The 144,179-nt window shown below is 36.9% G+C and overlaps 1 protein-coding gene and 1 pseudogene across 3 annotated transcripts; one reads left to right on the top strand and one right to left on the bottom strand.

Annotated features, from left to right (window-relative positions):
• Positions 1-14,286: 14,286 nt before the first annotated feature.
• On the bottom strand, positions 14,287-14,755 carry LOC138096129 (EP300-interacting inhibitor of differentiation 1-like; annotated as a pseudogene).
• A 16,914-nt stretch (positions 14,756-31,669) lies between these two features.
• ATG4C (autophagy related 4C cysteine peptidase) lies at positions 31,670-138,329 on the top strand. Of its 3 annotated transcripts, none has more exons than XM_068964868.1 (11): positions 31,670-31,760; positions 60,623-60,761; positions 72,932-73,015; positions 88,941-89,174; positions 91,294-91,624; positions 93,659-93,729; positions 100,653-100,789; positions 105,725-105,803; positions 106,464-106,540; positions 111,889-112,008; positions 137,319-138,329. In XM_068964868.1, the coding sequence occupies exons 2-11, from the start codon at positions 60,686-60,688 to the stop codon at positions 137,484-137,486; spliced, it is 1,377 nt and encodes a 458-aa protein (XP_068820969.1). In that variant the 5' UTR covers positions 31,670-31,760; positions 60,623-60,685; the 3' UTR covers positions 137,487-138,329. The 3 variants fall into 3 exon arrangements, with proteins under 3 accessions (XP_068820969.1, XP_068820968.1, XP_068820970.1); XM_068964867.1 differs by having other exon boundaries at positions 31,711-31,807; XM_068964869.1 differs by lacking the exons at positions 31,670-31,760; positions 60,623-60,761; positions 72,932-73,015 and adding an exon at positions 76,234-76,312.
• Positions 138,330-144,179: the final 5,850 nt, after the last annotated feature.

Raw genomic sequence — 144,179 nt, 5'->3', positions numbered from 1 at the left:
AAATTCTTAAAGAGATGGGAATACCATCTGACCTTCCTCCTGAGAAGTCTGTATGCAGCTCAAGAAGCAACAGTTAGAACTGGACATGGGACAGCCGACTGGTTCCAAATTGGGAAAGGAGTACATCAAGGCTGTATATTGTTGCCCCACTTATTTAACTTATATGCAGAGTACATTGTGAGAAATGCTGGGCTGGATAAAGCACAAATTGGAATCAAGATTGCCGGGAGAAATATCAATAACCTCAGATATGCAGATGACAGCATCCTTATGACAGAAAGTGAAGAGGAACAAAAGAACCTCTTGATGAAAATGAAAGACGAGAGTGCAAAAGTTGATTTAAAACTCAACATTCAAAAAACGAAGATCATAGCATCCAGTCCCATTACTTCATCGCAAATAAAAGAGGAAACAATGGAAACAGTGACAGACTTTATTTTCTTGTGTTCTAAAATCATTGCAGATGGTGAACGCAGCCATGAAATTAAAAGACTCTCGCTCCTTGGAAGAAAAGTCATGACAAACCTAGATAGCATACTAAAAAGCAGAGACATTAGTTTGCCAACAAAGGTCTGACTAGTCAAAGCTATTTTTTTTCCAGTAGTCATGTATGGACGTGAGAGTTGGACCATAAAGAAAGCTGACTGCTGAAGAATTGATGCTTTTGAACTGTGGTGTTGGAGAAGACTTTTGAGAGTCTCTTGGACTGCAGGGAGATCTAACCAGTCAATCTTAGGAGAAATCAATCCTGAATATTCGTTGGAAGGACTGATGCTGAAGCTGAAACTCCAATACTGTGGCCACCTGATGCGAAGAACTGACTCATTTGAAAAGACCCTGATGCTGGGAAAGATTAAAGGCAGGAGGAGAAGGGGACGAGAGAGGATGAGATGGTTGGATGGCATCACCAACTTGATGGACATGAGTTTGAGCAAGCTCTGGGAACTGGTGCTGAACAGGGAAGCCTGGCATGCTGCAGTCCACAGGGTCACAAAGAGTCGGATACTACTGATGGTCTGAACTGAACTGAACTTCGCTACAGAGAAATGCTTACACCTTACTATTCAGTCCCCAGGTACACATAAACCCGTGCCATCAAAATTCCTGCAACTTCCAGACCACTGTGAGGAAGCAGAGTGCAAAACCACCCAGCCAAAGGGCCAAGCACTCTGCATCTGCCAACTCTGGATAATTCACCTCTTCTCTGAATGCTGGAAGCTCTTTCTCTTTATGCCAATCTAACAAGCCTCCAAGAATCTAGATTTCAAAAACAAACATCATTCTCTTCACTGGGTGAAGGAAGCCTAGATCTTACCAGATAGAACACAGAGTCCTAGCTACTCTCCCCTCTCCCACCCCCACAGTCCTTCCAGAAAAGGAGAGAAAATAATGTCTCATTCCTTTGTGATGATTCTACAGAAACTAGAAGTCGTCTAATTTGTCATTTAAGTTGTTAACCACCCAGTCTATTGGGCAAGATAAAAACACACACTCAATTGTTAAGTTCTCAATATTGTAGATAAGTGTATTTCTTCAATCAAAACAGTACCCCTCCAAGCTTCAAGTTCTACAGGGGACTTTTCCCTTTAAGAAATAAGAGGATAGCAGTACTAAAATTTGCAGATTCTCATCAACTTCATGTCTGGATGTTGGTGAAACCCTTATGCAGTGACCCTGGGCTGGGCTCAGTTAGGGTATAGGATATAGAACTCCGTTACATCTGAGGTAATGAGAGGATTGAATGTGCGGAAGAAACCGTATGGCAGAGGGACATGTAGGCACCATAAAGGAGATAGATTAAAACTGGATCAAATATACACAAGCTTTAAAAAAAAGCTATATTGTTTATCACCATAGTCTTGAGTGCTATGGCTTCTGATGCTTTTTTAATTTTTTTACTTTGAAATTCACTGGACAACATTCTAAACTATTTATATAACCAGATCTGGGTTCTTCCAAAGAGATATGAATTTAGTTTTTCAGCAGTTCAAAATATTTTTTTTTCTCTCTTTTTCCACTATCTCTGATATTGCTGTACTATTCCTCCCACTCAAAAGCCAAGAAAGACAATCCAACTACTTCCTCCTCCAGCATACTTACAGGAAAGAATAGAAACAATTCTATCAACTCCAGCTGGGGCAACACAAATGCCAGAAAGCTTTTCTTAGATTTTTTTTTTTAGTCCTTCGTGACTGTCACTGTAGGTGCTTTCCAACAATTCAGTTTTCTTTTTCTTGAATTCTGTTCTTGCTACAGAAACCCTCAATTGTCTAACACTAATGGCATTTAGTAATCTTTGCCAAGCTTAATTCCAATTCTGTCACTTGGAATCTTTCAGTGACCCTGGAAGAAGGTTTTGTAAAGCTCCTTATTTTGTGCAATAGAAATTTGCTCAGGAAGTGTGAGTCAGGCCCCGCTCCCTCCCTCGCAGCAGAATAGAATTGATTCCCTTTTATTTTTCAGGCTAAGAACTGAAGACAAACCAAAAAGTATGACCATCACCCTTGCTCCTACGCCAGTACAAGTTAAATCTGCAGCATTGCAAGAAGCAGTGTTTACCTAAGGGAAGTATATGTATCTCTGGTAACACTCAAGGTCATTTTAGGAGGTAAGCAGGCAAATTTTTTAGTTTAATAATTATGTGTTCTTTTTAGGGTGTATTAGAAAAGTATAACAACATTAATCCATCATTTCATGGATATTATTATTTCCCATTAGGCTAACTAATAATGAAAGAAGGTTCAATGAAAATATGAAGTAAATGATCATATGATCGGCATGCATATCTTGAAGGTGGAATGTGAAAAATGGGATATGAACAGCTGATGTTTAAGAACATCGTCCAATTAAAATATACTCAAAATAGTCTTAAGACAAAACTGTTTTGAATCTTAGCACTGTTACTCTGTAGCTGTGAGCTTGGTAAGTTTGCCAATTTTGCTGAACCTCAGTGTCTTCATTTTGTAATGTAAGGATGATTTCTACCTTACAGAGTTGTTGAGAGGAACCAAGCTACTGGATTTAGGTGTATTTTTATAATAAGCAGAGTGTGTGCTTATTAAATGGTAGACATTGTATCTGATTCCTCTCCACTCTGTTTATTGTTGTTTATCTTAAGTAAAAATCTTGTAGCCACAAAGCAAGTAATCAGCATTCCTGTTCAACATTAGCGTCAGAAAATACTGGCGCCCTTGAGAAACAGGGAATCTAATGAATAGGGCACTGTTTAGAGAATCAGGAGATCTGGCTTTCACCCTGGACTTACTGCAGCAAGTGACTTAACTTACAAAGAGACCATGAAAACAAACCTTATGCCTGAATAAATAAACCATCTCAACTCTTTTCCTTGATGTGTTTGATTGTCATGAGGATGTTTTCAGAATTAGGAGACTGTGACTCAAGTTCAGTTCAGGTCAGCAAGCATTTTTTTTTCTTAGGACGCAGTCTGTGTCAGGCACTGTGAGTTCTCAGATATAATAATAAACAGGGCTAACTCCCTGGGCTTTCATTCACTCATTCAGTAAATGTTTATGGAGTACCTAGGAGGTAATAAAAACCTTGCAAGGGTTGGGAAGTCAAAGAAAACCAGTTACTGCCCTCATGGAAACTATAGGGACAATTATAGAGTGATGTCTTATTAACTGTTTAAGAATTAGCTCTATAATAAAGAAATTTAAAAGGTAGGTAAAGGGCCTTCCCTGGTGGTCTGGTGGTTAAGATTTTGCGCTCCCTGTGTAGGGGGTGCAGGTTTGATCCCTGGTCAGGGAACTAGATCCCTTATGCCACAACTAAGAGTATGCATGCCTCAACAAGAGATCACACGTCTAGTGCAGCCAAATCAATAAATATTTTAAAAAGGTATGTGCATGTGTGTATTAAATTTTGTTAAGACAAAGAATGTGTGGCACACAATTTTTAAATAATATATATACTTTTTGTAGAGTCATTATAGCAAATTGATTCTCACAGAATGATTTTGTAGATTTTTGCAAAATTCTTTTATGCAGGGCCAACCTATGATTGCAATCAGCAAATGAGTGTGGTTCCACCTGAATGTTGGTTAATATTTTCATTTAAGTTAACAAGATAAAAGTGAAACAAGAAAGAGAAAGGTCAAAACTTCATTTGTTTGTCAAAACTGATTGCCTTGATCAATGAGATAATAGTTTTTGAATATTTTTGGAAGACTATATCCTCAATTATTTTGTACTGGTCACAATCTAACCATTACAGACACATTAGAGACACAATCTAACCATTGCAGACACTATAGACAATCTAACCACTACAACACACTTTTAAGTTTAATTTTATTACAGCACATTTTTAATTTATTTATGCGATTGCAGCCACGAAATTAAAAGATGCTTACTCTTTGGAAGGAAAATTATGACCAACCTAGATAGCATATTGAAAAGCAGAGATATTACTTTGCCAACAAAGGTCCATCTAGTCAAGGCTATGGTTTTTCCAGTGGTCATGTATGGATGTGAGATTTGGACTGTGAAGAAAGCTGAGCTCTGAAGAACTGATGCTTTTGAACTGTGGTGTTGAAGACTCTTGAGAGTCCCTTGGACTGCAAGGAGATCCAACCAGTCCATTCTGAAGGAGATCAGCCCTGGGTGTTCACTGGAGGGACTGATGCTGAAGCTGAAACTCCAATATTTTGGCCACCTCATGTAAAAAGTTGACTCATTGGAAAAGTCCCTGATGGTGGGTGGGATTGGGGGCAGGAGGAGAAGGGGACGACCGAGGATGAGATGGCTGGATGGCATCACCGACCTGATGGACGTGTGTTTGAGTGAACTCTGGGAGTTGGTGATGGACAGGGAGGCCTGGCATGCTGTGATTCATGGGGTCACAAAGAGTCGGACATGATTGAGCGACTGAACTGAACTGAACTGAATTAATTATTAATATTTTCTCTATCACTTAAGTCTAGACAATGAAAATAACAACATAAATTCCTTATTTGTATCATTTTCTGATTTCTATGCTCTAAATACTCCCCCTATGACCACTTTTAAGCTACTAATATAACTTCACTGAGTTGGGAAGCATCACTGCATGCGTGTGTACACAGTTGTGTCTGGCTCTTTGTGACCCCATGGACTGTAGTCTGCCAGGCTCTTCTGTCCATGGAATTTTTCAGGTAAGGATACTGGAATGGGTTGCCACTTCCTCCTCTAGGGGATCTTCCTGACCCAGGGATTGAACCCACATCTCCTGAATCTCCTGCATTGGCCGGCAGATTCTTAACCACTGAGCCATGTGGGAAGCACATCATTAAAATAGATGTAAATAATGTCAAGAACACAGATAGTAAAAATTCACTAAAATCATGAGGAACGGATAAATTTTGAGCATTATATGTTTTTAGTATAAATTATTTCATTGTAAGTTGTAAACTACAAGAAACATTGTAAGTTTATTTAATTTTTAGTAATGACTAGCAACGGGCTGACAAATTCCTGAACATAAAACACCTATTCTTGTGATTCAGTATGGACTAGCTCCAGTACTGTTGGAGATGTTATAATATCTTGAAATATTAACACTTGTGCTTTTTTTCCTATACTTTCTTGTAGTTGATTATTTCCCTGTAACTCAGAGGTAGCCGTGCTGCCTTGAGAAGAAGCATGACAATCACAGTGCGAAGGAGACAAAGGCTTTGGCTGTATATGTTAGATTGAACACATGTATTCACCACAGATTTCTCCTGAAATCCCCATAAAGGCATAAACCAAGAAGGACCAAAAGAATGGGGGAGGAGACAATATAACAAAATTTGCAGCATAGAAGCAGATGAATAACTCATAGCTAATATCCTAGTCAAGGGAAAGCTCAAATCTAAACTTGCAGAAGGGAAGATACTAACAAGCTGATTCAAGCTGTGAACTCTCAAAAAGCTCAAGAATCGGAGAATAAACTTGGAAGGAAACCCTGAGAAAGTAGGATCAAAAAATAAAGGTTTAAAAAGATAGAAGATTGAAAATAGATGAAAATCAAGAATTTCAGAAAGAAAAACACAGAGAAAACAGAAGGGAGGAGATTATCAAAGTCATAATTCAAGCAGGTTTTCCACAACTAAAAAGACATGACTTTCAAGAGTTAGAGAACTCACTAAGTGCTGAGCACAATAGCTTTAGGAAGACCATATTGAGGCATCTCATGAGAAGTTTTATTTACTAGGGACAAAAAGAAGTTCCTAAACATTTCCAGAGGGAAAGAGAGGCCATGAAGAGCTAGAATTAGGAAGGAATTGACTCTTTCACAAAGCTTCATCCAAGAAGACAATGGGACAATGTCTCCAAAATTACAAGAAAAATGGAGTCAACCTAAAATTCTATATTCAGCCAGATTGTCAAGTGTGAGGATAAAGACATTTGCAGATGTTCGTGTTCTTTTTTTTTGGCCGCACCTCGGGCAACTTACCTGATCAGGGATCAAATCCACACCCTCTGCAGAGAAAGTGCAGAATCTTGACTACTGGACCACCAGGGAAGTTACAGATATTTGTGCTCATAAAGATTGTACTTAGTATGTGCCTTTTGTCAGAAATTATTGGAGAATGTAGTTCACAAAGCAAGGGAGCAAAACCAGGAAGAAAAATGTGGGATCCAGAAAACAGAGGATCCAGCACAGGAAGAAGAAGGGAATCCTCAGAATAAGCATGAGGGAGATCCAAGAGCAATAGCTGCATAGCATTTCTAGAGAACAACTGCTCATTTGGAGGGAGCAGGAAAGCAGAGGGATCCACCAGGGATGTTGCTGTCTAATGAATAAAAATAAAAATAACCTGATGTACTTGAACATCATGAAAGGAAATGTATAATTCTGGAGGAATTGTAGAGGATGAGTCAGTTATAGGAATATAGAAAACTAAGCCGATAATAAAGGTAGTTTTTAATTGCAGGAAAAATTTAAAAATTGTACAAGAAAGGAAGTGTAATTGTTTTGCACTGCTTGGTCATGTTGAGTTAATCCAAAGTTACGTATAGTATCATCATATAGGTAGAAATGAAGGAGGAAAAGAATGCATGTGAAGGTGTGAAGTAGGGCATGTGTAGACAGTGTTATAAGAGAGCCTAATCTTCACCCTCCATAGTAGGAAGCTGAAAGATATGAAACTGAGCAATCTCAAAATAGCAGCAATACAGGGATGTCACTGAGAAAGACAGAAGCAAATACTAGAGAATATTTACCTAATATAATGGAAAAAAATGTTGTATTTGAGAAGTGGTACTCAGGGTAGAAGAAGAGGAACAGTATACCACTTTTTCCCATTATGAGTCTTACAGTATTATTTAACTTTTAGAACTCTGTTCAAAGATAAACTATTGTTTTAAATAAAAGAACAACAAATACCTACTTTATTTTTTCCAAATAGTCCTTTGAAAAACAAAGTGAATGAAGTGAGGAAAGTGATAGTGGTATATGAGGGAAAACTTCAGCCCTAATGGTTGTATAGTTCTGGACAGTGGTAATTAGCATCAAAAATAATCACGTGCGTGCTCAGTTGCTCAATTGTGTCTGACCCACGGACTGTAGCCCAGCAGGCTCCTGTGTCCACGGAATTATCTCTGCAAGAATACTAGAGTGGGTTGCTATTTCCTTCTCCAGGGTATCTTCCCAACCCAGGGATTGTACCCGTGTATCCTGCGGCTCCTGCATTGGATTCTCCTCAGTGGTAAAGTGGATTCTTTACCACTGAGCCACCCGGGAAGCCTCAAATAATCACACCCATGACTTTTAGAAAGAAAAATATAGGGAATTGAGGACACATAATAGGGGAACTCAATCCCATCTGGAGTTTGTGGCGGGTTTCCATGTAGAAGCTTACAGTTCAGCTTCTACATGGAAAGAAGAAGCTACATGGCAGCTTCTACATAATCTGCCAAGGAGACATATTATGAACAGATAATTTCAACACAAGACAGAAGTAGAAAGGATATAAGCACACATAGATGGGTTTAGAGCACAGAGGAGGGGATATAGCCCAGTCTAGATAGGTCAGTAAAAACTTGCTACAGTGAAGAATGACTAAAGATATGCAGGAGGGTAATTAAGGCTATAAAACAATAGTCAACCTGAGCAACTCAGCTCTTTTGGTGTTTTATTTTTTTAACTTCTGTGGTAATGTTTTAACAAAGAACTCAACAAAGACAAACAGTGCTTTTTTCAAATCACTGTACATTTAACATTTCATTTAATCCTCAAAACAACTCAGTATGGCTGACAGATCATTTTTCAAAATGCTACTTGAGAAATAAAGATATAAAAGAAACCAGATACTGACTGAGCCTCTTTTATATAGCTAGTTAGCTTTATATCTGAGATGAGAATTCAAGGTCAGATGAAAATTGTCTGGGGATTCAAGGTGGTAGTTTCTTATAGTTACTGAAGGGTGAGCCCCCAAATTAGATTTTTAATATCTACAGCATTCGTATCTCACCTGAACCTGTTGGGGTCACCAACGCCGCATAACCCTACTGGAGGATTAATTGTTCCAACCCTAATACTTTGGTAAGTTTTATTTCTGAATTAAAAATCGAGGTTTGTAATCTAGCAAAAGATGTTTTACTAGAATGCATGAATTTATTTATAGGAAAAATCTTCAAGAAACATAAAAGTTAAAATCAGACAAAGGAATGACCTTTGCTATAGAAAAACAGAAGAAAAATCAGGTCTTTTCTGAAAAATCTGGGACACTGAATCATTAGCAATATGCTTCCCCCCTAGGGATATAGGTCACTTTCAATATTTGCCAAAGTGTTAGATCAGCCAGGCACTAGAAAACATTTCTAAGCTTAGTAACCGAGCTGCTTCGACATCTTTTGGTAAAAGTTTAAAACGTCTCTGGCCCCATTTTATAGAACATATATCTTTGGTATGTGGTATTTCTCCCTAACTATATTTGTGAGAGAATAACCATCTATTTAACAATTTTTATTATGTATCTAGGGGCTTCCCTGGTGGCTCAGTGGTAAATAAACTGCTTGCTAATGCAGCAGACACAGGGTCAATTCCTCTAGAGAAGGAAACGGCAACCCACTCCAGCATTCTTGCCTGAGAAATCCCATGGACAGAGGAGCCTGGCAGGCTACAGTCTAGGGGTCTCAAGAGTCAGACACGACTCAGAGACTAAACAACAATAATTCTGCTTCTAGTAAGTGTACCATGTATAAGGTTGTTTTGTTGCAAAATTGCAATGATTAGAGCTCTGTAAGAGGGTTTGGGGACAGAGGAGGAATTTGTAATTTGAATAGGAAAATCTTAATTATTCAACTGACTAAAAGTATGTCAGTCTTCTCTGCTTTGCAAATAAACTAGAAATCAGGTGTAAACTTAGATCAAGAACAAAACCTCAGAGATCTCTAAGCAAGAATACTAGGGTGGGTAGCCATTCCCTTCTCCAGGGGATCTTCCCAACCCAGGGATCAAACTTGGATCTCCTACATGCAGGCAGATTCTTTACCATCTGAGCCACTGGGAAAGCCCAGTAACCTAAGAAGACAGACATTAAAAAAGAAATTGAAGCAAATTTGTTGTAGGGTGGAAAATGAGAAAACACAAATACTTTTTTTTTTAAGAATTAAAAGCTACCTGAAATCCCACCAACCAGAGAGAAGGATTATCAAAATTTTAAGAAACATCCTTCCATACTTTATATGTATATATCCATCTGTACAATAAAAACTATATATTCTGTTTTATAACTTGGAATGGAAATTTTAAATTTTTTAAAAAATTAATCAATATATCATAAGCATATTTCTATGTCAAGTGAGAAACTAAAATGTCCTGTTAGTTATCAGGGCTCCTCCATCCATGGGATTTGCCAGGCAAGAGTACTGGAGTGGGTTGCCATTGCCTTCTCCAGAGTTATTACATAGTGTGTTATTAGATTATCAAATTTCCATAGAAAGATCTTTATTTGGGAATATCAGAAAAATCTGAGTTTTGATGTATATAAACATTAAAATGGTGGACATTCTTATAACCAAAGTCTTTGGAATTCCTTGTTAGTTTCTGAAGATAACCTCAGAAATGGAATTGTAAGTTATATTGGTGAAGATTCTTTGGTTGCAAGCAACAGAAACCCAGGTAGAACTAACTTAAGGAAAAAGGAATAATGCATTGGCTCACATTCATTCCAGAATCTTTTTGAAGTAGCAGAGTTTTTGTTCATTGGAAACTATGAGGATATGTCATTTATTTTCCAAGTTGGAAAACAGATCTACTCAAAGAAAGCTGTAGGAAATGTTTTTGTGTTTTTACAGTTCCCACTTCAGACTGTTCCTCATTTCTATTCTCTGATGAGTAGTCAGCTAAGCAATAAAGAGGAACTCTGCCGATCTGCAGTGCACTCTCTCAGGGCAGCAATCTCCTCTTCAGTGTGTTGGTGCTGAGAACTCTAGCTGCCTTGTCCTCCCAGGACCCTACCCCATCTTCTCGACTCAGAGAGATGGTGAGGCTCCACTCGGGTTCCCCCTCTTTGCGATGTGGTATGAAAACTCTCCCAATGTTAAAATGGGGTAATCATAGAGCTAATTTTGTTTGTTACCTTTCTCAGAAATCACATCGTTCTGTACTGTCTGATGTCCAATATCTAAAAACTGGTTTTTTCCCTCATGTATTTTCTCTGTCTTTTAAATTGTTTCAGTGAAAGTGAAGTCACTCAGTCATGTCCGACTCTTTGCGACCTCATAGACTGTAGCCTAGCAGGCTTCTCCCTGTCCATGGGATTTTCCAGGCAATAGTACTGGAGTGGATTGCCATTTCCTTCTCCAGTTTCGGAAGGAAGGTAAATGTGGTCCCTGTCACTTCATCTTGGTCCGAAGTGAAGTATCTGTCTCAGCAATGATTTTTGGCCTGCCTGTCATGTGCCAGTCACTCGCAATCCTTCCTTTTATAGAGCAGTGATCAAACTATAGGAAAATCAGAAGTTGGGATAGCTCCAGGGACCTCAAGACCTAAGCATATAAATGCTACCAGATTTTAAGATCTCTGATTCTCTGTCTCTTTTTCCATTCTTGTGTCTCTGTATTTTTTTGCACAGTAATGTCAATCTTTGCTTCTATAGATGAAGTGAATTCATGAAGAGTACACAGACAAAGCAAACTGTTATTTCATTCTTTCAAGCTTGTCTATTTTAGAAGAAAATGAATCTTTTTCTCAACTTCAGTTTCAAAAAATCTCTAGGAAGGAATGATGAACCCATTCCTTCAATGAATCAGCAGGGCTGGGGAATCAGGAATTTAAACTGACTCAGTCTGGATCATGTGCCTACCTTTGTGCCCAGAGATCTGGAATTTTCGAATCATTTACAATCACAGAGGAATCAAGTGAGCAGCCACTCCACTTTGCATCTAAAGTTCTGGGCATACTATTTTTGATACTTAAAGAACTACTTTGAAATAGTTTTAAACTTCATGACATTTGCCACTGGTTAGTATTAAGGCTCAGATGCTTGCCTAATATGTTGTGTAAAGAAGCTAAAGTAGAAGTGCATTCTCGGTCGCTTCAGCCCTGTCTGACTCTTTGTGACCCCATATACTGTAGCCCACCAGTCTCCTCTGTCTGTAGGATTTTCCCAGCAAGAATACAGGAATGGGCTGCTATGCCTCCTCCAGGGGATCTTCCCAACCACAGGCAATACAGCTCCCATCTCTTGCATATCATGCATTGCTCTGAATTCCCTGGAGCTGAGAGCCACTGGGAAAGCCCTAAGGTAGAAGTAGCCTTAACATTTAATTAATGAATATGGTTCAGACTAGCAGTATGTTATTTAAAAAAGCATATGAGGATCCAGAAGAACAAGAGAGAACATTAAAAGGCAAAGGAGATATTTAGAAACTACCAAAAAGAAACTTAATAATAAGTTTGGGAAATACTTTCTCATTCATTGAGCCATGGTCAAGAAATTCTAAAATATCAAGGGTAGGTATGTCGCAGTCTGGGCAAGAAAAAACTTTAATCTTGGAGTCATTTTGATTTGTCTCCCCACTCTTTACATTTTCAGTCAATTATTTATCCAGTCCTGTCAACCTTCATGGGCCTCTCCTTATCCAAGTCACTCTCATCTCTCACTTGGATGCTGGAAAGTTCTGCTGCTGCTGCTGCCGCTGCTGCTAAGTCACTTCAGTCGTGTCCGACTCTGTGCGACCCCATAGACGGCAGCCTACGAGGCTCCCCCATCCCTGGGATTCTCTAGGCAAGAACACTGGAGTGGGTTGCCATTTCCTTCTCCAATGCATGAAAGTGAAAAACGAAAGTGAAGTCGCTCAGTCGTGTCCGACTCTTAGCGACCCCATGGACTGCAGGCAATGGCACCCCACTCCAGTACTCTTGCCTGGAAAATCCCATGGATGGAGGAGGCTGGTAGGCTGCAGTCCATGGAAAGGTCTTCTAGCCTCCTTATAAAGGAGGCTTGTGCTTGCTGCCCAGCATCAATTTCTGGTTTTTCTTGGTAACTGGACTCAAAAATTTCCTTTGGGGAAAAAAAAAATCCCTATCTCATTCTCAATCGTGTAATTTGGGTGGGATTAACCTCACCTTCAGTTCCAGAAGTGGATTTTGGTTAGTTTAGCTACTCAGTGAATTCCTAATGATGTAGTGAATTCACTAATTCACCTATTTCTCTGACTATACTGATTATTTTAGGCCAAATGAGACAGAATGACATGCTTGTTGGGGGCTTCTGGGAGCTAACTTCTATTTTTCCTTTGTTTCTGTATAAAAATGTCACTTTCTCAGGAAAATTTCCCTAATCTCACAATTTAGGTTGTCCTCCCATGCTGTACACTCCTATAATTATTTTTTATGATAAATATTGCATTTGTAATTGCTTATTTAAAGTCTATCTCTTTTTAAAGAATATGCTCTCCCTGGGTGCGGATCTTCCTATCACTGAAATATTCTCAGAGTCCAACACAAGACTTGAGACCATATACACAGTGAACAAATCAACAGACCAAGAATGAACACGGAGCTCAGAACCTATACAGAAGGTAAAAAATGTATTTTAAGAAGGAATGAACAATCCACCAAATCTAGCTTAAATGTCAAACTAATATTCATGAATCTGAGTATCTTGGTTTAAATTCCAACTTAGATTGGGCTAAGAGAGGAAATGTGAAATCTTATCATGCCTTTCAAGTAAATTTTTTTTTTTTTTACAGAGAACAAGAAATCTTTATTATCTTGAATGCTGGTGCATAACCAAAAGCAAGCTTAATTAGAGGAGGAGACAGAGGGAAACTTTAGATACTGAGGTGGATTTTTGGGTAGAAAACCCTTTAAAACTTTCAAGGGTTGTTCATAGTGTCTTTTTTTAGATGTAGGGCTTTCCTTTTACTGGACAATGTTCATTTAACAGTTCTTACATTATGAAGTTCAACCAGAGTCTTTTGCCTGTAAAGTTAAATGAAAAAAGAGAGCAAGTGAAACAGAAAATTCTCTAGTATATACAGATGTTTCAAGAGTTTGTGTTCTTTGTACCTTCATGTACATTTTACAGTCTAAATTTGAAACTTTATTAAGGATGTCTTAAGTTTTGACTTTTAAATATGTTCAAGGCAATGAATTTTCTTGAATTAAAGATTACAGTACCTTTTAAAATGATCAAGATATATGTACAAACAAAATCTCAGTTGTTCTTGGAAACACATTTTAATAGCACACAAGACACATACTTCTTTTGGGTCTAGATTATCCTTTGAGATACTGAAGAATACTCGGTAGATTTATTTTACACTAAAAATTTAGCCTTAACCACAGCTCGGATAGATCACAAAATTGAATCTTTAAAGTTTTCTCAATATGCTTTCAGTCCAAATAACTCAAAGACATCTTATGTCCTAAAATGGATACATCAGTTACTTTTTCTCATATAATTATCATCAGTGGGCTCTGGTACTGGCAGTCTGTCTTGGTCATAATTTATTCTTGCAAAGCCATTCCTTACAGTGAAACATGAAAGATTATCTTCCTCAATGCAAGGAAATTACTCTGAATAAACAACAAAGTCAAAGCCATAAGTGTCTCTGGACATTCTTGAAAACAGGTTTCAACAGTACTAAGATACTCTTCTTTAACAATTTTCTTTCTTTTTCATAACTGTGCAGTCACTACCTTATTCTACTCAGCAAAAAAAAAATTTTTTTTGGTGGGGGGGGGAGATTAAGTTTTTCATTGGCACAGAACTATTTGGAATGAACCCAAAAGACAGTGGAATGTTGGGTCTCTCCTCAAGCAGCTTCCTCCTCTCTTAACAGCATTTAACTACTCTCTGTCAATGATCTCATCACAGCCGAGTTCTTCGGTCAGACGATTGACAACCATAAGTGAAAAAAGCTCTTCCATAAAAGCTAATTGATCAAACGGGGTCTTCTCATAATGCATCTGAAACCCGCCATCCAGAGCTGCTTCTCTGGCTCTGGAGGTTCTCAGAAACATCTTGTTGGCTTCTTCAAGGGCCGCTGATACTCTGGCCTGGCTGCTCCCCGGGGCTGGGCCGGCTAGCGAGGCCTCGGGGCCCCTGTGGCTCCGCCATTGGCTGGGCCGCCTCCTCCTCCATTGGGCCTTCCTCCTCCAGTTGTGGCGGGGCCCCGGCGCGGGAGGGGTTCGGGGATAGCTCCCGGCTCCCGCCGCCTACCTCCATATGCGGAAGGTCACTCTCCCCAGGAATCACATCCATCTGCAGATCGTTGCTCTCCTCATAGAGCTCGGACAGCTCGTTCATTTCAGACATAGTGCAAGCAGCTCAACCTCCCCACCTCAAGTCAACTTTTGACTATACATTCCTTATCTAATGTGCTCTGTGAACTCATCTGTGTCTATGCCTGTGCGTTGTCATCATTTTGGAATTTTCTTATTCACTAATTCAACAAGCTTGTGTTCATTATCTCCCCTACTTACACCTGCTATAGATGCTAGAGAGAGGATAAATAAAATAAGGTCCCATAAGAAATTTACAGTTTAATTAGAAAGGTAGATGTGTAAACAAACTATAATATCACATTGTAATTGCTGAAAGAAGAGAATAGTGATTATGACTTGCTTTAAACATGGGGTGTTATTCATCAGAGGTCTTTCAGTTAGAAGTGACAGAACCCCAACCTCAAATAGCCTAAGCAGAAAAATGCAATCTACTGGCTCGTGTAACTAAGAACTCCAGGTTTGGAACTGAACTGAGGAACTCGAATAATATTAGGGTTGGCTCTTGCCATTTCTGTCTGGATTTATTTCTTGCTGTTTGGCCCTCATCTTCTTCTTCTGAAGATGGATTCTGAGGTGGATTCTGTGGTGTACCATTCAGAAGCCACTTTTAGGATGGAAGTACTGGTTTTCCCCAACTATGGGGAGTGTTGGTGTTGATGGCTTAAGGCTGATTGTCTCTCTCTGGGAATTGCTCTTGCACAAAGGAGGAACCTCAATCAGAGGCAGGGCTATGCTTCCTCCCTGGGAGTGGCTTGCATCCAAAAACTGACCAATGAGAAATACCAAAGCCTGGCCTCTTTCCTTTACTGAAGATGTATCTGAAGACACATTAAAGCTTTAGAACTGTCCATGTGGGAGGCTGAGAAGTTTGAGGAACTGAGATCTGACTTCTGGCAGATCTGTTCTATAAAGAAGAGATACTGAGTTTATTTTGTAAAATTCTGGATAATAGGGTAGTAATGGAGAGAGGAGAAGAGGAGCAAATACAAAGTGAAATCAAAGATTATTTCAACTAAGACAAGACCATGCACTTTGCCTCTGACTCCTCTTTAGGACTTTACAGATCTCCATCAAGTATTTGAGTGCAAATGTTTGTGTGTGTGTGTGTGTGTGTGTGTGAAAGCAGTGAAGAGATTGGGCATCCTCCTGGGACTGGCCTAGGATAGGATGGAATACAGGTATATTTGTAAGTTTACAGACATAATCTGAGGAAATAAGTTCTACAACTTTGCAGAAACAGTGGGTAGGGCTATGAACACTATAGGTTATAAGGTTTAACTAGTGAATATCTGGATATATTTGCTACAGCAATAAATATTTTGGAGAATAGAGTATAACTTTATTCTCCAAACATTTGTATAGGAACTAATAGTAAAACTAATAAATGTCAATAAATGACAATATAATAAAATAAAGATAAAATGCTATGGAAATAGAAAGGTCCTGAGTAGCTAACTGATATAGTAAAGACAAATTTTGAACATCATTATTTGGTTTTACAATACAGAGAAAAACTAAGGGAAGAGTTAACTTTAGAAATAACCGGATCTAAATTTATTATAAAGAAATGAGATATCAAGAAAAATGGAAAATTCATTTAAGACATAAATTATGTTCATCCATCCATCATGACATTTAAAAAATAATCAAAATTCTAGGCCAAAAAATATTTCCAAAATGATTTTCTTAAAAAATAAAGGAAAAAGAACCCTCAGAAGTACCCACTGAGGAAGGACCTCTGCAAATTAATTTACAACTGTGGACTGTGGATTATAAACCCTACCAGAAGATAGACAAATACATTAGACAATTCCTGGAGAGCCATTTCTACCCTGTTACCGGGGTTGTTTGATTGTGTAACTTTATGCATAAAAGCACAAAGCTGAACTGAAATAAAATAGCAAATTAAGAGAGCCATCTACTGGTAGCTCATTGAAATCTGTTTAATTTATCAGGTTTCTCACAAATATATTTCCATAGGTGATACTGTGATAAACTTTCTGGCTAATTTCAATCTGACCAGTACTTTTGCCATACTTTTAATGGAGGATATCTTTAAATAATATCGTAGCTATAACTTGAAGCACATATATTCACGTGGAGGAGTTATTCTTTTACTGTTAGCCAACTAAACTATTACAGTAAGAATGGTAACAACAGGATATATGATGTTTAGTGATTTGTACAACATAAGAGCAGAAAATGTATGTCTAGTATGGCAGACACCGTCACAATACTGTAAATTAATTATCCTCCAATTGAATAAATTTTTTAAAAAAAGAAAGAAAATGTATCTCTAGCACTGTTCCATGTATCTTACCTACATTAATTCTTAAAACTTCCATAAAATCTTATAAATTAGGACCTATTATTATTCTCATTTTGCAGGTGAAGAAATTGAACATAGCGAAGCTAGACATCTCTACCAAAAGTCAAGCAGCTAAGAAATTTCAGAGAGTAGATTAGAACTCAAAAATTTGGAACAGACTGGTTCCAAATAGGGAAAGGAGCATATCAAGGCTATATATTGTCATCCTGCTTATTTAACTTATATGCAGAGTACTTCATGAGAAACGCTGGGCTAGAGGAATCACAAGCTGGAATCAAGATTGCTGGGAGAAATATCAATAACCTCAGATATGCAGATGACATCACCCTTATGGCAGAAAGTGAAGAGGAACTAAAGAGCCTCTTGATGAAAGTGAAGGAAGAGAGTGAAAAAGCTGGCTTAAAACTCAACATTCAGAAAAAGAAGATCATGGCATCTGGTCCCATCACTTCATGGTAAATAGATGGGAAAACAATGAAAACAGTGACAGACTTTATTTTGGGGGGGGGAGCTCCAAAATCACTGCAGATGGTGACTGCAGCCATGAAATTAAAAGACTCTTGCTCCTTGGAAGAAAAATTATGACAAACCTAGACATGTATGGATGTGAGAGTTGGACTATAAAGAAAGCTGAGTGGGGAAGAATTGATGCTTTTGAACTGTGATGTTGGAGAAGACTCTTGAAAGTCCCTTGGACTGCAAGGAGATCCAACTAGTACATCCTGAAGGAAATCAGTCCTGAATATTCATTAGAAGGACTGATGCTGAAGCTGAAACTCCAATACTTTGGCCACCTGATGCGAAGAGCTGACTCATTTGAAAAGACCCTAATGCTGGGAAAGATTGAAGGTAGAAGGAGAAGGGGATGATAGAGGATGAGATGGTTGGATGGCATCACTATGGACATGAGTTTGAGTGAACTCCGGGAGTTGGTGATGGACAGGGGGCCTGGCGTGCTGTAGTCCATGAGGTCGCAAAGTAGTTGGACATGACTGAGCCACTGAACTGAACTGAATTTGGCTGCAGAGTGTATACTCTTAGCCATAACCAGATGCAAACAGCTATTGAGTTCATATTATCTCATTGGTGTTATGGTTTATAGAGATACTAAGTCAAATTTGAGAAAGTTACATTTACTTAGGATGACAGATGCAAATGTAGATAATTGTAGCAAAAATAATGTGGTAAGTTAATTAAAGTATGTAAAGGATGCTCTGAGCGCTGAAGAATTGATGCTTTTGAAATGTGGTGTTGGAGAAGACTCCTGAGAGTCTCTTGGACTGCAAGGAGATCCAACCAGTCCATCCTAAAGGAGATCAGCCCTGGGTGTTCTTAGGAAGGAATGATGCTAAAGCTGAAACTCCAGTACTTTGGCCACCTCATGTGAAGAGTTGACTCATTGGAAAAGACTCTGATGCTGGGAGGGATTGGGGGCAGGAGGAGAAAGGGACGACAGAGGATGAGATGGCTGGATGGCATCACCAACTCGATGGACATGAGTCTGAGTGAACTCCAGGAATTGGTGATGAACAGGGAGGCCTGGCGTGCTGCAATTCATGGGGTGGCAAAGAGTCGGACACGACTGAGCGACTGAACTGAACTGAACTGACCTGAAAGGGTGCTCTAAAGACTACAATGAAGAGGCACTTAGCTCAGCTGGGTCAAGGAAGAATGGGATAATGTCTTAGCTAGTTTTCTTAGTCATGAGACCAAGCACATTAAAATATAACTACTTGCTTACCTTTCTAGAGTGCAAGGTCCCTGAAGTCAGAGGCTATGTCTTTATTCCTCATATTTGTTTAATGAATGAATGCAACTCATTACTGTTGAGAAAAAATTTTGAGACACAGAGTGATGAAAGATGAGGCTGGAAGAAGTGCAAAGGCCATTCCTAGAGGCCTTGATACATTACCCTGTGCTGCTGTGCTTAGTTGCTCAGTTGTGTCTGACTTTTTGAGACCCCATGGTCTGTAGACAGCCAGGCTCCTCTGTCCATGGGGATTCTCCAGGCAAGAATACTGGAGTGGGTTGCTACATCCTCCTCCTGATACACTATCAGTTCAGTTCAGTTCAATCGGTCAGTCATGTCTGACTCTTTGTGACCCCATGGACTGCAGCTCGCCAGGCTTCCTTGTCCATCACCAACTCCCAGAGCTTGCTCAAACTCATGTCCATTGAGTTGGTGATGCCATCCAACCATCTCACCCTCTGTCATCCCCTTCTCTTCCTGCTTTCATCTTTCCAGCATTGAGGACTTTCCCAATGAGTCACTTCTTTTCATCAGATGGCCAAACTATTGGAGCTTCAGCTTCAGCATCAGTCCTTCCAATGATGTTTGACTTCACAGTCATGTTCGATTCTTTGTAACCCCAAGGACTATACCCCACAGTAGTCTGCCTGTCTCCTCTGTCCATGAAATTGTCCAGGCAAGTATACTGGAGTGGGTAAACATTCCTTTCTCCAGGGGATCTTCTTGACTCATGGATTGAACCTGGGTTTACTGCATTGCAGGAAGATTCTTTACCTTCTGAGCCACCAAGACTTAACTTGTTAATTTCTTCAAACAGAACACATTTCTCCTCTATCACCAAATCTGTTCCATTATCTATATTCTTTTGTTGTTGTTGAGATATGGTTCCTATATTATTAAATTCATGCTTTTGAAGTATACGATTCAGCATTTTTAATGTATATTCATAAAATTGTGTAACTGTCATTACTAATTTTAGAATATTTCATCACTGCTTCTCCCAAAGGAAATCCCATATCAGTTAGGCATTTACCATCTTATCCTTCCCTCCAGAATCTGGATTTGCCTATTTTGGACACTTCATAGAAATGAAACTATACAATACATAGCCTTTTGTGTCTGGCTTCTTTAATATAGTATAATGTTTTCAAAGTTATTCTTTATTATAGTATAATGTGTTCAAAGTTCATCTGTATTGAAGTTTATATCAGTACTTCCTTCTCTTTTTTATGACTAAATACCATTCTATTGTAAGGATAGGTCACATTTCTTTATGTATTCAGCAATTGATAGACATTTGAACTGTTTCCACCCTTTGGCTGGTATGAATAATGCTGGTACAAATATTTGCATATACGTTTTTGTGTTATATGATATATGTTCTCTTTCTTGAGGGTGTATGTACCTGGGAATGTTATTGCTGGGCTATGTGGTAATTCTACGTTCAACTTTTAGAGGAACTTATTTTTCGAAGCAGCTGCCCCATTTTATATCCCCACCAGTGATACATAAGAGTTCTGGTTTTCCAAACGCTTGTCAACAGTTGCTATTATTTCATTCTTTTTTCATAGCCGAGTGATATTCCGTTGTGTATATACACCACATCTTCTTTACTCAGTCTTCTCTCAGTGGACATTTAGGTTGCTTTCATGTCTTGGCTACTGTATACACTGCTGCAGTGAATGTTGTCATGCGTGTACCTCTTTAAATTTTAGTTTTGATCCAGAAAGGGATTGCTGGATCATAAAATAACTCTATTTTTAGTTTTTTTTAAAGAACCTGCAAATTGTCCTTCAGAGTGGCTGTACCAATTTACAATTCCACTAACAGTGTAGGAGGGTTCCCTTTTCTACCCATCCTCATGAGCATTTATTATTTGTAGATTTTTTCAATGATAGCCATTCTGACTGGTGTGAGGTGACACCTCATTGTAGTTTTGATTTTTATTTCTCTAATAATTAGCAATGTTGAGTGTCTTTTCCTATGCCTATTGGCCATTTGTGTGCCTTGTTTGGAAAAAATGTCTATTTGGACATTTTGCCCATTTTTTATTGTTTTTTTTTTTTTGTTTCTTTTAAAATATTGAGCTGTATGAGCTATTTGTAAACACTTTTTGTGGTTAGGGTTTGCATTTCTTTGATGCTAGTAATGTTGAACATTTCTTTGGAGAAATGTCAGTTCAAATTCTTTGCCCATTTTAGAGTTGGTTTGTCTTTTTATTTTTTAGTTCTTTGTATACTCTGGAGATAAGTCTTTTATCAGCAACATAATATGCTTATTTTGTCACTTTTTTAATGAAAATAAAAAACTTTTGAAGCAAAATATGTTTAATTTTGATAAAGTTAAATTTAAAATATTTTTCTTTAATCATTTATGCTTCTGTTATTGTATCTGAGAAACTTTTGCCTAACTTACAATCATGAAGATTTACTCTTGGGTTTTCTTCTGACAAATGTATTGTTTTAGCTCTTACATTTAAGTCTATGATCTATTTTGATTTGATATTTGTGTAAGGCATGAGGTACAGGTCTAAACTGATTGCTTTGCATTTGGTCCCAGAACCACTGAAAGGGAATCCATGGTGGCTCAGAGGTAAAGAATCCACCAACAAAGTTGGAGGACTCACATTTCCCAATTTCAAAAGTTACTGAAAAGCTACAGTAGTCAAAGACAGTGGTACTGGGATAAGGATATATATAGAATTGCAAGTCCAGAAATACACCCATATATTTATGGGCAATTGATACTTGACAAGGATGCCACCACAGTTTACTGGGGAAATAATAATCTTTTTAAAAAATGGTGATAGAAAAACTAAATGCACATGCAGAAAAATGAAGTCATATCATAGACCAAAAAGAATGGATCAATGGAAGCCCTAAGTGTAAGGGCTAACGTTACAATATTCTATCTTCTCTATCTTGCCAAAAAATGCTTTTATAGCAACAAAGTTAAAAATTGTTTAAATTTATGGTTTTATATGACTGACTGTCATCAAAATAGAAAAGATGATTGAATTTAATTATTACTGTACATGTTTGTATATTTTGTCAATGGATTGGCAATGTCTGGATTAGTAACAAAAAAAGATATATATAACCCATAAATTATTGTTCAGTCACTAAGTCGTGTCTGACTCTTTGCGACCCCATGGACTGCAGGACACCAGGCTTCCCTGTCCTTCACTATCTCCCAGAGTTTGCTCAAACTCATGTCCACTGTGTCAGTGATGCCATTCAATCATCTCATCCTCTGTCACCCCGTCTCCTCCTGCAGAAATTATTGCATGATTTGTTAGCTTGCTAGGACTGCCATAACAAAGTACAACAAAAATTGTCAGTTAAACATTAGAAATTTATTGTCCCACAGTTCTGGAGGTCCATGATCAATGTGTTGGCAGGACTACGCTCTTGATGATGGTTCTAGGAAAGGATCTGTTCCAGGTTTTTCTCCCAGCTTCCAGTAGTTCCTTGGCTTGTGACAATATAACTCCAGTCTTCAAGTGGTGTTTTCCCTGTGTGAATGTCTCTTTGTCCAAATTTCTCCCTTTTAAAAGATCATCAGTCCTATTGGATTAGTGATCCACCCTACTGCTGTGTGACTTCAGCTTAATTACATCTGCAAGGACTCTAATTTCAAGTAAGATCATATGATGATGCAATGGGGGTCAGGACTTCAACAAATGACTTTCAGGAGGGACACAGTTCCATCAGTAACACATACTTTTTTCATAAAGTTAATATTCTTGCCTTCATTTCCCCAAAATAATTAGTGATACTCACCATCACCAATCATAAAAGAAAAAAAAAAAAGACAAGGCACAGCAGGGTAAATAGTTTAAGATTGACTAATTTGAATAATTCCAGTGGGCTCTGGACTATAGACTTGGTCTCTAGTTGCCTGATACCCAGCCCTGGGATGATTTAGAGCAGGGGAGATACTGGTTTACTGTGAGAGTTAGTTGAAATGGTTGAGGGTATAGACTCAGGATTGATTGGTTTGCACATTAAAGGCATGCTCAGTAGACGAATGTAGGAATTAGGTAGACTTTGGAGGAGTATTCTCTCCCTGGGTCTGTGAGGTCCCCAAGTTCCAGAGCATCAAAAATATAGAAAATAGGGCCTGGTCTCTGCACTCAAGCAAGGAGATTGTGGCATCAGCTAGTTCCAGGTGATTTGAGCTCCAGTCAGGGTGATCAAGGTTGTTGGTAGTGACTGGGGAAGAAAGTCTGCATTAAATGCAATCCTGATGACACCATCGGGGACCTTAAGAAGCTGATCACAGCTCAAACTGGCACTAGATGGGAAAAGATGGTATTGAAAAAATGGTACATGATTTTTAAAGACCACCTGTCTCTGAGGGACTATAAAACCCATTATAGGATGAAACTGAAACTTTATTACCAATAGAGAAGAATTCCTCTTCCCTGCCCTTTCCTCTTCTCCCACATTCCTCCCCCCACCCCAACTAATATGGATGCTTGTTTTTGGAAACTCATGTTGATAAAAACTTAGAGACTGAAAAAAAAAAAAAAAGAATACAGCAAAAAAAAAAAAAAAACCAAACACAGCTAATACAAGATTTGACCTGTGATGAATGGATGCCAAAGAGGCAAACACAGAATCTAATAAAATATAGTTAGAACAACTTGATCCCTACTGGGATGCTATATCAAAAAATGAAAAATATTAAGTGTTGTAATATGTGCTGGAAAAGATGTAGAGAAGCGGGAACCTTCACACATTGCTGATGGAATATAAAATGGTACAGTTGCTGTGAAAGATTTCTACAGTTTATCAAAAAGTAAAACAGAGTTATCATATGATCTAGTAATTCCACTACCACATATACACCCAACATAATCAAAAACAGGGATGTAAACAGATACTTGTGTGCTAGTGTTCATTGCAGCATTATTCATATATCCAAGGAGTGTAAATAACCCAAGTGTCCATCAACAGATGAATGGGTAAACAAGTGGCATATTCTTACAACAGAATATTATTCAGCCATAAAAAGGATATAGTACTTATATATGCGACATCATAAATGAACCTTTAAAACCCTAGGCTAAGAGAAAAAAGCCAGACAAAAAGACCATATGTTTATGATTCCATTTATATGAATTAACCAGAATGAGCAAATCCATAGAAAGAGAAAGTATACTACTAGTTTCCAGAAACTAGTGGAAGGAGTAAACAGAGAATGACTGCTTAATCAATATGAGGTTTCTTTTAAGGGTGATAAAAACATTTTAGAACCAGATAGTAGTGACAGTTGCCCAACATTGTGAATTTACTAAACAGCACTGAATTGTGTATTTGAAATGGTTGAAATGATGAATTTCATGTTATCTGTATTTTGCAACAACAACAACAAACATCACACACACACACACACACACACACACACACAGCCCATCTTCTGTTGGGTATTTCAGGTTTTAATGTGACAGTGAGAACTTTCAGTTCAGTTCAGTTCAGTTCAGTTCAGTCGCTCAGTCGTGTCCAACTCTTTGCAACCCCATGAATCGCAGCACGCCAGGCCTCCCTGTCCATCACCATCTCCCGGAGTTCACTCAGACTCACGTCCATTGAGTCCGTGATGCCATCCAGCCATCTCATCCTCTGTCGTCCCCTTCTCCTCCTGCCCCCAATCCCTCCCAGCATCAGAGTCTTTTCCAATGAGTCAACTCTTCACATGAGGTGGCCAAAGTACTGGAGTTTCAGCTTTAGCATCATTCCTTCCAAAGAACACCCAGGGCTGATCTCCTTCAGAATGGACTGGTTGGATCTCCTTGCAGTCCAAGGGACTCTCAAGAGTCTTCTCCAACACTGCACTTCAAAAGCATCAATTCTTCGGCACTCAGCTTTCTTCACAGTCCAACTCTCACATCCATACATGACCACTGGAAAAACCATAGCCTTGACTAGACGGAACTTTGTTGGCAAAGTAATATCTCTGCTTTTGAATATACTATCTAGGTTGGTCATAACTTTTCTTCCAAGGAGTAAGCCTCTTTTAATTTCATGGCTGCAGTCACCATCTGCAGTGATTTTGGAGCCCCCAAAAATAAAGTCTGACCCTGTTTCCACTGTTTCCCCATCTATTTCCCATGAAGTGATCGGACCGGATGCCATGATCTTCATTTTCTGAATGTTGAGTTTGAAGCCAACTTTTTCACTCTCCTCTTTCACTTTCATCAAGAGGCTTTTTAGTTCCTCTTCACTTTCTGCCAGAAGGGTGGTGTCATCTGCATATCTGAGGTGATTGACATTTTTCCCGGCAACCTTGAATCCAGCTCGTGCTTCTTCCAGACCAGCGTTTCTCATGATGTACTCTGCATAAGTTAAATAAGCAGGGTGACGATATACAGCCTTGATGTACTCCTTTTCCTATTTGGAACCAGTCTGTTTTTCCATGTCCAGTTCTCACTATTGCTTCCTGACCTGCATATAGGTTTCTCAAGAGGCAAGTCAAGTGGTCTGGTATTCCCATCTCTTTCAGAATTTTACACATTTTATTGTGATCCACACAGTCAAAGGCTTTGGCATAGTCAATAAAGCAGAAATAGATGTTTTTCTGGAACTCTCTTGCTTTTTCCATGATCCAGCAGATGTTGGCCATTTGATCTCTGGTTCCTCTGCCTTTTCTAAAACCAGCTTGAACATCTGGAAGTTCACAGTTCATGTACTGTTGAAGCCTGGCTTGGAGAATGTTGAGCATTACTTTACTAGTTTGTGAGATGAGTGCAATTTGTGTGGTAGTTTGAGCATTCTTTGGCAGTGCCTTTCTTTGGGATTGGAATGAAAACGGACCTTTTCCAGTCCTGTGGCCACTACTGACTTTTCCAAATTTGCTGGCATATTGAGTGCAGCACTTTTACAGTATCATCTTTCAGGATTTGAAATAGCTCAACTGGAATTCCATCACTAGCCTTGTTCGTAGTGATGCTTCCTAAGGCCCACTTGACTTCACATTTCAGGATGTCTGGCTCTAGGTGAATGATCACACCATTGTGATTATAAAACTAGAGTAGGCTCATTAAAAAACAGACTTTTGACATTCATTAATAAAATTTGTGTACTTATTGAGTTAATAATAACCTTTAACTGTCTGCTGAGACTTAATAAACAAAATCCTTGCCAGCTTTTGTGTTCCTATAGACAAGTCAAAAAGAATTAATACAAAGAAGAATTCTCTTTTGGCTGTCTTTTTACCTTAAAATGTGTAAATAGTTTTTCTAATTTTATTGAAAAACTACAGTTTTGTGATATTCACATTTAATATTAATATTAACTTAATCTTAAATTACTAGTCTTTTCTGAACATTCCTCCAATTCAAAGTTTGAGTCCTGGGTTTGGTTCAAGTGACAAACTGTCAGTATTAGACTCCTTCCTCTTCCTCTAAGCTAACTGAATTCCTTGGTCTCCAAACACCCCAAATAGTTAATTTTCTATCAAAAGAAAGAGAGAGATATTATTTTTATTATTTTATTTACCTATTTACTTATTTGGCCGTGCTTGGTCCTAGTTGCTTCAAGCAGAATCTTTGATCTTTAGTTGCAGCATGTGGGATCTAGTTCCTAGACAAGAGATCAAACCCAGACCCCCTGCATTGGGAGCATGGCGTCTTAGCCACTGAACCATCAGGAAGGTCCCTCTTATTTATTTTTATTGTAGTAAAATACACATCAAATATACAATTTTAACCATTTTAAGTTACAGTTCAGTAACACCAAGTACATTCATATTGTTGTGCAACCCTTACCATGTCTCTAACACCATTCATTCAGAGTCTAAGTTCTGGTCCACAAACACTTCCCTGTAGGAGGTTCAGTACTTGAGAAAGAATTTGTAATAAACCAGACCTCTTAGGATGGGTAGCTCCAGAAAAAGAAAAAAAAAAAAAGAATCTTACAGAATCCATTCTATCTTGCAAAACTGAAACTATATCCATTAAATAATGACTGTTCCTTTCTCTCCCCTAGTCCCTGGTAATCAGCATTCTACTTTCTATCACTGTGAATGTGACTACTCTAGATAAGTCAGGTAAGTGAAATTCTACAGTACAGTTGACCCCTAAACAACATGGGTTTAAACTGAATGGGTCCACTTATTCTCAGATTTTTTTTTTTCAATAGTAAATACTACAGTGACACATACTCCAAGGTTGGTTGAATCTGTGGATGCAGAACTGTGGTTATATAGGGCTGGCTACAAGTTACATGTGCAGATTTTCAACTGCATGGGGATGGGTGCCCTAACTCCATTGTTCCAGGGTCAATTGTATTTGTTTTGTTGTGAATGGCTGATTGGCTTATTTGACTCAGTATAAGGTCCTCTAATTTCATCCATATTGTAGCATGTATCAGAATTTCTCACTTTTTTTTAAAGTAATAATGGAACATTATGTCTGCACATCACATTTTACTTATCCATTCACTTGTTGATGGACCCTTGGCCTGCATCCACCTTTTCCCTGTTGTGAATAATGCTACCGTGACGAGAGTACACAATATGCATTGCTTTTTGTTAGAGAGAAAATCTTTTTCCAGAAGTTTTTCTTCCCTTCTGCCTTGGCAGATTTTCCCTCACATATTATTGCCTGAAATTATCTCACGTGTTCATGCTTAAACCAAGAGAAATAGGCCACAGTGTTTGCTTTAGAGTCTATATGTGAAGCATTTCACAATTTATGACTCGTAGGGCTTGGGTGGGGGTTATTTGTCTTCTGAAGCTCTTGGCTGTGAGGACTCTGAGTTCCACTATAAAAGAGAATCTAAGTCAATGAATTACACTCTTGGCTGCCAAGACTAGTGAAGGCTACATATACAAGCTGAGGTGAACTGCAGATTCATATACGATTTCTATTTTTAAACCTTGAAGCTGGTGAATACTACCTAATGTTTCTGGCTGGTCATCATTTTTTCTTTTTAAAATGTATTTTTAAAATTTTGGGCTGTGCTCACTCTTCATTGCTGTACACGGGCTTTCTCTAGTCAGGAGGTACTCTTTGTTGCAGTACGTGGACTATGCCTGGCGGTGGCTTTTCTTCTTGCAGAGCAGGGCCTCTAGGTGTGCTGGCTCAGTAGTTGTGGTGCACAGGTTTAGCTGCCTAGCAGCACATGAAATACTCCCAGATCACGGACTGAACCCATGTTAGCAGGGGATTCTCAATCACTGGGCCACTAGGGAAGCCTGATCATCATCTCTTTTGTGTTTATTCTCATCGTGTTTCCTTTCTTATGACCCAATCTCCCACTACTTTTCTCCATTTGAAATCTTTCCATTCTCTCTCTGATGCTCTCATTTCCTACTTCCAGATTCCTCTCACTGAATTCTTTTTTCAAAAAAATTTATTTATTTGCCTGACCTGGATCTTTGTTTCTGCGCACGAGCTTTCTCTCTAGTTGTGGCAAGTGGGGGCTACTCTCTAGATGCGGTACGCGGGCTTCTCACGATGGTGACTTCTCTTGCTGTGGAGCACAGGCTCCAGGTGCTGGGCTTCAGCAGATGCAGCTCACAGGCTCAGTTGCCCCGCGGCATGTGGAATCTTCCCAGATCCAGGGATTGAATTCACACCCCCTGCATTGGCAGGTAGACTCCCAATCACTGGACCACTGGGAAAGTCCAAGCCATGGAATTCTTCCTTCACTTTCTGGTCTTAATAAATGCTGACTCTTCTCTGAAGATTCTGTCTCCCTGCAATTTTTTTGAATTTATGCTTTTTTTGTCTTTCTGATCTCATTTACTTATAAACATGCAGTCCAGGTATTTGACTCTCTCCTTATTTTTCAATGCTACAACTAAACCAGGAACCCTCTATTTTTATGTAAAACTCCTGTTCCTTTCAAAATTTCATGATATTTACTTATACTGTTCTCCACCTCCCTCATTTCTGTCACCTTTTGGCTTCTTGGTTACTAGTTCAGATCCCTACCCACCTGGTTCATAATCTTATCTATGCCCATAATTTAAACTCTCACTTAAAGCTAATGAGTCCCAAAGCTATATAGTCAGCTCAAATCTTCCCCTTAAGCTCCATAGCTAATTGCCTCCTGGGCATCGCCCTCTGATGGTGCTTAAACATTCTGACTCAACAGGTAGAAAATTGAAAAAAACAGAAACCAGGGAGTCTCCTTTGCTTTCTCCCTTACTTATCCCATCCTTCCTCTGAGTTCTACTATCCTAATATATCTGAGCAGTTTTTAAATATCTTTTCTTATTACTATGTATTTCAGATCTCCCATTTTCTTAAAATCTGATTTATGAAAACAATCTCCTAAGTTTTCTTTCCATTCCAAGCCATTCTCTATAATCCTGCAACCAGCAGTCAAAAATGCAATCTGTCATTCCCTAAATGGTTTCCTTTATAACCAGTTTAAAGTTCAAGATTGTTACCATGGTATACAAATGCCTGTGTGTGTGCTAAGTTGCTTCAGTTGTGCCTGACTCTTTCTGACCCTATGGACTATAGCCCACCAGGTTCCTCTGTCCATGGGATTTTCCAGGCAAGAATACTGGAGTGGGTTGCCATGCCTTGTTCCAGGGGAATTTTCCCAATCCAGGGATCAAACCCACATCTCCTGCATGGCAGGAGGATTCTTTACTGCTGAGCCACCGAGGAAGCACAGAATATACAAGTCACACTTCCTAAAATTATGTGATTCAAAAAAAGACTTCAGTGCCTAGGCAGAGTGCTTTGCCTCAGCAGTACTTATGTATTTGTTGAAAAATAAATGAACATCTGGTCTAATTTTGACTCCTATGCAGTTTTCAATTGGCTGAATAGGAGTCAGTCTAGAGGAGAGAATATTGCTGAGTGCTGCAGCTGTAAGAATCTCTTTTAAAAACCTGAAGTCTGTTACATAAATTATGTACTCTTTAGACTCCCATGTTCATTTATACAATTGATCATCGAAACTGCTTTAGAAATATGTGTATCAAATATTTAGCATATTTCAAAGCTTCCTTAATAACATCCCTAATAAGTGGATCTAATTATGTGTTTATTTACTACAAACACCTATGAATAGCAGATAACCTAATTATAGTTTATTATTACCTCTGAATCATTCCAATGAAAATGTTTTCTCTCATAGAGTTCACATTGCTATGGTGCATGAGTATAGAAAGCAGCAGATTGTTTTCCATGATAGTAGGTTTTAAATATTTACCTGCTTGTGCTGCATAATTTAGCACTCGGGAGTTGGACAGATGCCATGCCAAGGTTACAGAATATATTTCCCCTCTGTGACTTCTATGTGAAGTTGTAAAAGTGGAAAGTATTCTACTGTTTTACTAACCAATTAAAATTTGTTTTGTACAAGTAAATCCACAGAATACCAGTTTGTGGTATACAAAATTTTATTTTGTAAAATTACCATATAGTTTAATGAAAGAATCAAAGCATTGTTTCTCACATCCTGTTATTGTATAATATTAAAAATAAAATTTATTTGCTCTTGTAATCTAAGACTTTATGAAAGTAACAAAAAAATCATCCAGACAGCTTGTTAAATGTATATTATCTGTCCTAAGAAATCAAAACAGAGTTCTGTATTTTAAAATGTGGATCCACCAGCTGTCTAATCAGGCAAGAAAAGAGTTCTTTTGTTCGCTCACTCTAATAAATGTTACATCTTACTATATTCATTGTGTGATTGGTTATTTGGTTGCTCTACTGCATAACAGAAAATAAATAGTTGTGCAGTTACCTGTTTTTGTGAGAATAATAAAAATAATTCAAACCATTAAACACATAAAAAAATGAAAACGTTTTCAAATCTAATTTTGAACTTTTCAACTCTGCATTCTGAAGGATTTTCTTTCCCATGTGGTTTCATAGTCCGCTAGTACAGACTGTTAATTTTTCACTTCTAGCTCTTACTGTAATTCCCTATGCAATTCAGAAGCATGTCTCGTAGCCCTTGTTCCAGCAAAATTTTACAGCATTACACTCTGCAGTAATTTAGTATTTCTCTCAACACACCTTATGAAAGAGGACAAAAATTTCCATTTCATAAAAAGCCTTCGCAGACTGTTCTGTTTCAATTCTGGAAAATAATCTAAACATGGAAAATGAAAGCACATATTCCTTGATATTTTATAAGCATTTACCTATAGTCCCTTCCGAATACTTTTACAAAAAGAAAAGAAATACTTGTATTTTTTACCAAAGTGGAGCTTGGTAGAAAGGTCTACATTAATGTAAAGGATTTAGTGAGTCTTCTGAAACCGCTTTTGGGGTCTGCGGGTGTTTCGGGGAGTGAGAAATAAACGGCACAGTGCATGCTGGATCTTGTAGTTCCCGCGTTCGAGGAGAGGGCGTGGTGTTCACGGCACGCTGGGAGTTGAAGTCTGTTCAACAGGAACTCATGGCAGGAATGATGTTTTGTCTATCAGAGACACCGCTTATAGGTGGTTCCCTTGGTTCTGTGCTTGCTATATTGGTGGCTTACAGTCTGAGAGGCGAAAGGAGCGAAAAAAGGATGGATGAAGTAAATAGATCAGGGGCCTGTCACTATGGCTATTGCACAGTACAGTTCAGTTCAGTCGCTCAGCCGTGTCCGACTCTTTCGACCCCTTGGACTGCAGCACGCCAGGCCTCCCTGTCCATCACCACCTCCCTGAGTTTACTCAAACTCATGTCCATTGAGTCGGTGATGCCATCCCACCATCTCATCCTCTATCTTCCCCTTCTTCTCCCGCCTTCAATCTTGGCCAGCCTCAGGGTCTTGCCATTGGTCTGGCTATTGCTGCCGCCAATCAATAGGCTTTAATGCCCCGGAAGTGGCTGACCTACTAGGTTTGAAGCGGGTGAGGTGGGGCGTTTCTCTGACTACGGTGGCCGGGGAGCTCGAGGAGCCTGTGGCTGCGGCGCTGAGGTCGGAGAGTCGGCTTGTAAGCGGGCTGCTTGTGGGGCGGCTGCTGCTGGAGCTGGAACATTTCCCGGTTGGTGGCTCCTGCACATTGTTTACACTTCTCCAGTTCTCTTTTTGGTGAGGGAGCGACTTGTTCTTCTCCTGACTCTGCTAGCGCAGGAGAAGGTTGGGACTTAGTGTCTCTGGTCCCCTCGAAAGATCGGATTTCCTTGAGGAAGAAGTGGGGCGCGGGGGAGGGAGTCGGGTCTTGCCCTCAATGAAAACCCTGTGGCCAACCTTTTCGGCTCTCTGAGGGTTTTGGCGTCACCCTCATCTCCTTTCTGGTATCATTTTTCTGACTCCTTGCCCTTCCTGGGCTCCAGAGCTAACTAAGCCTAAGCCTTCCTGTGGGAAGCTGTTTCCCCGCCTCTAGAGGGTTTTCTTGGGTGTTTCAGGCACGATCTCTTTTCTCCTCAGTTCTTGCATCTATTTAGCTCCTTCCCTATTTCTTTCCGATTAAAAAAAGAAAATAAACAAACCCAAATCAGATCCTCAAGATCTTAATCTTCTCATTCCTCACTCCTTTATCCCTTTTTAGGCCTTTGTTACTGCTTCAGACACTCAATACATTTGCCCAAATATCTTGATGCTTTTCCATCCAGACCTTAACAGTTTACTCACTCAATCTGGTTTCTACTCATCCTCAACCCTTCCACCTCCATCCACATCTCAGGGCTTTTAGGTTGGAGGTTCAAATACATTGTTATGATGACTGGTGAATACGAGAGACGTCAACGATCAGCTAAACGTGACTCTAAGGCGTTTATGCTTAAGATCTCTTTGGCTTACTTTTTCGGTTTGTTTGGATTATTTTCTGATTATTTTCCCACAAGGGGTTACTGCTATCCCATGGTTAGAGGAGAATACCTCCTCCTAGATCTGCTTGTATCTGAAATACTTAGATGGGATCTTTTTCTCTTTTCCTACTCAAGACATATATCCCCCGTGGAATTTTTGTGATGACTTTATGTCAATTAATAGCAGATAGACACAATTAATAGTAGATAGACACAATAGCTCTTTCCTCCTTTGTTGTTTATGATTGGTGATTAGATTGTGAGTCATTGAAAGTACCCAGAGGGACTGGAAAAGCTTTGAAAGGAAAAGTTTGTGTATATACCAATTTACAAGGTAAAAGTGTCTTCCCTGAACAAGGGAGAGTTTCTAATTAATTCAATAATCTGATGCTATGTTGAATTAATAATCTCACTGTAAAATTCTGGGAACTGTTTAAAGTTAAAAAGTAGCCAATATAAGAAGTAGGTTTGTAAAAAGAGTTTAAAACCCATTTTAACTGATCCTCTTTTTTTCCCTGTAAAATGGAATACAAATATATTGAAGAATTTATTTGTTGTGATTGTTTATCACATATTTCTACATATTTTGATAGAGCTGGTAAAACTGCTTTTTATAATTTATCACTCACTAGTGTTTTGTAGACAGAAATTTTGTACTTCCTAGCTTTCTGGGGACCATGTAACTTTGCAGCTTTCTTTTATTCTCAGTATTTTACTACTCTAACAGTAAAATTATTGTTCTTTAGGAATTAAATATAATCTCTATGTGTCAGTAAAGTATAAATATTAATACTTGTACACTGACTATTGGTGGGGTTATTCCTAATTAATCAGAAATGGTTTCAACCATGCTTAAGATTGAGGGTGAATGTACGTATAATATTTCAAAATTAATTCACTCATGAATTCTTTATTGGATAAATGATGAGGTTAGCCATTGCTCAAACTTTTTATATTTTTCCTGAGATTTTATTCATTTAATAGGCATTTATTGAATGCTTCTCACTGTTTAACTGTTGTCACACTGTCATCAAAAGATTTACTGAGAGCATCCTCTGGTCCTCAGCTCTGTACTAGATGCTTTAAAACATTGCATTGAATCATTATAACAACTCATTGTGCTATTGAGTATTATTTACATTTAGCAGATGAAGAAGCTGAAGCTCAAGGAGTTCAAGTCATTTAGTCCAGTTCCTTTTGACTCTTCCCTCTTACTTACAGCTTCAAAGATTTGTTCTATACCCTGGAGTATATTATTGTTGTTCAGTTGCCAAGATGTATCCAACTCTGTGACCACATGGCCTGCAACATGCCAGGCTTCCCTGTCCTTCACTGTCTCCTGGAGTTCACTCAAACTCATGCCCAGTGAGTCAGTGATGCCATCCAACCATCTCATCCTCTATCGCCCTCTTCTCCTTCTGCCTTCAATCTTTCCCAGCCTCAGGGTCTTTTCCAATGAGTCGGTTCTTCCGTCAGGTGGCCAAAGTATTGGAACTTCAGCTTTAGCATCAGTCCCTCCAATGAATATTCAGGGTTGATTTCCTTTAGGATGGACTGGTTGGATCTCCTTGCAGTCCAGGAGACTCTCAAGAATATTCTTCAGCACCACAGTTCGAAGGAATCAGTTCTTCGGTGCTCAGCCTTCTTTATTGTCCAACTCTCACATTCATACAGAGAAGGCAATGGCACCCCACTCCAGTACTCTTGCCTGGAAAATCGCATGGACAGAGGAGCCCAGTAGGCTGCAGTCCATGGGGTTGCTAAGAGTCGGGCACGACTGAGCAACTTCACTTTCACTTTTCACTTTCATGCATTGGAGAAGGAAATGGCAACCCACTCCAGTATTCTTGCCTGGAGAATCCCAGGGACAGAGGAGCCTAGTGGGCTGCCATCTATGGGGTTGCACAGAGTTGGACATGACTGAAGTGACTTCGAAGCAGCAGCAGCAGCAGCACATTCATACACGACTACTGGAAAAACCATAGCTTTGACTATACGGACCTTTGGTGGCAAAGTGTTATCTCTGCTTTTTAATATGCTGTCTAGGTTTGTCATGGCTTTTCTTCCAAGGAGCAAGTGTCTTAATTTCATGGCTTCACTGTCTGCAGTGATTTTTGGGCCCAAGAAAATAAAGTCTGTCACTGCTTCCACTTTTTTTCCTATCTGTTTGCCATGAGGTGATGGGACCAGCTGCCATGATCTTCATTTTTTGAATGTTGAGTTTTAAGCCAGTTTGTCCGTTCTCTTTCACCCTTGTCGAGAAGCTCTTTATTTCCTCTTCACTTTTTGCCATTAAAGTGGTATCATCTGTGTTTCTGAGGTTGTTGATATTTCTCCCAGCAGTCTTGATTCTAGCTTGTGAGTCATTCAGCCCAGCATTTTCATGATGTACTCTGCAGTTCTGTTCAGTTCAGTTCAGTTGCTCAGTCGTGTCTGTCTCTTTGTGACCCCGTGAGCTGCAGCACGCCAGGCTTCCCAGTCCATCACCAACTCCTGGAGCTTGCTCAAACTCATGTCCACCAAGTTGGTGATGCCATCCAACCATGTCATCCTCTGTCATCCCCTTCTCCCGCCTTCAATCTTTCCCAGCATCAGGGTCTTTTCCAATGAGTCAGGTCTTTGCTTCAGGTGGCCAAAGTAATGGAGCTTTGGCTGTACTTTGCATTTAAGTTAAATAAGCAGGCTGACAGTATACAGCCTTGACATACTCCTTTCCCAATTTTGAACCAGTCCATTGTTTCATGTCTGGTTCTAACTGTTGCTTCTTGACCACATACTAGAGAGCACTAATTCAGTAGATACTTACTAAGCAGCTATTATGTACCAGATACTCTTCTAGGTGCTTGGAATATAACAGTGAACAAAAGGGACAAAAATCCCTTCTCTTAGGGAGTTTACACTCTATCAGAATGTATGACATGTAAACCTTGCCTTCAGGAAACGGAAAATACAACCAATATGGGGGACTTCCCTTGTGGCTCAGATGGTAAAGAAAATGCAACCAATATGCATTAGATTTCATCTGTTTTAGAATGTTAAGGTTGAAAGATTAACTAGGGGATATTTCATGAAGGTGAAATATGGTCTAAAGCTAAAGTATTGAGCAGGAATTTGGTAGATAGAAATTGGGAGGAAAGTAGTTCCAGTTTGAGGCATAAAATGAGCAAAATTCTAAATTATAGGAGAGAGATTAGCAGAAAGCACAGGTTGCTGGACTGTTTGGTATATTCAGTTCTTTGCATATAGGTGCACAGTGTTGGTTGAATTTGAAGCAAATATTTAAATGAATGAAGCTAGGGCAAGAACTCAGCAGGCAACATGGAATTAGATAGGTGTAGTGTCATTATTCTGGAATTTAAGGAAAAGATTTGATAGCTGTTGGTGAAAGAACCAGTAGGCCCTGTTAATTATTGAATACTGGCAGTAGCAGAGTAGCCAATGGAAAAGAGAGGTTAGCCTACCAAGTTTGAACTGAGTGAGCCAGATTTACCTGTTTCATCAAATCATGAGGTTTTTTCCCCTTGTTTATTTCAAGATGTGCTATTATTTTATGAACTGCTATGAAAGAAAAAAATTGCCAATTAAGCATACAGAGATTGTTGACTATAAGATGTATTCAGTTTTGGAGTTAAAGATGTAAAAATAAAAAAAATGAAATGTAACAATGTGTGATCTAGAAATGATGAAATAAGGTACTCCTTATAATGATTCATGAACCTTATAACTACTTACTTTTTTTGGACTATTTATAAATAAGTTTGTAATCTTTGACATGCATTCAATCATTTAGCATTTATATATTTATTTACTAGGCACTTTCCTAGGCCACGGTGATATGGTGATGAGTAAATAGCGTCTCTACCACACAAAATGTACGAGGGAAGGCAGACATAAATATTCCATCAAAAAAGGTAAACGTGCAACTGTTTGTTAAGTTTTGTGAATAAAGACTAGATGTTATACGGAAGAGAAAACTGTTTACACAGAAGATAGTATAGATGAGAAGAGGCCATATAAGAGACGATAATACCTTAGACAAAGTGATGGTGAAGATAAATAAAAGTGGAGATGTTTAGGTATGGAATTTGGTGATTAATTAGGTATGAGAAATGAAGGAGAGAAAGGTGCTATTGGTCACCACTAGATTTTTTGGCTTGTGTAACTAGATGGATTGTAGTACAATTCATGAAACAGAAAACAGTGTAAGATGACTGGGTTTTGGGGGGACATGCTTTGTTTTCACTATGGCATCAGTGTTAAAGGTTAATGTCTTAATTCTTCTTTTTTTTCCTTTTATGTCATTGTTTATTTGAGGAATAGTGTACCTGAAAGAAGTTTTTTCAGTATTATTTTTCTTGAGTGGGCAGGGAGGAAGTTCTAGATGAAGGCCTTTGGGAAAATATTGGAATTTGTTTTGAATTTATATGTAACATATTCAGCCATATATATGAATAGATAATTGAGTAATCAAGCTATATATCATCTTTATTTTCACTTGGGATTTGGCAATAAATTGGGCATCTGGTTAAATTCTAACTTCATTTAGTTGGTGTATATATACATATAAATGTTTTAGGGAATGCTTTTGATTTTTTCTGAAATGACTCCTTTATGTAATTTTTGATAGATACTGGATCAATACAGTTGGTTATTTAAAATTTATATTTCATAGTAAAAAGCTGTAGAGAGTACAGAGCAAAAAACTTGGGCTTGGAGTCAGGTTGCCTGGATTCAAGGTGTGTTTTGCATTTTGTAGCAGTATAATCTTGCAGCATTTAGCCTTTGTTAGTTTTTAAATCTATAGAATGAGTATAACAATAGTACCTGGCTTATAGAGTTGTTGTGAAGATTAAAGAGATGGGATGTGTGCATGAGTTATACAAAATTCTCAGTATAGAGTTTGTTTTATTATTTTTATGATTATTATTATAGTGATGTTGTGTCTGAGATCATCTGGATATCTGTACAATGTTTTAATTTTAAAGTTCCTTTTAACTTATAGATCTCAATTGGGTAAAAAATTTTGTTTGGTAGTCATATTTGAATTTGGGGAAAATATAAGAAAGCTTTTGTTTATTCACAATTACTCATCCTAAATGAGTTAGCACATGTCATCTTTCACAGAATTCTTACCACAATCTGCCTGCCAATGCAGGAGACTCAGATTTGATCCCTGAGTTGGGAAGATCCCCTGGAGAGGGAAATGGCAACCCACTCCAGTATTCTTGCCTGAAGAATCCCATGGACAGAGGAGCCTGGGGGGCTGTGGTCCATGGGGTTGCAAAAGAGTTGGACATGACTTAGTGACTAAATAACAACAGCAATAGCTATAATTGGAAATTAATGATGGATTGGCTTATTATTACTAATTACTAATTAGTAATTACTAATTATTTGTTAAAATTTGTTACTAATTACTTATTATTTGTTAAAATTATTACTAGTCCAACCTTTCTGGACTTTTATTGGCTTTTAGGTCTTATGGATAGGGTGAAGAAGTAGTTAAATGTTATAAAATCTGATCAGCTGCTCTAACGTCAATTTGATTTCCATCCTACTTTTTTCCCCCAAGTTACTTTCTTTTGAAAGTTATAAACCTATAAAAAAAGTTGAAAGAGTAATAAAGTACCTATATATCCTTCACCTAGATTCACTTGTTAGCATTATGGCTTGTTTGCCTTTTCTCTAGCATGTGTGCATGCACACACACACACACACACACACACACACACACACACACACATACTTGCACTTAGTCACTTTAGTCATATTCAACTCTGTCACCCCATGCGCTATAGTCCACCAGACTCTCTGCCCATGGGTTTCTCCAGGCAAGAATACTGGAGTGGGTTGCCATTTCTTCCTCCAGGGGATCTTCTCAACCCAGGGATGGAACTCACATCTTTTACGTCTGCCTGCATTGGCAGGTGAATTCTTTACCGCTAGTGCCACCTGGACACACACACATAAATGCACACTTTTTGTTGTTGTTGTTAAACCATTTGGAAGGAAAGTGGAAACATCATGACACTGTCTTATTAAATATTTTGTCCTAAGATCTAGGACAGCCTCTTAACATAACTATAATGCTATTAGCATACCCAAATAATTTAATTTTGATTTGATAATATTACCTAATGTACAAGCCATATGAAAAAATTGAAATTTACCCCAATGTTCCAATAATTTCCCTTATAACTTTTCAGGAAAACAATATTAAATTTAAGAAGTGATTATAAACTATATTTAGTTGTCACATCTCTCTTGTTTTCTTTTATCTAGAACAATCCTCATCTTTTTCCTCCTGTCTTCCTTCCTTTTTCTTTTTTTGGTCTTTCAAGACTTTGTCAGTTTTGAAAAGTCCAGGTCAGTTGTATGTAGAATGTCTCACAAAATGAATTTGATTGTTTCCTCACAGTTTCAGGCTGTGTGCTTTTTTTCCCTGAGATTGTTATTATATGGTAGTTATTGTAAACTTTTCATTTGATTACATCAAGAGTAATATAATGATTATTTGTAGGTTATTGGTGATGTTAAGGTTGACCGCTTAGGTTAGACAGATTCCTACATTCTAAAGATATCTTTTCTGTTTTGTATTTAATAATTAATCTCTGGAGGTGTTACTTTATCATTGGATATTCTGTTTTCTATTAATTTTTTTTTCTATAACAGTGGTTTTAGTAACCGTAGACGATCCTTTTCTGAGTCAAGCATGGCACTGGTGGTTTGCAAATAATGGTTTTCCAGTTCTCTCATTCCATCTACATGTGTTGGTTGACTATCTCTCGAAAGAAGATATATTCCTTCTCCTTTTCTTTTTAGTTTCACTGTGTATCCAACAATTCCTTTTTTAAAAATTTATCCAGTGTGATGATCTGTTACCATTATTCTTTAGAAAATAGTTACATTAATTGGTTAGTTTATTTATGGCTGTGTTGGGTCTTCACTGGTGCGCGGGCTTTTCAGTAGTTTGCCAAGTGGGCTTCTCATTGCAGTGGCTTCTCCTGTGGAACATGGGCTCTAGGGCATACAGGTTTCAGTAGCTGTAGCACGTGGGCTCAGTAATTGCAGCTCCTGGGCTCTCGAGTACAGGCTCAATAGTTGTGGTACACAGGCTTACTTACTCGCAGCATGTGGAATCTTCCTGGATCAGGGATTGAACCCATGTCTCCTGCATTGACAGGTGGTTTCTTACCACTGGGCCACCAGCAAAGCCGGTGTTAGCATTATTCTCTTTTGATGATTGAGTTATCTCAAATTTGATTAGTCCCTTCAAAGTAGTTCCTATGACCTTTGTATATGTCCATATTGGTATTTGGGCACCTTGTTGCAGGCTTACCTTATCTATTCTCTGCTTGAGGCTGGGAATCAACACTTTTACCACCTTCTTTTACCACCAGCACCCTTATTCATTTTAGTGGAAAATGGTACTTAGAAACCAAAATTTAGGCATTGAAAAAATTCGTTACTACTGGAGTATCATTGCTTTTGGGCCCTTTAAATGGACACACACACACATGTTTTAAAAGAAATCATGATTTTATAGGATACCTTCAGGTTCAAAACCACAGAGTTCAACTTTACCTTCACTCAGTTTATATTTGTGTCTCCCTTTTCCTACAGGGAGAATTCTGATTCTCAGCCATATTAATATGTTTACTCATTTATATTTACTGTCTTACACACATATATGCCTGGAGGAGGGCATGGCAACCCACTCCAGTATTCTTGCCCTGGAGAATTCCATTGACAGAGGACTCTGGCAGGCTGCAGTCCATGGGGTTGCAAAGTCAGACATGACTGAGAGACTAAGCACGCACGCACACCACACATATGTTAGTTTTGGAATTACAATACTAATACTCCCTCCTACAACAGATTTACCAAATAAAGATTTCTTTGCCAGTTTATGTCCTTGGAATATATCCCTCTAAAGATGTATAGTCAAAGTAGATATTCAGAGTTATTTGAATTATTTTTTCTGTGATTATGTTATCAATTTAAAATATAGTTAAGTTCCTACTAAACTACTTTTTAATAGACTTCCTGTAAAATTGGTTATCTGTAAAACTACTAAAGTAGACATAATAATTTAAAATGATATCATAATATATAGTAATAGGAAACTCTAGAACAGTTAGAGAATATGCAGTTTTTATCTTTATAAGGCGTTAAACTCATAGCTCTATTTTCAAACTGGTGTAATTTTTTTTATTATTTAAAATTAAAAATGTTGAGAAAAATGACATCAAACAATTCCAATTGTAAGCCAGAACAATTGTGTTTGTGAACATTTTAAACAATGCTCTTCTTTTGACTGATAATACAATTCAAGCATTAATCTTTAACAGTAGATATAATTGTTCAGGGTACTTTAACTCACTCCTAGAAACGATGGCTAGTGTTTTCCTGTATTTACACCCAGAATAGAAAGATGTTATTTGTATGTCCTTGTTCTTCGTATTTAAAGAATGCCTTTTCATGTGTGAATGTTCTCACTGGAAAGGGAAAAAATATTTCTCTTAATAATTGAGCATTTTATATTTCTAATGTGAGACATAGCCATATTCAGTCTTGAGTTCTGATTAGTTATAAACATCTTGCTTATTAAAATGCAGGGTTAATGGGGACAGGAACTGGGTTTTGTGGCTTATTGTATTTCTTATAGTGCCTTACAGAAGTAAGCACTGCAATACTGGATGAATGAATAAATGATGCTTTGTGTTTATATGATATGTAATTTCTAGTTTCAATAATATGGTTGCACCTTTTCCTTGACAAAAGTATCTAATGGAATGGGACTTAGAGGAGATCTTATCCAAATTTGTTAGAAATCTCAAAATCACTATGTCTCACACTGAATCCCCCATCTTTCTTTAGCTTTTTATCCCTGAGTTCCCCTTTTCTGTTAATAGTATCATTATCCTCTTAGACATCAGACCTGAAATCTCAGTCACCTTAGTCTCTCTCCTGTATGTGGGCATATAAATATTCATATATGATGTTGCTCATTCTGCCATCTCAGTTTCTTGCTTGTATCTCCTTATTCCTTATCCCCTTACCAGCACCCTGATTGAGGCACTCGTTACCACTCATATAACAATCCTCTGACTAACTGAAGGAATTAAGAATGTTGAAAGTGAAAAGAGATGATGGGGTGGGGCGAGGAGCAAGAAGTATGTCTTTTTTTTTTTTAAGATTTATTTTTGGCTGCACTGGGTGTTCGTTGCTGCTCAAGGGCTTTCTCTAGTTGTGGAGGGCTGGGGCTACTCTCTAGTTATGTTTCACCAGCTTCTCATTTGGTGGCTTGTCTCGTTGTGCAGCAGAGTTTCTAGGTGCACAGGTTTCAGTAGTTGTGGCACACAGGCTCTAGAATGCACGCTCAGCGGTTGTGGTGCAGGGCTTAGTTGCCCCCCAGCATGTGGGATCTCCCCAGAGCAGGGTTCAAACCCATGTCCTCTGCACTGGCAGGCTGATTCTTAACCACTCAACCATGAGGGGAGACCAAGAAGTTTGACTGAAACTTTCTGATGGGCTATCAAATGGAAGAGGGATTGATTTCAGAAAACACAGCCAGGAACTGTTAGTGGAAATTATCAGGACAGAGACTTTTGGTTTATATGTCTTTCAAGCAAGTGTAGATGTTTAGAACTGTTGTTATTGTTCAGTCACTAAGTTGTCTCTGACTTCTTGTGACTCCATGAACTCCAGCGCTCCAGGCTTCCCTGTCCCCATTATCTTCTGGAGTTTGCTCAAACTCATGTCCATTGAGTCAGTAATGCCATCCAACCATCTCATCCTCTGTTGTCCCCTTCTCCTCCTGTTCTCAATCATTCCCAGCATCAGGATTTTTTCCAGTGAATTGGCTCTTGGCATCAGGCGGCCAAAGTATTGGAGTATCAGCTTTAGTATCAGTCATTCCAGTGAATGTTCAGGATTGATTTCCTTTAGGATTGATTGGTTTAATCTCCTTGCTGTCCAAGGGATTCGTTATGTTAGTAGAGAAATAGATAGTTTAAAATATTATCAAACTTGTAAACTTATAGCTGTATATCTGGCTCAGTACAAAGCTCATTATATACTCAGTTCCCTGTCTTAGGAGTGTTCACTCAGAGACTGGTTGAATGCACTTGGCAAGGTAGTTGTAAAGGAAATTGTGCTGCTGTATGAGTGGATGAACCTGATTAGTGATTAATAAGTCCAAACCAGAGAGCAGATCAGATTCCTGGGAGAAGAGTGATTTTCTTTCACTGCTGCTCCCACCCAAAAAGTGGAAGATAGGATTAGGAGAAGCTACTGGTAGATTGGAGTGTATTGGGTCGGAAAATGGCCAAGACTATTAATATTACTACTTAATAGCTCCTAGATGCTTTACTGCTCCTACTGCTAAGTCACGTCAGTCGTGTCCAACTCTGTGCGACCCCATAGACAGCAGCCCACCAGGCTTCTCCGTCCCTGGGATTCTCCAGGCAAGAACACTGGAGTGGGTTGCCATCTCCTTCTCCAATGCATCAAAGTGAAAAGTGAAAGTGAAGTCACTCAGTCGTGTCTGACTCTTAGTGACCCCATGGACTGCAGCCTACTAGGCTCCTCCACCCATGGGATTTTCCAGGCAAGAGTACTGGAGTGGGGTGCCATTGCCTTCTCTGCTAGATGCTTTAAGTTCCCCTTTAATCCTAAGATTCTGACATCCTTGAGTTTTTATAGAGGTTACGTTTATTTTGTTGATTAAATGACTTGACCTAGTATATTATTTCTTATATGTAGACTGTGTACTTAATAGCTTGCAAAATTGCATTTTTAAGTATGGAGGCTGCAAGCATTCATAGTTATCTTGGAGTCATCAGAGGTTACTGAGGTACTGACATAAGGCAAAAGGAGAAGAGAATAGCAGAGGATGAGATGGTTAGATAGCATCACTGACCCATGGACATGAATCTGAGCAAACTCCTGGAGATAGTGAAGGACAGGGAAGCCTGGTGCACTGCAGTCCATCGGGTCAAAAGAGTCAGACACTTAGCACCTAAACAACAACAAAGCAAACCATAGTCAATATTATGTTCTTCTTAGAGATAAGATCAAGGAATGCTTAAGATAGCCCAGATAACATTAAAAGCTCTTACTGTAGTGTTTAATCATCTAGGTTGGTTATCATGATGACTTTATAGTCTGTGAACAAGTGATACTCAGTGCTGCACAGGTGAAGGCTTTTGCCTACTGGCACTTGATACAGCTCATTGTTGTCGTTCAGTCATTCAGTTGTGTCCGACTCTTTTTGACCCATGGATTGCAGCATGCCAGGCCTGTCTGTCCTTCACCATCTCCTGGAGTTTTCTCAACTCATGTCCATTGAGTCGGTGATGCCGTCCAAACATCTCATCCTCTGTCATCCCCTTCTCCTCCTGGCTTCAATCTTTCCCAGCATCAGATTCTTTTCTAAGGAGTTGGCTCTTTGCATCAGGTGGCCAAAGTATTGGAGTTTTTGCTTCAGCATCAGTCCTTCTGATGAATATTCAGGATTGATTTCCTTTAGGATTGGTTTAATCTCCTTGCAGTCCAAGGGACTCTCAAGAGTCTTCTCCAACACCACAGTTAGAAAGCATCAATTCTTTAGCGCTCAGCCTTCTTTATTGTCCAGCTCTCACATCCGTACGTGAATACCAGAGAAACCATAGCTTTGACTGGATGGACTTTTGTTGGCAAAGTAATGTCTCTGCTTTTTAATATGCTGTCTAGGTTTGTCATGGCGTTTCTTCCAACGAGCAAGCAGCATCTTTTAATTTCATGGTTGCAGTCACCATCTGCAGTGATTTTGGAGCCCAAGAAAAAGTCTGTCACTGTTTCCACTTTATCCCTATCTATTGGGAGTTGGTAATGCACAGGGAGGCCTGGCGTGCTGCAATTCATGGGGTCACAAAGAGTCCGACATGACTGAGCGACTGAACTGAACTGAACTGACCTGATGGGACTGGATGCCATGATCTTAGTTTTTTGAATGTTGAGTTTTAAGTCAGCATTTGGACTCTCTTTCACTTTCATCAAGAGGCTCTTTAGTTCCTCTTCACTTTCTGCCGTAAAGGTGGTGTCATCTGCATACCTGAGATTATTGCTATTTCTCCTGGCAATCTTGATTCCAGCTTGTGCTTCATCCAGCCTGGGATTTCGCATGATGTACTCTGCATGTAATTTAAATAAGCAGCGTGGCAATATGCAGCCTTGACGTGCTCCTTCCACGTCTGGTTCTAACTGTTGCCTCTTGAGTTGCTTACAGGTTTCTTAGGAGGCAGGTAAGGTGGTCTGGTATTCACATCTCTTGAAGACTTTTCCACAGTTTGTTGTGATCCACACAAAGTCTTTAGCATAGTCAATGATGCAGAAGTAGATGTTTTTTTGGAATTCTCTTGCTTTTCCTATCATCCACTGGATGTTGGCAATTTGATCTCTGGCTCCTCTGCCTTTTCTTAATCCAGCTTATACATCTGGAGGTTCTCAGTTCATGTATTGTTGAAGCTTTGCTTGGAGGATTTTGAGCATTACCTTGCTGACTCATGTGAAAAGAGTGCAATTGTGCACTAGTTTGAACATTCTTTGTCACTGCCCTTCTTTGGGATGGGCTTCCCTTGTGGCTCAGCTGGTAAATAATTGTCTGTAATGCGAGACACCTGGGTTTGATCCCTGGGTTGGGACGATCCCCAACTTGGGGAGAAGTTGGGGATTCCCAACCTTGGGAGAAGGTAAAGAATACTCACTCCAGTATTCTGGACTGGAGAATTGTATAGTCCATGGGGTCACAAAGAGTTGGACACAACTGAGTAACTTGCACTTTTACTTTCTTTGGGACTGGAATGGAAACAGACCTTTTCCAGTCCTGTGGCCACTGCTGACTTTTCCAAATTTGCTGGCATATTGAGTGTAGCACTTTCACAGCATCATCTTTTAGAATCTGAAATAGCTCATTTGGAATTCTGTCACCTCCACTAGCTTTGTTGGTGGTGATGCTTCCTAAGGCCCACTTGACTTCGCATTCTAGGATGTCTTGCTTTAGGTGAGTGATCATACCATCCTGGTTATCTGGGTCATGAAGATCTTTTTTGTACAGTTCTTCTGTGTATTCTTGCCACTTCTTCTTAATAGCTTCTGCTTCTGTTAGGTCCCTACCATTTCTGTCCTTTATTGTGCCCATGAAAGATTCCCTTAGTATCTAATTTCCTTGAAGAGATCTCTAGTCTTTCCCATTCTATTGTTCTCCTTTATTTCTCTGCATTGATCACTTAGGAAGGCTTTCTTATCTCTCCTTGCTATTCTTTGTAACTCTGCATTCAGATGGATATAGCTTTCCTTTTCTCCCTTGCCTTTTGCTTCTCTTCTTTTCTCAGCTATTTGTGAGGCCTCCTCAGACAACCATTTTGCCTTTTTGGATTTCTTTTTTCTTGAGGATAGTTTTGATCACCACCTCCTGTACAATATTACAAACCTCTGTCCATGGTTCTTCAGGTACTCTATCAGATCTAATCCCTTGAATCTATTTGTCACTTCCACTGTTTAATTGTAAGAGATTTGAGTCTCACCTGTGGAGGTGATGGAATTCCATTTGAGCTGTTTCAAATCCTGAAAGATGATGCTGTCAAAGTGCTGCCCTCAATATGCCAGCAAATGTGGAAAACTCAGCAGTGGCCACAGGACTGGAAAAAGTCAGTTTTCATTTCAATTCCAAAGAAAGGCAATGCCAAAGAATGCTCAAACTACTGCACAATTGCACTGATCTCACAAACTAGTAAAGTAATGCTCAAAATTCTCCAAGCCAGGCTTCAGCAATATGTGAACCATGAACTTCCTGATGTTCAAGCTGCTTTTAGAAAAGGCAGAGGAACCAGAGATCAAATTGCCAACATCCGCTGGATCATGGAAAAAGCAAGAGAGTTCCAGAAAAACAACTATTTCTGCTTTATTGACTATGCCAAAGCCTTTGACTCTGTGGATCACAGTAAACTGTGGAAAATTCTTCAAGAGATGGGAATACCAGACCACTTGACCTGCCTCTTGAGAAACCTATATGCAGGTCAGGAAGCATCAATTAGAACTGGACATGGAACAACAGACTGGTTCCAAATAGGAAAAGGAGTACATCAAGGCTGTATATTGTCACCCTGCTTATTTAACTTATGCAGAGTACATCATGAGAAATGCTGGTCTGGAAGAAGCATGAGCTGGAATCAAGATTGCCGGGAGAAATGTCAATCACCTCAGATATGCAGATGACACCACCCTTATGGCAGAAAGTGAAGAGGAACTAAAAAGCCTCTTGATGAAAGTGAAAGAGGAGAGTGAAAAAGTTTGCCTAAAGCTCAACATTCAGAAAATAAAGATCATGGCATCCGGTCCGATCACTTCATGGGAAATAGATGGGGAAACAGTAGAAACAGTGTCAGACTTTATTTTTGTGGGCTCCAAAATCACTGCAGATGGTGATTGCAGCCATGAAATTAAAAGTCGCTTACTCCTTGGAAGGAAAGTTATGACCAACCTAGATAGCATATTCAAAAGCAGAGACATAACTTTGCCGACTAAGGTCCATCTAGTCAAGGCTGTGGTTTTTCCTGTGGTCATGTATGGATGTGAGAGTTGGACTGTGAAGGAGGCTGAGTGCCGCAGAACTGATGCTTTTAAACTGTGGTGTTGGAGAAGACTCTTGAGAGTCCCTTGGACTGCAAGGAGATCCAACCAGTCCATTCTGAAGGAGATCAGACCTGGGATTTCTTTGGAAGGAATGATGGTGAAGTTGAAACTCCAGTACTTAGGCCACCTCATGTGAAGAGTTGACTCATTGGAAAAGACTCTGGCAGGGATTGGGGGCAGGAGGAGAAGGGGACGACAGAGGATGAGATGGTTGAATGGCATCATGACTCAATGGACGTGAGTCTGAGTGAACTCCGGGAGTTGGTGATGGATAGGGAGGCCTGGTGTGCTGCGATTCATAGGGTCGCAAAGAGTCGGACACGACTGAGCGGCTGAACTGAACTGAACTGAATGACCTAGTGGTTTTCCCTATTTTGTAGAATTTAAGTCTCAATTTTGCAATACAACTCATATGTGAGGGTAAATGTCTATTTAGTACTAAGTTGTTTTTTTTTTATTTCAAATTTAAGAGAACACATAAATAGTACATTTTATTTATATTATCATTACACAGTAGCTGTGCATTGATTTAGTGTCTTTAAATGGAGGATGCAATCCTGACAAATTCTAAGAATGTTTGCAAGATGTATACTTAAGGGAAAACTACCAAATCAGCTTCTGGATATGTGTGCGTGCTCAGTCGCTAAGTCTCTTTGCAGCCCCATGGACTGTTGCCCACCAGGCTCCTCTGTCCATGGAAGTTTCCAGGCAAGAATACTGGAGTGGGTTGCCATTTCCTCCTCCAGAGGATCTTCCCAACCCAGGGATCAAACCCACATCTAATGTGTCTCCTACATTGTCAGGTGGATTCTTTACCCCTGAGCCACCCGGGAAGCCGCTGAATATGCATATCCTGCCCTTATTATGTTTCTTGTTCCTTTTCTCAATCTTTTTTATCTCGTATTGCCATTTACATTGCTTAACCCTTAGCTCTGAAAGAGGACAATCCAAGTAAATATTCCTTGTACTCTCCCTTTCTTCATATTTGCTACTTAAAAAAATACCTTGCTAGGTTTAAAAACTGAACATTTTTAGGCTGGTTTTAGTTCCGTGCATGAAGATAGAAGACTGGCAATTATAGGAAAAGAGAGGGAGTAGAAGTGAGTGTAACAGTTGATGTTTCTATAAACAAAGAACTGAGATGGAGATAAGAAATAACAACAGAGATGGCAGGCCAACATATTGAGAGACATTCAAGGTCAGACAAGGGATTGATATTTGTTACTAAAAAAGGAAGCAGGTAGAAAAGGTTACAGTAGATGAAAAACTTATTCATAGCTCATTTTATTTGATGGTATAGCTAAACGCACATGATAAATTCTAAATCAATATCTATATTCCTTTTGCTGCAGAATACCATTTGGGGAAGATGCCCAAGCATACACAAATCCCAGAAGCCTGCAGTGTTTTCATTGGTTGTACTATGTGATTGAGATATATTCTGTAGAGTCAGTCCCTAAAGTTCTGTCAGGAGTTTTTACTGGCTTTAAATCTCCAGTGGATAAAATGTTCTATTTATTGCCACGTGAGAGAAGCTGATTACCTTCATCTGCCCTTCAAGGACATTGATTTGAGTATCTTTTACATTTATCAGTTTATAATTTATCTACTGTCTTAATGCATGGTTATGGTTAGAAAAGTGACCCTCTGAAACTGACATTTAGGTCTCAATGGATATTTTCATATCAAATGTTGTAGTTCTGTCTTCCAAAATAGATCTATTTAGTCTTCACTGTCTTTTCAAATCATTAACAATAAAGTTTAGCAATAAACCTCACCTAGTATGACACCATCCTTATGGCAGAAAGTGAAGAGGAACTAAAAAGCCTCTTGATGAAAGTGAAAGTGGAGAGTGAAAAAGTTGTCTTAAAGCTCAACATTCAGAAAATGAAGCTCATGGCATCTGGTCCCATCACTTCATGGGAAATAGATGGGGAAACAGTGAAACAGTGTCAGACTTTATTTTTTGGGGTTCCAAAATCACTGCAGATGGTGACTGCAGCCATGAAATTAAAAGACGCATATTCAAAAGCAGAGACATTACTTTGCCGACTAAGGTCCATCTAGTCAAGGCTATGGTTTTTCCAGTGGTCATGTATGGATGTGAGAGTTGGACTGTGAAGAAAGCTGAGCGCCGAAGAATTGATGCTTTTGAACTGTGGTGTTGGAGAAGACTCTTCAGAGTCCCTTGGACTGCAAGGAGATCCAACCAGTCCATTCTGAAGGAGATCAGCCCTGGGATTTCTTTGGAGGGAATGATGCTGAAGCTGAAACTCCAGTACTTTGGCCACCTTATGTGAAGAGTTGACTCATTGGGAAGACTCTGATGCTGGGAGGGATTGGGGGCAGGAGGAGAAGGGGACAACAGAGGATAAGATGGCTGGATGGCATCACGGACTCGATGGACGTGAGTCTGAGTGAACTCCGGGAGTTGGTGATGGACAGGGAGGGCTGGGGTGCTGCAGTTCATGGGGTCGCAAAGAGTCGGACACGACTGAGTGACTGAACTGAACTAAACTGAGTAGCTTTATCTGTGTTTGCTGAGTTAAAGAGTTTTCTCATTTTGGTGATGGTTGTTTAGTTGCTAAGTCGTGTCTGACTCTTGCGACACCGTGGGCTGTAGCCCACCAGGCTCCTCTGTCCATGGGATTTCCCAGGCGAGAATACTGAAGTGGGTTGCTATTTCCTTTTCAAGTGGATATTCCTGACCCAGAGATTGAACCCACATCTCCTTCACGGCAGTCAGATTCTTTACTGCTGAGCCACCAGAATTCCTTTTCTCCTCTTTAATGCTATTAAAAAAATATTTATTTATTTTTTGCTGCATTGGGTCTTACTTGCAGCATGTGGAAGTTTTCGTTGTGGGGCATGGGCTTCTCTCTGGTTGTGACCCACAGGCTCCAGAGCATGTGGATTCTGTAGTCGAGGCCGTGTGGGCTTACTTGCCCGGTGGCTGTGGGATTTTAGTTACCTGACCAGAGATCGAGCCTCTGACCAGAGATTGAACCTATGTCCCCTGTGTTGGAAGGCAGTTCTTATCCACCGGACCACCAGGAAAATAAAAATGGTATTATTTTTTAATTAAAAATGGATTTGTCAGAAGGTAAACAGCAAACAGAAATGTGGAAATGGTGGATGATAAGACTCATTGTAGTATGCATTAGTAAAGAAAGTTTATTTGAAAAAAGGTTACTAATTTCTCTTAAGTGTTAAGAAATAAATCATGAATCTCTTGTGAGTATTTGGAAATTGTGAAGAATGCTATTTGGATGGTTTTCCAAACTGAAGCTCTGACAGCACTACATAAAATTACCAAGAATTTTGCCATATTTTTCCCCCTGGGGCAGTCCCACCAAGTATTTGAGGCATCACAGAATATTGAAATATACTGGATAATGAGTAAATCATCTTATCACTTCATACTTGATAAACATATGAATTTTAATTCATTTTTATTTACTTTTAAATTAGGAAAGCTTTTGGAAAGGAAATTAGTGGGTGAAGATAGTTTAGAATTATGGTTTCTTCATTTTTAATTTTCTCGTTTGTAGTCAAAGTGCTGTTTGTTTTGCCTTTCCCTGGCTTTCTTCATATAAATATGAAGAAAAAGAATTGTTTTCTTTATTGATTTTTAAATAAATACATACTTTCTTGTCGAGCTTTCTTAAGATGTAATTGACCTACAGCACTATGTAAGTTTAAGATGTACAACATAGTGATTTAACTTACATACATGATGAAAAAAATGACTGTCAATAAGTGGAGTGAATATCCATCATCTTGTATATACAAAACTAAAGAAATAGAACATTTTTTTTTCTTGTGGTGGGAATTCTTACGATTTACTCTCTTAACAGCCATCATATATAACACACAGCAGGGTTGATTATATTTATCATGTTGTTAATTCCATTCCTAGTAGTTATTTATCTTGTAACTGGAAGTTTGTACCTTTTGACTGCCTTCATCCAATTCTTTCCCTCCGGTTGAGACTTCTCCTTCCAATGCACAGGGGGCAGATTCAATCCCCAGTTCGGGAGGCAAGATCCCATAGGCCTCTATCTGCCCCCCTCAAAAAAAATCCAAAACATGAAACAGAAGCAGTATTACAACACAATTCAGTAAGGACTTAAAAATGGTCTACATCAAAAAATCTTAAAAAAAAAAGAAAATATTTCGGTAGACTGAATGTCTGCGAGCATTAATTTATTCTTTTTCCCATTTCCAGGTCTTATCCCTCTTCTTTTAAGGAAAAACAAAAATTATCAATTAACAAGGGATATCCTCCAAGTCATTTTATTTAGCCATAGCTGCTCTAGGAAACTAGATTGAGGAAGTTAAGTTTTGCAAATGACTAAATAGCTAAATCTGATGTCTTTAGGAGCCACAGGAATAATGCTGTTTATCTTAAAAAGGAAAAAGCGCTTCATCTTAGTATTTTTATCTTTCTTATAGGCTGTTTAGCAATTTTGCAACAGAGTGTCTTCTCTGTAGATTTCTTAATTGAGTAGTTTCAGTTGCTAAGAGTTGAACATAGCCTGGATACATTTATAATTTGTGTATTAAATTTTTCATTTGAACAACTTATTTTTCAATAAATAATCTTGTTATTTTAAAAGAAGCTCAATGTAAAAATAATAAGAGAAGTACAAAAAAGGAAGAAATAACATTGCATAATATCAACATTTTTAAAATTAGTCTCACTATTAATCATGTCTTGTTATATAGAGCTTGTCCTAATGTTTAAAAAATGACCTCACATCTCTTAGAGTTTCCACTTTTAACATTATGGACTTCTAGACATTTTTTATGCATATGTATTTGTGTGTGTGTAAATGTATATACATACATAATACCTGTGTGTGTATATGCATAAATTGTATTTATCCTGTTCTTTTTTTCCTTTCACTGTATGTCCTGGAGATATATTTAAAAATTAATTAATAAACTATTTTTAGAGTGATTTTAGGTTTACAGCAAAACTGAACAGAAAGTATACAATTTCTATATACCTTCTCCCCACAACATACATGACTTCCCCTCAAAATCCTGCACCAAAGTGGTATATTTAGTACAACTGAAGAATCTTTGACATGTAATCATCACCCAGAGACCATAGTTTACATTAGGGTTCACTTTTGGTGTTGTATATTCTGTGTTTGAAGGAGTGTGTAATGATGTGTATAGACAACTACAGTGTCATAAAATAGTTTTTCTGCCCTAAAGATCCTCTGTTCTGCCTACTCATTCTCTCCCTCTAACCCCCCAGCCCCTGTCAACCACTTTTTACTGTTTCCACAATTTTGCCTTTTCCAGAACACTATATGGTTGGAATCATGTGGTATTTAACTTTTTCAGATTGTCTTCTTTTACTTTAAATTTAGTTTTCCTTGATATCATTTAATGGCTTGATAGCTCATTTCTTTGTAGTTCTGAATAATACTCCATTGTCTGTTTGTACCCTAGTTTATTTATCCATTCACTTACTGAAGGATATCTTGGTTGTCTCCAAGTTTTGCAGGTATAAATAAAGCTGCTGTAATATCTGTGGGCAAGATTTTGTGTGGGAATAAGTTTTCATTTCATTTGGGTATATACCAAGGAGCACAATTACTGGATCTTGTGAGTATGTTTAGTTTTGTGAAAAACAAAACAAAACAAAAAACCAACAACCACCAAACCATCTTCCAAATTAGCTGCATTCCCACCAGCAGTAAATAAGAGTACCTATCCTTACCAGCATTTAGTGTTGTCAGTGTTTTGGATTTTGGTAATTCTAACAAGTGTGTAGTGGGGTCTCACTATTGTTTTGATTTCTCTGATGACATATGATGTGAAGCATTATTCATATGCTCACTTTCCATTTGTAGATCTTCTTTGGTTGAGGTATCTATAAAGATCTTTACCCATTAAACTATTTATTAATTTATTTGTTTTGGTCTGTGCTGGGTCTTTGTTGCTGTTTGTGGGTTTTCTCTAGTTGCTGCGAGCCGGGGCTACTCTTTTGTTGCAGAGAACACCGTAGTTGTGATGTGTGGGCTCAGTTGTGATACACTGGCTTAGTTTCTCAGACCAGGGATCGAACCTGTGTCCCCTGCATTGGCAGGCAGATTCTTAACCACCGGACTACCAGGAAAGTCCTGGTCCGTTTTTAAATTGGGTTGTTTTGTTACTGTTGAGTTTTCAGTTTGTTTTATATTTTGGATAACGGTCTGTTATCGAATATGTCTTTTGCAAATGTTTTCTCCTAGTCTGTGGCCTGATCTTTTCATTCTCTTGACATTATCTTTAAAAAAAAAAAAAACCCCACGTCATTTATTTATTTACTTATTTTTGGTGACACTGGGTCTTCACTGCTGGGTGTGGGCTTTCTCTAGCTGTTGCGAGCGGGGGCTATTCTGTACTTGCAGTGCATGAGCTTCTATTTCACTGCCTTTTCTTGTTGCTGAGCATGTGCTCTAAGGGTGCAAAGGCTTGAGCAGTTGTGACATGGGGGCCCAGTAGTTACAGCGTGTGGGCTCTAGAGTCTGCTGGTTTCAGTAGCTGTGGTGCATGGGCTTAGTTGCTCTGTGGCATGTGGAATCTTCCCAGACCAGGGATCAAGCCTGTGTCCTCTACATTGGCAGGTAGGTTCTTATCCACTGCACCATCAGGGAAGTCCTTGACCTTGTCTTTTGCAGAGCAGAAATTTTTAATTTTGATGAAGTCCAGCTTGCCAATTATTTTTTTCAGGGATTATATCTTTGGTGTTAAATCTAAAAATTTATTGCCACACTGATGGTCTTTTGGATTTTCCTCTGTGTTATCTTCCATGACTTTTATAGTTTTGTGTTTTGCATTTAGATCTATAATCCATTTAGAGTTAATTTTTTTTGTGTGAAGGATGTATGATTTGTGTCAAGATTTAATTTTTTGCATGTGGATGTCTAATTGTTACAGCACCGTTTGTTGAAAAGACTATCTTTGCTGTGCTGTTTTGCTTTTTGCCTTTGTCAGAGACCAGTTGACTATATTTATGTCTATCTATTTCTGTTCCATTAATCTATTTGTCTGTTCTTTTGAAATGCCACACTGTTGTGATTGCTGTAGCTTTATAATAAATCTTGAGGTTGGGTAGACTCCACCTTCCAAAATTGTTCTTCAGTATAATGTTGGCTATTTTGTGTCTTCTGCCTCTCCATATAAATGTCTCCAGTTTGTCAGTGTCCACGAAATGACTCACTGGAACTTTGATTGAGATTGTATTGAATCTATAGGTCAGTTACGGAAGAGTGGACATATTGACAGCATTGAGTCTTCCTAACCATGAATATTTTTCCATTTGGCATTTTGGTATTCTTCTTTGGTATTTCTCAGAGTTTTGTACTTTTCCTCTTGTAGATATTGTATATATTTTGTTTGATTTATATCTATTTAATATTTTTTGAATGCAAATATAAATGGTAATATCTTTTAAAATTCTAGTTGCTGCTTGCTCATTGCTGGTGTATAGGAAAGTGATTAACTTTTGTGCATTAACTTTGTATCCTACAGCCTTGCTGAAGTCACTTATTATTTCTAGGAGTTTTTGTTGTTGTTGTTCTTGTTGATTCTTTAAAATATCCACTGGAGATAATCATGTCATTTATGAAGAAAGACAGTTTTATTTCTTCTCAGTGTATATACCTTTTACAGCCTTTTACTGACTTATTATATTAGCTATGATTTCATGTACAGGCCTTTTGTCTCCTGAAGTACATTTATCCCTAGATATTTTATTCTTTTTGATTTGATGATAAGTGAGATTGTTTCCTTAATTTCTCTTTCTGATCATTCATTTTTAATGGATAGAAATGCAACAGATTTCTTTGTATTAATTTTGTATCCTGCAACTTTTCTGAAACCACTGATAAGTTCTAGTAGCTTTTTAGTAGCATTTTTAGAATTTTCTATGTTTAGTATCACAAATTAATATAAATTTAATATGTATAGTATAAGGATGTGACATATATATCATGAAATGATTGTTGCAATAAGTTTAGTGGCTAGTCATCATCTCCTATAGATAAAAAATTAAAGAAATTTTTTTCTTGTGATGAGAATTCTTAGGATTTATTCTGTTAATAATGTTCATATATAACATACAAAATTATATTTGTCATGTTGTGCATTACATCTCTAGTACTTTTAAGTGGAAGTTTATATCTTTTGACTGTCTTCATCTAATTTCTTCTCTGCTCACCCCTTGCCTCTGGTAAGCACAAATCTAATCTCTTTTCTTTGAGTTTGTTTTTGACATGTAATTGACTGACAACATTTGTTCCTGTTTTACAACACAGTATAAGCAATATCATATGATATTTGTCTTTGTCTGGTTTACTTCACTTCGTATGATATTCTCTAGGTCCATCTATGTTGCTGCAGATGGCATTATTTCACTCTTTTTTTTTTTTTTTAACAGCTGAGTACCATTCCATTGTGTATGCACCACATCTTTATCATTTATCTGTCAGTGGACATTTAGGTTGCTTCCATGTCTTGGCTATTGTAAATAGTGTTGCAGTGAACATTGAACATTGGGTTGCATATCTTTTTGAACTGCGGTTTTGTCTGGATATATGTCCATGAGTGAGATTGCAGGATCATATGGTAGTTTTGTTTTTAGTTTTTTAAAGAACCTCCAGTCTCTTCAGTAAGTAGTGTTGAGAAAACTGGACAGCTGTTTGTAAAAGAATGAAATTAGAACATTCTCTAACACCACACACAAAAATAAATTAAAAAATAGATTAAAGACCTAGATGTGAGACTGGACACTATAAAACTCCTAGAGGAAAACACAGAACACTCTTTGAGATTACAGCAGTATCTTTTTGGATGTGACTTCTAGAGTGATGGAGGTGAAAAAAAAAATAAATGGGATCTAATTAAACTTAAGAGCTTTTGCACAGTGATGGAAACCATGAACAAAAGAAAAACACAATGCCCAGAGTGAGAGAAAATATTTGCAAATGATGTGACTGACAAAGGATTAACCTCTAAAATATACAAAGCAGCTCATACAATTCAATATCAAAAAACCAAACACCACCACCAAAAAATGGGCAGAAGATCTAAATAGGCATTTCTCCAAAGAAGACGTACAGATGGCTGACAGGCACATGAAGAGATGCTCAACATCACTAATTATTAGAGAAATGCAATCAAAACTACAGTGAAGTATCACCCCACACTGGTCAGAATGGCCGTCATCCAAAAGTTTTAAAATGGTAAATTCTGGAGAGGGTGTAGACAGAAGAGAACTTTCCTGCATTGTTGGTGGGAGTGTAAATTGGTACAGCCACTATGGAGAACGGTATAGTGGTTCCTTACACTCTCTTAAACATTTTTGATTTAGAAGATTCATGGTTGGTGGCTTTTTAAAGCTAAACTTTTAAAATTCTAAACATTACATGTATTCTCTGTGTAAGATTTGGAAAATGTGAGCCATAGTGATATAAAAATAATCAGTCACAGTTTGTTAGGGAAACTGTTGTGAGCATTTTGGTGTACTTTTTTTAAAAACTTCCTCGCCTCCCCCTCAGATCCCAACCAGTAAGTATTGTATGATACATGAAGTTTTAGGTTTTGTGTATTGTTTCCCCATTTTCACAGACTCTTCAGGGGCGTTTTAAATGGATATATAGTCCATCATATAGATTCGGTATGTATAATTCACACATTTTATAAACTTTACTCCTACTTTTCCAAATTTTGTTAAATAATGCACTTTTGGGAGGAAATTTTTCTCCTTTATTCTCATTGTCAATTAAAGAATTCTAAATATAGCAGGTAAAATACTGCTACTTTTCATTCATTTATCAGTTTGTGATTCACTTAAATATTTTGAGGACCAATTGTGTGTCAGGCACAATTTAAGGACACTTAAAAAGTTTACTGGCTAATGTAAGAGAATGTAAGAAACAAATGATTATAACATGTGTGATGAGTACTGTGATAGAGGAAGACATAGGACCCTAAGGGACTAAAAAGAGGGACTTCTGTATTGGTTTGAAGTTGGGACAAGGGTAGAAAATTTACTGATCTTACCAGAGGAGGATAAATTTTTTTTCTTTTTAAAAAAAAATTAATGTATTTATTTTAATTGAGGATAATTACTTTACACCATTGTAATGACTTTTTGCCATACATAAGCAAATTGGCCAAAGGTATACATGTATCCCCCTATCCTGAACCCCCCCTCCCAGTGCCCTCTCCACACCATGCCTCTAGGTTGTCCTAGAGCACCGGCTTTGGGTGCTCTGCTTCATGCATCAAACTCACACTGGTCATCTATTTTATATATGGTAATGTATATGTTTCAATGCTATTCTCTCAAATCTTCCCACCCTTTCCTTCTCCCACTGAGTCCAAAAGTGTTCTTTACGTCTGCGTCTCCTTTGTTGCCCTGCATGTAGGATCGTTGGTGCCATCTTTCTAAATTCCATATATATGTGTTAATATGCAGTAATTGTCTTTCTCTTTCTGACTTACTTCACTCTTATGGACCCTGGGTTCATCTATCTCATTAGAACTGACTCAAATGCATTTCTTTTTTTATAGCTGAGTAATATTCTATTGTGTACATGTACCAAAACGTCCTTATCCATTCATCTGCAGATGGACATCCAGGTTGCTTCCATTTCCTAGCTACTGTAAATAGTGCTGCAGGGAACATTGGGATACATGTGTCTCTTTCAATTCTGGTTTCCTTGGGGAATATGCCCAGCAATGGGATTGCTGGGTCATATGGCAGTTTTATTCCCAGTTTTTTAAGGAATCTGAGGAGGAGAAACTTAAACTGGGTCTTAGTATTTATGATATAAGGCCATCAAAAAGTGAGGGTAAGCTGAAAGGCATTCTAGGTGGAGGGAATGGCACATGCAAAGGCAAAGAGGTATTAGCATGTCAAGTTTAGGAAGCTTTCATATTAATATTAAAATGGCTTCTGTCTATGGTGCATGTGAGGGAGTGGCAAGAGAGAAAGCTGAGTAAGTGGGTAGATGTAATTTCATGAAGGGCTTTGAATATCATCTTTAAGGCTGGGGTGTCATCATGAACGAGGCAGAATCGTTGAGGAACATGTTTATAGCTCTGACTCCCATTTGTACATCAGCAATTCTCAACAGCTCTAGCCCAAACCTCAGCTTTGAGTTCCAGATCTATATATCCAACTGCCTTGATGGCCTCTTTAGAATGTCTAGGAAGTAAATTCCATGAAAGCAAGAATTTTACTCCTTTTGTCCTAAGCTGTATCTGCTTTTCTTAGAACAGGCGAACAGTGCCTGGCAATAAGTTATCCTGAGTGATTCAATTCAAAAGAGAACGATTCCTTACTCTATCTCAGAGGTGTCTCGAATTCCACATAAATCCAGGTCATGATCTTATCCCTCTAATCTGCCCTTCTCCTGATGTTGCTTGTTTAAGGGATTGGCACCATCTATTTAATTTCACAAGGTAGAAACCTGAGTATATCTTTGACATATTTCTCTTTTTCACCTTTCACATTCATTTTATCACCAAGACCAAATGAATTTTTGACCCATTTCTTCGTGTGCCCATTTGTCTCCATCTCCACTGCTCTAGTCCAGGCTACCATCTTTCTCCTCATCCTATACAATAATAGTAAACTTTCACCCTTTACTCTTGTCCTTTTTCAATCTGTTTTCTCTGTGTTGGAGTGTAAAAAAAAAAATCACACAAACCCACAGAATCGGATTCTGATATTCCTGTTTGCATCCGTTGCTCATTGCATAAAGAACAAAATTTTTAACACAGGATGCAGGGCCCTGTGTGCTCTGGACCGTGTCTAACCCAATAGCCATGCACATGTCAGTTTTTTGGACTCTGCTCCTTAGTCACACTGACTTTTTAAATTCTTCTAGTGGATCATGCTTTCTTCTGCCACAATTGTAATGTTTAATTAGTAACTTCCAATACATATTGTAAAATGAGAGGAGCGAATGTACCAATCTCATTGAGCTGATATTTATAATTCTTAAAGGATAGTGTTCTATGTGGCATTGCTTTCCTTTTCTTTTATAATTTTTTTTTTTTTTTGGTTGTACTGGATCTTTGTTGCTGCATGCAGGTTTTCTCTAGTTGTGGAGAGTGGGGCCTACTGTTTTTTGCAGTATGTGGCCTTCTTACTGTAGTGACTTCTCTTGTGGAGCATGGGCTCTAGGGTCTGCAGACTTTTGTAATTGTGGCATGTGAACGCAATGAATTCAGCTCCTGAGCTCTAGAGCACAGGCCAAGTAGTTGTGGCATATGGGCTTGATTGCTCCTTGGTATGAGGGATCTTCCCGGACCAGGGATCAAACCTGTGTCTCCTGCTTTGGCAGGCAGATTCTTTACCACTGAGCTACTAGGGAAGCCCCTGCATTCTTTTCTTGAAAAGAAAACTGTCTGTGAATTATTACAAATAAACTGGAGTATTTTCAGTAATAATTTGTTCCTCTTTCAAATTACATATAACATATCTCAATTTTCCATCAAGTCATTTAAAAAACAAATACCTATAAGCTACATTTATTCTTGTTTTAGAGTAAGAAAGCATTGTCTGTTGTAAATTTAAGCCTTTCTATTTTTTAAAAAAATGCTGCTGTAAGAAGGATATATAGGAAATGCCTTAATTTAAAAAAATGATTAGGCTTTATATGAAAGCAGTGACTTAATAACTGGAAAAGGCAATGGCAAGCCACTCCAGTACTCTTGCCTGGAAAATTCCATCGACAGAGGAGCCTGATAGGCTGCAGTCCATGGGGTCGCTAAGGATTGGACATGACTGAGCAACTTCACTTTGATTTTTCACTTTGATGCATTGGAGAAGGAAATGGCAACCCACTCCAGTGTTCTTGCCTGGAGAATCCCAGGGATGGGGGAGCCTGGTGGGCTGCCGTCTATGGGGTTGCACAGAGTCGGACACGACTGAAGTGACTTAGCAGCAGTAGCAATGGGGAGTTATTGTTTGGATTTATGTGATAACTTTTTTAAACATTTATTTATTTATTATTATTTATTTTGGCCGTGCCTGGTCTTAGTTTTGGCATACAGATCATAGATCTTCATTGTGGCATGCAAACTGTTATTTGTGGCATGTGGGGTCTAGTTCCCCGACCAGGGATTGAACCTGGGCCCCATGCATTGGGAGCACAGAGTCTTAGCCACTGGACCACCAGGGAAGTCTCTTGTGTGATAATTTTTATTGTTGTATATTTGGTATTAAATATATTTTGTAATTGAAATATGTATGTATATATTATTTTTTATTCTGTAAAATGAAAAATTTGTTTGCTCATTTCTAGTTCAAATTGTATTTAATAGCTTAAGTAACTTTAGCAGGTATTACACCACAGAATATGTACTCATTACTCATTTTTCTTTAACTTTTTCTTCATGTCAGAGCAAAAGACTAAACTTACAGAAGAATGCAATCAAGTGATGGCTTTTTCTTTAGAATCTGAATATGGAGGCCACAGGAACAGATGATGTCGATAAGCTGAAAACTAAATTTATATCTGCTTGGAACAACATGAAATATAGTAAGTATCATGATTTGAAAATTATGTAATCCAAAGAAATATTTGAAGGTATGTATTATCTCCCTTATTCAGTCAGTAACAATTGCTGAGGTTTTCCTTGAATGAAATATTTCTGTAAGGAATAAAAATAATATATTCTCTATATATGTCAGTTACAAAGTATATAAGAATACTTCCTAAAGAAAGAGCCAAATATCCTCATAAATATTGCTTAGAAACTCAGGCATATCATGTGGTCCTTTAAAAAAGAAAATGCCAAAGCAGATATAATTTATTCAGGTAACGGATACTACCTCAGTTTTTCAGACTCAGTTTCAGGCAGCCTCACGTCTGAACCAGGAACCAATCAAAATAGATATCTGAACACAGAAAGCAGACCGTATAAAGTTCATACTCTGATACATATAACTTTCTTCTAGGAGCACACTCAGACAATTATAACTTAGTTATTCTTGGTTTGCATATAGATCTGGTAAGGATCATATGGTTGTTTTGAAGCCTACTTCAGACTGGAAACAAACTGTCGATGAAGAATCTTTCAAAGGTGGAGAAATATTCAGAGAATTATTGTCAACAGGAAGAAGTTCATATCCGTAAAATAGGAATGGAAAAATTTAGTAAAACCCATAGGCAGTGCAAATTCAAGTAAAACACAGTTGGCTGTTGGCTCCTGATTCACTGGAAATCATGGCCAGCTAGCTATTTAGACAGTTAAAACTTGGTAATAACTTAACATTGCATTTTGAAGATTATAGACATTAATTTTTTGAAAATTTGAGATAAATCATTTGCTACTAAAATTCACCCTTTTAAAGGGTATAGTTCAGTGGTTTTTTTAGTATATTCACAGAAATGTACAACCATCGTCACTAGCTCGAGAACATTTTTATCACCCCTCAAAGTTACCCTGTACCCATTAGTAGTATAAGAATACTCCGTATTCTTCCCCATCTCTCTCCAATCCCTGACATCCACCATGCTACTTTCTGCCTCTATAGATTTGCCTATTCTGGACTTTACATATAAATGCTATCACATAACTTGTGGTCTTTTGTTTTTGACTCCTTTCACTTAGCACAGTGTTTTCAAAGTTCATCCATGTTGTTGCATGTATGTATCAATACCACATTCTCTTATATGGTTAAGTGCTATTTCACTGTATGGATATATGCCATTTTCTTTACTCACTCATTAGTTGATGGACATTTGGGTTATTTCTACTTTTTGGCTATATGAATAGTACTGCTGTGAATATTGTTTACAAGTTTTTGTGTAAACTTAGTTTCAGTTCTCTTGGCTATATTCCTAGGAGTAAAATTACTGGATCATATATTAACTCTAAGTTTAACTTTTCAAGGAACTACCCAACTGTTTGGACCATTATACATTGCTACAGCAATGTTTGAAGGTTTAAATTTCTCTATATCCTCAGCAGTACTTGTTAATGTCCATCTTTTTAATTAGATCCATTTTAGTGAGTGTGAAATATCTCACTGTAAGTTTGATTTGTATTTCCCTGATGACTGTACGAAGGTAAATGTCTTGTCATGTGTTTATTAGCCATTTGTATGTATTCTTTGAAGATATGTCCATTTAATTTTTTACACATCTTAAGATTGGGTTGTCTTTTTAATATTGGGTTTTAAGTGTTCTTTATATATTCTAGATGAAAGTCCCCCAGCAAAAATATGATTTGCAGATATTTTTTCTCATTCTTGAATTGTCTTTTCACTTTCTTAATAGTGTCTACTAAAGCATAAAACTTTGATTTTGATGAGGTCCACTTTACCTATTTTTTTCTTTGTTGTTATGCTTTTGATGCTGTATTTAAGAAATGTTGATTAAATCAAGATCATGAAGTTTTACACCTATTTTTAAAGATATTTTTTCTTTTTAGCTCTTCTATTTAGGTCCTTGATCCATTTTGAGTTAATTTTTGTATGTGATGTGAGGTAGAAGTTCCACTTCATTCTTCGTATGTGGCTATCTAGTTGTCATAGCACCATTTGTTTAGAAGAATATTCTTTTCCCATTGAATGGTCTTGCCACCCTTATCTAAAATCAGTTGACCATAGATGTAAAGGGTTTATTTCTGGACACTCAGTTCTATTCCATTAATCTATATGTTTGTTCTTACGCCAATACAACATTCTCTTGATTAGTTTAGCTGTTTGTGAGATCTGAAATTGGAAAGTATGATTCCTCCAATTTTGCTCTTCTTTTCCAAGATTGTGTTAACTATTCTGGATCTCATGCATTTTCCCTATGAATTTTTGATCATCTTATCAATTCTGAAAGAAATTCAGCTAGGATTTTTATATAGATTTTAGTGAATCTATAGATCAATTTTCAGAGTATTGACATATTAACAGAATACTTCCATATTAAGATTTCCAATTCATAGACATGGGATGTCTTTACACTTATTTAGATTTTAAATTTCTTGCCATGACATTTTGTAGTTTTCTGTAAGTCTTACACTTCTTTTGTTAAAGTTATACCTAAATGTTTTATTCTTTTCAGTGCTATTTTATTTGTAATATTTTTCCAATTTTTGGCCACACCTTGCAGCATGTGGGATCTTAGTTCCCTGAACAGGGATTGAATCCTCGCCCCTTGCTTTGGAAAGCAGAGTCATAACCCCTGGACCATTGGAGAAGTCCTTCAATGCTATTTTAAAACGGATTGTCTTCTTAATTTCTTTTCATATTCTTTGTTAGTCTATAGAAATACAATTGATTTTTTTGTGATTTGATCATGTGTCTTGTAAACTTGATCTCCTTTATTAGTTCTAATAGGTTTTTGTGGATTCTAGAGGATTTTCTGTGTAAGCTCATGCCATCTGCAAATAGAGACTTACATTCTTTTCAGTCATTTAATCTGATGGATAGATTATGTGATGAAGATTTCATTTATAAGGTCTGGAAATTATCATACTGGTACTAACACATTTTAGCAGTATCCTAGGAATTGTTACTTAAACTATTATTTACATATGTGTAGCTTTCCCTATCTAGATATTAAGTGGGTATAGCAAGATTATGGTAATCCCTAATCTCTGAAGAACAGAATGTTCAGGGTAACTGTATGTTACCCTGGAGAAGGGTACCCTCCAGAAGGTACCTTCTGGAGAAGGACATGGCAACTCACCCCAGTATTCTTGCTTGGGAAATCCCATGGACAGGGGAGCCTGGCAGGCTACAGTCCATGGGTTGCAAAGAGTTGGACACCACTTAGTGACTGAGCAGTCACATGTTCTAGATAGTTTTGAGTTAGAGAATAGTATTTTAGTTTCGTTTTATTGATGAAAATTATTCTAAAATGTTTAATATGTATCCATTCCTGGCTTAGAGTTTGTATTGTATGGGTGGTTTGTGTGCATGCTAAGGCACTTCAGTCATGTCCAACTCAGTAATCCTCTGGACTATAGCCCACCAGCCTCCTCTGTCTGTGGGATTCTCCAGGCTAGAATACTGGAGTGGGTTGCCATGGTGTCCTCCAGGGGATCTTCCTGACCCAGGGATTGAACCTGTGTCTCTTAGGTCTCCTGCACTGGCACATGGGTTCTTTACCATGTGTGGTTTAAGAAGTACTAAAACATTTTTTTGAATTTATTTGTTTTTAATTGAAGAATAATTGCTTTACTGTATTATGTTGGTTTCTGCCATACATCACCATGAATCAGCCATAGGTGTCCCCTCCTTCTTGAACCTCTCTCCTATCTCCCATCCCATCTCATCCCTCTAGGTTGTCACAGAGCACCTGTTTGAACTCCCCGAGTCATGCAGCAAATTCTCACTGGCTATCTGTTTCACATATGGTAGTGTATATGTTTCCATGCTACTCTCTCCATTCATCCTACCCTCTCCATTCCCATGCTGTGACTATTAGTCTGTTTTCTATGCGTCTCCATTGCTGCCCTAGATCTAATAGGTTCATTAGTACCATCTTTCTAGATAGTGTATATATGTGTTAATATATGATATTTGTTTTTCTCTTTCTGACTTCCACCTGATTAGAACTGACTCACATGCATTCCTTTTTATGGCCAAGTAATATTCCATTGTGTATATGTACCACAGCTTCTTTGTCCATGCATCTGTCATTGGAAAGGGCTTTCCTAGTGGCTCAGACAGTAAAGCGTCTGCCTGTAATATGGGAGACTCAGGTTCTATCCCTGGGTTGGAAAGATCTCCTGGAGAAGGAAATGGCAACCCACTCCAGTACTCTTGGCTGGAAATTCCCATAGATGGAGGAGCCTGGTAGGCTACAGTCCACGGGGTTGCAAAGAGTTGGACATGACTGAGCGACTTCGGTTTGCTTTGCTTCTGTCATTGGATATCTAGGTTGCTTCCATGTCCTAACTATTGTAAATAGTGCTGCAGTGAACATGTGTAGATGGGGTTCGGTTCAGTTCAGTTCAGTTCCGTTGCTCAGTCATGTCCGATTCTTTGCAACCCCATGAATTGCAGCACGCCAGGCCTCCCTGTCCATCACCAACTCCCAGAGTTCACTCAAACTCATGTCCATCGAGTCAGTGATGCCATCCAGCCATCTTATCCTCGGTCGTCCCCTTCTCCTCCTGCCCCCAATCCCTCCCAGCATCAGAGTCTTTTCCAATGAGTCAGCTCTTCCCATGAGGTGGCCAAAGTATTGGAGTTTCAGCTTCAGCATCAGTCCTTCCAATGAACACCCAGGACTGATCTCCTTTAGAATGGACTGATTGGATCTCCTTGCAGTCCAAGGGATCCTCAAGAGTCTTCTCCAACACCACAGTTCAAAAGCATCAATTCTTTGGTGCTCAGCTTTCTTCATAGTCCAACTCTCACATCCATACATGACCACAGAAAAAACCATAGCCTTGACTAGACGGACCTTTGTTGGCAAAGTAATGTCTCTGCTTTTTACTATGCTACCTAGGTTGGTCATAACTTTCCTTCCAAGGAGTAAGCGTCTTTAATTTCATGGCTGCAGTCACCATCTGCAGTGATTTTGGAGCCCCCAAATATAAAGTCTGACACTGTTTCCACTGTTTCCCCATCTATTTCCCATGAAGTGATGGGACCAGATGCCATGATCTTCGTTTTCTGAATGTTGAGCTTTAAGCCAACTTTTTCACTCTCCTCTTTCACTTTCATCAGGAGGCTTTTTAGTTCCTCTTCACTTTGTGCCAGAAGGGTGGTGTTATCTGCATATCTGAGGTTATTGATATTTCTCCTGGCAATCTTGATTCCAGCTTGTGCTTCTTCCAGCCCAGTGTTTCTCATGATGTCCTCTGCATATAAGTTAAATAAGCAGGGTGACAATATACAGCCTTGACATACTCCTTTTCCTATTTGGAACCAGTCTGTTGTCCCATGTCCAGTTCTAACTGCTGCTTCCTGACCTGCATACAGATTTCTCAAGAGGCAGGTCAGGTGGTCTGGTATTCCCATGTCTTTCAGAATTTTCCAGTTTATTGTGATCTACACAGTCATAGTCAATAAAGCAGAAGTAGATGTTTTTCTGGAACTCTCTTGCTTTTTCTATGATCCAGCAGATGTTGGCAATTTGATCTCTGGTTCCTCTGCCTTTTCTAAAACCATCTTGAACCTCTGGAATTTCATGGTTCATGTATTGCTGAAGCCTGGCTTGGAGAATTTTGAGCATTACTTTACTAGCGTGTGAGATGCGGTACATGTGTCTTTTTCAGTTCTGGTTTCCTCAAGGCATATACCCTTGATTATTGGGTCATACGGTAGTTTTAGTCCTAGTTTTTTAAGGAGTCTCATACTATCCTCCATAGTGGCTGTATTAATTTACATTCCCACCAGCAATGCAAGAGGATTCCCTTTTCTCCACACCCTCTCCAGCATTTATTGTTGATTTTTTGATGATGGCCATTCTAATCAGTGTGAGATGATACCTCATTGTAGTTTTGATTTGCATTTCTCTAATAATGAGCGATATTGAGCATTTTTTCATGTGCTTATTAGCCATCTGTACGTCTTTGTAGAAATGTCTGTTTAGGTCTCCTCCCCACTTTTTGATTGGGTTGTTTGTTTCTCTGGTATTGAGTGGCACAAGCTGCTTGTATATTTTGGAAATTAATCCTTTGTCAGTTGTTTCATTTGCTATTGTTTTCTCCCCATCTGAGGATTATCTTTTCAGCTTGTTTATAGCTTCCTTTGCTGTGCGAATGTTTTTATGTTTAATTAGGTCCCACTTGTTTATTTTTGTTTTAATTTCCATTCTACTCAAGGGAGGTGGGTCATAAGAGGACCTTGCTGTGATTTATGTCATACAGTGTTCTGCCTATGTTTTCCTCTAAGAGTTTTATAGTTTCTGGTCTTACATTTAGGTCTTTAAGCCATTTTGAATTACCTTTCTGTATGGTGTTAGGAAATGTTCTAATTTCATTGTTTTTACATGTAACTGTCCAGTTTTCCCAGCACCACTTATTGAAGACCCTATCTTTTCTCCATTGTATATTCTTGCCTTGTTTGTCAATGATAAGGTGCCCATAGGTGTGTGGGTTTATCTCTGGGCTTTTATCTTGTTCCATTGGTCTATATTTCTTTTTATTTTGTGCCAGTACCATACTGTCTTGATGACTGAAGCTTTGCTGTATAGTCTGAAGTTAGGAAGGTTGATTCCTTGAACTTCATTCTTATTTCTCAAGATTGCTTTGGCTATTTGGAGTCTTTTGTATTTCCATATGAATTATGAATTTTTTTGTTTTAGTTCTGTGAGAAATGCCATCGGTAATTTGATAGGGATTGTTTTTGGTAGTATAGTCATTTTCATAATATTAATTCTTCCAACCCAGGCACATGGAATATCTCTTCATTGTTTATGTCATCTTAGATTTCTTTCATCAGTGTCTTATAGTTTTCTGTATACAGCTCTTTTGTCTCCTTAGTTAGGTTTATTCCTAGGTATTTTATTCTTTTGGTTACAGTGGTAAATGGGATTGCTTCCTTAACTTCTGTTTCTGACTTTTCATTGTTAGTGTATAGGAACACAACTGATTTCTGGGTATTGATTTTCTTTCCTGTGACTTTACTGAATTCACTGATTAGCTCTAGCAATTTTCTGACACTATTTTAGGGTTTTCTGTGTGTAGTTCATGTTATCTGCAAACAGTGAGAGTTTTACTTCTTTTCCAATCTGGATTCTTTTTTTTTTTCTTTTTCTTCTCTGATTGCTGTGGCTAGGACTTCCAAACCTATGTTGAATAATATTGGCAAGAGTGGGCACCCTTGTCTTATTTCTGATCTAGGTGAAATGCCTTCAGTTTTTCACCATTGAGATTAATGTGTGCTCTGGGTTTATCATATATGGCCTTTATTGTGTTGAGGTAGCTTCCTTCTGTGCCCATTCTTTGAATAATTTTTATCAAATGGGTGCTGAATTTTGTCAAAAGCTTTTTCTGCAAATATTGAGATTATCATATTATTTTTATCTTTCAGTTTGTTAATATGGTATATCATATTTATTGATTTGTGTATATTGAAGAATCCTTGCATCCCTGGGATAAACCCGACTTGATCATGGTGTATAATCTTTTGAATGTGTTGTGTTGTATGATGTTTGAATATGTTGAGGATTTTTGCATCTATGTTCATCAGTGATATTGACCTATAATTTTCTCTTTTTTGGTGATGTCTTTATCTGGTTTTGGTATCAAGGTGATGGTAGCCTTGTAGAATGAGTTTGGAAGTGTTCCTTTCTCTGCAATTTTTTGGAAGTTTGAGAAGGAAGGCATCAGCTCTTCTCTGAATGTTTCATAGAATTCACCTGTGAAGCCATCTGGCCCTGGGCTTTTGTTTTTGGGGAGATTTTTGATCACAGTTTCGATTTCAGTGCTTGTGATTGGCTTGTTCATAATTTCTATTTCTTTCTGGTTCAGTCTTGGAAGGTTGAACTTGTCTAAGAATCTGTCCATTTCTTTCAGATTGTCCATTATACTGACATAAAATTGCCTATAATAGTCTTCTATGATCCTTTGTATTGTTGTGTTGTCTATTGTAACCTCTCCTTTTTAATTTCTAATTTTGTTAATTTGATTCTTCTCCCTTTTTTTCTTGATAAGTTTGGCTAATGATTTGTCAATTTTATTTATCTTCTTGAATAACCAGCTTTTAGTTCCATTAATCTTTGTTATTGTTTTCTTCATTTCTTTTTCATTTATTTCTTCTCTAATCTTTATAATTTATTTCCTTCTACTAACTTTGGGTTTTTTTTTATTTTTCTTTTTCCAGTATCAAGTTATGTTGTCTATTTTGTGTTTTTCTTGTTTCTTGAGATCGGATTGTATTGCTATAAATTTCCCTCTTAGAACTGCTTTTGCTGCATCCCATAGGTTTTGAGTCACTGTTTTCATTGTTATTTTTTTCTAGGAATTTTTTGATTTCCCTTTTTATTTCTTCAGGGACTAGTTGATTATTTGGAAATGTGTTGTTTAATCTCCATGTGTTTGTATTCTTAAGTTTTTTTTTCTGTAATTTTTATCTAGGTATTGTGGTCAGAAAAGATGATTGATTTCAGTTTTCTTAAGTTTACTGAGACTTGATTTGTAACCCACAATGTGGTCCGTCTTGGAGAATGTTCCATGTGCACTTGAGAAGAAAGTGTATTTTTCTGTATTTGGCTGGGATGTCCTAAAGATATCAGTTAGGTTCATCTGGTTGAATGTGTCATTTTATTTATTTATTTATTTAAAATATTAATTTATTTATTTTAATTGGAGGTTAATTACTTTACAATATTGTATTGGTTTTGCCATACATCAACATGAATCCGCCACAGGTATACACGTGTTCCCCATCCTGAACCCCATTTTAAAGCTTGTGTTTCCTTATTAATTTTCTGTTTTGATGATCTGTCCATTGGTGTAAGTGAGGTGTTAAAGTCCCCTACTATTATTGTGTTACTGTAGTTTCCCCTTTTATGTTTGTTAGTGTTTGTCTTGTGTATTGAGGTGCTGTTATGTTGGATGCATAAATATTTACAGTTGTTATGTCTTCTTCTTGGATTGATCCCTTAATTATTATGTAGTGAAGAAGGACTGAAATTGATTGAGCACCAACCAGTATATTATAGCTTATGTACCTTATCAATTAAATCTCATATCTTTCTGAGTTAGAGATCTTTCTGGGATTTATATCTCCATCTTTTTAAGGTTTTCCTTTTTTGGAAATTAGAAAACTGAGATTGACATGCTCAAGGTCACGTACCTAGATGAGTCTTGAAATGGTATTCAAGTCCAGCCTCCTTTGGCTCCCTATTCTTGCTGTTTTCTGGATACACTGAACATAATTTAGAATTATTTTTTTATCAATGTCAGTATTAGGATATGAAGACAGAACTAGAAATGGCATAACACTTGCATTTTAAAAGAGACTGGACCTTACTTTTTTGAAAAAATATTTAATTTTTGCTTTCCTCCCCACCCCCTTATTTACATGATTTTATGAGGTATATAAACTTGATTTCCTTTTTAAAATATTAAATAATTCATCCTTCTTCTAAATCATCCTTCATGATTTCTGTTCCTCCAGAAAATTGTTATCATCTCTACTGTTTCAATGTCTTTGATTTGTTTGCATCTTTTAAAGCTTTATTTGTGATTTTATAATTGCTAACTTAATGGACTGTAGGTTTTGGGGTAACATTTTGTTTATGGTGACTCTCCTAAGACAGTCCTCAGTGAATCACATTTTGTGTTGTCTTTTTTTCTCATTTGAATCTGCGTTGGACTGTGTCTTACGTCAACCAATAGAATAGAAAGGAGGCTATGTCGACTCTAGGCCTAACTCTTAGGAGACAACTTCTACTCTCTTTGTGCACTATAACTTATTGCTTATGTAAAATGTAGATCATTGCAGAGCCTCAGACTCTGACTCAGATTCACCTTTCTTTCTTTTGGAAGGACTGGTGACTGGTAAGAGGGTGTAGGTTGAAGGTAAAGCATAGGGACAGAGAAGTCCTCCTTAAAGGATTTTTGTTTGTTTTTAAGGTTGTGTTTATAAAGGACTTATTTGGAAATGTTGCCTTTTGGAGAGGGGGGAATTGTTCCTGGTTTGGGGGTTAAAATCATTCTAGCATGGTACTAATAACACTCGTAAATTGGGAACAACAAAAACTGCATGTTTGAACTAGAAGATGATTTAAATGGATTGAAATGGGCTGATATTGGGGAGGATAATTTTGTCATGGAATAATATGAGCCAAATAGTAAAGCCTGCTTTGAGTATAGATGAAAATTAGTGGAAAAGATAGCTCTCAAGGTAATTTGTATCATATTGAAGAAAGTCTTTAGTATCACAGAGAAGTTCATTATAAATCTGTTAGGTTAATGAGTCATTGAGGTTGGTTTTTGAGCAAATGAGTAGATGAATTACCTAATCAAAGCTGAGCCACAGGGAGATTAATTTGTCAGGGATAAGTGGCATATGCTAGCATGGGGAAAGACTGATGACAGAGAAGCCATTTGGGGGAGTACTGCAAATTAGACTTTGGAGTAATCCAAAGTCTAATCAGTGTATTTGACTTTCCATTCTCTCTGTTTCAGTACCAAACTCAGATACTTGTATGATTTTTATTATAAATACATATTTTAATGTACTTGTTCTTTGTACTTATTTGTATTATAGTCTTTAAGGAAGCACTTTCATAAAAGTCACTCATTTAAAATTTGTAACAACTCTGTTAAATATAAATGCTGGTCTGCTTAAGACTAGACCTAGTCTTGACTCCCAGTTTCAGATTCTGTTTCTCTGTTCTTACATTTTAGGAGCTGCTTTTTAAGGCTACATTAGCACGCAGGAATTTCATATACTTGGGAATATTCAGGAATATAATGGGCAAGTGCTTTTCTTAGGAAATAGAGAATATTAATGGCATCATAAAAAGCCAAAAGGGTAGTACCTTTTAGATATAGACAATTTAGTCGGAAGAAAATTGAAAGAGTTAGAGTTTGCAGCTAAAAGTTGAGGATTGAGGATTTGGTTTGGGAGGTGGAAAATTGAGATGAAAATGTCTGAAAGCTTCGTATATCACTTTCAGAAATCCTCATTAAGCCGAAATGATGGGGTTAAAACAGATTTCCCTAGGAAACTTCAGCGATCTGCTTTTATCATAAGCATTAGTATACTCTGGGAGAAGGAAATGGCAACCTACAGTACTCTTGCCTGGAAGATCCCATGGACAAGGGAGCCTGGTAGGCTGCAGTCCATGGGGTCGCTAAGAGTCGGACACAACTGAGCGACTTCACTTTCACTTTTCACTTTCATGCATTGGAGAAGGAAATGGCAACCCACTCCAGTATTCTTGCCTGAAGAATCCCAAGGACAGAGGAGCCTGATGGGCTGCTGTCTACGGGGTCGCGCAGAGTTGGACACGACTGGAGTGACTTAGTGGCAGCAGCAGCAGTATATTCTGTGATCTTATCCCTAAATTACTTCATTGGAATGTTCAAATATTTTAAACTTTTAAGTTATCTAAAATGGAAGGAAATACAAGAAATTGGTAATACTTATTGCCTTTTGGAAGATGGTTGGTGTCAAGGAAACTGGAGTAGAATTTTTAACTTTTAATTTTTATACTGTGAAAACATTGTGATCTGTTTGAAAATAAATTAAAACTAAAATGTTTTCTCTGTTACGATCTTTAAGTGGATAGAATGTGGTTAAAATACTTAGCTTTATTTTAAAATATTTAATGTAAGTGCCCTGTATTTTCGGAGAAGGCAATGGCACCCCACCCCAGTACTCTTGCCTGGAAGGTCCATGGATGGAGGAGCCTCGAAGGCTGCAGTCCATGGAGTCGCGAAGAGTTGTGTCCGACTGAGTGACTTCACTTTCACTTTTTACTTTCATGCATTGGAGAAGGAAATGGCAACCCACTCCAGTGTTCTTGCCTGGAGAATCCCAGGGACAGGGGAGCCTGGTGGGCTGCTGTCTCTGGGGTCGCACAGAGTCGGACATGACTGAAGTGACTTAGCAGCAGCAGCAGCAGCAGTAGCCCTGTATTTTCAGTTCATTGTCAACATATTTTTGCTCCACTTGTAAAAGATGTACATCTGTATTGAGAATTCGTGATTTGAAATGAAATAAAAGAAAATGCTGCTAAACTTTTAGTCTGAAATCCCTTAATTGCAAAACTGTCTTTCTCTTTGTCTTATTTAGGTTGGGTGTTGAAAACGAAGACATATTTTAGTAGAAATTCTCCTGTATTATTACTTGGAAAATGTTACCATTTTAAATATGAAGGTAAGCACTAAATTTGTAATCCATTTAAAAATCTTTGTAGAAACTCACTGTGTTGTTTTCATTATTCTATTTCTAGATTAATCTACCTTTGACATATTTCTTTTGTTTTTCACTTCCAGTTATTTTTATGTATTTAAGTGGTAAAATACATATAACACAAATTTTGACATCTTCGTCATTTTTAAGTGTACAGTTCAGTGGTATTAAATACATTCATAATGTTGTGTTACTATCATTACCATTCATCTATAGAATTCTTCATCTTGTAACACTGAATTTGGTACCCATTAAACAGTAACTCCTCATTCCTCTCCCTTATTCTTGTATTTAAGGGAGTGTCTGATGAGGATTGCCAGATTTATATGTGTGTGTTTTAACTCTGTGTTCTGTGTTGTGATTTTTGATGGCCATTTTGCTTTGTCTGGCCACCATTTGGTTTAGACTTGCTGCCATTTTGTTAGAACTTGATTTTCTTTCCCTGTGCCTTGAGACCAGGGCTCTCAGAAACACTTATCTAGACTATTTCTAACTCCTGAGACTGAGGGAAAAGGGGAAAAAGACTTTAAAAATTTTATTTATTTCAACTATTTTTTATAAGCTAGTAAATTTTATATTGTAATATCTGATTCATGACTAAACTTAGAAAATGAAGCTAGATCTTGTGGTGTCTAAATATGTCTTGGTATGTCTTTGTCTCTGGGTAATATTTTTGAGGTTAATTTGTAAATGAGCTGTATTTATTTGACTTAAAAAAATGTAAGCACTTACAAATCAAATAATTCTAAATTAAACAATAAATTCCAGGTTCATGTGAACTGGGAAATATTCAGTATTAAATACCTGATATTAATGTTTTTGTTGACCTATCTAATATAGACATGTCTTAGAGTAATTAACATTAAGTAGAATATTTTCCAGAGAAGGCAATGGCACCCCACTCCAGTACTCTTGCCTGGAAAATTCCATGGACGTAGGAGCCTGGTAGGCTGTAGTCCATGGGGTCGCGAAGAGTCGGACACGACTGAGCGACTTCCCTCCCTTTCCCTCATTCCTCTCTTCCTTTCAGCCCCTGGCAATCTGTATTCTACTTTTTATGCATATATTTTGGCATATATCTTTTAAGAACCTGTATTTTATGTAACACATAAAATATGGATAGAAGGTTAACTATGCTAATTCCTAACACATAAAATATGTTACATAAAATACTGCCATGTGGTTTGAGTTTCTTGTAAATTCCTTGAAATTAAAGTTCATACCATTGTACTCCATTTAGTATATTCCCTCATAGTTTTGGACTTACAGTATGAGTGATAAATAAATATTATTTGAATTGATATCTTGATATTTTAAATCAAATTCTCTGATAATTTTAAAGTATACGATAATAATTAAAAGTATACCTTCTAGTTAACCTAAAAATGGTAAGTTTTCCAATTTGTAAGATGCTCCAATTTCTGAAACTGTTTACTGTATTTGATGTTTCTGAATTCTTACATATACTCATCCTTTCTGTAATTATTGTGTATTTTCTTTTAATAATTTATACCCTTTATCGAGTGCCTACTATGTGTCAAGCATCATGCTAAACTCTTTGAGAAATGTCTTTAATTCTCACAACAAGCCTACAAGGTAGATTTAAGTAGGCTCAATAGTAATATAATATTCTGTTTATCACATTTGAAATATTTTAATGCTAATCTTTTCTTTCTTTGTATATCATTATGGACTCATAGGTTTTTAGGTTCTATACTGTGCATTGGTCAGTCTCCACCAGTAATCTTCTTAAGGTACTCAAATTAGCCAGTGGAAATTTCTTTCAGATTGGCTTATCTGTCAACAAATGCTAATTAATTTTTGGAAATTTCCTATTTTCTTCCTTAAGTAGGTGTGCCATGCCCACTTTATACTTTTCTGCCTCAGATATGAAATCAGCCATTCCCAATGAACTCTGGTTTCTTGTGTAGAAAAAGGTGTCATTGTGGAGATAACATTTCTCCAGGCCACTTGAGTGGACAGAGCCAGAGAAGATAAATATTTTTTCTTTTTTTTTCTTTTAGAGCCATCAGTGTATAATAGTTGTTTCCAATCTAGTTCTGATGGATCACATTCCCACTTAAATTCTTGATTTTTTAATTATCTTTTTCTATTATGTAAAGATTTTCTAAAAGTTTTTTTGTTTTGCTAAAGGTTTTGGTCAAATTACTTTAACCAGAGTCACTCATCTCTCATTATTGATTGACATTTATCTGATGGATAGTTTGTTCAGTTGTTTCAATTCCCTTTCAGTTTGAAGGTGTTGGCAATCTGTTTCACAGATCTAAGTGCTTAGAAAATGGTGTCTTCCAATCACAGTGGTTTTATTTTGCCTCCCTCTGACTTATCTACAATGAATTAATTTGTGATGATAAATAAGTATAAGATTCCTATAAGGTTATAATCTTAATATGATTATACTACTTTATGCAAAGTCTGTCCTGCTTTTTCAAGGTTTTAAATTTATCTTGCTACCTTTCTTGAACTACAAACTTATATTATGCAATTTTTCTTTCCCAGAGTTTGGTATCATGCTGTGCATTGTTAAGTCAATGTTCATGGTATGTAAATCCAAATGGTCCTTCCAATCAGTATTATTTTGATCAAATACCAAAATTTCATAAAAAATTAAGGTATCTGTAAGAGAAGCAGTTAAGGATTTTATCTTACTTTAAGAAAGCCTCATTTCCCCTTAGATACCATGTCCCGATCTGGCTAGGATTTTTTTAGATTTTCTCTTAGATGGTTCAGAACACGGTGGGTCCAGAGACCATTAAGGAAAAAATGTATGTGTGGTTATCTCTAGCATACCAGTTCTTTCTTAGGGACCCAAAGGATTTAACAATAATAACTGGAGATAAGGCTCTCTTCTTCCTAATTTTGGGGCTGAGGAATGCCTATAGACAATCATTCTAACCTATGGACAAAAAAAAAGTACATGGAAAAAAGGGGAAAAAAGTTTTTAAGAAGTAGAGAGGGTAGCACAGAGGCTAGGAAATAATAAAAGTTTTTTTCTGAGCTGAAACCAGCCCAGGGTGGAGCTTTGCCTAGGGATCACTTTATAGAACAGAAGGAAGGGCATGAAAGTTACATTTCAAAGGGTCTTCTTGGATATGGTTTTGGTTCTTGTGCTGTCTCTGCTATTTTCATGGATCTCTCTTATTCCAGATATTGCCAAGATTATGCCCAAGTGTTATGGAAATAAGATCCCACAATGTGGAATTTTTTGAAACATGACTTTTTGCCATTTACTAAGAAAGGGTATGTAGGAAGAAATTAATTATTTAGAAGTACATTGCTCAATTTGGACATTTTCCAGATCTTGTTCTGTTATTGATTTTTAATTCCATTGTGTTCAAAGAAAACACTGTTATGATTCTAATCTCTTTAAAGTTATTGAGACTTGCTTTATGGTCTAAATATGGTATAATGTTCTAAATATGGTAAATGTTCTTTGTGTGCTTGACAAGAATGTGTATTCTATTACTGATATGTTCTAAAAGGACAGTTAAGTCAAGTCGGTTGAGTTCAAATCTTTATTCTTGCACTGTCCTACTTGTTAAGAGCGATATTGAAATCTCAGACTATAATTGTGGATTTATCTATTTCTCCTTGCAGTTTATTAGTTTTTGCTTTATCAATTTTGAAGCTCTGTTATTGAATGCATAAACATTCAGAATTGTTTGGTCTGTTAATGAATTGACCCCTTTATAATTATAAAACCCTTATTTATCCCTGCTGATATTTTTTGGTCTGAAATATACTATCTTATATTAAGCTTTCTTTTGCTTAGGGTTATATGGTATATCTTTTTAAATATTCTAAAACATTTAATCTATTTGTCTTTATGTTTAAAGTTTGTTTCCTGTAGGAAGTGAATAGTTGAATCTTGCTTTTTTATCCAGTCTGATAATCCCTGCCTTTTAATTATGTTGTTTAGACTATAGGCATACTTTGGAGATAATGTGGGTTTGGTTCCAGACCATTTCAATAAAGCAAATATTGCCATAAAATAAGTTGCACAATTTTTAAAATTTCCCAGTACATATAAAGGTTGTATTTACACAGAATAATAGTGTAGTGAGCATGCAGTAGCATTATATCTCGGAGGAGGCAATGGCACCCCACTCCAGTACTCTTGCCTGGAAAATCCCATGGAAGGAGGAGCCTGAAAGGCTGCAGTCCATGGGGTTGCTGAGGGTCGGACACGACTGAGCGACTTCACTTTGACTTTTCACTTTGATGCATTGGAGAAGGAAATGGCAACCCACTCCAGTGTTCTTGCCTGGAGAATCCCAGGGACGGGGGAGCCTGGTGGGCTGCCGTCTACAGGGTCACACAGAATTGGACACGACTGAAGTGACTTGGCAGCAGCAGTAGCAGCAGCAGCATTATATCTAAAAAATAATATTGTTGTTTAGTTACTCAGTTATGTCCAACTCTTTGTGCCCCCAAGGACTGCAGCACGTCAGGCTTCCCTGTCCTTTACTATCTCCCAGAGTTTGCTCAAACTCATATCCATTGAGTCAGTGATGCCATCCAACCATCTCATCCTCTTTCACTCCCTGTCCTCCTGCCCTCAATCTTTCCCAACATCAGGGTGTTTTCTAATGAGGTGGGCAAAGTATTGGAACTTCAGCTTCAGGATCAGTCCTTTCAGTGGATATTCAGGATTGATTTCCTTTAGAACTGACTGGTTAGATCCCCTTACAGTCCAAGGGACTCTCAAGAGTCTTCTTCAACATCACAGTTAGAAAGCATCAATTCATCAGCCCTCAGCCTTCTTTATGGTCCAACTCTTACATCTGTACATGATTACTGGAAAAACCATAACTTTAACTATATAGACCTTTGTTGGCAAAGTGATGTGTCTGCTTTTAATACACTGTCTAGGTTTGTCATATCTTTTCTTAAGGAGCAAGTGTCTTTGAATTTCATGGCTGCAATCAACAATGTGGTTATTTTGGAGCCCAAGAACATAGAATCTGTCACTGTTTCCATTTTTCCCCCATCTATTTGCCATGAGGTGATGGGAACAGATGCTATGATCTTTGCTTTTTTAAATGCTGAGTTTTAAGCCAGCTTTTTCACTCTCTTCTTTCAGCTTCATCAAGAGGCTCTTTAGTTCCTCTTTGCTTTCTACCTTTGGTGTCTTCTACATATCTGAGATTATTGATATTTCCTCTGAGAATCTTGATTCCAGCTTGTGCTTCATCCAGCTTGGCATTTTGCATGATGTACTCTGCATATAAATTAAGTAAGCAGAGTGACAGCATACAGCCTTAATGTGCTCCTATTTTTGAACCAGTCCATTGTTCCATGTCCGGGAGTTGCTTCTACATACCTTAATTAAAGATTACTTTATGGCTAAAAAGTGCTAATCATCATCTGACAATGCAGGGTTGTCAACAAAGCTTCAGGTGTAAAAAATTCACTATTTGCAAAGCACAATAAAGTGAAGAATAGTTAAACAAGATATGCCTGTGTTCACCTTTTATATGGTTATTGATATAGTAGAGTTTGTCATCTCATTGTTTACTTTCTATTTGTTAAATCTGCTTTGTTCCCTTTTCCTCTTTTCTACCTTCTTTCAGAATATTTGAATATTTCTGGTTTCTATTTTATCTCTTTGCTGGCTGATTAGCTATAACTTTTTATTATGTTGTTTTGCTGGTTACTTTAAGGTTTTGTATACATCTTTAACTTATCACTGTCTACCTTCAAGTGGTATTATATCAACTTACATATAGTATACAAACCTTGGAGTGGTGTATTGCACTTCCCTCCTCCTGGTCTTTATTGTGCTGTTAGTGTCATATATTTTATTTATTTGTGTCTTATACATGCCACAATACATTGTTATTGTTTTTGTTTCAACAGTCAATATCTTTCAACAGATTTAAGTGGTAAGAAAATTTACGTATTTGCTCATGTATTTAATTTTGGTATTTCTCATTCCTTTGTATGAATCCATATTTCTGTCCTCCTAATTTCATTCTTTTTCTGCTTGAAGGACTTATTTTAACATTTCTTACAGTGCAGGGGTGCTGGTGATGTATTCTTGCAGCTTTTGTATCTCTGAAAGAGTCTTGCTTTCATTTTTGAAAGATATTTTTGCTGAGTATAGAATTTTGGGTTGATGGTTTTTTTCTTTCTGTAGCTTTAAAGATATTGCCCTTTTATCTTCTTCAGTTCAGTTCAGTCACTCAGTCGTATCCGACTCTTTGTGACCCCGTGAATCACAGCATGCCAGTGGAAACAGTGTCAGACTTTATTTTTGGGGGCTGCAAAATCACTGCAGATGGTGATTGCAGCCATGAAATTAAAAGACTCTTACTCCTTGGAAGGAAAGTTATGACCAACCTAGATAGTATATTGAAAATCAGACATATTACTTTGCCAACAAAGGTCCATCTAGTCAAGGCTATGGTTTTTCCAGTGGTCATGTATAGATATGAGAGTTGGACTGTGAAGAAAGCTGAGTGCCGAAGAATTGATGCTTTTGAACTATGGTGTTGGAGAAGACTCTTGAGAGTCCCTTGGACTGCAAGGAGATCCAACCAGTCCATTCTGAAGGAGATCAGCCCTGGGATTTCTTTGAAAGGAATGATGCTAAAGCTGAAACTCCAGTACTTTGGCCACCTCATGTGAAGAGTTGACTCATTGGAAAAGACTCTGATGGTGGGAGGGATTGGGGGCAGGAGGAGAAGGGGACGACAGAGGATGAGATGGCTGGATGGCATCACCGACTCGATGGACATGAGTTTGAGTGAACTCCGGGAGTTGGTGATGGACAGGGAGGCCTGGCGTGCTGTGATTCATTTATCTTCTTGCTTGTTTTGTTTACTGTGAGAAATGTGATGTTATTCTTATCTTTCTTTGCTCATAATGTCTTTTTTACTCTTGACTGCTTTTGAGATTTTTTTCTTTATCACTAGTTTGGAATAGTTTGACTATGATGTGAAGTGGTGTTGTTTTTTTCATGATTGCTTGAGTTTTGATGAATTTCTTGAAACTGTTGTCTCATAGCTTTCACCAGTTCTGAATTTTTTTAGCCATTTTGTCTTCAAATATTTTTTTCTACCCTCCCCTCTCTCCCCTCTTCTTCTGGATCTCCAGTTGGACACATATTAGCATGAATGAAATTGTGCTACATGTCACCAATGTGCTTTTATTTTTTTAAAGAATTCTTTTTCTTCTCTGTGTTTTAATTTGTATAGTTCCTAGTGCTTTGTCCTCAAATTCACCCGTCTTTTGATCTTTTCCTCAGCAATATCTAACCTGTCATTAAATCCCAGTCAGTGTATCTTTTATGTTGGACGCTGTAGTTTGTATGTCTAAAAATTCCAGTAAAAAGACTTGTTTCTACTTATCTTTTTGAACATATTTAACATTGTTGTGGGGTTTTCCAGGTGGTGCTAGTGGTAAAGAACCTGCCTGCCAGTGCAGGAGATGTAAGAGGCATAAGTTCAATTCTTGCCTGGAAAGATCCCCTGGAGGCGGCATGGCAACCCACTCCAAGACTCTTACAGCATGGCAGGCTATATATAGTGTAATGGAGCAGCATGGCAGGCTATAGTCCATAGGATTGCAAAAGGTTGGACAGGATGGAAATGACTTAGCACAGCACAGCACAATATTGTAATATTAAAACTCTTTTAAACTTATCAAGTTTAGATTTATGGCCCAGGATGTGATCTATCCTGGAGAAGGTTCCATGAGCACTTGAAAAAAAGGTGAAATTCATTGTTTTGGGGTGAAATGTCCTATAGATATCAATTAGGTCTAATTGATCTAATGTATCATTTAAAGTTTGCGTTTCTTTGTTAATTTTCTGTTTAGTTGATCTGTCCATAGGTGTGAGTGGGGTATTAAAGTCTCCCACTATTATTGTGTTATTGTTGATTTCCCCTTTCATACTTGTTAGCATTTGTCTTACATATTGCGGTGCTCCTATATTGGGTGCGTATATATTTATAATTGTTATATCTTCTTCTTGGATTGATCCTTTGATCATTATGTAATGGCCTTCTTTGTCTCTTTTCACAGCCTTTGTTTTAAAGTCTATTTTATCAGATATGAGTATTGCCACTCCTGCTTTCTTTTGGTCTCTATTTGCGTGGTATATCTTTTTCCAGCCCTTCACTTTCAGTCTGTATGTGTCCCTTGTTTTGAGGTGGGTCTCTTGTAAGCAGCATATAGAGGGGTCTTGTTTTTGTATCCATTCGGCCAGTCTTTGCCTTTTGGTTGGGGCGTTCAACCCATTTACGTTTAAGGTAATTATTGATAAGTATGATCCAGTTACCATTTACTTTATTGTTTTGGGTTTGGGTTTATACACGCTTTTCGTGTTTCCTGTCTAGAGAATATCCTTTAGCATTTGTTGGAGAGCTGGTTTGGTGGTGCTGAATTCTCTCAGCTTTTGCTTGTCTGTAAAGCTTTTGATTTCTCCTTCGTATTTGAATGAGATCCTTGCTGGGTACAGTAATCTGGGCTGTAGGTTATTGTCTTTCATCACTTTAAGTATGTCTTGCCATTCCCTCCTGGCCTGAAGAGTTTCTATTGAAAGATCAGCTGTTATCCTTATGGGAATCCCCTTGTGTGTTATTTGTTGTTTTTCCCTTGCTGCTTTTAATATTTGTTCTTTGTGTTTGATCTTTGTTAATTTAATTAATATGTGTCTTGGGGTGTTTCGCCTTGGGTTTATCCTATTTGGAACTCTCTGTGTTTCTTGGACTTGGGTGATTATTTCCTTCCCCATTTTAGGGAAGTTTTCAACTATTATCTCCTCAAGGATTTTCTCATGATCTTTCTTTCTGTCTTCTTCTGGGACTCCTATAATTCGAATGTTGGAGCGTTTCATATTGTCCTGGAGGTCTCTGAGATTGTCCTTGTTTCTTTTAATTCGTTTTTCTTGTTTCCTCTCTGATTCATTAATTTCTACCATTCTATCTTCTATTTCACTAATCCTATCTTCTGCCTCCGTTATTCTACTATTTGTTGCCTCCAGAGTGTTTCTGATCTCATTTATTGCGTTATTCATTATATTTTGACTCTTTTTTATTTCTTCTAGGTCCTTGTTAAACCTTTCTTGCATCTTCTCAATCCTTGTCTCTAGGCTATTTATCTGTGATTCCATTTTGATTTCAAGATTTTGGATCATTTTCACTATCAAAAAAATCGAAATCATTCCAAGCATCTTTTCTGACCATAATGCATTAAGATTAGATCTCAATTACAGGAGAAAAACTACTAAAAATTCCAACATATGGAGGTTGAACAACACACTTCTGAATAACCAACAAATCACAGAAGAAATCAAAAAAGAAATCAAAATATGCATAGAAACTAATGAAAATGAAAACACAACAACCCAAAACCTGTGGGACACTATAAAAGCAGTGCTAAGAGGAAAGTTCATAGCAATACAGGCACACCTCAAGAAACAAGAAAAAAGTCAAATAAATAACCTAACTCTACAACTAAAGCAACTAGAAAAGGAAGAATTGGAGAACCCCAGAGTTAGTAGAAGGAAAGAAATCTTAAAAATTAGGGCAGAAATAAATGCTAAAGAAACAAAAGAGACCATAGCAAAAATCAACAAGGCCAAAAGCTGGTTCTTTGAAAGGATAAATAAAATTGACAAACCACTAGCCAGACTCATCAAGAAGCAAAGAGAGAAAAATCAAATCAATAAAATTAGAAATGAAAATGGAGAGATCACAACAGACAACACAGAAATACAAAGGATCATAAGAGACTACTATCAGCAGTTGTATGCCAATAAAATGGACAACGTGGAAGAAATGGACAAATTCTTAGAAAAGTACAATTTTCCAAAACTGAACCAGGAAGAAATAGAAAATCTTAACAGACCCATCACAAGCACGTAAATTGAAACTGTAATCAGAAATCTTCCAGCAAACAAAAGCCCAGGTCCAGACGGCTTCACAGCTGAATTCTACCAAAAATTTAGAGAAGAGCTAACACCTATCCTACTCAAACTCTTCCAGAAAATTGCAGAGGAAGGTAAACTTCCAAACTCATTCTATGAGGCCACCGTCACCCTAATACCAAAACCTGACAAAGATGTCACAAAAAAAGAAAACTACAGGCCAATATCACTGATGAACATAGATGCAAAAATCCTCAACAAAATTCTAGCAATCAGAATCCAACAACACATTAAAAAGATCATATACCATGACCAAGTGGGCTTTATCCCAGGGATGCAAGGATTCTTCAATATCCACAAATCAATCAATGTAATTCACCACATTAACAAATTGAAAAATAAAAACCATATGATTATCTCAGTAGATGCAGAGAAGGCCTTTGACAAAATTCAACATCCATTTATGATAAAAACTCTCCAGAAAGCAGGAATAGAAGGAACATACCTCAACATAATAAAAGCTATATATGACAAACCCACAGCAAACATTATCCTCAATGGTGAAAAATTGAAAGCATTTCCCCTAAAGTCAGGAACAAGACAAGGGTGTCCACTTTCACCGCTACTATTCAACATAGTTCTGGAAATTTTGGCCACAGCAATCAGAGCAGAAAAAGAAATAAAAGGAATCCAAATTGGAAAAGAAGAAGTAAAACTCTCACTGTTTGCAGATGACATGATCCTCTACATGGAAAACCCTAAAGACTCCACCAGAAAATTACTAGAGCTCATCAATGAATATAGTAAAGTTGCAGGATATAAAATCAACACTCAGAAATCCCTTGCATTGCTATACACTAATAATGAGAAAGTAGAAAAAGAAATTAAGGAAATAATTCCATTCACCATTGCAATGAAAAGAATAAAATACTTAGGAATATATCTACCTAAAGGAACTAAAGACCTATATATAGAAAACTATAAAACACTGATGAAAGAAATCAAAAAGGACACTAATAGATGGAGAAATATACCATGTTCATGGATCGGAAGAATCAATATAGTGAAAATGAGTATACTACCCAAAGCAATTTACAAATTCAATGCAATCCCTATCAAGCTACCAGCCATATTTTTCACAGAACTAGAACAAATAATTTCAAGATTTGTATGGAAATACAAAAAACCTCGAATTGCCAAAGCAATCTTGAGAAAGAAGAATGGAACTGGAGGAATCAACTTGCCTGATTTCAGGCTCTACTACAAAGCCACAGTCATCAAAACAGTATGGTACTGGCACAAAGACAGACATATAGATCAATGGAACAAAATAGAAAGCCCAGAGATAAATCCACACACATATGGACACCTTATCTTTGACAAAGGAGGCAAGAATATACAATGGAGTAAAGACAATCTCTTTAACAAGTGGTGCTGGGAAAACTGGTCAACCACTTGTAAAAGAATGAAACTAGATCACTTTCTAACACCGCACACAAAAATAAACTCAAAATGGATAAAAGATCTAAATGTAAGACCAGAAAATATAAAAATCCTAGAGGAGAACATAGGCAAAACACTCTCAGACATAAATCACAGCAGGATCTTCTATGATCCACCTCCCAGAATACTGGAAATAAAAGCAAAAATAAACAAATGGGATCTAATTAAAATTAAAAGCTTCTGCACAACAAAGGAAAATATACACAAGGTGAAAAGACAGCCTTCTGAATGGGAGAAAATAATAGCAAATGAAGCAACTGACAAACAACTAATCTCAAAAATATACAAGCAACTTATGCAGCTCAATTCCAGAAAAATAAATGACCCAACAAAAAATGGGCCAAAGATCTAAATAGACATTTCTCCAAAGAAGACATACGGATGGCTAACAAACACATGAAAAGATGCTCAACATCACTCATTATCAGAGAAATGCAAATCAAAACCACAATGAGGTACCACTTCACACCAGTCAGAATGGCTGCGATCCAAAAATCTGCAAGCAATAAATGCTGGAGAGGGTGTGGAGAAAAGGGAACCCTCCTACACTGTTGGTGGGAATGCAAACTAGTACAGCCACTATGGAAAACAGTGTGGAGATTCCTTAAAAAATTGCAAATAGAACTACCTTATGACCCAGCAATCCCACTGCTGGGCATACACACCAAGAAAACCAGAATTGAAAGAGACACATGTACCCCAATGTTCATCGCAGCACTGTTTATAATAGCCAGAACATGGAAACAACCTAGATGCCCATCAGCAGATGAATGGATAAGAAAGCTTTGGTACATGTACACAATGGAGTATTACTCAGCCGTTAAAAAGAATTCATTTGAATCAGTTCTGATGAGATGGATGAAACTGGAGCCGATTATACAGAGTGAAGTAAGCCAGAAAGAAAAACACCAATACAGTATACTAACACATATATATGGAATTTAGAAAGATAGCAATGACGACCCTGTATGCAAGACAGGAAAAAAGACACAGCGGTGTATAACAGACTTTTGGACTCAGAGGGAGAGGGAGAGGGTGGGATGATTTGGGAGAATGGCATTCTATCATGTATACTATCATGTAAGAATTGAATCGCCAGTCTATGTCTGACGCAGGATACAGCATGCTTGGGGCTGGTGCATGGGGATGACCCACAGAGATGTTATGGGGAGGGAGGTGGGAGGGGCGTTCATGTTTGGGAACACATGTAAGAATTAAAGATTTTAAAATTAAATTAAAAAAAAAACTCTTTTAATGTCATTGTTTGCTAATTCTAGCACTTTTGTTAGTTTGGGTTCAGTTTTGATTAACTGAGTATTCTCTTTTTGGCTTGTGTTTTCCTGCCTATTTGTATGCTCAATTGATTGCCAGACATTGTATTATTTACCTTTTGGGGTGCTGGATATTTTTGTTTTCTGAGTATTGCATTGTGTGATTATGTCACTTTATTAATTCATTTTACTTGTGGTGGAGATTTGGATAGTTTTAAGTTTTTGGCAATCAGTAAGAGCCCTGCTGTGAATATTTTTGTACATGTGCTTTAATGAACATGTATATGGATTTTCATACAGTATGTATACCTGGGGATGTAATTGCTGAGTCACAGGGTATTGATATGTTCAGTCTCAGTATATAATACCAGATAATTTTACAAGCCAGTTGTGCTAATTTATATTTCTGCTAGGTGTTAATGAGAATTCTGCTTGCTCTCAGCTCACCAGTACTTGGTATTTTTCATATTTATTAGAGAAACATTTTATCTTAATTTGCATTTGTTTGGTAACTGATGAAATTGAGTGTATTTTCATAGATATTTTTCCATTTAAGCATGTCTTCTATTAAATTGTCTCTCTAGATTGTCTTAATATATTTTGGATATAAATCCATTTTTGAATATATCTACAAGAAATGTCTCCTACTCCCTTAGTTACTTTTTCATCATTTATCTTTTGAAGAGCTCATAGTTTTAAAGAGTTCATAATTTTAATATAATCTGGTTGACTTTTTTACTTTCTTAAATGGTTAGTAGTTTTTGGATTCTTGCTCACTTTAGGACATGATTTTCTCTCTAGTGTTTTGAAGCTGTCATTTTGTATGTGTATGTTTTCTCTCTGTTTTTTTTTTAAGATCAGCTCTTTGTCTTTTGTGTGGGCTTCTTTTTGTTCTACTCAGAATTCATATATTTCTTAAAATCTGAGAAAATTTCAGTCACTTTTAATTATAGTTTTTCTCTATTTTTCCTGTTCTCCTGTACATCTTTGACAAGCTTTTCTGTTATTAGGTTTTTTTTTTTCATGTCTCTTAATTTCTTTGGTTTTTAGATATTTTATGTTATTTTGCCTCTCTGTGCTGTGTTCTAAGTAATTTTGTTAGTTTTTCTGGTTTCTTGATTATCTTCTGAGCTATATATAGTTTTCTATTTAATCTATACCAAATTTTTATTTTCTGTTATTATTATTATTATTATTATTTATTTCTAGCAGTTCCTTTTGGTTTTCTTTTACATGTGCCTGGTCAATTTTAATAGTCTGTTTTATGTTATTTGTCCAACTTTTTTTGTTGGTGAGAAGCAGACTTTCCCTGAGCTCAATATTACTAGCGATTCTCTTCTTCTTTCCTCTATCAGCTTTCTTTCTCACTCTTTTAGTGGTTCTTTTAGGCATTCTCATTCTTCATAAACCTCTGCTCAGAAGTCTGTTCCATCATGGGAAACAAAAGCAAAGCAAAACAAAATTTAAAAAACATCTCTTCCTTTGATTCCATTTGTCTTACATTCACCTGACAAATGCTTATTGTGCATCCTATGGACTGAACTCTGTGTTAGGCACTGAACATTCAGAGGTCCAGAAGATAAACACATTTCTTCCTCTCTGGTATACTTGAAATCTGGATGCAGATATAAATAAAAAAATATTCTTGATATAACTAATACTGTAAAAAGGAAAGCCAGTCAAAGAGTGGAATAGAAGGAGCAGTATTATAGTGGAAAGTGAACAGGACAACAAAGTTCATTTAATACTAGTAGTTACTAGCAGTTCTCCAATAATATTTAGAGTAAATATTAAGAGGGAGACTAGACCTTAAAAGAATAAGGAATTAGTCACTTTGTCAAGTTAGAAAATTAGAAACTGTGTGTTTGGCAAGCCACAGGATAAGGCGTGATAGTTATGTATTATTGTATTCAATTTAAAACAAATTTAAATGTCTCCTAAAGTAGAAACTTTTGACATATTTATAGTGCCATATTCAGTTTCCAGGCATTTTAGTTTTTATTTATAATTAGATTCAAGGTTTAGTATTAAGAGAAATTCATTGATAAAAGAAGCTTGGCATGTATTCTTTTAATTATTAAAACTGTATGCTACAATTTAGCTCCATTAAACTGAATATTATAAAGTTTGGGTGATTATAATTTTTTCAGAATGAGCTTGAAGAGGGATAGATGCAGGAAACATGAGGAATAAAAGTGTGATAAACTGCTTTAACATCTTGCAGAATGGCATTAAAAATTAAACTCCTTGGAATTGAGAGTTATAGGCAGATTTATTTACCTATCCATCCATCCACCCAAACCAGCCAACATTTATTAGGATCTGTTTGTGCTAGGTACTGTATGCATGCAGAAGCTGAAAAGATCTGGAAAGATCAGGGAATGTTAGTTCATTCTGAGCACTGGTGTTTTGTAAATTATTGGGCAAATAGTGACCATAGTTTTTACATAGAAATTGTATTAGAATCAACTTGGAAAGGCTTTAAAAAATTACATATGTGAGTGGCAACAATTAAAAAATATATTTTAACATGATCGGGTGACATCATATTTAACAATTTTATTTGTTGTTGTTGTTCAGTTGCTCAGTCCTGTCTGACTCTTTGCTGCCTGATGATGGACTGCAGCACTCCAGGCTTTCCTGTCCTTTACTGTCACCTGGAGTTTACTCAGACTCATATCCATTGAGTTGATGATGCCATTAGCTTATTAGTTTTGGTTTTATAATTTGAGTATAAATATTCCTAACTATAAATACATCTATATTTTATTTGAGCTAGTTATCATATAGTTATCATATGATTATATACATTTTTTACATATTGGCAAATCATGATATTTTATTTGCAAATCTCATTTTAGAGAGCGCTAATATCTATATATTGAGCCAAGTGAGGCAAAAAGGAAACATATTTTTATGTTATTTCATTAGAGTTGATTATATTTGGAATATAGAATGTTATTATTAACAACAGAATTACTAATAATACCTTATATTAGTTAGTACCAAAGTGTACAAAACATTTCCGCATTCATTCTCATTTGATTTTCATAACAGTCTGAACAGAATGGAAGATTTATCTTCATTTAAATCTGAAGAAAGAATTGGATTGTGCCATACTCCATATGAACAGTAATGGGAATATATTACCATTACTGACATTTCTTTGTATATATTTATATATTACTTTGTATTTTTTTTTTATATTTGTATTTTGTAGATGAAGATGAACTCTTACCTGCAAGATCAGGGTGTACAATAGAAGATCATGTGATTGCAGGAAATGTAGAAGAATTTCGTAAAGATTTCATTTCAAGAATATGGCTTACCTACAGGGAAGAATTTCCTCAAATAGAAGGCTCAGCTTTGACAACAGACTGTGGCTGGGGCTGTACATTAAGAACTGGCCAGATGCTATTGGCTCAAGGACTCATACTACACTTTCTTGGTAGAGGTAAATCAAATTTTTGGTTTTGGGAGTTTTATTGTTGTTGTTTAAATTTAAGTCTAGCTTGCAAACTGAATGAAATTCCCTGATATTCATTTTCTTAACTCTCTGATGTCTTCTGAAGTTGAACCTAATTTAGCAAGTAACATAACATCTTTGCTGAATTGGGCCAGTATGACTTTAACTTTCATGATTTACCTTTCCAAAATACAGGTTGAATGTAAATATTATTCATGGCTATCACTATGAATTAAGTTCAAGTTTTAGTAGTCTTTGGATTTTTTTTGTTTTTGTTATTATTTAGTTCTGTTGGACTCTCTGGATTATCTGCAGTTTGTAAATTCTGGCAGCAATGACTGAGCAGATAATTATTGTGCAGTTAATATTTTTACATTAAAATATTTTTATATTATTTAAATCTTAAGAAATTTTGTATTGGTTTCTTTATTTTTCACTCTACATATCATCAGTAATGCTTTAAAATTATTTGTATTTTTATAAATATGGCTATAATCAGTTAAATTGATTGTTATTTTCTATTGATAAATAAAGTCATCATACTTTTAAGACTCTCAAAAATGTCATTGATACCTAACTCGCATATGTCTCTTTTTTCTGATGTGCCACCTTTCTTAACATTTCCACTAGTTTATTGTTACGTAATATGTACGTTTGTAGGAAGATTTTAGTTTACCATTTTAGGCTATCGTATCTGGTTACTACTAAGTATCATTATATTTTTTTAGGTGTTAGATAATTTTCTGCAATGCCCAGCAAATATTTAATAACCTTTCTGTAGGTATTATTGATGAGATCATTTAGAGAGAATATTTATTCCAGAATGGTGTAGATATTGCAAGGAAAGGAACTCTTCAGCTTTTCCTGGGATGCTTTATTTGCAATCATGGACACAAATTGGAACACTTTTCACAGTCCTGACTTGGCCTCTGAACCTGTGACTCATTTGGCTAACTTAAAATTGCATGAATGTTTGGGGACTGTCTTCTTATTAAAAAGAGTGAGGTAGTGATATAGTTGATTTTGTGTAGGGAATCTTTGATCTCTAATGGCTTTATTAACTTCATTTATTACAGAATTGATATTACTCCCCAAAGAATAATTAAATTATTTTGAAATGAATGTATGAGAAAAAAAGACCTTGAAAAGAAATACTAAACTTCCATGGTCAAACTTTTATTTTAATGTATAACCAAAACAAAACACATTTTCTGAAGTGAATCTCTCATGAATACTGTGAATGATATTCAGTATATTTATTGTGCCTTTGGGTAGTCAAGATCTGGTGAGCAGTATTGGTAATGGAATATAAAATTCTTTATTCCATCTTAGTACTGTAAAAAAAAGAAAAGAAAGAGAAACATATTCTTGAATTGTCCATTTGTACCTCTTTACTATTTTTTTCTCTTTTATTTTGGTAATTTTTTCCTGATTATATGTAATATATTCCCATTTAAAAAATTTTAGTAACTACAGAAAAGTGTGGAGAATAATATTTCAGCTCTAAAGAAGGCATCATTGATAAATTAGCATTTTTTTTCTGCTTGTACCTTTATTTTTTAAGCACCTTTATTAATCTACATACTATAAATTCACTCATTTAAAGTGAACAATATTTCAGTGGTTTTTAGTGTATTTACAAAATTTTGCAATTATCCCCATAATCTAATTTTAGGACATTTTCATCTTCCCCCAAAGAAACCACATGCTGATAGTGCTGTGCTGTGCTTAGTTGCTTAATTGTGTCCAACTCTTTGCAACCCCATGGACTATAGCCTGCCAGGCTCCTCTGGATTTTTCCAGGCAAGGATACTGGCATGGGTAGCCATTCCCTTCTCCAGGGGATCTTCCCGACCCAGGTATTGAACTGGGGTCTCCTGCATTGTAGGCAGATTCTATACCAGCTGAGCTACAACGGAAGCCCATACTAACAGTGGTCATTCCCAGTATTTCTCCTTCCCCATATACAACCATAAATCTACTCTCTGACTTTATTATTTTAGTTTAGTAACTCATGTAACTTTAAATGCTGCATACTTATTTTAGTAGAATTGCTAAAGTCTAACTATTTAAAAGATCTGAATAATTTGCTTTGTAACTACTATAGCTTGGACCTGGCCAGATGCTTTGAACATTGAAAATTCAGACTCTGAATCTTGGACTTCCAACACTGTAAAAAAATTTACCGCATCATTTGAAGCATCGCTTTCAGGGGAAAGAGAACTCAAAACCCCAACAATTTCTCTGAAGGAAAAAATCGAGAGATATTCTGATGATCGTGAGATGCAAAATGAAATTTATCACCGGAAAATCATCTCTTGGTTTGGTGATTCCCCCTTGGCTCTCTTTGGTTTACATCAGCTAATAGAGTATGGAAAGAAGTCTGGGAAAAAAGCTGGAGATTGGTATGGACCAGCTGTGGTTGCTCACATTTTAAGGTAAAATTGTTTTAAAGTCTTCCATCTTATGACTGAGTTCCTCAGGCTCAGAGATACTGATTTTTGCAGTGTATATATATTATTAGAACTTTTAAAATCTAACTGTATGAGAATATTTATAAAGGAACTTTTATTTGCTATTAGGGAAAAGACAAGACATATTGTGACTCTAGTCTCATTTAATTTACTGACAAATTTTTCTTCTTTTGCTCATAGGTATGGATATCCAAGCTTTCTTTCTAACCAGGTTTTCACTAGACTGCCCTATTGAAATGTTCTTAAAACTAACAACTCTTTCAACCTTGGAACATGCATGACATTATAGTTTTTTGTTTTTTTTTAAAACAGTGTAACCTGGGGGCTGTAATGTACTGATAGTGTAATGAAATGTCAAGAGCTAAAATTGATGTTTCCAGCATTTCTTTGCACACATCAAATTCTTGTGAATTTTAAATGTATGGGATTATTAATATAATTATATCATAGTAAAAATAAAGGGTATGTGATATTCAGAGTACTTAGAAAAAAGTTGAAAGTCAAATTTCACTATACCTCAGGTTTATAGTGCCATTTACTACTGAAGTTTTAAAAAAATTATCTTGTTGTATGTCCCATTATTATTATTAACTGAATCATTAATAATATCATCAAATTACAGCATGTTATAGTAAATTTAGTCCAGTTAGAATAATAAACAAAATCCAAATTATTACAGTGTTTTTTTGTATATTAAAAGGCTTTATATTTTGTAGGCCAAATGCTTGCAGTTGAAAAAATATTTACCTAATGTTATTAAATAGATTATTAAGAATAATATCAAGTCCAGTTTAGTATGACATATATAAAAACATTATCATAAAAGCATAGTTTCTACTCTTCAAGATGTTATATTCTATATTCCCAGGGATCAGGGCACTTTTTCTATAAAAGACCTGATAGTAAATCGTTTAGGCTTTTCAGGCTCTGTAAGGGCTCTATTGCTCATTTTTCTCATTTTTAAAAAATTTTTTTGTTTGAAAACTAAAAACCATTTTTTTGCCTCAGGTTGTACAGAAACAGGCCTCAGCTCATGTTTGAACTGTGGGCCATAATTTTCCATCCCTCTTTTATACTAGCACATAAAAACATGCAAAATAAGGCATATTAAAGTAAAAAAATATAAAGATACAGTCAAATAAAAGTATATATTTTTCTACAATTTGTGTAATTTCTTTTTACAGATATTATGGGTTTTTTTTGTCATATCTTGTGAACCATTGAGAGCATTATATTCACTTGGAAAAATTTTTCAATTTGCAGTTTTACTTACAGAATTCTAAGACTTGAAAGTAGGAAATTCATCTGTTCAGATCCTATAGGTTTTTGAGTGAAGGAAAAAAGTCATGTTATTGTTTAAAGAAAAGATAAAAAACTTTCTTAAGTGTACTAGAGAACAATCATATTTTGCTAATCAGTAATGTAATGGGCTTCCCTCATAGCTCAGTTGGTAAAGAATCCGCCTGCAATGCAGGAGACCTGGGTTCAATCCCTGGATTGGAAAGATCCCCTGGAGAAGGGAAAGGCTACCCACTCCAGTATTCTGGCCTGGAGAATTCCTTGGATTATACAGTCCATGGGGTCACAAAAGTCAGACACAACTAAGCGACTTTTACTTTCATTTAATGTAAGTTAATATGAAGCAAACCTTGAAGCGTATTGTAATAGCACTTTTTAGAAAGCATTTAATATAGCCAGGGGAGTTTGTGAGAAATTCTTTTGGGAGGACTGGGTAGGGTTCATGCCTTTATACCCAAGAATTTAAAATTTTAAACTTATGTTTTTATGTTCTTTGAGTAATTTAGAGTAATATTCTACTTTGAAAAAAATTGATGTGATTTTTTAAAAATACCATTCAAGTAATAGTTTTGAAAGCAGGCACTAAAGGTTAAATAGGAAAGTCAGGAAAATGTTGGCTTTCTTTTCCTTTAAATGAAATCTTTATTTATTAACTGGAAATGTTAGGATTTTAAAGGATAATCCTTTTTATTTTCTTAGAAAAGCAGTTGAAGAAGCAAGACATCCAGACTTAAAAGGAATCACTATTTATGTTGCGCAAGATTGTACAGGTGAGGAATCTATTATATAATTCTACTTTTTATCCACTTGTTTGGTTAGACCTTTTTAAAAATTTAGGTATAATTGATATATAGCATTACATTAGTTTCAGATGTACAGCATAATTTGTGTTTGTATATACAAATTTGTATGTTGCATTGGTTTCAGATGTACAACAGTATTTGTATATATTGTGAAATGATCATAATAAGTCTAGTTAGCATCCATCACCATCCATTCTGTCCATTCCATTCTCGTTGTCCAGTCGTGTCTGACTCTTTGCGATCCCATGGACTGCAGCTTGCCAGGCCTATCTATCCCTTACCATCTCCTGGAGTTTGCCCAAGTTCATGTTCATTGCATCAGTGATGCCGTCCAGCCATCTCATTCTCTGATGCACCATACATAGTTACAAATTTTTGTGTGTGTGATGAAAACTTTTAAATATACAATATATATTATTAACTATAGTCCCCATCCTGTATGTTACATCCTTATAATTTATTATCTTATAGCTAAGAGTTGTACCTTTTAACCCCCTTCACTCTTTTTGTCCCCCCACTTTACCTCTGCCAACCATCAGTCTGTTCTCTGTATCTATGAGCTTGGTGTTTCATTCATTTTGTTTTGCTTTTTAAGAGTCCACATGTAAGTGAGATGATAGAGTATTTGTGTTTCTCAGTCTGACTTATTATACTTAGTATAATGTTCTCAGAATCTATCCATGTTGTCACAAATGGCAAGATTTCATTCTTTTTTATGGCTAAATAATATTCTTATATATATATATAAAAACACATATACATATACCACATTTTGTTTATTCATTATTGATGGACACTTAGGTGGTTTCCATACCTTGGCTATTGTAAATAATGCTTCAGAAGACAAGGGGATGCATTTATCTTTTTGAGATAGTGGTTTTGTTTTCTTCAGAAAAATACCTAGAAGTAGAATTGTTAGATCATACTGTAGTTCTGTTTCTATTTTTTTGAAGAACCGCTATAGTGTTTTCCATAGTGGCCATGTTAATTTACATTCTCACCAGCAGTGCGCAAGGGTTCCTTTTGCTCCACATCCTCAACATGTGTTGTTTCTTGTCTTTTTTGATAATAACCATTCTAACAGCTGTGAGATGGTATCTCATTGTGGTTTGACTTGAATTTCTCAGATGGTTAGTGATGTTGAGCACTTTTTCATGTATGTGTTGGCCATTTGTATGGCTTCTTTGGAAAAATGTCTCTTCAGGTCTTCTGCTCATTTTAAAATTGGATTACTTTTTTTTTGATGCTGAATTGTATGTGTCTTTTTATATATTTTATATACAAATATTTTTGTCAGTCAGTCAGTTCAGTCACTCAGTCGTGTCCGACTCTTTGCGACCCCATGAATCGCAGCACACCAGGCCTCCCTGTCCATCACCATCTCCTGGAGTTTACTCAGACTCACGTCCATCGAGTCCGTGATGCCATCTAGCCATCTCATCCTCTGTTGTCCCCTTCTCCTCCTGCCCCCAATCCTTCCCAGCATCAGAATCTTTTCCAAAGAGTCAGCCCTTCGCATGAGGTGGCCAAAGTACTGAAGCTTCAGCGTTAGCATCATTCCTTCCAAAGAAATCCCAGGGTTGATCTCCTTCAGAATGGACTGGTTGGATCTCCTTGCAGTCCAAGGGACTCTCAAGAGTCTTCTCCAACACCACAGTTCAAACGCATCAATTCTTCAGTGCTCAGCCTTCTTCACAGTCCAACTCTCTCATCCATACATGACCACAGGAAAAACCATAGTCTTGACTAGACGGACCTTAGTCGGCAAAGTAATGTCTCTGCTTTTGAATATACTATCTAGGTTGGTCATAACTTTTCTTCCAAGGAGTGAGCATCTTTTAATTTCATGGCTGCAGTCACCAACTGCAGTGATTTTGGAGCCCCCAAAAATAAAGTCTGATAATGTTTCCACTGTTTCCCCAGCTATTTCCCATGAAGTGATGGGACCAGATGCTATGATCTTCGTTTTCTGAATGTTGAGCTTTAAGCCAACTTTTTCACTCTCCTCTTTCACTTTCATCAGGAGGCTTTTTAGCTCCTCTTCACTTTCTGCCATAAGGGTGGTGTCATCTGCATATCTGAGGTGATTGATATTTCTCCCGGCAATCTGATTCCAGCTTGTGTTTCTTCCAGTCCAGTGTTTCTCATGATGTCCTCTGCATATAAGTTAAATAAGCAGGGTGACAATATACAGCCTTGACATACTCCTTTTCCTATTTGGAACCAGTCTGTTGTTCCATGTCCAGTTCTAACTGTTGCTTCCTGACCTGCATACAGATTTTTGTATATTTTGTATATTAACCCCTTATCATATATGTGATTGCAAATATTTTCCTCTATTCAGTAAGTTACCTTTTGATTTTGTTGATGTTTTCCTTTACTGTAACAGAAGCTTTTTAGTTTGATGTATTCCCATTGTTTACCTTTGCTTTTGTTGCCTTATGATGCCCAATTTAAAAAATTATCACCAAAACCAGTATCAAGGAGCTTTCTGCCTGTTGTCTTCTAGGAGTTTATGGTTTCAGGTCTTATGTTCAAATCTTTGATGATCCATTTTGGTTTAATTTTTGTGTATGGTATAAGATGGTAGTCCAGTTTTATTCTTTTGCATGTTGCCGTACAGTTGTCTCAACACCATTTATAATTAGATTTTTCAAAAGTATTTAGCTTATCCCAATTATACTGTAAATGATTATGAAGGTGGGGACCATGTTTTCACATTTTGGTTCCAACATGGTACCCTATGTAGGCACTTATTAAATATTTCTTGATTGAATATATACTATGAATTATAAGTTGCAATATTAAAATAAATTCTTGAGGAAAATTTCAGTATTTAAAATGACTACTTGGAAAAAGATAGGTGGGAAAATGTAACATAAGTGTATACTTGGTATGCATGTCTGCCAAGTACCTCCTCATTGGTGGATTTGTTTCAAGGGAGGAAAATTCTCAGTTTGAGTTGTCTCTTACTAGTCCTTCAGTAAATCATCTGATCATGATGCAGGTATTGTCCAGAATGTAGCTTTGTTTTATTGTTTTGGGTCTTCTGTTTAATGACCAGTATTTATAGTAATTTAAAAACTCTATTGGGGATAAAACAGAGACCTTAATTTCCTGATAAAATAAAGTGTCTTCAAAATAAGCCACCTCATATTGTTTATTTTTTACAGAAATGCTTTCAACAGAACAAAGTATGTTAATATTGGGGAAAGTTATGTTATACTTTAATTATGTTTAATATAAGGGTGTTTATAAGAAGTTTGAGAGTACCTTGGTAACTGACTAGTGCTGATAGTGTGGAAATAATGGTTAGCAAATAAACATGCATATTGTTTGGGCTTTTGTTAAGGTTAATTGGATTTTTAAGAAAGACTGATAAGCCAAGATTATAACCATATGAACATGAAAGTTTTAAGTTTTCAAACAAGTGTATGAATTTTGCAGATACTAAATTTGTTTTTCAGGTAGGAAATCTTACAAATAAAATGTACTGTGTTAAGAGTTCTAATTAAGCCAAAGTATGTACTTAAACAATTAGTCATTAGATAGTTTATGAATTTGCCTTTTGCATTTTTATTGATATCAATCAGCTTTGGTCTTTAGCGTCACATACTGTTAATTAAAGATCACAAAGCTACTCAATATCTAGGTGATTTGTATAATTTGAAGTAGATATTTAAAATTTTGAACACTGATATTTAAAATTATAAAGGGAGAGTTTATATTGCTGTAGTACATTTTGATAGATTTTGAGGTTAGAAATTAGGTGAAGCCAGAGTCAATTAATAATTAATTCCTCACCATTCCCCCATCTTCATTAGTGCGTTTTTTTAATTAGTGTTTTTAGAAGCTCCACTTTCTATTCATTTTCTCTTCCTCTCATTCTGTATTCTTTTCCTTTGTAATTACATATTTTTCCATGGCTTTAAATAGTTAGGACTATGCTCTATACACGAGGACTTTAAAACTGCATTTCTAGTGCTGCTGCTGCTGCCAAGTCGCTTCAGTCGTGTCCGACTCTGTGCGACCCCATAGACGGCAGCCCACCAGGCTCCCCTGTCCCTGGGATTCTCCAGCAAAAACACTGGAGTGGGTTGCCATTTCCTTCTCCAGTGCATGAAAGTGAAAAGTGAAAGGGAAGTCGCTCAGTCGTGTCTGACTCTTAGTGACCCCATGGACTGCAGCCTACCAGGCTCTGCCGTCCATGGGATTCTCCAGGCAAGAGTACTGGAGTGGGTTGCCATTGCTACTTGTGTTAATATGAGGTAACTTGTATTTTCTGCCATCCTTAACTATTTCCATTTAGATGTTCTACAAGCACTTCAAATTCAGCACATTTAAAATTAAACCCATCATTTCTCTCTATACACAGCTCTTTTCTTACTTTCTATTTTCTCTTCACTGATAGTATCATGTCCACATGCATGCTTACTTATTCTTGACTCTTTTCTTGTTGCTCATAATCTAGTCAGTCAACCAAGGCTTAACAAAGTATACTTGTAAAAAAAAGGTTCTGAAATCTGTCCTCTCTTCTTCACTCTCATTGATACAGATCAGACCCTTATCTCTAACTAGGACTTGAACATGATTTCCCTTTCTCTTCTATTTCTCATTCATTTAGTCAAAAGATATGATCATGTCCCTTAATTTGAAAATCTATGACTGTCTGTTAACTCCAGTCTCAAGTTATTGTAGCATTGAAAATAAAGCACATGAAGTCCTTTACCAATTGTCTTAACCTACATTGCCAGCATCACCTGTCAACTGTCTTGCATGCTGGTACACCAAAGTACCATCAACCTGCACACCATTCCTTGGATGTATTATTATTACCTTTCTTCCATGTCTTTGCTGATATTGTTGCCTCTGCTTAGAATGCCCCTTATTATTAAAATGCTTTTTATTAACTCTTACTCATTCTTTAAGAACATGCTGTGAAGCCTTTTCCAGCTCCTATCAGGTAGAACTAGTTTATTATTCTGTGTTCTGTAACACTGTGGAAATACTTATATTAAATATTGCACTTGTAATTCACTTTTAATAACACCTTGTGCTTATCTGTAAGTCCTTGTAGATCAGTGTTGGGGGAAAGTACCAGAACTATTTGGTTGGGAATCACTTTTGTAATGAGCCTCTGTTATGGAATTGTACTGTTTTATAGCCCTTCCATGTGTTGAAAGTGGAGGGAAAATACCAAAACACTGAGGCAGACACTGTGAATTAAGGATCTTATTTGCATTTATATTTCCCTAGCATAGAAAGCTTCAATAAATAGTTGCCCCTCAATAAATGTGTGTTGAATGAAATAGAAGAGTAAGAAGAAATTGAAGAGTAAGAAGCACTTGATAAGGAAGAAATTATTGTATATGCCAAGGGAATATTATTACTTTGTCTTTTTGCAACAATATTTGTCTCTGAAGGAGGCAGTCCTTTGGAAAAACCCATTTGATTGGAGTATTTATTAGTTCAGAAAAGTCAAAGATAGAAACGGTCGTGTCTGTACTATCTCAGAAAAGTGAGAGAATTTAAAGATTTATAATTAGCAGTTTTACTGAGTAGCTTGGCAAAAGTAAGATGAATTGAAACATGGAAAGAACTACTTTTCCATTTTTGTAGCTTTGGTGTAGACTGACCATGGGAGGTACACAGTTCCTGTGTACATATTTGGATTTACTCAATCTCGTGGCTTTACAGTACCATCTGTCTCCTGTCAGTTCCCAAATTTTTGGCTCCATCTCAGACCTGTTCCCAGATAGAGGCTTTTTATGTCCATAACTGCCTACTCATCATCTCTGCTTGCATATCTAGTAGCTACCTCAAGCTTAGCATGTCTAAAACTGAATTCCCGTTTCTCCTTCCTATATTTTCCCTTCCTACAGTCTTCTATGTCTTTGTAAATGGCAGCTCGCCTACTCTGTTTGCTTATATCAAAACGACGCCCATCATCTATGACTCCTTTTTCCTCTCGTATATTTGTTTAATGTATCATTTTTCACCACCTCCTCATGACCATCTTGTGACCATTCTGCATCTTGACAATTATTGCCTTTGTTCAGGCCACCATTGTCTGTTGCTGGATTCTTGCGGTGCCTTCCTAACTTCTCTGTGTTTCAGCGCTTGCCCTCTGCAGTCCTGTGCTAATAAACACAGGAACCACACTGATAAAACATAAATCCAGATCAGGACATTTGTTTCCTAAAAAACTCTTCAGTGGCTTCCCATCTTACTCAAAGTAAAAACTGAAGTCTTTATAATGGCTTTTTAAATTTCCTACCATCTGTCTTTGTTCTCTCTCAATCTGTAACCTTATCTCCTAACCTCATTATCTACTGTTGTACCCTTACTCACAGTCCCTCCAGCGGCACTGGCCTCTTGGTCCTGGAACGAACTGTCCATGCTTCTGCCCTAAGACATTTGCACTTGCTCATCTTTCTATCTAGAATCTCTTCCCCCAGGTATCTGCACTTCTTGGTTTATTACTTTCTTTAAGTCTTGAGTTCCCTACCAGCTTATTTAAATTGTGCTCCATTTCAACATTTCCTATCCATCCTTCTTCCCCTCTGTTTTCCTTCAGAGCAGCTATCACCATCTGTCTTATCATATATTTTACTTATTTATTGTCTACTCTGTGTTAGAGGATATGCTCTATGAGGGTATGGGTTTTTCTCCATTTTGCTCACGGCTGAAGACTCAGTGCCATATAATAGTTATTTGATAAATATCTATTGAATGTATAAAGGATGTGGGTAATTTTTAACTCACTGAGACCTTGTTAATGATGTTAGAAATTGCATGACTGGCCATTGTTGGGAGAAAAATTAGGGTACAAGTGTTTCTGAAAATTATTTTTGTAAAATTTAATATGTATTAATTGTATTTTTTCTCAGTTTACAGTTCTGATGTAATTGATAAACAGTGCACTTCCATGGCCTCTGATAATACAAATGACAAAGCTGTTATTATTCTAGTTCCTGTTAGACTTGGTGGAGAAAGAACCAATACCGACTATTTAGATTTTGTAAAGGTATGAAATAAGAACTAAAAAATTTTGAGGGCAATGCTAGCTAACCTGAAAAATACAGAAGGTTTGCAGTCTTTTTTCTATGAAATGGAATGATTTTATAGTTGTAGATTGATGATTTTATAGTTGTAGGTTATAAAATTTGACATTATAGATTTTAAATTTCAGTATTACAAGATCAGATGTGATTTGAAGAGTAAGGTGTTCTATGACAAAATAAAAAGCCTTTTAATCTTTGGAGCTAATCAAGGGGATACAGTGCAGCAATGATCATAATCTGAAATATGTTTATAGTTCCTAGTATTCTTATGTGTGATTTTTAAATGTATGTACCTTTATTTATTCATAAACCCACATTAAACTGTATCTAGGTAACTATTGAAACAAGATGAGTTTTAAAAATTACTGCTGCATTATCTTCTACTTTGTTTCATGTGCCATCATAAGGTCCATAAGTAGGAAGAATACTTACTTATATAGACAGAGGTGATGAAGATAATGTTGGGGAGGTTCCAATTTTGTTTCCCTTATATTAACCAGTTACAAATCTGTTCTATTTCAGAACACGTAATTTTTTTTTTTTTTTCAAAAGAACTGTCTAATTAGGTTATCTTGTCACAAAACTTTAACTTTTGAAATAGTCTGGTTGAAAGTTTAGTATTTATATTATTTGCATAGTTTGAATAAAATCAAGGCCAGAGATGGAATTCCTCTTTGAATGGACTGTTGTAGCATATACGATTCCTGAAATACATTTTAGATTTGTACCTCACGTGAAACACAGTAATAGTCCCATACTGTGATCCCAATGTATATAGGTGGAACATGTATCCTCACTCTAGATTGTACTGATTCTAAAAATCTAGAGCAGTTCATTTCAATATATGGTATATGCAAGTCTTCTAGCTGATATCTTGGCTTTTCCTAATAGTTAATAAAAATTTGCAGGCTACTTGTTACTAATAATACCAGTGTGTGCATGCTGAGTTGCTTCAGTCTTGTCTGACTCTTTGCAACCCTGTGGACTGTAGTCCACCAGGCTCCTCTATCTATGGAATTCTCCAGCCAAGAATACTGGAGTGGGTTGCCATGCCCTTCTCCAGGGGATCTTCCTGACCCAGTGGTTGAACCCATATCTCTTTTGGTCTCCTGCATTGGCAGGTGGGTTCTTTACCATTGGCGCCACTGTAACCAATAACTTATGAATCCACTAGATAAAAGTGGGGCTTTGATTTCTAATATGTGGACTCTTTAGTACAATTTTTGGTGAAATATGAGTTGTGAACCATTTCATGAGGGCTTTGAGATTTCTGGCATGCTATGATATCTCTTTTGTAACCAAATCTAAAATGGATTGCCTGAGAAGATCAGAAACTGAGGCAGTTTTGGAATCGACTTGCTAAAACCCCATTTCTGGTGAAAAGGGCTGCAGATAGCTTCATCTGGCTGAGGGCTTTGCTGTTTGGCGGCATTGAGAACAGTTATCAGATGGCAGGACTGTGTAATTCTCGAGTGATTCATTGGAGTCTGCATTGTAGTGAAACAAACCACGGTTAGCTGTTAAAGTGATCCTTAGTACCTAGCATATAGGAGTTGCTCAACAGATATTTGTATAACACTTGTAATACAGATTTATCTCATTTTGCCCTCACACTAGCTGGGAACTCAACTGCCTTTATAAAAAAACAGAAATGACAAAAGTTAAGTGATACGTTCAACTTCAGATAACAAAACTATTGACAGAGACCTGACCTTTTTTCGTATGTTCCCGTAGAATCTGGACTTCCTAAAATGTAACATTTCTTTGAGCTTCTACTAATTTAATTTATGCTACAGTCCACTTTTAGAATAGTATTAATAACTATTAATATGTTTAAAGTTTTTGGTTATCAGGTAAAAATGTCTAAAATGGCTGAGTGAAGTGGGTGTCATGTTAGGTGTGGTGCTTGGTCACAGGATGGTTGGGTCAAAAGCCGTAATGAGATCATGTAAAGAGCTATTCATTTAGGAGTGAAAAAAATAGCGTGTCTAATAGACCTGAAAGAGAAGTAATCGTCCTCTTCTCCCTCTTTCATTTCTGCTCACTTTTCTTCTGTATTTCCTCCTCCTCCACTTGTGCCTCCCTCACCTCCCCACTCACTCCCCCTCCATCTTCTCCTCTGTCTGCGTCTTCCTCCTCCTTTGTCAGCACTGTATTTTTTCCTGCCAAACTACTGTACATTATACTCTCCAAAATTCACCATTCAATTCTATTTAAATTTATTAACCGAGGTAATTCCATGGTATTTCAGAGATGGTACCATCGCCTGCTACATTCTGTGAGGAGCTTTATCAATCCCTACCACAAGAAGTTTACTTATTTATTTATTTTTAAAAGGACCTGGAATGAGGAAAATCCAATATGTTCTCTTTCTTCAGCAAGACAAATTAGGACTTTCCTTTTTTGACTGATTACTTCAGTCTTATTTATTGCTTCATGGATACAGCTCAATCAATGCTCACCGCTAGATAACTGTGAAAAGGCTTTTTTAGGAACTGTAAAATGTTTCAAGTTTCCAAAGATACAGCTTCTTATATGTAATGACATTTTAGCTCCTAATCTGCTTCTAAGTGTTTATTGCTAAATCTGCTCTATTTTGTTGAAAAGGAAATATAGATGTCAAGGAGCAAAGTCTTTCTTCCATTACCCAAAATCATTCTTTTTTCTGACAGCCTGTGATGATTCTTGCTATGCGTTTTTTTCTTTTTACTCTCGACTTTGAGGGACTTAGAACTTTTACTTTCTCCTGGGTCCCTGTATCAGAAACATTGTATTTCAGCTGATCAGATTGCCTCAGGTCGAAGGCACTCTCTAATTGTGTTAAAGATCTTTATTTTGGGGGAACACAATAGAATAATAGGACTGAGAATAGAATGATAATAACAGAATAATAACAACTATTATTATCAAGATTTTTGGTATAATTGCATCTTAATTAATTTTTGTTTTTGTTGTTACTTAGTCGCTCAATTGTGTCCGGTCTGTCTCTTTTGTGACTGTAGCCCACCAGGTTCCTCTGTCCTTGGGATTTTCCAGGCAAGAATACTGGAGTCGGTTGTCACTTCCTTCTCCAGAGGATCTTCCTGACCCAAGGATTGAACCTGCGTCTCTTGCATTGGCAGGCAGGTTGCATATCACTGAGCCACCTGGGAAGCCCCAATTGATTTTTCTGTTTAATTTTTTCAGTTGCAGTTCTCCTTACCCCACAAAAAACACCTCTATGATATTTTCACAAAGTATACAGTTTGCATCCATTAAACATTGTAATATAGATCTATAGTTATTGATAGGAAAATGTTTAAGAGATCATGAATGACAAAAGTTACAGTGGCATTTGTTATGTAATGACATATATATATAATTGTATTTATAAATCTATATGTGAATATATGTAATATAGACAGATGTCAACAAGGTATTCCCCTAAATGTGCTTAATGATGAACTCTGAGTGTTGGTGTTTTGAGAAATTTTTGCTTTTTGATTTATTTTCTGTGTGTGTTTTTCAGTAAACCACCACATTACTATTTTTAAGAAAATCGTTAAGTTTAAACAAAACTGTTCTGTTTACTTGTTAAAAGAAAAAAGCATTTGTTTACACAGTCTATTTTTGTGTCTTCTAGATTTTGAAACATCCTCTCATTTAAGAGAAGGGAAGTTTATTGTTTAATACTTTGGGGGGTTTATAGCATAAACTTTATTAGTGTTTTCTACCATAATATATGCTAAAATAAATATAGAAGCTATTGACAGTTTCTACATTAATAGAATATGGATATTAATTGATTCCACTGGGCATATTTTTAAATGACTCTACTCCATGGACATGATTTTTTTTTTAAGTATAGAATTATTTAGGCCAGAATTATTCTCTGTTGGTCCAGTGGTTAAGAATCTGCCTTGCAATGCAGGTGACGCAGGTTTGATCCCTGATCAAGGAACTAAGTGGGCTTCAGCTTCCCTGGTGGCTCAGCAATAAAGAATCCTCCTGCAGTGCAGGAGATGGGGTTTGATCCCTGGGTTGGTAAGATACCCTGGAGAAGGAAACTCACTCCAGGATTCTTGCCTGGGAACTATCATGGACAGAGGATCCTGGTGGGCTGCCGTCCGTTGGGTCGCAAAGAGTCCCACATGACTTAGTGACTAAACAACAACAGGGGAACTAAGATCCTACATGCCTTGGGGCAGCTAAGCCCACACAGCACGATTGAGCTGGTGGGATGCAACAAAAGGTCCCCCGTGCTGCAACTAAGACTCCACCCAGCCAAAATAATAAATGAATTAATTTTAAAAAAGAATTGTTTGACCCATCTTAAGTAGATGCTTAGGGAAGTACTAAATGATTTATTGAGGTATCATTGGTATTTTATGATTAGTAAAGTAAACTGACTTTAAATACAATAATATTTATTCTTTTCCTTGGATTAGGTTGTTTTCATTAGTCTGTTTTTATTCCAAATGAAGTAGCACAAAATTTTTGTCAAGTGAACACCAGTGATTAAAAATGATTTTTAGTTTGTTAAGACAAGTTTCAATGAAAACAAGGAACAATGTCTAATAATTACTTCTAGCATTTCACAAAATGTGATGAAAATATTACATTGATCACAGCAAAGTTGCACCAACTAACTGACAGGCCATATGTTTTGACTTTGGCAGAAATGTTTATTGCCTTTCCATAATTATGTTGTTTATAACTGGCACGTAGTAACTGTTTAAAGTTGTTAAATGGAAGATAGTTTGGTAGACAAAAGGGTTTCAGAACATGGGGGAAAATGTAATAAAAATAAAAGTGATGGTGAAAAATTTGCGGACTACTACTGGTAATATAAATTTAGTTGTTTTGAATAATTATCATTTGTCTCTTGACCCTAAATCTGAATTAATTTATTTTGGCAGGGAATTTTAAGCCTTGAATATTGTGTGGGTATTATTGGTGGCAAACCTAAACAGTCATATTACTTTGCTGGATTTCAAGGTTAGTGCTTTAGTAAAGTATATTTCTTCTTTGTTTTCTTTTAAAAGTCAGAAAGTTAACATAGGATCATCCAGAAACAGGATGAGTAACGGAGCAAAATGAGTACCTTATAAATTCATCAGTCCTGCCATAGCCATTCATTTGTCATTTGGTCCATAGTATAATTGGATTCTGTAAAATGTATATTTAATTTCTGTTATTGCATAAACAAGGCATAATTTATTGATTTTTACTAAACTTTAGAAGACATTGCTGCTATATTCTGGCAGTTGCTATTTACATATTTACCTTATACCAGTTTTATTGGTGCTAGTTGATGATAAAATGACAAGCAATATGTTCTTCCTGTCAGGATAAAGTAATGCAATACATTTTTCATATGCAAACTGTAGAATATAATTGTGTGTTTGTGAAAGTAATTTTATCACCAAAAATTAAATGACAGTCTCATCACTTTATAAAAATTCTGCTTATACAAGCATATTTGATTATGCAAAAGTTAATCTGTCCTGTGCAAACCTATGTTTCAGTCAATGAATATCAGTCTGGCAAGCTGTTACTCCCAGATTTTTTTCAGCTATTCTACATAGAAATTGGATTGTAAGCAGTGTAATAATAAGGTGTTTTTTGAATTACTTGTCTTCTGTTTTGTCCTTGTAGATGACAGTTTGATTTACATGGATCCTCATTACTGCCAATCTTTTGTAGATGTCAGCATAAAGGATTTCCCTCTTGAGGTACTGTGGATAAAGAGCTGGGACTGTTTTCTTACCATATGAAGCAAACTCTTAATTATTCAGAGATGTGCTAAGCAGCTATGCTTTTATGGTATTCCAAGTTAATAATAAATATTTTGCTAATTTACAAAGCCATAATACATACAGTGGTCAAAGGTTAGATAATTTGTTGCAGAATTTTAATTTATAATACACTCTCTTCTTCATTTATCTTTGTCTCTAACTTGTTAGATATCCTAGCCCTACCAAAATAAATGATCAAGCTTCCAAGTAGTTTTGTACATATACAGCTGAACAGTAGTGAAGAATTTAAAATGTTAGACATGTTTAAAGAAAGAAAGAAAGGGGGAAAAAGAAAAAGAAGACAATGGAGTTGGGTTAGAATGACAAAATGATTGAAGGAGAGTGTAACATTATTTTGCTTTAAGTATGTAATTAAGACAAGTTTCAGTGAAAACAAGAACAATGTCTAATAACTAGCATTTCAGTAATTAAGTCTTAGCCTCTAGTTAAGTTTCCATAAATTTTACTTGGGTTTCTAATATTTATTTTAGCTTTGATTTCTTAAAGTCTTCTTTTCCTTCCTGAAGTCCTTCCTTCCTAAAGTCTTTCTTTCCTTCCTTCCATTTTCTGAGCCAGCATTTAGAAAATTTTTAAATTGGATTTACAATGTTTTGTTAGTTCCAGCTGTACAGCAAAGTGAATCAATTATACTTGTATAGGATTATATTTCAGAAAATTTTGAGAGTGCATAAATGAGAAATGTAACTGTTACATGGTTTCGGTTTTTATTTTCCCAGTTGATGCTTTTAGAGACTTTTAAAGTCATCTTAATTACTTGAGTGGCACATGGATCACTAATTCTCCAGGGCTTGGCAAGTTGGAAATGTGGTTTAGTACTTTGTATAAGTAATAGCTTGCTAGCTAATATTAATACCTAATAAGTATATAAAGGGTAGATTATGAAGATGGATAAAGCATAAGATTAAAATCTGGTACTAAGTGATAGATTATAAAACAGCCTAGCATTTTTTGTAGACCATTATCTCAGCTAAAGTACGGGCCAGAGAACAGCTTTGCTTTCTACTTTCTTCCTTCACTATATTTTGCATATAAACTTTAGTAAGTATTTCCGGTTGACTGATTAATTCTGTGGGAGGCACTCTAGAATTGTGCTATGTGAACCACACTGTAAACCTGTTTCTGCTGCATAGTGATCTTGTGGCACTGATTCCTGTGTCCTCAGTTACATTTCCCATGTGGCTGTGTCAAATTGACTCCTTAAAAAAAATAAATACTTGAGATTTAGATGGAAACTTGTTCATAGTGCTCTAAGCATTATCTAAAATAGGCAAATTAAAAGATTATTAGTGTCGGGTGTTTTGACCAGTAGAAAGAGATTATTCATCTGATATTTTGAGAGACTCTACAAAGATGCCAGGTCAGTGAATATCCATGTTATTCACACTGTTATTAATGAATGCCTACACAATCAATATTAGGAAGGTTGTAGCTCACTGGGAAACTGTTGCAACACTTCACAGGTGAGTCAATAGAAGCTTGAAGTGGGAGGTAGTGGGAATGGAAAATAATTTGATTTTAAGAGACTTTGTAAAGTAAAATTTGGTGAAATTAGGTAACTTCTTAAAAGCACAGAAGCACTTATTTTTTATATATTGAGATGCCAGAAAGTGGGTTTAAGATGAGATTTAGCAGTGAGGCTGTGTTAAACTGTGGGTTTTCATTGTTAGTAGTTAAATCAGGGCAGAGTTTCAGTTGTTTGGATGAGAGGACTAGTGGATATACATTATCTTATACATATTTATAATATATATGTGTATGTATATATTTAAGTTAAGATTTCTTAAACCAGAAACTATTGCTTCATGCTATTTCTGATATACTTTCAGAGTGACTGATTCTATCTCTTTACAAATACTGAAAATATTTTATTATTAAGGTATTGTTGTACTGTTTGTTCTTGTTTAGTCGCCAAGTCATGTCTGACTCTTTTGTGACCTAGGCTCCTCTGTCTATGTCCAAGGCAAGAATACTGGAGTGGCTTGCCATTGCCTTCTCCAAATATTGTATTACCTTAATATTAACATTCTACTAATAAGGTTAAAAAAAACCTTATTACAGATATGTTAGTCTCTTCTGATTGCTAGGCCCCCAATTCCAAGTTTCAGGTTTTAGGAGGTGTATACAGTGGTGACTGTTTTAATATATTCTTTTAAATTCAAAGCATAGTGGCACTAAAGCTATTAGAATGATGTGATGTGATTATGTAGATAGATGAGTGAATTTCTCAGTGAAAGATGTACCCTTTATGAATTACCCATGTGAACTGCAGTGAGTAGGAGGTGCTTTTTAGTAAGGATGTATTCTCTAATTAATTATCTTAGGAAGTTTTATCTAAATCACCAAATAACAGAGCTACACCTAAAATTATTTGTTTCAGTATTATTTGTATGTTTAGGTAGTAGAACCCACTCTTTGATATAAGTCTGGAAGAGTACCTACCATTTGGTAGGTGCCTAATTTTTTGAGGCAATGAATAAATATTGTATTAGAAAAATGAAATAAATGGGAATTGACTCGCTCTGGCCAGTTTTTTCAGAAACGTAAGTGCAGAAGTGTATCTAGTGATACTTGCTAAAATGTGTTTCAGTAGAAACTGCTACTCTTACCAAATCATCAGAATTTTAAAAACTAGAATTGTGCTAAAAAGTTTTAGTTTTTAAAACCTAAAAAATCTAAGTGCATGCTGCTGCTGCTGCTAAGTCGCTTCAGTTGTGTCTGACTCTGTGTGACCCCATAGACAGCAGCCTACCAGGCTCCGCTGTCCCTGGGATTCTCCAGGCAAGAACACTGGAGTGGGTTGCCGTTTCCTTCTCCAGTGCATGAAAGTGAAAAGTGAAAAGTGAAAGTGAAGTTGCTCAGTCATGTTCAACTCTTAGTGACCCCATGGACTGCAGCCTACTAGGCTCCTCCGTCCATGGGATTTTCCAGGCAAGAGTACTAGAGTGGGGTGCCATTGCCTTCTCCTCTAAGTGCATAGCGCAGAGAATTATCACAGAGTGAACAGACCTGTGTAATGCCACTTGGGAAAAATACCTTAAAGTCTAAGTTGTTCTACAATAAACAGAATTGATTCTGAATTATAAATTAATCTTGGTTTGATTTCAGAATATTCTTGGGTGAACAAACAATGTGATTTAAATGGTATAAAATGCCTCTCTGTAATATGAGTCCTAGTACTCATGTAGGAACACCAGATAGTGCAGTTTTCAATCATCAGATATTTATATTTGTGTTTTTGTGAATAATTTTAAAAGTTTTCTATAGATATGAAAATAACTATGCTTAACTAGTGTTTGTCATTATTATCTATGGTGATGGAGACAATCAGTGAAGTAGCACTAAGCCTATATTGGTTTAGTCTTAATGGTTCTTAATGAAAACTTTAGTCAATGCTTTAATATAATTTAGGGCATCCATGTAGACAAGTTAAGAAAATACTTTGTTGGACCATACAAACTTTTGATTCTTCCTTCTTATCCCCAGGTAGTGAAAACTAAACAAGCATTTCTTTATTACTGACTTTGGAAAGAGGGGCAAATGACTATTGTTAGATATCTTGTATGTCAAATAATTTTTGTTTTGTAAATATGACCTAGAACTGTCCGAGCCTAATACTCCTGTATATTGTTAACTGCCAGATTTACCTAGCTCTTCTATACCTTTCCAGATCTGTTTTTTAATATCTCTTTATAAACAAAATTGGTAAAACAATGTTAGAAAAGTCTAGCTAAGACAGTACTCATATTGATTAGAAAGATGGACATTCCAGTTTAGCTGGGTTGAGTCTTACTGTACAGTGTTAGCTAAGGGTTTCATAGTAGTCATAGTTTTAAAAACACATTTGTCTGGTTATTTACTAGCATGATGTTGGATTTGAATCTAATATATGACTGAACTATTGATAAGGGGGGGAAACAGTTTGAATGTATTCATTTTGCATATCCTCTGGTGATAATATGGAATATTAATTGGATCACAGGATATATTTAGGGGGAGAGAAAAGAGTGGTTTTGATTGATCTTCCATGAACATAAATATAAAAGTCTATATTTTTCTGCCTTTTTATAGATAATTCCAAGTTTAAATCCCTTAGTTTTAGGCATTAAATATAGGGAAATTTTAAGTTTATGGATTTATATCCAGCCTAGATTATTTCTTGAGCAGCTTATTTTTTAGTTAAAAATATAAAATATAAAATGAAGAATTCCTCATACCTGTCTCCCATCTGCCAGGTTTTCTCCCTTTTCTCTAACCTTGTTAATTTTTGTATATCCTATGCAAATATGAATATATATTTTATGGCCCTCCTTTTTAACATAAACATCCTTTTTCTTATACATACAAAAAAAAAAGATCTGGTAGCATTTTTAAGGACAAGTATCTGAGCATTTATGCAGTTAAAAAATGTTTTAAACCAAGTACTAGAGTGTCATGGTGAAGAAAAAAGATCAGAATGATTAGCTTTATATTCTACCCTTTTACTACTTTTTCATTCTCTAAAGATAATCAGATTCTACTAACAGCCACAGCCTACTGGCGAAAGTAGAGAGTCGAGAGCAGCATTTTTGAGCCATTTGTATCTTTAACACTCTGACTACTAGAGAAGAGTGAACTAAGGGAAGAGGGCAAGGACCATAGTAGAACAATTTTCACCTTATCCTGTGTGGAACTAAACAAGAACTTGAGGTAAAGCTCAGTAGAAGAGTGGGTTGGGACAGTATGCAATTATGTGCTGATTGTGTCAATTGCTAAAACTCTCAAGCTGACCTCTTCATATCATCATGGAACATTTTCATGAACCTGCATATTTGTTTACAAAGTCTTGGTTTTCTTATTCAAAGGTTTATAAATATTTAAAAAATCTCTTAACTGAACAGACTTAATTGCACTTTCATAGAAATAGCTAACTTGATTCTAAACATTGTACTAGCCTATTCATGTCTTTTTCAGAGATACATTTTTTTCCCTTCTGCAAGTGTTAGAAATGCACCCTGCTTTTGACACACTTCTTTTCTTTTGCAGAATGGCACTAATGTGTAAGGTGGAGATTTGGTAAATTGAATGTACACAATGTTGGCTCTTATGTTGTACAACTTTGGAGACTGGGAGGGATCATCTGCATAGGATATGCTAAAACACCATTTGAAAGCATGTTTATAGTTTGAAGGATAGCTAGATAGCAAATTTTAAATGAAGTGATATTTTTGTATATAAAGTCCATTAAATAAAACTAAATTAATCCTAAAGAACTTTTAAAATTACAGACATTCCACTGCCCTTCTCCCAAAAAGATGTCATTTCGAAAAATGGATCCTAGCTGTACAGTAGGATTTTACTGTCGAAATGTTCAGGACTTCAAACGAGCTTCTGAAGAAATCACTAAGGTATTTTTATTTTGAATATTATAATATTTGTAAATGATCTAATTTTTATTAGAGATAGCCTATCAGAAGACAAAAATATATAATTTATAATATGGTTATAAAATTTCCCCTTGAATGTTAATATTATTAGGAATATTGTGAGCCAGAAAATATAACTATTTGGGGATTCCTAGCCTTTGAGGGTGATGAAACCACTTTTTGACCAGTTGAAAGTATTGACTGATCCACTAGGTGGCACTGTTGAAATAAAAATCTCTGCAAACTGTAGCCATGTGCAAGTAATTAGGTTATATTTTATTTGAAGATTTTAAAAGGGCAGTACCTTAGGGGGTAGAAAAAAATTAATGAAGTATTTGATCAAGCCAAATTGTGCATTATTTCTTGTTAGTCCAAGTGCTTCTTTGATTTTTTTTTGAAGAGAAATGGTATTTTTGGATTTCTCAGAACTGCTTTATCAAATGAGCTCTGTTGTTACCTTCCAATAAGCTTGTTTAATCTGATCTGTTCTACTTATAGGATCTCTAAAATAGGTTTATTTGACTCCTCTTATTACCTTTAGACTTCTGCATTTTTCTGGCCATTGAGTACTGCTAAAATATTTATAGGGCCTTAAGATCTGTGTATATTTAGTAGTTTGGAAAGATTACTTATTTAGCAAGTAAGCATAATTGGATGGCTCTCTTTATTAGTATCAATAGTTACAGATTATCATTTATGGTATTTAAAGCCAGTACTAGAATCATTTTTAGGAACTCTTAACTTGAGCTCAGTTATAATAGTATGCCTTATAACTGCTTTATTTCCAGTTAATTTTATTCAGGAAAATGGACATACTGGGTTAAAATTTTATTTTTATAATGTAAAAATAGAATGAAAAAGTTAAACAAAAAGTTTCATTTGAGTTAGGTTTAGTTTACTTGACTTGCCATGTAAAAGAGGAAATTTAACAGAAATATGACAGAAAAATGAATGAGAAGAGGAGAAAATGAGGTATGTGAGAACATTTTCTTATTCCTCATTTCTCACAGTTGTCGTCTTTTCACTCTCCTTTTCAACCTGAAGGGCCAAGTGAACATAAGGAAATATGTTTTATCCATTTTCTCTTTTTTATCACTTGAAATTAGTATATACATTTGTATATTTCATTTTGACAATGGTCTGTCTTTATAAGGTGTTATGTATGTACTAAAATTTACAGATGCAGATGATGCTATAATATAGATTGATGTTGATGAACATTTTTCCATTAAAAAGTCCCATTTCTGTTTGCATTAGTTTATTTTCTATCTAGGCTGAAATAAGTATATTTAGAACAGTGAAGTAATTACCTCTGGAGTAGAAAATAGCCCAAATTACTATTACCAAATTGAAAAACAATTATATTCATAAATGAGTTGCATGTTGATATATTCTGATTAAAAACATGGTTTTGTGGGTTTTATACTAATAATTATAGTTTTTATGCTGGAAAACTACTTAGAAGTTATTGCACTTGATGTATCCTAGTGATATGCAATGTTAAAGCAAAGAGAAAACATGCTGAAATATCATATGAAAGTATTGAGAATTTTGCTAGAGTCTATTAACTTTGGTTTAATTATACTGTTGTTCTTAAGTTCATAGCGTTTTATAGCAATATCAAAAACTCACTTTGTCAATTAATAGCTCGATCATTTACTTTTGCTTGGAAGATGGTAAATTAAGCAGCTTTCCTTCTTAAAAGCTGAATTTGGCATTTGTAAACTATAATATTTTTTCTTTGAAAATTAAAACTTCTTAAATTATTTGTTTCTATATAGGATATGTTTTCAGTTTTCTCATTTTGAAAATGACGCCAGATAATGTAGATTCTCATGTTTAATTTGTAATGCTATATGAATGGATATTCTAATGCTTTTGCCACATGAGTTTTAAATGTTAAATAAACTTGTTAAATTAATTCAGTGTTTAGCAGAGCTCAGTCCAGCAAGTATCTGAATAACTATCATGTTGAAATCATAAAATGACCAAGCCATAATCCCTGCTTTTGCCCTCAAGTGGCATTTATAGTTCAGGAGGCAGAATAAGAGAAGATAGGCATTACATTGAATGTGATAAGCATTCATACAGAAATAGAAATAAATCGATAGGGGAAGGAAGAAGGTTAAAATGAGAGATGTCACATCCAAGTCAAAGTTCTTTATTGTGATGGTGATATTTAATATGGGCCTTAAAGTGTAGGCTTAATTTCTGTTGGCTCAGGGAGAAGGGAGTGTGCTTCAAGCAGAGGAAATAACAAAAGGAAAGGTAGGTACCAGAAAAGAAAAATATAGTTTCTTTAGAAAATGGCAGATAGTCCAATTTGTTAGGGGCCATGGATACATATAGGGCAGGATTTCTATCTTCTAATGGCCTGAATCAGAAGTCTTAGAGATTTGGCCTGGGACCCTTCATTTCTAACAAACCTCCCAAGTAACGTTGTACATCAAATTTGAGAACCACTGATATACAACCCAAGGTGTAATACTTGATGTTTTTAGATGACAGTAGGACAAATACTCTTAATACTTATATATATATATATGTGTATTCATAATAGAAAAGTATAGCTGGCTTATTAAACATGTGATTTCCTCCTTATCATTGACCTGTACAAAACTGTTTGAGTCAAAATTCTGAAAAGAGGGACTTCCTTGGTGGTCTAGTGACTAAGACTCTGCACGCTCCCATTGCAGGGGGCTTGAGTTCAATGTCTGATTGGGGAACTAGATCCCATATGCCACACCTAAGACTAAGTGCAGCCAAATAAATTAATTAGTTAAAAAAATAAAATTCTGGAAAGAGAAATGTTCATTAATTGTCATAGAGATGACATGTATAGTGAAAATAAGGAAACACTATAGTAAATAATAAAGGATGAGGCTAGAAAAGGAGGTTGGAATAATATTGTAGAGAGTTTTGAATGCCAGGCTAAAGAAGTTTGTACTTTTACAATATGTTGACATTATTAGACTAGTTTTTAAAAATGTCAAGCATACAGAAATACAGAGGATAGCATAATAAATACCCATGTGCTATCATTAAGCTTATGGAAAAGTAAAGCCCTCATATATTATTGAAGTGTATTACCGTTCCCCAGTCTTATTCCCTTATTTCCTTCCAAGTGGCAGCCACTATCCTAAATTAGTGTAAATTAGTATACTTGATATATCCATAAACAAAATATACTGTTTTCTATGTTCTTAAACTTATCATTAATTATATACTTATATAAAAAAGTATATATCCTTTGGCAACTTGCTTTTTCATTTGACTGACTTGGAGATTTTATCTGTTCATGTTGGTCTAGCTGATTCATTTAAACTGCAGAAGAGTAATACTTTTTACAAATCTGTCACTTCAGTCACTCAGTTGTGTCCGACTCTTTGCGACCCCATGGACTGCAACACCCCAGGCTTCCCTGTCTATCACCAACTCGCGGAATTTGCTCAAACTCATGTCCATCAAGTCGGTGATACCATCCAACCGTCTCGTCCTCTGTTGTCCCCTTCTCCTCCTGCCTTCAGTCTTTCCCAGCATCAGGGTCTTTTCCAATGAGTCAGTTTTTTGCATCAGGTGGCCAAAGTATTGGAGTTTCAGCTTCAGCATCAGTCCTTCCAATGAATATTCAGGACTGATTTCCTTTAGGAATGACCAGTTTGATCTCCTTGCAGTCCAAGGGACTCTCAAGAGTCTTCTCCAACACCACAGTTCAACAGCATCATTTCTTCAGCAGGTTTCTTTACAGTCCAACTCTCACATCCATACATTGTGTTGCTTGGTGCTGCTAAGTCGCTTCAGTCATGTGCAACTCTGTGGAACCCCATAGACAGCAGCCCACCAGGCTCCGCCGTCCCTGGGATTTTCCAGGCAAGAACACTGGAGTGGGTTTCCATTTCCTTCTCCAATGCATGAAAGTGAAAAGTGAAAGTGAAGTTGCTCAGTCGTGTCCGACTCTTAGCAACCCCATGGACTGCAGCCTACCAGGCTCCTCCGTCCATGGGATTTTCCAGACAAGAGTACTGGAGTGGGTTGCCATTGCCTTCTCCACATCCATACATGACTACTGGAAAAATCATAGCTTTGACTAAACGAACCTTGTTGGCAAAGTGATGTCTCTGCTTTTTAATATGCTGTCTAGGTTGGTCATAGCATTTCTTCTAAGGAGCAAGCATCTTTTAATTTCATGGCTACAGTCACCATCTGCAGTGATTTTGGAGCCCCAAAAAATAAAGTCTGTCACTGTTTCCATTGTTTCCCCATCTATTTCCCAAGAAGTGATGGGACCAGATGCCATGATCTTTGTTTTTTGAATATTGAGTTTTAAGCCAACTTTTTCACTCCCCTCTTTCACTTTGATCAAGAGGCTCTTAGTTTTTCTTTGCTTTCTGCCATAGGGCGGTGTCATCTGTGTATCTGAGGTTATTGATATTTCTCCTGGCAGTCTTGATTCCAGCTTGTGCTTCATCCAGGCTGGCATTTTCCATGATGTACTCTGCATATAAGTTAAATAAACTGGGTGACAATAGATAGCCTTGATGAACTCCTTTCCCAATAAACCAGTCTGTTGTTCCATATGTAGTTCTAACTGTTGCTTCCTGACCTACATACAGATTTCTCAGGAGGCAGGTCAGGTGGTCTGGTATTCCTATCTCTTTAAGAATTTTCCATTTTGCTATGATCCACACAGTCAAAGGTTTTGGCATAGTCAATAAAGCAGAAGTAGTTGTTTTTCTGGAACTTTCTTGCTTTTCCTGTGAACCAACAGATGTTGGCAATTTGATCTCTGGTTTCTCTGCCTTTTCTAAATCCAGCTTGAATATCTGGAAGTTCACAGTTCAGGTACTGTTGAAGCCTGTCTTGGAGAATTTTGAGCATTACTCAGTATTACAATTTACAATATAATACATTAAAAAAAATTTTTTTTGAATTTTTGAAGTATAGTTGATTTACACTGTTAGGTTAATTTCTGCTGTATAGTTGTAAATATGTATTCTCAGTTATATGTATATACATTTTCATGTTATTTTCTATTGTTTTATCATGATATCTTGAATATAGTTTCCTATGCTATTCAATAGGACCTTGTTGTTTATCTATTTGTTTAAGTATAGATGTTGAATGTCTTTTCATATGCCTATTGGCCGTCTCTCTGTCTTCTTTATTTATTTATTTTTTTTCTATGTCTTCTTTAAAGAAGTAACTATTTAGGTCTCCTTCCCATTTTTTGATTGGGTGGTTTTTTATTTTTTTAATATGGAGCTGTATGAGATGTTTGTATATTTTAGATATTAATCTGTTGTCAGTTGCATCATTTGCAAATATTTTCTCCCATTCTGTAGGTTGTCTTTTCCTTTTTTTGATGGTTTCCTTTGATGTGCAAAAGTTTGTAAGTTTCTTTAGGTCTCATTTGTTTATTTTTGCTTTTCTCTCTTTTTCCCTGGGAAACTGATCTAAGAAAATACTACTATATTTATGTCCAAGAAGGTTTTGCCTGTGTTTTCTTCCAGGATTTTATGTTGTCATGTCTTATATTTAAGTCTTTTAAGACAGTTGGAGTTTATTTTGTATATGGTATAAGGAAGTATTCTAATTTCATTGATTTATAATGAGGCTATCCAGCTTTCCCAACACTACCTGCTGAAGAAACCATCTTTTCCCCATTCTTGCCTCCTTTGTTGTAGATTAATTGACTGTAGCTGTCTGGGTTTATTTCTGGGTTCTTGCTTCTGTTTCATTCATCTATATGTCTTTTTCTTTTTTTTTTTTTTACTTTCCCCAAGTACCATGCTATTCTGATTACTGTAGCTTTGCAGTATTGTCTGAGTTCTGGGAGAATTTGCCTCCGGCCTTGTTCTTTTTCCTGAGGATTGCTTTTACGGGCTCTCTTGTTGTTCCATATAAGTGTTAGGATTATTTGTTCTAGTTCTGTGGTAAATGTCTTGGGTAATTTGATAAAGATTACATTAAGTCTGTCAGTTCGTTTGAGTAGTACGCCTATTTTAACCATATTAATTCTTCGAATCCAAGAGCATGTGATCAGTTTGTTTTTTATATCTCAGTCTGTTTCTGTTTTGTTTGTTCATTTGTTTAGTTTTATAGATTCCACATGTAAGTGAAATCATGCAGATACTGGTTTTCTCTGACTGACTTATTTCACTTAGTGTGATACCCTCTAGGTCCATGTTGTCTCTGATGGCAAGATTTGATTCTTTTTTTGTGTGACTGAGTAGTATTCAACTGTGTGTGTGTGTGTGTGTGTGTGTGTGTGTGTGTGTGTGTGTGTAAAACATCTACTTTATTCAGTCATCTATCAGTGGACATCTAGGTTGCCTTCATATCTTGGCTATTGTAAATAGTGCTGTGATGAATATAGGGGTACCTATATCTTTTTAAATTAGTGTTTTCATTTTCTTTGAGTAAATACCCTTAATTAGAATTGCTGGATTGTGTAGTAGTTTGAGTTTTAGTTTTTTGAGGAACTTCATAACTTTTCCATACTGCCTGCAGCAATTTACATTCCCATCATTAGTGCATGAAGGTACCCTTTTCTCCACATCCTCACCAGCACTTATTTTGTCCTTTTGGTAACAGGCATTCTGATAGATATGTAGTAATAGCTCATTATGGTTTGCTTTGCATCTCCCCAATGATTAGAGAAGATAAGTATCTTTCCATGTGCTTGTTGGGCATCTGTGTGTTACCGTTGGAAAAATGTTTATTTTCATCTTCTGCTCATTTTCTAATCAGGTTGTCTGTATTTTGATATTGAGTTATATGAGTCTTTTTTATATAGTTTGGATTTTAACCCCTTATCAGGCATGTAATTTGCAAACATTTTCTCCCATTTAGTAGATTGTCTTTTAATTTTTTTGATGGTTTCCTTTGTTGTGCAGAAGCTTTTTAGTTTGTTATAGTTCCACTTTCTAAATTTTTGCTTTTGTTGCATTGGGGTGTTAAAGTTTAAAAAATCATCACCAAGACTCATGTCAAGGAGCTTGCTACCTGTTTTCTTCTAGATGTTTATGGTTTCATTTAAGTCTTTCATCCATTTTCAGTTTATATTTGCATATGGTGTGAGAAAGTAGTCTGATTCTTTTACATGTGGCTGTCCAGTATTCCCAATACCATTTATTGAAGAGGCCTTTTTCGGCCATTGTATATTGTTGTTTCCTTTGTCTTAGATTAATGAAGCATATGAGTTTATTTCTGGGCTCTTTATTCTGTTCCATTGATCTGTTTTTGTGCCAGTAACATACTAATTGATTACTATAGCTTTGTAGTATAGTTTGAAATAAGGATGCTTGAAACTTCCAGCTTTGTTCTTCATTCTCAAGAATCTCTCTGGATATTTGGGGTCTTTTGTGATTTCATACAAATTTTAGAATTATTTGTTTCCTTTATGCAAAAAATGCCATTGGCATTTTGATAGAGATTACATTGACTGCAGATTGCTTTCAGTAGTATTTTAATAATATTGAGCCTTCCAGTTCAGTTGTCTTCTTTAGTTTCTTTTGTCATGTTTTCAGAGTACAGGTCTTTCACCTTCTTGGTTAAATTTATTCCTAGGTATATTGTTCTTTTTGATGCAGTTGTAAATGAGATTTTCTTCATTTCTCTTTTTGATTATTTGTTATTAGTGTACAAAAATGCAAAAAAAAGAAACTGGAAAACCACAAATATTTGGAGGTTAAACAGTGTGCTACTACACAATCAAGAAGTCAATGAAGATATCAAAGAGAAAGTTTTTTTAAGAACCTTGAGACAAATAAAAATGAGAACACAACTTTCCAGAATCTGGAGACACAGCAAAAGCAGTTCTAAGAGGGAAGTTCATAGTTATAGAGACCTACCTCAAGAAACAAGAAAAATCTCAAATAAACAATCTAATTTTATATTTCAGGGATAGGAAAAAAAGAACTAACAAAACCCAAAGTAGTAGAATGCAAGAAATAATAACGATGAGAGCAGAAATAAATGAAAGAGATTTTAAAAGCAATAGAAAAAAGACTAATGAAACTAAATGTTGGTTCTTTGAAATGATAAACAAAATTGACAATGTCCAGCCAGACTCATCAAGATAAGAGAACCCAAATAAATAATATTGGAAATGAAGAGGAAAAATTGCAACCAATACCATAGTAATACAAAAGATCATAAGAGAATACTATGAACAATTATATGTCAACAAATTGGACAACCTAAAGGAAATGGATAAATTTCTATAACCATACAATCTTCTAAAACCAAATCACAAAGAAATAGAAAATCTGAATAGATCAGTTGCTAGTAATAAAGTTGAATCATTAAGAAAAAAGAAACTCCCAGCAAAATCTGGTTTCAGATGGCTTAACAGATGAATTCTACCAAACATTTAGAGAAGCATTAATTCCTGTCCTTCTCAAATTATTCCAAAAAATTGAAGAGAAATGAACATTGGCTAGCATTAACCTAATACCAAATCCAGACAAAGACACTACAAAAAGAGAAAGGGGTGCATATAGGCCAGTATCCCTGATGAACTCCTCAAATAAAACATAGACAGTAAGCCCTTGCTGTTAGTCTTAGCAATGTTTTTTTTTTTTTTTTCAATGTATCTTCTCGGGCAAGGGCAACAGAAGCAAAAATAAACAAATGAGACCATATTAAACCAAAAAGTTAATGCATAGCAAAACCATCAGCAAAATGAAAAGGCAACCTATGGAATGGGAGAAAATATTTGCAAATGATATATCTGATAATCAGTTGATATCTAAATATTTAAAGCGCTCGTACAACTAAACAGCAAACAAAACAAAAAACTCTATTTAAAAATGGACAGGAGACCTGAGTAAACATTTTTCTAAAGAAGACATACGGATGGCTAACAAGCATATGTAAAGATGCTTAACATCACAAATTATCAGGGAAATGCAAAATCACAATAATTTACCATCTTATACACATACACTAGATGGTTAAAATTACAAAGACAATAACAAGGGTTGGTGAAGATGTGGAGAAAAGGAAACTGTCATGCACTGGTGATGGTAATATAAAGTAGTACAGCTGCTATGAGAAATAGCATGAAGATTCCTCAGAAAACTAAAAATAGAACTGTGATACAATCCAGCAATACCACTTCTGGGTATTTATCTGAACAAAATGTAAATCCTAATTTAAGAAGAAATATGTTGACTTACAATATTATGTTAGTTTTGGGTATATAGTGTATTCAATTTTCTTCTTATAATTGATTTCTTGTTTTATACTGTTGTTGGTTATGGTTGAAAATGATGTTTGGTATGATTTTAATCTTCTTAAGTTTATTGAGACTTGTATTCTGACCTAACATGTGATCTATCTTATAGAATGTTCCATGTGCATTTGAAAAGAATGAGTGTTCTGCTGTTTCTGACTGGAATGTCCTGTATATGTTTATATTGAATCCATCTGGTCTAATGTGTCATTTAAGGCTGATGTTTCTTTGTTGATTTTTCTGTCTGGATGATCTGTCCTTTGATATAAGTGGACTGTGAAAGTCCCCTACTATTGTTGTATTGCTGTTTATTTCTTCCTTTATTTACATTAATATTTGCTTTATATATTTTGGTGTTCCTATGTTGGGTGCATGGGCTTCCCAGGTGGCTCATTGGTAAGGAATCCACCTGCCAATGAAGGAGGCTCAGAAATGGGTTCAATCCCTGGTTTGGGAAGATCTCTGGAGGGGGAAATGGCAACCCACCTCCATATTCTTGCCTGGATAATCCCATGGACAGAGAAGTCTGGTGGGCTACTGTCCATGGGGTCATGAAGTGTCACATGACTGCGACTGAGTGTGCACACACCATGTTGGTGCTTAAATGTTTACAAAATGTTGTATCCTCTTATAGGATTGAACCTTTTATTGTTATAATTCTTTGTGTTTTGTTAATAGTTTTTGTTTTAAAGTTTAATTTGTCTAAGTATTGCTATCCTAGCTTTTTTGTTTCTGTTTTCATGGTGTATCTTTTTCCAGCTCTTCACTTCAATCAGTGTCTTTAGGTTTAAAGTGAGTGTCTTGTAGGCGGCATATGTATTTGCATTCCTTTCTGACTTTCTTTTGTATATTTACTTTTTTCCCTTTGTGCTTACTGTGAGAGTCACATAACATTCTCTGTATATAGCAGTCTCTTTTAAGTTGATAGTAACTTAATTTTGAACACATTCATTTTGACTCCATGTTTGATATTTTTGCTGACATATTTTACATCTTATTATTTTATGTATCCCTTGACTAATTATTGGGCTTCCCTGGTGGCTCAGACGGTAAAGTGTCTGCCTGCAATGTGGGAGACCTGGGTTTGATTCCTGGCTCGGGAAGATCCCCTGAAGAAGGAAATGGCAATCCACTCCAGCACTCTTGCCTGGAAAATCCCATGGATGGAGGAGCCTGATAGGCTACAGTCCATGGGGTCACAAAGAGTCGGATATGACTGAGCAACTTCACTTTGACTAATACATTTTTAAAGTTTTTGTACTGCTTTTGTCTTTTACCATTTGTACTTGCTTTATAAGTGACTGATTTACTACCTTTATCATTTATTTACCTCTTCCACTGAGATTTTTACTTTTATATGCTTTCTTAGTAATTAGTGCTTTTCTTTTTAACTTAGAGAAGTCCCTTTAGCATTTTTTGTAGTGTTTTAGTGGTGATAAACTTTTTAGCTTTATTTATTTGTAAAACTCTTAATCTGTCCTTCAATTTTGAAAGATAAGTTTGCTGGGTAGAGAATTCTTAGTTGGCAGTTTTTTCCTCTGTGCACTTTGAATATGTCATACCACTCCTTTCCTGGCCTGTGAAGTTTCTGCTGAAAATCTGCTCATAGCATCATGGGCTTTCCCTGGTACAAAATAAATTGCCATTCTCTTTCTGCTTTTAAGATTCTCTTTTTATCCTTAACTTTTACCATTATAATGTGGCTGGTATGTTTTCCTTTGGGTCCATCTTATTTGGAATTCTCTGGGCTTCTTAGACCTGGGTATCTGTGTCCTTTCCCCAATTATGGAAATTTTCAGACATTATTCAAATAACTTTTTGGTCCTTTCTCTCTGTCTTCTCCTTCTGAGATCACTATAATCGAAACAGTATTCTGCTTGATATTGCCCCGAAAGTCCCTCAAGAGATCCTGTCTTCTTTTAATTATTTTTTCATATCTCCGCTCTGTCTGGATGTTTTCCATTGCCTGTCTTCCAGATTGGTGTTTCTGTTTGAAAGCCATTCTGCTCTTGAACCCCTCTAGTGTATTTTTCAGTTGTTGCAACTTCTGTTTGGTACTTTCTTATATTTTCTGTCTTTTTTTGAAATTCTCATTTTGCTCATGCATTCTTCTCCTGAGATCATAGGCTCTTTATGATCATTGTTTTGAACTCTTTATCAGATAGGTTGCTTATCTCTGTTTAATGAAGCTTTTGGGGGAGGGATTTGCTTTGTTCTTTGGTTTGGAACATATTCCTGTGTCTCCTCCTTTTGCCTGTCTGTTTGTCTGTGTGTATTAGCTACCATGGCTGCCTCTGTCTGAAGGAGTGATCTTATATAGGAGCTGTACCGTGTGGCTCAGAAATGCACTCTCCTCTGGTCACCAGTGTCAGGTACTCTATGGGAGTCCTTTGTGTGGGCTGTGTGCCTACCAGATGTGATAGGGCTGAGGCTGCTGTGTGGGGAAGGTTGGGCTCAGGGCCCTTGCCTGGCCTGATTGTGGCTTGGCCATTGTGCAGGGAGGGCAGAACATAAATTGCTTACCTACCCCAGTTGTGGCTCAATGTCTGCATGGTGTAGGTAAGGATTAGTTAAAGTTTTGTATTTGTGAGGGGTGGGTGGAGTTCAAGGCACTTGCCTGGCCCTTTTGTGGATCAGCTGTTGCATGGGTATGGTGGGGTTGGGGGGTTTGCCTAGCCATCTTGTGCCTTGACTGCTGTGCACCAGGGCAGGACGCAGGGTGCTCACCCATCCTGGCTCTTTTTGGAGTACCACCTGGTTTATTCTTGATATACCTATGTTGTTTAGAGCATACTGAGACCTGTCAGTGTTTCAAGGGGGGGAACCTCATTTAACACCTAATTTCAGGCTGATGGGGTGCCAGACCCTCAGTTAGTTCAGTTCAGTCACTCAGTCGTTTCCAACCCTTTGCGACCCCATGAATTGCAGCATGCCAGGCCTCTCTGTCCATCACCAACTCCCAGAGTTCACTCAAACTTACGTCCATCGAGTCGGTGATGCCATCCAGCCATCTCACCCTCTGTTGTCCCCTTCTTCTCCTGCCCCCAATCCCTCCCAGCATCAGAGTCTTTTCCAATGAGTCAGCTCTTCGCATGAGGTAGCCAAAGCACTGGAGTTTCAGCTTTAGCATCATTCCTTCCAAAGAAAACCCAGGACTGATCTCCTTTGGAATGGGCTGGTTGGATCTCCTTGCAGTCCAAGGGACTCTCAAGAGTCTTCTCCAACACCACAGTTCAAAAGCATCAATTCTTCGGCGCTCAGCCTTCTTCACAGTCCAACTCTCACATCCATACATGACCACTGGAAAAACCATAGCCTTGACTAGACAGACCTTAGTCGGCAAAGTAATGTCTCTGCTTTTGAATATACTATCTAGGTTCAGTCAGCAGCTTTTAAAATATGCAGCTAAATGCAGTTTTGGGTCTGGGTCTTGTTCTGATCGTTGGGGCCATGCTCAGTAAATCTTTAATCCAATATTCTGTTGATGGGCAGGGCTGTGTTTCCTCCCTGTTGTTTGAGCTGAGGCCAAACTATAAAGTGAGAAAGTAAAAGTGAAGTCACCTGAATCTTTGCGGTCCATGGACTGTAGTCTACCTTCTCTGTCCATGGGATTGTCCAGGCAAGAGTACTGGAGTGTGTTGCCATTTCCTTTTCCAGGGGATCTTCCTGACCCAGGGATCAATCCCAGGTCTCCTGCATTGCAGGCAGATGCTTTACCTCTGAGCCACCAGGGGCCAAACTGTAGTGGAGGTAATGAAGATAATGGCAACCTCCTTCAAGAGGTCCCATGCATGCACTGCTGCACTCAGTGCCCCCCACCCTTCAGCAGTCCACCACCGACCCATGCCTCCGCTGGAGACTCCTGGACACTCACAGGCAAGTCTGGGTCAGTCTCTTGCGTGGACACTGCTTCTTTCTCCTGGATCAATCTCTCCCATCACGAAGCTTCCATAAGCCTCTTATCCTTATCCATCAGAGGGCAGACAGAATGAAAACCACAATCACAGAAAACTAACTCCAAACTGATTACATGGACCACAGCCTTGTCTAACTCAATGAAACTAAGCCATGCCCTGTAGGGCCACCTAAGACAGACGGGTTATGGTGGAAAGTTCTGTCAAAATGAGTCCACTGGAGAAGGGAATGGCAAACCACTTCCATATTCTTGCCTTGAGAACCCCATGAACAGTATGAAAAGGCGAAAAGATAAGACACTGAAAGATGAACTCCCCAGGTGAGTAAGTGCCCCATATGCTACTGGAGATCAGTGGAGAAACAACTCCAGAAAGAATGAAGAGATGGAGTGAAAGCAAAAACAACATCCAGTTGTGGATGTGACTGGTGATAGAAGCAAGGTCCGATGCTATAAAGAGCAATATTGCATAGGAACCTAGAATGTTAGGTCCATGAATTAAAGCAAACTGGAAGTGGTCAAACAGGAGATGGCAGAAGTGAACATTGACATTTTAGGAATCAGTGAACTAAAATGGACTGAAATGGCTGAATTTAACTCAGATGACTGTTATATCTACTAGTATGGGCAATAATCGCTTAGAAGAAATGAAGGAGCCATCATCGTCAACAAGAGAGTCCAAAATGCAGTTCTTGGATTCAATCTCAAAAACAACAGAATGTCTGTTCGTTTCCAAGGCAAACCATTCAATATCACAGTAATCCAAGTCTATGCCCTGACCAGTAATGCTGAAGAAGCTGAAGCTGAATGGGTCTGTGAAGACCTGCAAGACCTTCTAGAACTAACACCCCAAAAAGATGTCCTTTTCATTATAGGGGACTGGAATGCAAAAGTAGGAAGTCAAGAGATACCTGGAGTAACAGGCAGATTTGGCCTTGAGGTACAAAATGAAGCAGGTCAAAGGCTAATAGAGTTTTGCCAAGAAAATGCACTGGTCATAGCAAACACCCTCTTCCAACAACACAAGAAAGACTTTCCACATGGACATCACCAGGTGGTTGATACCAAAATCAGATTGATTATATTCTTTGCAGCCAAAGATGGGGAAGCTCTATACAGTCAGCAAAAACAAGACCAGGAGCTGACTGTGGCTCAGATCATGAACTTCTTGCTGCCAAATTCAGACTTAAATTGAAGAAAGTGGGGAAAACCACTAGACCATTCAGGTATGACCTAAATCAAATCCGTTAGGATTATACAGTGAGAGTGACACATAGATTCAAGGGTTTAGATCTGATAGAGTGCCTAAAGAACTATGGACGGAGGTTCATGACATTGTAACAGGAGGCAGTGATCAAGACCAAACCCAAGAAAAAGAAATGCAGAAAGGCAAAATGGTTGTCTGAGGAGGCCTTGCAAATAACTGAGGAAAGAAGAGAAGCTAAAGGCAAAGGAGAAAAAGAAAGATAAGCCCGTTTGAATGCAGGGTTCCAACGCATAGCAAGGAGAGACAAGAAAGCCTTCCTCAGTGATCCGTGCAAAGAAATGGAGGAAAACAACAGAATGAGAAAGACCAGAGATCTCTTCAAGAAAATTAGAGGTACCAGGGAAGCATTTCATGCAAAGTGAAAGTGAAGTCGCTCAGTCGCTCAGTCGTGTCTAACTCTTTGCGACCTGTGGACTGTAGCCCACCAAGCTCCTCCCTCCATGGGATTCTCCAGGCAAGAATACTGGAGTGGGTTGCCATTTCCTTCTCCAGGGCATCTTCCTGACCCCGGGATCGAACCCAGGTCTCCCACATTGCAGGCAGACGCTTTAACCTCTGCACCACCAGGGAAGCCCTTAAATACAAGAATACAGTCTCTCAGAAAACCTCCTATAGAGACACAGAACTTCAGATCCAAGTACTAACATCAAAGATTTCAAGGGAGGAAAGGAAGCCAGGTTGAAAGGAGAAGGGAGAGGATGGGCGAAAGGGATGGCCTTACAGATGTCTCCTGCCACCTACAGATACCCAGGCATTATGGGACTTTTCCCTGGGCCTCCAGAGAGGGGAGGACTGGAACTCAGCCCTACCAGAAATCAGACCAGACCAGAACCAGAATTCGAGTTCTCTGCCAAGAGGCGATGATCAGTGATGATTTGCATGAAATCTGATGATTTGCATGAAAGTGATGATTTCATGCAAAGATGGGCTCAATAAAGGTCAGAAATGGTATGGACCTAAAAGAAGCAGAAGATGTTAAGAGGTGGCAAGAATACACAGAAGGATTATCCAAAAAAGATCTTCATGACCCAGATAACCATGATGGTGTAATCATTTACCTAGAGTCAGACATCCTGGAATATGAAGTCAAGTGGGCCTTAGGAAGCATCACTACGAACAAAGCTAGTGGAGGTGATGGAATTCCAATTGAGCTGTTTCAAATCCTGAAAGATGATGCTATGAAACTGCTGCATTCAGTATGCCAGCAAATTTGGAAAACTCAGCAATGTCCCCAGAACTGGAAATGGTCAGTTTTCATTCCATCCCAAAGAAAGGCAATGCCAAAGAATGTTCAAACTACTGCACAATTGTACTCATCTCACATGCTAGCAAAGTAATGCTCAAAATCCTCCAAGGCAGGCTTCAATAATACATGAACTGTGAACTTCCAGATGTTCAAGCTGGATTTAGAAAAGGCAGAGGAACCAGAGATCAAATTGCCAACATCCATTGGATCATTGAAAAAGCAAGAGACTTCCAGAAAAACATCTACTTCTGCTTTATTGATTATGTCAAAGCCTTTGACTATGTGGATCACAACAAACTGAAAATTTTTTAAAGAGATGGAAATGCCAGACCACCCGATCTGCCTCCTGAGAAATCTGTATGCTGGTTAAAAAGCAACAGTTAGAACTGGACATGGAACAACAGACTGGTTCCAAATTGGGAAAGGAGTACGTCAAGGCTGTATACTGTCACCCTGCTTAATTAACTTATATGCAGAGTACATCATGTGAAATGCCAGCCTGGATGAAGCACAAGCTGGAATCAAGATTGAGGGGATCAATATCAGTAACCTCAGATACACAGATGACATCACCTTTTGGCATAAAGCAAAGAAGTAAAGAACCACTTGATGAAAGTGAAAGAGGAGTGAAAAAGTTGGCTTAAAACTTAACATTCAGAAAACTAAGATCATGGCATCTGGTCCCATCATTTCATGGGAAATAGATGGGGAAACAATGGAAACGGTGACTTTATTCTTTTAGGCTCCAAAATCACTGCAAATGGTGACTGCAGCCATGAAATTAAAAGACGCTTGCTCCTTGGAAGAAAAGTTATGGCCAACCTAGACAGCATATTAATAAGCAGAGACATTACTTTGCCAACAAAGGTCTGTCTAGTCAAAGCTATAGTTTTCCCAGTAGTCATGGATGGATGTGAGAGTCGGACTATAAAGAAAGCTGAGTGCCAGAGAATTGATGCTTTTGAACTGTGGTGTTGGAGAAGACTCTTGAGAGTCCCTTGGATTGCAAGGAGATCCAACCAGTCCATCCTAAAGGAAATCAGTCCTGGGTGTTCATTGGAAAGACTGATGCTGAACCTGAAACTCCAATACTTTGGCCACCTGATGCAAAGAGCGGACTCATTTGAAAAGACCCTGATGCTGGGAAAGATTGAAGGCAGGAGGAGAAGGGGACGACAGAGAATGAGATGGTTGGATGGCATCACCGACTTGATGGACATGTATTTGAGTAAGCTCTGGGAGTTGGTGATGGACAGGGAAGCCTGATGTGCTGCAGTCCATGGGGTTGCAAAAAGTCAGACATAACTGAGCAACTGAACTGATGCAGTTTTGCAGGGCCACAGTCAGTAACTGCTGGACTCCAGACCAGGAGATTTGATGGTGTCCCCTGGATGACAGTTACAAAAAGGGGGGCCCTTGACAGTGTTTAAGCTCCATCGTAGGGAGTCTTGCTGCACTGTAGTGAGGCTACAGGAGCGCTCAGGGATGGTGTCTCCCTGCCTAATTTCCCTGGGAGTGCCTCCTTTGCCTGTATATTTGAGGATTACTAAAGCCTGTCCCTTGGGATGAAGCTCTAGCTAAGTAAATAGGCCTTTTTACAGGAAGACAGGGTAGTGTTCAGTCTCCTCTCTATGTAGTACCCTGGTGGTGGTGGCCTGTGCAGAACTGTGTGTGTGTTAGTTAGTCGCTCAGTTGTGTCCGACTCTTTGCGACCCCATGAACTGTCGCCCACGAGGCTCCTGTGTCCATGGAATTCTCCAGGCAAGTGTACTAGAGTGGATTTCCATTCCCTTCTCCAGAGGATCTTCTCGACCCAGGGATCAAACCCTGGTCTCCTGCATTGCAAGCAGATTTTTATACTGTTTGAGCTACAAGGAAGTGTCTAGTAATATTTATTTCCTTGAAGCCTGTTTTTTGTGTTTTATTATCATATAATTTAACCCTATACACATTTTAAATTCCACATGGTGTTATTTTTTAAATAGTCAGTGTTATCCTTTGTGATGCCCTTCAATCTTTCCTGTATTACTTTATTTTCCTCTGGGATTATTTTACTTCTTTCTGAACAATTCCTTTACTGTTTCTTTTGTGCTATTTGCTGGTGATAAATTCACTCAGTTCTTGTTTAATACACTTTATTTTGTCTTTATAAAAAATTAGAATAATTCCATCCTTATAGAAACGTTGTAAATATAATACAAATAATTTTTTTTCTGAGCTGTTTGAAAGTTACCAACATGATGCCCCATACTCTTGAATAATTGTGCAGTTCCAACATTCTCTTATCTGACTACTGTGAAAATGAAAGTGTTAGTCACTCAATCATATCTGACTCTTTCTGACCCCATTGACTAGCCACCAGGCTCCTCTGTCCATGGAATTCTCCAGGTAAAAATACTGGAGTAGGTTGCTGTTTCCTTCTCCAGGGGATCTTCCTGACCCAGAAATTGAACCCAGGTCTCCTGCTTTGCAGGCAGATTCTTTACTCACTGAGCCACTGACCAAACAACAGCAGCAACGACATAATGTTGCTCACTAATCACATGGTATACTATGATCACATTTCTTTTCTCTCTAAATTTTATTTTCTTGGAGTAAATACTACCTCTCCCCTTTTTATTTCCTTTGCACATACTGAGTTGTCGTTTGTTGTTGTTTAGTCACTAAGTCGTGACCGACTCTTTGTGACCCCATGGGCTGTAGCCCATCAGGCTCCTCTGTCCGTGGGATTTCCCAGGCAAGAATTCTGAAGTGGGTTCCCATTTCCTTCTCCAGGGGATATTCCTGGTCCAGGAATGAACCCATGTCTCCTGCATTGTAGATTAATTTTTTTTTACCACTGGGCCACCTGGGAATCCCATACTGACTGATATTTCCTTTAATTTTTTACTCATATCTGTCAAGTACCTAGCAGCAAATTTTTCATGAATATAAATGTAAGAAAATATATCATTTTCTTCTTTCCTTCTTTTTTCTGGAGACTTTTCTCTCTCAGTTTTCTCTTGACTGCAGTCTTCTTTCTTCTCTAGACTTGACGCAGAATTGTCTGTTTGGAACTTCCTAATGCTGCCTTTCTCCATTGGATCCCCTATCTTCTGAATCTTTATTTAGTTTAATCCCTTGTTTTGCTGAAGCATGGGCTTCTCTGATAGCTCAGTTAGTAAAGAATCCGCCTGCAATGCAGGAGACCTCAGTTTGATTCCTGGGTTGGGAAGATCCGCTAGAGAAGGAATAGGCTACCCACTCCAGTATTCTTGGGCTTCCTTTGTGGCTCAGATGTTAAAGAGTCTGCCTGCAATGTGGGAGACCTGGGTTCGATCCCTGGGTTGGGAAGATCCCCTGGAGAAGGGAAAGGCTACCCACTCCAGTATTCTGGCCTGGAGAATTCCATGGATAGTCCATGGGGTCACAAAGAGTCGGACACGACTGGGCAACTTTCACTTTCATTTTGCTGAAGCATAGTTTCTAGTATGAAAGCATACTTTCAAAGAAAAGTATGAGTAGATGATAAAGTTTTTGAGTTCTTGCATGTCTGACCATCTTTATCTTTTCATTTATTGATATTATATAGAATTCTAGAATGGAATAATCCCCTGCCTCCTGCCCCACCAAACGTTAGAGACATTGCTCTGCTCCCTTCTAGCATCCAGTGTTGCTGTTGAGAAGCTTAATGTCACTGTGGATTATTTTCCTCTGAATGTAAACTTTTTTTCCTTTCTGAAAGTTTTCAGATTTGAATCCTGACTCCACCATCTCATGACTGTATACCTCTGGGCTCTCTGGTTAACCTCTCTGTGCATCAGTGTTCTCATGGAATGAAAATAATAATAGCTACCTCTCAGTAGCATCATTATGAAGATTAAATGATTACTAGATTAGTACTCTGTAGGTACTATATAATGTGTTAGCTATTACTAATTATCCTTAGTATTCTAAAACTTCATTGTGTGTCCTGGTTTATTCCTTTTCCTTGATTGTTTCCTTCCAGTCTGAGAATAAAATTTTTTTTTTAAATAGATATAACATTATTTCCTATCTTTTGTTTTTCTTCATTCTTTCTTTCTGGAATTTTTATTATATGGTTGTTGGACCCTCTGAATTGTCCTCTGATTTTCCTGTATTTTTTTCCTTTTATTTTCTTTGTCTTTATCTTTTTGTATTAGGGGATTTTCTCCATCTTTTAATGCTTTTATTCTCAAATTTCAATCATGATATTTACATTTCTAGGAGTTATTTATATTTTTCTATTACTCATTCTTCATAGCATTCTTTCATTTTTTAGTGGGTGTATTACCTTCTCTTCTCCCCCAAGGAAATTAATTATAGTAATTTTGAAAATTTTCTCCATTTCCTTTGCTTTTTATGTTCCCTTCCTTTTAGATCCTTTTTTATTTGGTTGGTTTTCTATTTTTTGTTTTAATCTTCCAATTTTCCATTTGATGCTTTCCTCCAAATGACTGGTGATCTTCTGTGTCTGTTTATACTTGAAAGTGGGGCACTAAAGAGCTGAGTAGATGTTCCCTGTGTTTGAGTATGGCTTTTTAGCTGGTGACCTTCATACTAAGATGATCAGGTGATGAGCCTTACATTTTACTAGGTGACCCCCAAATGTTATTAAGTGGTAATCTTTTCTCTAGGGTTGTTTTATTTTTTCAGAGAAAAAATCTTCCATCTCTCTGTAGAATGTATGTTGCCTCTCTGTGCTCCCAGAGCAGGAAGTGAAGAATGCTGAGGCCCCTATGGTTTAGTATTTTAGACTCTCACTTACCCCTCAACTTTTGTATTCATCGCTCAGCCGGGTGTGTTAGAATACATGTATTTATTTGATTTTTCTAATATGAGTCTTTATTTTCTTGTATGTAGATGGTTAGTTCCTGGTGGCTCAGATGGTAAAGAATCTGTCTGCAGTGCGAGAGACCTGGGTTTGATCCCTGGGTTGGGAAGGTCCCCTGGAGGAGGACATGGCAACCCACTCCAGTATTCTTGCCTTGGGAATCCCCATGGACAGAGGAGCCTGGCAGGCTGCAGTTCATGGGGTCACAAAGAGTCAGACACGACTGAGTGACTGAACATATTAAGGGCTAAAAGTTCAACTACAGGGATTTAAGGAAACGGCAACCCACTCCAGTGTTCTTGCCTGGAGAATCCCAGGGACAGCGGAGCCTGGTGGGCTGCCGTCTGAGGTCGCACAGAGTCGGACATGACTGAAGCGACTTAGCAGCAGCAGCAGCAGTGAGGGAACAGAATGGAATTATCATCACATGCACGTTTAACTTACTTCAGTTCAATGATAAGTATTTGTCCATGTGTACTTTTTATTTCATATTGTGCATTGCTGTATACCACACTATACTGTACACTTATACATGTTACTAAACATGGTTGTATACACAGAATTATGCATAACACCCTTTAAATAATTTAAAGACTTTTTGAAGGTAATATTTTACTATATTTGATTTTCACGTTAAGACCTGATTTAGAACCTAACCCCTACATAATATTTACCTCCATCATGGTCAGCATGGATCACATAGGTACAGACTGCTGTGTGCTGGGTCTGATTTGACATGTGTGGTGGCAGAGACTTGCAGAAAAGGTTCTGGGGCTGGGGAGAAGGAGTCATCTGGTTCTCATTCTGTTCTTACTTTACAACTGCTAGCTTTATGATGGAAGAAATTACTTGATTTTTGTCCTCTAGGTTTTTCCTTTGTAAATTCTGAAACCCATTAATTTAGGACATAGGAAAAATTATATAAAATATTTGACCTCTTAAAAAGACATTTATGATTTGCCTTTTTGACAATCAAGCCTCTTCAGTGTATCTTTAGCTGTCTTATTAAACTAGAACAGAAGACTTGCCTGTTCTAAACTTATTGTTGCGTAAACTACTGAACTGCTTTAGAAATATAGCTATGGGATAGTAAATCCAGTTAGCTTAAGTTAAAAAAAAACAACAAAAAACCAGAAACTTGGTTTTCTCCTCACTGTGTAAGAAATACATATTAGAAATTTTGGAAGATAAAAGTATAAAAAAATCACCATTAAGTCTTTCATTCAGAGATAACTGTTAATATTTTGTTGTATTTTCTTTAAACTTCTTAAAGTACGTGTTTAAAATTATTTTAGCAAAACTGAGATTAAACTTTATATCTACTGTTATATGCTGTTTTTCCTTTACCATTATATAATAGTTATTTCTCTAAGTTATTAAATAACTTTCATTATCTTTATTTTGTATATTATCTCAATTGATATACCCAAGTCATATGGGTAACCTAATGTGGAATTTTTTTGGTGTAGATTTTATATTATCCATTGTGGAGGGACCTTAATGTTTTGACAGTGCATCCTATTTTGTAGTAAAAAAAGAAAACTAAACTTTTCCCTTCTCATAGATGTTCAAATCAATGATTATTCTTTAAAAAAATCTGAAAAATTCTTGATATGGTACTTAGAACTTTGAAAGGCTTGTTGATAAGGCAGTGTCTCAGTAATTCATTTTCAGTTTATCTCTTTTTGCTGTTGCTGTTATGTCATCTTGGAAAAACAGTTTAAATCCTTTGGGTCTCAATTTTTCCATTTATAAAATGAGAATAAGCTAGATTATTTAAATCTCCATTGGCATTTTTATTTTTATTTGTCCCAAATTTACTTCTTCCTAACATATCATGTTTATATTTGTTAGATTATCACTTAACATTGCTCAACTTAACTGTGTGTGTGTGTGTATGTAAAAATGCATTGTGTGTGTCTGTGTACATATAGAGAGAATCACACAGTATATAGTGTATATAGTAATTTTCTCCTGTCTGGGTGTATCACAGTTTATCCACTCATCTATTGAAGGACATCTTTGTTGTTTCCAAGTTTTGGCAATTATGGATAAAGCCACCAAAAACATTGTGTGCAAGTTTTTTTATGGTATAAGATTTAAACTTATCTAAATAAATCGAATTTTCATTTACACATTTTTTTCAATTTATTGTTCATCTTCTAGTCTTTAAAAATGTTTAAATGTAGAAAAGTTAGAAAATATAATTCTCAAAGCCTGAATCAATATGTATATATAATGAGGCCTTATAAAATTTTATTAATTTTAGGATGCTATCAGTTTTATATCATAATTTATGTGTCACTGAAGAACAAAGAAAACAACCCATGATAAGGAAAAAGGGACCCAATTAAAAAGCTAGGACGCTGAAAGGCTACAACCTAAGTAAATATAAAATTAAAAGGGAAATAAAGTTTCCCACAGAAAAGGACAGAAAAGAAACTTCCACTTCTCAACCTTGGCACTGAGTGGAGGGAGTTAAAAAGAACTTCCCTGAGAATTTGAACTGTAAGCCAGCACTGATACAGGTTTTCAGTCTGAATTCATGCTGCAGTATTGTCCAAGACTGGAGAAGGCAATGTCAACCCACTCCAGTCCTCTTGCCTGGAAAATCCCGTGAACGGAGGAGCCTGGTAGGCTGCAGTCCATGGGGTTGCTAAGAGTCGGACACGACTGAGCGACTTCCCTTTCACTTTTCACTTTCATGCATTGGAGAAGGAAATGGCAACCCACTCCAGTATTCTTGCTGGAGAATCTCAGGGACAGAGGAGCCTAGTGGGCTGCCGTCTATGGGGTCGCACAGTCAGACACGACTGAAGCGACTTAGCAGCAACAGCTGTAAGGCCTTACATTGCAAGTGGGTTTGCAAAAGTAGGTGCATTTTATAATTAAAGGACTGGGAGTTCCTTTCTAACATTTTGCCTTGGGGCACAGATTTGAATTTTAGTTAAAGTACAACTAATAAACCTAAATGACTTAATTCTTGATTTTGAAAGAAAAGATGAAGAGATGATAATGTTAGCTCTGTTATATTGAATTAAAAATGATGCAATGATACCTGCCTATTAGATACTCGACTTTTACAAGTGACATTAAATGAATATAAAATGATAACAATTTTGGCTTGTATTCCAGCCATTGGCTGGAGGTGAAAGATGCCTGATCAGATGCCAGCTCCCTCTGTCTTTTTTTCATTTCCATATTTTTGCCCTTCTCTCTCCCATTTTTTTAGAATATAAATTAAATTTGAGAATAAAAAGTAGGAGCACAATATGAATTTATAGGGTCAGATTTTCATCACATCTGGCTTTTTAAGTACTTGATTGTTTTTAAATGGTTCATTTTCACTGTTAGAAAATGAATTTCATTAACTGTCTCATTGAAATATTTTAAATTTAACATTGTATCATATCCTAGGGCTACGTATTTATTTTAGCCTTGTTTCAGGAGAATCTGTAAATGTAATATATAAGAATTTGATGAGCCTTCATTTGGATATCAACATTTGAGAGAATTTAGTTTTTGCTCCTAAAATTATTAATGATGTATAAATACTATTGATATTTTTTCAGCATTCTTTGTAATCCACATAAAATTTTCAGAATCCTTCTTATAAGCCCTGATTACCTATAGAAATGTTTATTTCTATAAAAACATCCTTCACTCAAAAATTTTTATTCACTTCTAAATTAAAATTGTTTTAATATTTAAATAGACTGTTTAACAGAAAGACTTAAATGGTTTAGAATGAGTTAATTGGCTTGTCAATGAATCCCAAATTGACAGAGGTTATATAAAGGTTGTTGGTGTTCCCACAAAATTCCAGGTATTACTTATTTTACTTCCATATTATATAACATAACTTTAGAAGGTAATATGTAAAGTATGGATTATTGCAGTATATACAAACACTGTTTTTGTATTGACTAGATTATTGCAGAAATATATTTTTTTAAATGGAAGTCTTTGAAAAGACCAAACTTATATTTTGGTCTTTTAAATAAAACTTGTTTATTTAAAAAAATAACTTTTCATTGCTGCTTGTCATCCCTAACTTTTCTCTGAGGTAAGGAGATTGGATATCTTTTGCCCACTTTTATAAATGAGGTATGGGGAGGGAGGTGGGAGGGGGGTTCAGGATGGGGAACATGTGTACACCCGTGGCGGATTCATGTTGATGTATGGCAAAACCAATACAATATTGTAAAGTAATTAGCCTCCAATTAAAATAAATAAATTTATATTTTTTAAAAAAGAAAAAAATAAAAATAAAAAATGAATACCTAAAAAAAATAGATGAGGTAGAGTGATTTTTCAAAAGTCACATCAAAGTAAGTTGTAGAATTGAGATTAGAGTGGATCTTTTTGACTTAGTTTAATTTTTTTTCTGCGTTATGGTACTAAACAGTCATTCATAGTATTTTGCCATAATCAGTGATACTGTTTTGTTTCACTGTCTGTTACAGAAGATAAATCTTAACTCACTAGTAGCTCTTCAAACAATGTGACCAGAAGACTTTACTTTGGGGGACTTGGGGTAGGAATGATAATATACTTAATTTTTGGTGGTCTAATCCTAATGAGGAAGTAGGTATTTAGCTGTAAATAAACTATATAGTAAGTACTGGTCAACTTTTGTCTTTTTAGCCAGAACAGTAAAGCAGTAGCACTGGATAAATATAAATGGGAGAAGCTAACAGGAGCAGTTCAGGGCTAGAACTTTAGATTTCATCATGTGGTCCTACTGTGCGCTATTGCATCCAATAAGGGATTCTTCTGTACTTTCTGTTACAGATGCTGAAAATTTCTTCTAAGGAGAAATATCCCTTATTTACTTTTGTAAATGGTCATTCCAGAGACTATGATTTTACATCTACTACAACCAATGAAGAAGACCTTTTCTCAGAAGATGAAAAGAAAAGAATAAAAAGATTTAGCACAGAAGAGTTTGTCTTGCTCTAAAGATTAGCACATTTGTGCTTGATGAGAAGAAATCCTTTGAAGGTTGAAAAATGAAGAGAAACAAGTACATTTAAAACTGGTTTATATTCACTAGTATCTTAATTTTATATGTTCTTTTAAACAAAAGAGCAGTTGAAAATATACACATTTTAAAGATATTTTTCTGAAAGAGAAATGATTTACCGAATCCTGATTTCTAATAAATATTAAGTGATTCTGACCACATTCCTATTTTCTTGAAGTTCTGCTAATGATAAATCTACCTTAACTGCAAGTCTTTCAGTCTTCAGATTCTTCCACTGGGATCCACTATTCTCCTGAAGGTTTTGTGCTATTGGGCCCCCCCCAAACGGCATCACCCAATAGTTTCAAAAGCTTCAGTTTATACTAATCACCAGAAGACCAGAGAATGAATCTTAAGTGCTGCCTAAGCCCCCTGATATTAATGCAACCAAAGGACACTTTTGGATGTATCTTGATATATTAAATAGTAATTTTTAGCTGTGATGTGATACAATTATATGAGAATTTTGAGTTAAGTTAATACTTAACAGTATGATTCTATAACAGTTCCTTATTTTGCCTGCTGTTAGCCTTCTCTGAGGAATAAAGGTAAAGTTTTGGTTTCCCCACAGATTTAAAGGTTATATTTTTAATAATAACTGCATCTAATCAAAGCAGATAAAGGCAAAATTGTTTGTTTCCCTTTTCAAAAATGAAATTTATGGAAACTTGGCTTATTATACAGTTTTGAAATCTAAAGATAAGTACCAAGAAAGCTGTCACTAGATGTTCTTCTATGTGATTTTTGCTATTTGTATAAATCAATGTAGTGGTATTTAGAACTGAGACCATCTATAAGGTAAATCTGCCTCAAGTGTATTATGTATTATTAAAGGCAAATTTGTAATAATAAAAATATGAGTTACTATTGAGTCAGGTTTATAAAGTAAGTACTTTAATAAAGACATAAGAACATAAAATGCCTTTGTTTTGGTTTTAATGAGATTATTTTAATCCTTTCATTTGAAAAATCATTGTCTCAAATGAATCCTGTTTATTTATAATGAAGGCAAATACTGTTGCTTTGAAAGCAAAATATTAACTTATTTTATGAAGCTTCCATGTTTTAGTGTGAAAAGGTGACTCATAAAGACATACAATTCTGTATCATTTAAACTCATTGATTTTTTTTTTTTCCATCAGGAAGCCTGTTGGTTAGGTTTAGAGCTGCATCCAAAACTGAAACAGAGAGTGGGCAGATAGACTGCTTTGGTATGCCCGATGAGGGAGACTAGGTTTGGCATTTCCCAGTGAAGATGGTTATTGAATTGAAAAAACAATCAGAAATCTAAAATTTTCCTTTATCCTAGGTGAAATCTGGACAAGTTAAGTCTAGTACTGATTTTCCTAGTATGCAAAAGTAGTATAGGTACAAGAAGCCAGTGGTACACCCAGTTTTATACAATGCAGCTTTATACACGATTTTATATACCACAGTTCATTCATCTAAAGTATTGCAGTTGGTTATTCTACATATCTGCAGTAGTCACAGGATTCTATCAATATAAGAAACACATCAGATGAGAGCACCATATCTTCAAATGAATCAGAACTGATTGTAAGTGTCCTCTTACAATAACTATATACAAGCTTAGAATTAGAGGATAGCATTCTGTTATTGTCACAGCATATTTGGGGATCATTTTTAAGTAGGAATTGGAATGAGACAAAATTACCCCTGGACAAAGTTGAGGTGAGAGGAGGCAGAAACTTCCTTTACATTGAATTATATTGAGGATATTCAGAATATTGCACAGACAAGACAGGTTTTAAAACACAATCATTCCCATGTCTGAGAATAAATGGTTAGGATCAGCAATTATCAGAATAATATATGCATAAAAAGCATTCAACCAATATGTACGAATGAATGCATGCGTTCTTGGCAGTTAAGAGATAGACTGATGGATAGATCTTACTTGTTAATAATAGAAAAATCAGCTTCAGCCAAGGACCAGCCAAAAGTTGGGCTAATCTTTTATTGGAAAGGCAGCAACAAGACTACATTGTTAGAATAGATGTTTCAGACTTTGAACACAGATTTCATTTCAAGTTCTGACAGCCAGTAAACTCAGTCAGTAAAGCTATTGGATGATCTCTTTCAGCCTGGAATAAAAGGAAAGTAAAAAAGGACAAAATTCTAAGATGGGTGTTCTGTTAGAATTATGACAGAAGGATCCTCCATTTGGACCTCAATATTAAGATACTAGATTTTACCATTAACATTTCAGAAATGAATTTTTAAAATATTTGATGTGACTTTTTGGTGGTGAAGGTTTCTTTACTCTCTTCTTCATAAAATTTGACACTTTGAATCCGCTTTTGTCAGTGTATTAACTGGCAACAGGCAATCTTGAGAGTCATCATTTGTTGAATGACTGAATGGAAAGATCCTTTATAGTGTAAGTCTATCCAAAAGAATTTCCCTGAGGTATCCATTTTCCTGATTTTACATTAAACCAACCCCATTAAATTTGTATTAGTGAGAAGACAACTTCAGAGAATTAAAATTTAGGTCACTTTTCTATTCTGTTAACCTGTGTGCTTAGTCGCTTCAGTTGTGTCCAACTCTTTGGGACCCCATGGACTGTAGCCTGCCAGGCTCTTCTTTCCATGGCGATTCTCCAGGCAAGAATACTGGAGTGGGTTGCCATACCCTCCTTCAGGGGAACTTCCAAACCCAGGGATTGAACCCAGGTCTTCTGCCTTGCAGGCAGATTCTTTATCAGCTGAGCCACCAGGGAAGCCCAAGAGTACTGGAGTGGGTAGCCTATCCCTTCTCCAGGAGAACTTCCCGACCCAGGAATTGAACCAGAGTCTCCCGCATTGCAGGCGGATTCTTTACCAGCTGAGCTACCAGGGAAGCACGTTAACCTGAGGGTTTAGCGTTGTCTAAGGACAAGCATATCTAAAGTATGCATATGTCAATTTCCTCTTATTTTCAGAAGAGTGGAGACAAAAGAGTAAAAATAACTTATCTGTATAGTCTGTCTTATTTTAAGTCAGAAATCTATTTTTTAGAGATCTCTAGTCTCTAGTTACTTTCTGTTATTCCGTGCCAGAAAGTGCTGTATTTCTGGTAAAATCATACTAATTCAGTCTTTTTTTCTTTTCCTTTTCTCCACTGATTTCTTTGCTACTAGGAGAAAGTTTTATTTTCATGGTTTATCACACAGTTCACTTTCCGTAGCTTGCATTGTACATCTGTGTCTTGACTATTTCCGTACGCAGTCATAAAAACACTGTGAAGGATTTTTTCCAAAAATGGGACACAGTAGGAAGAACAGATAATGAAAAAATGCTTTGAAAATATTAAATCACTATATGAACTTCTATTGAAATAGACACAAGATAAGGAGGATACTGAGGATTTAAAATAATAGTGAAATAGAAGCAAGATATCCAGAATATATTGATAGAGGCAATTTCTTAGAAAGGATAATGGATTATTATTTTCTATAAAAAAGAGCAATGTCTTTCAAAAAATTTTAGGAGAATTAATACTTAGCCAGTGATATTTATTATAGCCTTAGTATTGTCAATTAACCATACTTTAATAGTATTATATTGTTCAATATTTAAACTGAATATCTTGAGGTACCAAATTGAAAAGTTCAAACATCAAACCAGGAAAAATTGGAAACATTCTGGAAATCAAACCCAGTCAGTCCTAAAGGAAATCAACCCTGAATAGTCATCGGAAGGACTGATGCTGAAGCTGAAGCTCCAATACTTTGGCCACCTGATGTAAAGAGCCAACTCATTGGCGAAAACCCTGCTGCTGGAGAAGATTGAAGGCAGGAGGAAAAGGGGACAACAGAGAATGAGATGGTTGGATGGCATCACCCACTCAATGGACATGTTTGGGCAAACTCTGGGAAATAGTGAAGAACTGGGAAGCCTGGCATGCTGCAGTCCCTGGGGGTCACAGAGTCGGACATGATTGAGTGACTGAACAAAAACAAATTGATTCCAAAATGTAAATTTTCTATCATTTTATAGTTTGAATCTTAGGTCAGTTTAGAAATCTTTAGCATTTTTGTGTGATTTTCATGATTATACAGAAGACTTCCTCTTTATCTGTAAACTTTGGAAAATATATTTAGTGTCAGTATTGTAGATACATTTTTGAATTAGCATTTTCCTCTCTTTCTTTCTTACAGTCCTCCTCAACTTTACTGGGGGTAAGCAATGGCCAAAAACTTTCACAACGACTATAAAATTTCGCTTATCCTCTCACAGTAAGAAAGTGGAGAATACCTATTTGTGTTAGGTAGAAAAATTATTGTGCCACCCTCTAACCAATTCCTCCAGAAATTGAGAAGCTCAGTCTTCCCCTATTTTAAGTCAATAGTCATTAGATACTGGTGTCATTCAAGAATGAAACACAAAAAATTCTACAGAGAATTATATTTCAAGTTATTAAAAATTAAGTATAAATATAATACATATTTATATTTTATACTCAGATTATATAATAAGAATTGGGAATTCATGGGTTTTAAAAGAAGTAATAAGCAAGAAAAGTAACCAAAGGAAAATAAGTCCAATAGAAGTCTGATAATAGAAAGGATGAATTATTGATGGCAAGTCAGCGTGTCTAGGCAAATACACCATACCAAACCGATACAAAGTGTGAAATAAAAAGGCTTAAAGGCTGGTGCTGGGATGATTTAAAATTTGGTATAGACATTGGAAGAAAATAAATACTGATACCAAAGGGTAGTATGTGGCTTCCATGCTGCACAACTAATGAATGGCACTTCCTGGAATTGTACAGTGTGGCATTCTTGTAGCTAACATCTACACACATGCCTGCATGCTCAGTCATGTCCAACTCTTGGCACCCCTGTGGACTGTAGCCTGCCAGACTCCTCTGTCCCAGCAAGAACACTGGAGTGGATTGCCATTTCCTATTCCAGGGGATCTTCCTGACCCAGGGATCAAACGTGTGTCTTCTGTGGCTCCTACATTGGCAAGTGGATTCTTTACCACTGAGCCACCTGGGAAGCTCTAATATCTACATAATACTTGCTAATTTACACATCACTGTTTTGATCTGTTAAGTTGTATTAAATTGAACCTAAGATGGGGAATTAGACCTGGGATTAAAGAGACAATTAAGCAGTGCTGAGACTTGGATGATCTCATAATGGCACAAGTCAGGAGAGTCCACAGTTAGAACTCTCATTAGTTATCAAAGTTTTAATGGAGAGATACCTGGGTCAGGAAGATTCTCTAGGGAAGGGAATGGCAACGCACTCCAATATTCTTTCCAGGAGATCCCACGGACAGAGGAGCCTGATGGGCTACAGTCCGTGGGGTCGCAAAGAGCCGGATACGACTGGGCAGTTGAGCACACGTGCAGGCACACATCAATTATTTCCAAGAAACTTTAGATGTCATCGAAAAAAAATCCACCTACACTTCTGGTACCTCAACTTCACTTGTCTATATTCTCTTCTTTTTTGTGTTTAATAGGTTGAATTTTGATACTTATTTTTAAAATTTAACAGCATTCTATTTGATGGAGAGAGCCACCACTTACCAGTCTTTCAACTTTTTATTTGTGCGGTGATGTCGTTTCTCTGACTTGCATTGTCGTCCCTGTGTCTTGTGACTGGTTCCTAAACCTGACCCATTGACTTAGCAACTAAACAACAGCAATGATTATTTATATATTATATGAAATTTGACACCTACGTTTCTTACCATGTGCACTTTCATTTTTGTATTTTCCTGTCATGTTTACAAAATAAGGGGAAATGGAATGTTAAACTCTAATGCTGTGTAAGCTGTTACACAAAGATCATGCTATTAACTGGCACACAGCATCAGCTCAGAGCTCATAGTGCTTCTGTGTCAGCTGATGTTCCAAAGTCTAACTTTTATATTTAAGGTCATTTAGGAGACAAGAACAAGTGTTTCAAAAGTAAGACTTTACATATTCACTTAATACTACTAGTTTGGAAAAAAATATGAATCCTTATATTTAGGGAAAAACAGATATTTCTCTGTTGAGCTTCAGTGGTACACCGTGGAGATGGCACTGATGAACTGGTTAAACTAGAGTCAGACTGGCTCTCCTCAAATTGAGACTTTAGCACTTACTAGCTACATGCGTGTGTGCTAAGTCGCTTGAGTTGCATCTGACCTTTTGCAACCCTGTGGACTGTAGCCCACCAGGCTCCTCTGTCCATGGGATTCTCCAGGCAAGAACACTGGAGTGGGTTGCCATGCCCTCCTCCAGGGGATCTTCCTGACCCAGGGATCGAACCTGTGTCTCTTGCATCTTTTGTATTGGCAAGTGGGTTCTTTGCCACTAGCGCCACCTGGGAAGCCCTACTAGCTACATGGCATTGAGCAAATAATTTAATCTCATCTATAAAATATGAATAATAGTAACTATCCCATTGGGCTATTGTGAGGATTAAGTGGAGAGGAAACATGCAAAAACACATAGTGAGTACTCAGTAAGTGTTAACCCTTAAAACTATTGTCAAGATTTCATTCATCTCTGTCTTAAGATTTGGAAAGGCTTTAAGAGTATACTTTTTTAAAAACTGGCATTGAAGACCAAGAGTTAGAAAAGGAAAAAAAAAAAACACACACACACAACCTAAAACTTCT

Source organism: Capricornis sumatraensis, chromosome 2, assembly GCF_032405125.1.
Source record: "Capricornis sumatraensis isolate serow.1 chromosome 2, serow.2, whole genome shotgun sequence".
In the NCBI taxonomy this organism is placed as follows: domain Eukaryota; kingdom Metazoa; phylum Chordata; class Mammalia; order Artiodactyla; family Bovidae; genus Capricornis; species Capricornis sumatraensis.
The sequence above is the reverse complement of the archived record's forward strand: the minus strand, read 5'-3'. Positions and strand labels throughout refer to the sequence as shown.

Excerpts from the sequence above, each read along its gene's own strand:
- ATG4C (XM_068964868.1), top strand. The coding sequence starts at position 60,686 with ATGGAGGCCACAGGAACAGATGATGTCGATAAGCTGAAAACTAAATTT. Across the intron at positions 93,730-100,652 it reads TGTTGCGCAAGATTGTACAG|TTTACAGTTCTGATGTAATT; the intron begins GTGAGGAATCTA and ends ATTTTTTCTCAG. Across the intron at positions 100,790-105,724 it reads ACTATTTAGATTTTGTAAAG|GGAATTTTAAGCCTTGAATA; the intron begins GTATGAAATAAG and ends TTATTTTGGCAG.